Consider the following 144,179-nt stretch of genomic DNA (forward strand, 5'->3'; position numbering starts at 1 on the left):
GCTGATGGTAACCTCTTTAGAGGGGGAAAGACATTTTATTTGGAGGGAGAACTTATCCAGTAATTTATTAAAATTAAGCTTAAAAGTACCAATTCCATTCTTCTATATGTATAATATTTAATTAAATATTTAATTCTTAAAAATTGAATTAAAAAATGTCTTTATAGCTGCCAATGGCTCTAATGAAGATAGAGGAGAAGTTGCAGATGAAGATAAGAGAATTATAACTGATGATGAAATAATAAGTTTATCCATTGAATTCTTTGACCAGAACAGGTAAATTCTTTAGGAAATGTGTTTTATGCTAATATATTTATTAGATACATTATTTGCCTAATAAATTATCTGTTTCTTAGATTGGATCGGAAAGTAAATAAAGACAAGGAGAAATCTAAGGAGGAGGTATGTTCCATCTTACAGAAACACATAGAAGATGCATTGTTTGGATTCTAGATTTTATGAGGGCGTATGTTGCCCTTTAGCATATCCTAGGGTCAGATGTTGCTATCAAGTAGAAGAAAATCATCATGTTTGTTGTTTAAGTGTGATCTGTATTCAATAGTTACTAGATAGAATTTATCTTATATATGATTACTATTCTTACAAAATATTTTCAGTAATTAATGTTTAATGCTTTGATGTACTGAAGGAATCTGTTCATTTAGTATTTATAATAATAGCAAACTCAAAGTATAGCTGAGAACTTAGTCAAATCTCAGCTTTGGTATTCGTACCTTTTGTCATACTCAGACATCTATCTATTTTTTTTGACTTTAAAAAAAATCTTAAAGTTAGGAACTTAAAAAAATTATTTTTCTTAAATATGCTCTTAGGTGAATGATAAAAGGTATTTACGATGCCCAGCAGCAATGACTGTGATGCACCTAAGAAAGTTTCTCAGAAGTAAAATGGACATACCTAATACTTTCCAGGTATCTACTTTATAGTCTTCATGCATTCTATGTAAATCTTTAAAAAAAAATTTCAATGACATTTTCCTTTTTGGATTCTAAACCCAAAAAAGCAACAGAATTTTTTTTTAATTTAGTACTTTATTTGGAAATAGCTCTTAAAATATTTGGTATGGATTCTGTTTTATGCTGTGAAAACAAATCCCTTAATTTCAAGAAATGTTTTCCCTCATTTGAAGTTTCCAGAGGGATTCTTTCTTTGTCCAAATGTTTGGAGAAAATGTTTTTTAAAAGCATTTTTGGATTCTATTTAGATGGCCAAAAAATCTAGATTTACCATCATTCTTTGTGACGCTTAATAATTGAAGTGTTGTTTTTCAACAGATTGACGTCATGTATGAAGAGGAACCTTTAAAGGATTACTATACACTAATGGACATTGCCTACATTTATACCTGGAGAAGGGTAAGTAGCGTACCTGATGCTCGCAGGTTATTTTTGTAGACTGTACTTAAAGATCTAAGACTGATTTTTTTTTCCTCTTAATTTTATAGAATGGTCCGCTTCCTTTGAAATACAGAGTTCGACCTACTTGTAAAAGAATGAAGATCAGTCATCAGAGAGATGGACTGACAAACGCTGGAGAACTGGAAAGTGACTCTGGGAGTGACAAGGCCAACAGCCCAGCAGGAGGTATTCCCTCCACCTCTTCTTGTTTGCCCAGCCCCGGCACTCCAGTCCAGTCTCCTCATCCTCAGTTTCCTCACATTTCCAGCACTATGAATGGAACCAGCAGCAGCCCCAGCGGTAACCACCAATCTTCTTTTGCCAATAGACCTCGAAAATCGTCAGTAAATGGGTCGTCAGCAACTTCATCTGGTTGATACCTGAGACTGTTGAGGAAAAAAATTTTAAACCCCTGATTTATATAGATATCTTCATGCCATTACAGCTTTATAGATGCTAATACATGTGACTATCGTCCAATTTGCTTTCTTTTGTAGTGACGTTAAATTTGGCTATAAAAGATGGACTAGGTGTGATATTCATATGGACGTTAATGAAAAGGAAGATTATTTCTCGAAAGAATTGATTTCTGAGAAAGCAGGCAAGATGTTTTTCTGTGTGTTAGGACAGATGTGAAATGGTTTCTGTAACCATTGTTTGGATTTGAAAATCTTCTGCAGTGGATATAAACATTGGGCCATAGTTTGTTAATCTCAACTAACGCCTACATTACATCCTCCCTGATTGTTCTTGTTATTATGCTGTTTTGTGAACCTGTAGAAAACAAGTGCTTTTTATCTTGAAATTCAACAAATGGAAAGAATATGCATAGAATAATGCATTCTATGTAGCCATGTCACTGTGAATAACAATTTCTTGCATATTTAGCCATTTTGATTCCTGTTTGATTTTTACTTCTCTGTTGCTGCGGGAAACCGATCAAAGGAAAGTAAACTTCAGTTTTACAATCTGTAAGCCTAAAAGCGGGTACTACCGTTTATTTTACTGACTTGTTTAAATGATTCGCTTTTGTATGAATCAGATGGCATTATGCTTATTGTACAATGCCATATTGGTATACGACATAACAGGAAACAGTATTGTATGATATATTTATAAATACTATAAAGAAAATATTGTGTTTCATGCATTCAGAGATGGTTGTTAAAATTCTCCCAACTGGTTCGACCTTTGCAGATACCTATGTTTGAGCCTTATCACCATAGGATATTTTTAATGTGGATATTTAATTCTAAATTTTGTTCCATTGGAAGCGATTGGCATATCGTAATACTGACTTTTCTCTAGTAATACCTGTTTACTTTTAAAATTAATAGTTGCATTAAAGAAAAACTTTTCACTAAGGAAATTGGAAATGCTTTCTTCATTTCCCATTGCTTATGATGGAATTAATGTGTTTTTAAAATGCATATTGATCGCTGTAATTCTAAAACAAATATTTTAAATAAACCAGCAAATTGCTGGAAGAAGGCATTTTATCTAAAATTATTTTAATATGTGGCATAGTGGAAATTTCAAACTTAAGAATTGCTTTTACAGTTATAAACAGTGGAATATGCCCTCTCTGTAATGTCTGGAAATAGAAGCAATTTATTGTGAGCTTCTACAGGTATTAGTTTTTAAATACAGTGAGCATGTTGAATTTAAAGTATGAATATCCCCAACAATTTTCAGTTTGTGTTTTGCTTTGGTCGAACTTGTTCATCACCCATCAGTTATTTGTGAGGGTGTTTATTCTCTATGAATATTGTTTCATGTTTGTATGGGGAAATTGTAGTTAAACATTTCATTGTCCCCCGTCTGCAAAAGAAGCACAATTCTATTGCTCTGTCTTGCTTATAGTCATTAAATCATTACTTTTACATATATTGCTGTTACTTCTGCTTTCTTTAAAGATACAGTAAATGAAGTTTTATGAAACCACAAAATACATATATTTTTATTTTGACCTAAATTTGTACAGTCCCATTGTAAGTGTTGTTTCTAATGATAGATGTAAAATTAAATTTCATTTGTAATTGGAAAAATCCAATAAAAAGGATATTCATTTAGAAAATAGCTAAGACTTTAATAAAAATTTGATATGAAAAGCACAATGTGCAGAAGTTTTGGAAACCCTATTGTGGATTACAACAGGTAAAAGCTGAAGAACATCCATTGCTGTCTTAGTGATGTTGCTGAGAGTACATGCTTTGTTGTATAATTGCTTGAAAGCCCAATTGAAAGATGTATCTGTTTATTTACTCTACAATCTTTGAAGTAAAAGTTACCCATGTTTGCCAATTTTGGTGAATTTAACTTATTTTTCTAGGCTTTTCTTCTCAAGTTGTTCTTGATGTTATCTAAGACAAGAAAAAAAAGTTAATGGAAGTTTCAAGTGATGTTTTTATTTTGGATATGACTGTGTATATAAAAAATGCAAAAATATTTTTCAAAGGCTAAAAACTTAAAGTGCTAGTGGATTGTCATTTGACTTACACAAAACCAAGTCATAGGATCAACACAGAACTCAAAGATTTTACATCTCAACCTTTTTATGGACTTATTTTTGAAATTAGTAAAGTATCAGATGTTGCATTTATGGCTTACCTAACACTATTTCACCATATTTGAAAACATGTCCATTTATTTTGTTTGAAAGAGGAATTTCCCCCCTACTCAATTTGAAAATTGCTTAAGCTTTAAAGGCTATTTCAGCTAAAATTTGTCTTTTAATGAAACGAGAGTATAATGTTTTGTATTTTATAAGCAGCCATCACGGGTTTGACAATTAGGCTTTAAAACTTTTGCTGAACTACCACTTAAAATTTCAATGTTACAAAAACCCATATCAAAGCTGCTAACTTTGTAACTCTTAGCAGTCAAGGCAGGGTGCGTGAAAAGTCGGCTTTAAGTTTGGCTTTTGCTTCTGAACAGTATTCTGGGATTCTATACCACAAAGTTAGAGCTAAAAATATTCCACAGAAAATGCCTAAATTGATTTCACAGATTTTAGCTTAAATGCAAAAAAAGAATGAGGCTTGTTGCTGTTGTATAAATAGTGATCTATCTTGCTTTACACATGCATACCACTTTACAAATACCTTTTTGCTTTTAAAATTGCCGGCCGTTAATTGCTCTGAGTTGAAAAAAAAAGTTGCCCTTCAGTTGACTTAACCTACCGACCATATTGCTTTGTTTCCTTATCCATATGTGCAAATGTTAGGACCTTTGGAGGTACAATGCAACAGGCAGAGTAAGCTGATAGGGGCTTTCCTTCATCCTTTCCTCTTATTCTTTTCCCAATATTGGAGTTGCAGTTCATTTGTGAAGTCTTTCCGTACACTCGTTGTATAGGCCTATCAAAGTGTTTTGTTATGAAACCTTAATAGCAATGTAAAAGGAATCCATGTGAAATACTACTTGCACTGGCCAAGAAGAAATGAAAATGTTTGGTTTTTGAAAAATAGTTTAATGGTAATCTTTGGAGGAGATGGGATTTTAATTTTAGAAACAATTTGCACATGGAACCTAGTCTCCTTTAGAATCCTGAGGTGAAGGAAGTGTTATTTTTGTTCATTTCTCTTTATATTTTAAAGGTTTTAAAGATATATCTTTTCCTTCTGACATTACCCTGGAATGACAGTTGGAAATTCTGATTCAGTTTGGTGCTCCATGAAATGGAGGCTCCATGTTATTTTGAAATACAATGATTGTTTCTTCCATACAGTTTTACTCGCCTTTTATCCAAAACAAAAGGTCTTGATGAAATTACATTTTAAAGGACCCTTAAAAAAAAGAAGTATATACCTTTAAGACTTCTAAGTTTCAAAGAGCACAGAACGCAGCTCCAACATAAGGCTCTTGGGTTAGATAAGGTCACTTCGCTTGAGGATGTTTCTTCAAGTAAAAAATGAACAGTACAACAGGTGATTATTTCTAAGGTCGCTTAAAAAAAAATCCGGATTCCTCCAAAATAAAACCTTGAATTAAACTGGGACCACAGAATTCAGATAGATGGGTTCTTTACAAGGAAGAGAAAGTATCACATATTAGAGCCTCCCAGTAGATCAGACTTGGGAAATGCCACCGCGAAGCCTGTCCATCTCCTTACAAATCTCAAGATCTCCCAGTTTTGATTATGAAAGTCTCCGAAAATGTTTACACAGTCGAGTGTTTCCTGTTTCCGCACTTAATTTTTTTTAACGTTTTTTCTTCTTTTGGTTCTTGAAACGGATTTCCTTTATTTGCACCAGTTTCTTTTTCTGAGTGTGCAATTTCTAGAGGTCTCACATGAAGACTTCACCATCAACTTTTTGTTTCATCAAGTCGACGACATCAACAGTTATTCATCACTGGAAAGGCTACTCCAGGATCCTTATGAGTTTTCTGAAGAAGTTCAAGTGCCTGTGGAAAACTCACCCGAAGTCTCATTTAACGCCCTAAATGAATAGTAAGCACTCAATAAAACTTCCAATGGATGAGTTAAATTATCCCCATTCTTCTGTTTTCTTAAAATATCCCTTCCAGAGGCTATTAGAAGGAAATTTCCCAAAATAGCAAGTGATGTTCCCTCAGAGTCACCTACATTTCAGTTAAAAAAAAAAAAAGTTACTTCTTGCTCTGATTGTTGGGTGGTCATCAACTCCAAACTTCAAAGTGAACGTGATTTCAAGTTCCGTGCGGATTCGGCGCTCTTCAACTCTGTCCTTCTAAGTTAGCTAGAACCCAACAGACCCTCGGAAGGCTGCGGACTAGGGTACTCGGGAAACGCGTCGAAAATTGGGATGGAAGGAATGAGAACGTTACAGAGATGGATAAAGAAGTTACTGGAGACAGCGAAGCCTGTCCAGGAGCTCCAGTCTTAGGTCTAAGTGCCCCCACGAGTGGAAATATTCAAAGAAAGCCGAAGACAGGAGCGCAGTGCGCGGCTTGCAAGATAAAGCGGGGGCGAGGGTAATTAGGGTGGAAAGAGCAGCGGCTTAAAAAAAAAGAGAGAAAGAAAGGCTTCCTATGTTCGGGTGCCCGGTGGAAAGGGCACAGGACGCCCGGCTGGAGAAAATGACCTTCGTTTCCCGGCAGCGCTGCCTTCCCGATTAGGGAGCCTTTACCAAAAGGACCGGTTACAGAGAAAACGGCCCTTCTCCCTGTTTTGTTTTTTACCCAGCAGCTCTCCGAGAACCGCAAAGAGCGACAGCCCAGACCTCCGCCCCCGATTGCGCCGCGGGGTTCGGCCCGGCCCAACGCTCGAGCCCAGGCCGCGGGGCACCGGGAGGCCATTTTGCGCGTGCGCGGCGCGCCACCCTCGGCTCGGCGGACTCGGATCCCGCCAATTTTGAAAGCGAGATTCCCAGGCCTCGGCAGGCTGGGGAGGAGGGAAAACGAAGTCGTGTCTCCAAGGCCGGACCCGGTGGCAAGCGGCGGCGACAGCCGGGTGCGCGTGATCTCACAAGGCGGCCCCCGTCCTGCCGAAAGCCTCACCTTCCGGCGGGACACCGAGGCGCGGCAACCGGCCCCTGGGCCGCGAGAGCTCAGCGCGGGCGGGAAAGTGTCCCACGTCCCGGGAGGCGGCGGCGTCGCCTGCAAAGCCCTCAGAAGAGATTCCTTGCGGGGCCATTCCAAATTATCGCCTCGCTTTGCCCTCCTCCCTCCGGCTGCTTCAAATCCTGTGCCCTTTCTCCTTCAATAACAAGGTGTCCTTGGAGTTTAGGGTTTTGTTGGAAAGACTGTAAGCCAAATTATTAACAAAATATAAAACTGCCATTTGAGGCTTCCCGAAGGCTGAGCTTCAGCCTACCCGAAGGGTCCTCCAGTTGAACTTGTTTAATGGGTAGAACGGGCTTTAATCCCCTGGGAAGAAAACCTGACCAGGTGACAGTGTCGAGGAAGGGGTGGCTGCGCGATAGGAATCTTAAGATCTGGGCAAAGGACCACACTTTGGGACCCAAATGCGAAGCCTGGGGCTCCGGGCAGGGCGAATCTGGAAGGTCCGGTGCTCTCGCACTCCGGCGCCATTGAGACCCCGGCGGGGCAGAGGATCGGGCGGTTGGAGATTGGGATATCGCCTCTGAAAGCCGCCGGGACGCAGCCGTTTCCAGCAGAGTCCGCGCCTGCCTGATCCCCGGGGCAGAAAAGCTTCTCTGACCCAGGAGTCCCACGTGCGCCCAAAAACGGGGAGAGGAAGGGACGGCTTGGGGAGGGGACCGGGGTAACAGCAGAGAAATGAAAGCGGCCTAAAATGGGAGACGCCCGGCGAGTCCTCTTTATCGGCGCGGCAGACTGCAGGAGCCGCCATTTGGTGGCGGATTTCGGTATTTCAGTAGCACGTTGTGCTGAACGTCACAACTGGCTTGTCTACGTGGCAAGGTCGTTTCGGAACCGCCGTTTTTAAAAATGCAAATTTCCCCCTGGCCTCCCCCCTTCCCCGGAGCGCCGACCCCTCCCCCACTCGCGGTGGAGGGCGCCGCGTCTCAGCTCCCCCTCGACCCGGGGCGGGGACCTCGGGGCTGCACTGGGCTCCACCCGCGCCCAAGGGCTAGTGTGATGCGGGGTGGAGCCCAGCGCAGGACTAACGGGTGTTTTTCTCCCCGTTTTTCCCAGATTGCGAGCCCGCAGCTTTCCTCTCCCCTAAGGAGAATCTCATTTCCTTGGGGCGGTGACGGGCATTGTCTTTTTGCGGGGGTCGCGTGCCAGCCCTGGCCTCCCGCCTCACACCTCTCGGAAGCAAGGAAGAGAAAGGCTGGCCAGGCCTGGCGGAAAGGGACCCACCCGACGAGACGCGGCTCCTCGGGTAGTGTCGGGTTAGCATCCCGGACTGGCGCTTTCAGCTCGCTCCGGAGCCCTTGGGAGACCCAGGGAGCTACACACCTCTGGGGAGTGCCAGGACGTCGGCGTCCCACCCGGGGTCACCCTTCTTACACGGTCTCCATTAAAAGCCCCCGAAGCGCGAGGTGCCTATCGAGAGGAGAACAAAGGGCCGAGGGGCGAGCGCAAGGCGAGTCGGCGCGCGCGGTTGCCCTTAGCTGGGCCCGACTCGGAGGCGGGGGCGCCAGGAGGGCTGACTCGCGGCCGGGAAGGGAGGCGGCGGGCGCGCAGCGGAGTCCGCAGCCCCCGCCTCCCCGGCGGACTGAAAGAGTCGTCTTTGAACCAGAGCTGCCATGTTGCATTCGCGGAGGACGCCAGTAATTTGACGCTCCCGAAGCAGCGACACCCCTAACCCGAGAGCCTTTCGGGGCCCTACGTGCCGCACAGCAGTGGTCACAGCCCGAAGGGGCCGCGGGGCGCGGGCGGGAGCGCGAGCCCTGCGGGCGGCCGAGCCGGGGCGGCCGCGGCGCCGCCGCTTCCCCTCGCCACCTTCCTTCCAGGGGCTGCGGGGCTGCGCGCTCTGCACAGGCTCGGTTGCCAGTAGCAACCACACGACGGCGATTTGCAGCCAGGGCTGCAGCCGCGGGTACCGCCGCCGCTTCGTACATCTCGGTGTCTAGCGTTTAGAACTCTAGGGGTTGCCCTCGTTGACATCTCTCGCCTCCACCCCTCCGTGTCCTCATCCTCCGAGACCCTCAGCTCCACTCAAAAGCTAGTTCCCCCGGCTCGGCCCTACCCCCATGGCAGACAATAGATAAATAGGCTCCAAGCGCACGCTGCCGCGCAGGCACCTGAGCCCCCGAGATCCCGGCGCTCGGCTTCGTCCCAGCCCCAGGTGCCCTCGTCTCCAACTTGAGCCGAAATTCTTTGTCAATGGCCAGTCCATTAAAAAGCTTTCCTAGATATCAGCAATAAGGATGGTGGTAAAGAAAGAAGTCAAGATGCCCACTCCCTCTCTAGTAACATCGACACAAAGAGCTTAGGGTTGTGTCTGCCCTTGGTAAAGGTGGCTTTCCTCTGGGTTATCACAGGCAAACGCTACAGCCTTCCCTCTTCTTTGTCTACCACGAATATTTTACACGAAATTCATAATATAACTGCTTGTGTAGCTCAAACATTACCTCCAGATACTTGTTCTTATACATAAGTGGATGGAGCACTTTTTCCTCCCTCATCTCATGTGATTAACCACACCAGACCTCAGCAGTAGGGATGCATAAAGAAAATGATTGACATTAACCCTTAGGAATCTTTCTGCCTTTTCTAATGTCTGTGGCTCTAGGACGTTGATTTAATTTTTAACAGAACTCTTGTTAATGTTTTAAACAAGTTTTTATTGAAGAAAAATCTTAAAAGTATCCAGCAAAATATTTTGATTAGCTAGTAGGATCACCCCGGGAAATACATGCATTGCCAAGTTTCATCGCTCTTAACAACTGACCCGGTTTTAAACAGCTATTAAGTTAGTGGAGTGTTCTTCCTAGATTGACATTTAATGTAAATCACAGATGTGCTGAAAGTTTTAAGTTTAAAACTCCTTGAGGACAAGCACCTGTCTTATTTATCTTTGTATGCTCTGGAGTCCCTTTAACATAACTCAACAAATATTTGTTGAATTTCCAGAGGATTCCAGAAGTTCAACAGCCCTTATGAGAAATAAAACTTACTAATAACTACTATAAAGCTTGGATATCTTTAATGAACTCAATGAAAAGGTAAAGATTTTCCAAGCCAGTGGCACTAATCAGATATCCTCATTCGTGCATATTTTTACCTAATTATATTTCGAATGTGGTGACTGTACTAAAAAATATCTGACAGATGTTTCCAGAATTCTAAGAATAAGAACTTGTAACTTTGTTATTTTCCCACCAAAGGTGTCTGGAAATTGGTTAAATAGGCAAAAGATGATATTTTAAAGTGACTTTCATACAGCACAGGCAGGGTGTTAACTGTCTTCACAGTTCAACAGGAACTCTTAAGGAACTACTATTGGATACTGCAAATCTAAGACAATGCAGCTTGAAATATCCTATTTAATTTAATCTTTAAAACATACTGAAAATAGTTAATATGTCTTAATCATATCTGATGGTAAACTCAAATCAACATGTGTCCTAAAATGCTTCTTAGGTATGATGTTATGAAAGGGGTTCACCTTTAAGCTTCAGAAAACGTCAAGTTCATTAAATAAGACAGTTTACTTCAAAGAAGAAAGTTAGCACTATTTGGTTCCTGGGGGCAACATAATGACCTGTAGCTTGCCCAACACTCCCCACCTCCACCTGAAAAACACGAAAGCAAGGCTTTAGTGAAAAGTTCCTTTCTATGGTCTTTCAGGAAAGAAAAGCTCCAACAACTTGCTTTGGACCAAGTTAAAGAGATTATCTCCCTTTTTCATTACGACTGTGTCTTTCAATGAAGTGAAGGATAAGATCAAAGTGCATTCATATTCATGTGAATTATCGCTATTGACTTGAATAATGATGGATTTCATTGTTTTATTTAAACCGAAACCAGAAATGCTGCTGCTTTTGAGTCTACACCCCTAAGGCTGTAGAATTTCTTCTGAGGACTCAAAAGCCAAGCAATTAGGTCTGACAACCACGTCATTTCCATAATGTACTTCCATACAAAGGACTTTTTTACTGGAATTGGTTACATTTCTATAGAATCTTACCATGCAATTTTTGACTCCTTTCCAACCTTCTGAACAAGACTCCTAAGTTCAATAAACACTCATCCAAAATACTTAAGTATAAATGATACTGGGAAAATGGAGTGCTGTTTAGAAAGCATCTAGCTGTTCATGAATCAGAAAATTAATGTTACCAGTAGTTAACTCAGAAGAGTGTTTTTCCTTTGAACATGATATATTACAGTTTGTTTTCTAGTGTAACTGAAGAAGTCAGTCAGGGTAAGCTTGGGAAAATGTGTTTACCAGCTGTTTCTTTCTAAATATGCCTCATGACAATTATCTTAAAATATATTCATTTGGGTTCTCTTCAAACTATGCCATCATTTTCTAATGAGAAAGAGGTTATGGGATCTGAAGGACTCCACTCACTTTTACTAAATAATCATTCTGCTCAAATTATTCACCAATTAAAATTATCACTTTGGAGACCACTTCTAAGGAAATTCATTAGAATAAAGTAAGTTTACAACAGAATGATATAAGCAACCTTTAAAATAGGCTTAAGGAAATCCTTTTTCATGAACTTAATATACACAATTCGTATAGGCTCTCTAAACTTAAAGACAGACCTTAGTGCAACCAAGTCTATTATATTATCATGGTCTGCATTGGGTTCTGAGAATACACTTTCCAAGAAAGATAACTGATATCTTAATTGGTATCAGTCTTAGATGTTTGCCATACATTTAAAGCATTATGCGTAAGCATCATATTAAAAAAAAATCAAGGTTTTTCTATCCAATTGTGCTACAAGAAGTCTCTATCTTAATTGTCCCCATTTGGTGTCCTTAGTATTGCAAGGCAATCTTTAAGCCAAAAGTTTTTTAGTAAGTTTGGTTCTCTGGGATTTGACCATAAATATACTGACATTACTTGTATACATCTAATTTTATCTGTAAACTTCCAAGATCTTTACCCTTGACTTATAATCAGAATGATAAGCAATTACGTATTATTTCACCGGGAAAAATAAAGCAGTCCTAGAATAAAAAGCATTTCTTTACCATTCATTTCCTGTTTTATTAATGGGAAAGGCATTAGTATTTTCTTCATATTGGTAGTCATTAATCTTATGTTGTCTTTCTTATGTTGTCCACATGAAAACCTTTATTCTTCGCTTTAAAAAATAAATATGAGGTAACACTGGAGTGGAACGTAAAGTAGTTCAGCTTTAGCAATATTCAGATGTTTCCTCAGAAATACCAAAAAAAAAAAAAAAAAAAGGCAGGAGTTGTGTTGTATAGCTTACTTGGACTAAGGAGGATGCAAATCATAGCGCAAGTTATCTCCACTTAAAAAATGGGAAGCTGTGCTACTGAGTCTTCCAAGTCTAGCCTACGTTTTAGCGGAGCTCTCTCTCGGCTCTGATAATCTGTGGGGGGAACCGACGTGCAGGGTGGATAGACAGCCTGTGCTATTTTTGTGAAAGCAGAAACCTTGAACACTGTCTCTCTGTACTTTTGCAGTATCTCCTAGGAGTCAGAGCATACAGTCAATTATTTTTCAGAGTAATCAATGAGCATGAAGTTTTGGCTTGAGATTTGATGTAGCGAAATGACGTCAAAAATTAAAAAAAAAAAACAAACCAAAAACACGAGGCTCGCACATGCGCAGTGACATGCAGCTTTTTTTCTTTCCTTTTTTTAAAGTAAGCTTTGGGCTCCTCACTCAGCCTTTGGGATCCGGCCTGCGCCGCCGGAGTCTAGGGAGCTGGCTGATGTAAGGTGGTGTAGGATTCCCACACCCCACTCCCGGCCAAGAGAGTCTGATCCCCCTCCCCCGCTAACGGGGCTCTCTTTTTTTAAGTCCCTGGAGGAGCAAGTCAGGGGAAGCAGGGCCGAACGGAGCGGCCGCCGCGAGCTTTTCTGGCTGCGCAACGCTGCGGGGCCTTTGCTCCCGGGGTTCCAGCTTCCGCCCGCTCCGGGCTCGCCCCTGCGAGTTGGCCACACCATTCCCGGGCCCACGGGTCAGCCGCGCCGCGGGGAGGCTCGGGCCGGGACCCGTCCGCGAGAGCTCGCGCGGCGGTGCGGTGCTTGCTGGAGGCCTGGCCGGGGGAAGCAAAGCGAAAGGACAGAGGCCTTCTTCATCTTGCAACCCGCCCCCAGCAGACGCCGGCTTGCGGCATCTGCGGCCCCTTCCCTCCTGATCCCCAGGCCGGCGGCCCGCAGGGCTACGAGCAAGCCGAAGCTGGGACCTCCCCCCTCGCTCACACCCGCAGGCCCGCGGCCGCCCCCGGAGGCCCCGCTGGAGGGGGGCCGCCCGCGCGTAGCCTGCGCCACGCTTCCGCACTCTACCCCTCGGGCCGCACGCCCCCGCCTCTTCCTCCAGCCGGCGCTCCCGGCGCTGCCGCCCCCGCGCCCCTTTTTCGGCCCAGCCCGGCGACCCACGGCAGGGGCTTAGCGGCTTTCTGATTCGAACGATGGCCTGACCCCAACCCCAACAGATTCCCGCGCCCCCTCCCCGCTGAGAACTGCGCGGAGTGCGCGGGGGTGCCCGCTGGAGTCTGAGAAACTCTGGCCTAAAGGAAAAGCCGAGGACATCGGAGGAGCATCGTGTTCTTCCTTTTTCCTGCGGCTCCGACACCCCGTCCACATTGAACGCAGTTGCCTGCCCCGAGGCTAGCGCCGTCGAGCCGGGGACCCAGTGCCCATTGCGCGCGCGGAGACCCGCCTACGTCTAGCTTCGCAGCGTCGGCCCAGAACCTTCCGCTGGCGGCGGGCGGGGTCGCCGCGCAGCCCTGGCAGGACCCGCACATGGGGGATGCGTGAGCCGCGTCCTCCTGGGTCTTGGCCTAGATGCGCGCTTGGTGGGCTCCGGGTTTTTTTTCCTATGTGGCACCTTCCATCTTTTGTCTCTTGCGTCCAGTACTAATAAAAACGTGGGAAAGGAATTGCACCGACCTTGTCTCAGAGAAGTCCAAGGCCAAGATTTTAAAGGGGTGGGGGACCTGGGGAGCGCTGAGAAGGAGTGGCTGACAGACTTCTATGGCAGGGTGCCTAGAGGGTATCTGGTGGTGCGGGGTTTGGGTACAGTCTTAAAGGAATACTCACATAAGTCTTTAAAAAGAAGATATTCACATAACACACACGCACACCAAGCAGCAATAAATTGGACTTTATGCATGTCCCACTGCCTTCGAAAATGTTATGCTGTATTTCGGACATTAGAATCATCAATTTTTAGTATCAATCACTTTGTGCTATATGGTGGCTTTGGAGGTGAACTTATTCGTGTGTGGAATCCCCCTAATCACGGTTTACTTTGGAAGTGGAAAGGATGAGTTCAATCTATGCATCCACTGAATTCCTGGAAAAGGAAGCCATGTACAGGCGTATCTTGAGAACTTTGGGGCCAGCAAAATCACTGTCATTTAAACATTTTATTGGCCTTAACACAAAGAAACGTAAACACTTTAAAGTCTGAAATATAAGGAGTTGACTTTAAAAGGCTTGAAAAGCAAAGAATAGGAAACAAGACACAAACACAACATCAGCATAGAAATGTTAATCTTCTCTTTCTGGATGGAAGTGTCCGAGTCTTTTCTGCTCTGCTGACAAACTTGATGGCACAACCGGTTGGTCTGCTAAAACCCAAATGTAAACTCCTGAGGCTTTTACTCAAAAGAGGAGCAGTGCAACATTTAAGATGTCATATGTTTGCCTTCATCATTATAGGTAATATTTTGAGTCCACTAACTTGGTTATGCAATACCTTTATTTTTCATTCAAGTATGTAAATATTATTAATTTTAGATTTGATGTTGGCAAAATGATTATTGTATTCTTATGACTTGCATAATTACATGCAGTTGCCAAATGAATGCATATTTAAATACTACCATTATGTTTTAATTCTTTGGGGGAGGAGGGAAGGAGATTTCATATCTAGGCAAAAGTCAGCTAATTTTTCTTAAAAACAAGACACCTTTTATTAGTTAAGTGATGTTTTAGATATTCTCACTTCTTCCCCTAGGTTATCCTAAGTCCCTCTTCTTTGTTCCCAAGGCACTTAACAGTGCTGAGTGCAATAATAGCCCTTAAAACAGGGCAGGCTGCAGTATATGCTTATTTAATGAATTAAACTTTCTTTAGATGTCGATCTCCCACTAGGTTTCATGTCCTAGAAGACAAGCACATTCTGTTAGTAGTAGTGTCTGGCACACACTGATATTTAATGTTTTTGGCTTGGGAGAGGAATATATATACACTTGATTCATTCAACAGCAGTTTTTTAAATGTGGATATTAATATCTACTTAGAACATATAAAGCTTTAACTTTTAAAATTCTTCTAGAAGCTGAAGGAAAAGAAAACATGTCTGTTAAAATTAGTAAAATTTCTTTTAGGCATGTGCAGAATATATTCCCATGATAATGGGTTTTTCTGAATTCCCAGAGCAGATTTTTAAAGAGAAACAGAACAGGATTTTTAAACTGGCTTTATAATGTTGTCTTTTTTGAGTCTCATTTTCATAAAAAGATAAATGCAGAAATGATTTTGAAATTACATGTGATTAGCTTTATACAAAAGGGGACAAAGTCTTCCACACAAGTCTTTCTTGGAAACATTTTTGCAAGTTATTCAGATAATAAATTTCATTCTCAATCAAATGTATAGTTTAATGTGTCAAGTACACTGTATATCTGTATTAAAGTCAGCTGGTACTTTAAGAAGAGTAATCTTAAATAGCACCTTTTCTTCCTTTTTTTTTTTAATTGAAATATCCCTTTGAATAGTTTTCTTTCTCACTGCTTAACTGTTAGAGGTGTGTATGTCATCTTGGGGCATTCAACTAGCTTTGTAAAACAGAATGGTATTTTGTTTTATAGTTAGTAAGTTGAAAAGTGAGTCAGAAAATATAGATTGGCTTTGTCAGTAAAAGTAATCTTTCAGTTTTGCCATATCTTATATTTGAATTACTAACAGTTCATTTATGTTTTACAATTAATCTGTTACAGTTCTCCATTTAATTTTAAGGATTTTAAAAAAGAAAGCTAGAATAAAGAGCAAAGATATAGCTTCTTTAGTATGTCCAGTTTCAGATATAAAGTAGGAATTCTATATTGTGTTTCATCAGGAACAATACAGTTTAACCCACAGGCACTGTTAATGACAAATACTCAGAATCTATAGTTAAAAATAACTTATATACCACTTGAACTTAAGTTTTCAAACTTTGTAGGGTTCCATAAGTAGACTGATATGTTTATAGGTTTAGCCTTTTTTTCACTATTGAGCTCTTATCTCAACACGTTTCAAGTAGAAAATACATAGTAAAAAGAATTACTAAAAATGGCAGCTGTAGTCACTTCGGAGTTTGAATTGTTAAAGGACTGAAACCAAATATGGAACCTTTTAGTTTTAAGGGGATTTCTTTTTTCACAATGCAACAAGGAACTGAAAATAAAATTACAGTGAAGGTGTATTTGGCATTTTAATTATTTGTTCAACTTGTCCCTCCCCCCGCCCCCCAATCTCTAAATTAGTACACACAAAAACTTTAATTCTAAAGGACCTGTTTCCTTAGGGAAATGTGGAGATCCCTGTTAAACTTTATGCCTCAGAATTAAGTAAAGGGATTGTGGGTATCATTGGCTTCTGAACTCCGGAGCAAAAGACATGCACCTGTTCTGGGGGTGGTAGGGACCTGGCTGAACATACTTATTTCTCTCTCTGATTGCTAGTCCATTCCACAACTATTTGGGGCTTCACAAAATATCAGGACTTTATCAGAGAGCTCAAGTCAGAGTGAGATTTGAAAGATTATTATATAGGACTCACCCCAGCTAAGTTTGCATGCTCCCTTCTATTAAAGAAGAGATATCAAGAAGTTTCCTGTCTTGGCACTACTCAGCAGCAGCTGTGACTATCTGCTCACTTGACATCTGGCGAAATTGTAGTTTCTGATGGAGGAACATTTAAAGTAGAAACCTGTCACTGAAACATTTGGTATACAGTTTTCAGACAAACTAGAAACCAGTGATAGACTACCTAACTTTTGTCAAAAGAAACTGGGTAATGAATTAAAGTTATGTCAGCAAGGGAAGTTTGGTTAAGATAATTTCAATCAAGGCTTTCCAGGTAAAGATTCTGTCAGTTTCTTTTGGAAATGTCCTTCAGCAACAGAATGAAGCCTAAATTTAAAAGACAAAGACAACATGTTTAAAAATCACACAAAAGTGAGGAAACAGCAAAGTTGGTAGTAATTTGGAGAAAGTCAAGGAAGACAGGACGTTTATCATATTGTTTCCTCGTCTGCTTTTCTCACTGAATCTCTATGAGTGCTTATTAAATGCTTTCAATACAGTATAATTAAATGTATGAACATAGCTGTCTTGACCCTCCAGGAATCCTGAAACCTGAAATGCCGGGTATATAAAAGCTGGACTAAAGGGGAAAACATTTGACTTTAAGGTTGTACTGACAGTAATGTATTTATCAGATTACACAGTGTCCTATATGAGATTTTTCTCCACCGTCGAAGCCCAGACGACTCCATCGTAGCAGTTTGCTTGTCTCGCCGCACTTGGACCGGGTTCCTGGGCGCGTGGGGCTCCCTCCGGGTTCGGTCTGTGAAACTCCCTGACCTCCTGGCGGACTCCTGTGCCTATAGGGCGTGACCCTCGACGGCGCACGGCTCCCGCGGCCGCCGGGCGAGCTCCGCACGTCGGGGAACAGCACAGGCTGAGCTGCCCAGTGGACGGCGACCGCGCACGGGGCGCCCGAGCACCGCGCCCTGACGTCACGCCCGGGACCGCCGTTGCCGCGAGAGGGCTGCGTTCCGGTTCCGGTCGGTTGCCCGGGAGACGCGGGTACACGGAGAGACCTGGCTCCCGTCGGAGTCCGAGCGGTCGCCGCGGTCGCCCCCTCCGTGGACTCGCAGGCCGGGCACGGACGAGCCGGGCGCCGCCGAGTTGGTGGCGAGGACGCCATGAGTCAGAGGCAGGTGCTGCAAGGTAGGTCCGGGCGCCCCGACGGGGGGCGGCGGGGCCCGGGGGCCGCGGGCGGCGCGCTCCAGCGTGTCTCTCCCCGCAGTGTTCGAGCAGTACCAGAAAGCCCGGACCCAGTTCGTGCAGATGGTGGCGGAGCTGGCGACCAGACCGCAGAACATCGAGACACTGCAAAACGCGGGTGAGCCCTCACCTCGCACTCGCGTCGCTCCACGCCCCTGACCTCGCCTCGCCCGTCTCCCCGCACCCCGGCCCCGCGTCCCTTGGTGCCCCGGCTTCGCCCCGCACCTCCATTCCTAGTCTCCCTGGGTCCTTGGCCCTGCCTCGCCCCTCACCCCTCACCCCGTATCCCCGGCCCCTCGTCGCCCAGTGTCCCCGGGCTTCTCCTCGCCCTGGGTCCCCGTCGTCCCGCTCCCCAGCCGGCTGAGCTGTTGGGGAGCGGCAGGATGGGGACAGGAGGACAGCGTCCCTAAATTCCTCCAATCCACCGCGGAGGCTGTAGAAGCGTTCCGTCTCTTTAGCGGGTCAAGTTTCCAGATTGGTGTGAGAGGGACCCGACGTCCCTATTTCAATCTTTATCGCAACCAAGCAAATGTCAGGTTGTCTGAATCTACCTTAATCAGACCCATTTTATCGATGCCCTGCCTTTGATCACCTTCGACTTGGCTTTCTCACACCAAAGGAATTCCAGAGCAGTTGACCAGTTATTTCTTGTCTTGCATTAGCGAAAGAGCAAAGATATGCTTGAATATTTTCCAAGAGATTCCAAGTAGGCAGAGACCTAGCTTTGAGAAATCCTTGTGGTGCTGTTATTCCACGTCTCGATCCGAACTCATGTACACTCTACAGGGAGAGGAAGAGTGTGTGCCTGTGTGTGTGATTTGCTTCTTATCTTTTAACATAAACAGAGAAGAAAATGGTGGTACCCCGCCCCCCCCCCCGCCGGCCTCTGTCTCTGATTAAGGATGATTCCACCACCATCTGAAGGTAGAATTTTATTGCTACTGTGTCATGAGAAATCTTCAATTTATGGGATGTGATCTTTAAAACTCATTAAATTAACACGGATTTGAAGAAAATTCAGAACATATTTCGGGGCAAGAATGTTTAGACATACTGTTTACTCTGTGTTTCTTTGAAGGGAATTACTACTGCACCTAGCTGGTAATTTCTTTTGTCACTGGGAGGGATTCTGGTGTTTATTATTGCGTGTTTTTATTTTGGGAGGGGGATGTATTTAGAATAGGGAAAGTGTATTTTATAATCATTTAAAAAAACTTAATTTTGAGATATTTGTAGATTTACATGCTGTGGTAAGAAATAATATAGAGAGCTAGTGTACCTCAAAACTGTAGTATATCGCAACCAGAATATTGACATTGATAAAAATCCAACAGTTTTTCAGTTTTCCTTGTACTTTAAGGGTATGTGTGCTTTTAGTTCTATACAATTTTATACTGTGTGTATCCATCACCACTGTTGTCAAGATATACTTTCATCACCACAAGGATCCCTTGTGATGCCTTTTTATAGCCACACCTATCTCCCTCTTGTTCCTAACGCTGGGCAACCATTAATCTGTTCTCCATTTTGAAAATTTCAAAGTTGATAGTCTTTTGCTCTACCGTTGTTTCATGTGAATTCATCTTCTTTCTTCTGCACGTGTATGTGTGCTTGTATGCATGCACGTATACTCCTCACAGTGCCCAGAACAGTGCCGGACACACAAAGTTTCATATATACTGACCATGTTAACTTCATTAGAGCATATTACATTTTTTGAATGCGCTTATTTTTGGATTTTTTTTTCCCTTTCAGTCCTACTTAATGGCCTTCGTGAATGGACACTTGCTATTTACAAATATTTAATTTTCTGGACAGTATGTATACAGCTAAACTAAAACATGATTTCTTAAAAAGGGAAAATGATTGACATTCTTTTATAAATTTGATACTGAAATATGGATGTACAGATAACTCTTAAGATACAGAATATCATGTTTTAGTGTAATAGTGACAGATTATCTCTTCCCATAAGTATACAATGTAGAATATATTGTGGAATTTAATCAATCCAAACAGGCTAAGTCATCACCAAAGTATAAGTGACTTAGATATGGCATTCTTAAGTAGCCACCTATTTCCACTTATGGTCTGGCTTATGAAGGAATGGAATACAAAAGGAATATAACTTAATGTTTTGAAGTTATCTGCACTTGCCTAATATCTTGATGGAATGGTAAGATTTTTCTTTCTCCTGAGGAACTTATTTTAATGTATTTCATATTATCTAAATTCAATTTAAGCCCCCCTTTAATAACTTTAAATAGGGACAGATGAGTATTCCAATATATTTATTCTTTTAATTAAAAAAAACCCTGTAAGCTTTGTTATGAAAACTTCTCTTAATAGTCAACTTAACCATTTAAATGGTTTATTTTTAAAACATCACTATGGATTTAAAAATGCTTTTGAATGAGCCACAATATGTGTACATAAAGTATATATTTTGATCAAGCTTTTTTTTTTTTTCAGTCAAGTGACTTCATTTTGGTATCATAAGATACCAGTGCATTTTATTCCTGACTTTGACATACTGTCTACATACCTGGGAGGGTTTTGTTTTCTCACTTGTCTTCCCTAGTAAACTGTTTAAATACATATGTGTCATAGATCCAAAATAATGTGAAAAAAAGTTTCCATATAGGTATCATGATAAATCAGTAGTTTACTGGTTTAGAATTTTTAAATTCATTCAGTGTGAAAGGAATCTTAAAGGTGAAAGTTATCAATGAAGTTTTATTTCATTTAAAATCTCTGATCTTTCTCATTGTGTTTTTGATGTGCTAATGAGAGAATCTGCTCTATTAAATATGTCCAAAGTAATTATAAAACAAAGTGTTGCAAGATATCTTCTTCAGAGTATTTGGACAAAAATAAGTTTGAGTTCCAATCATAATTGTTACTAGAAAGAACTGTGTACAATGTGTCTATAACCTAGAGTTTTTTTTTCCCTCACTGAGATTTTGTTCTTTCTAAATCAAAAGGACATACATGAAAACATTAAAAAGTTTAATGTTTGTTATAAAATCTCTTTATGCTCCCTCAAACCCTGTATGTTTGAGCCATTACATCTTGCAGCTATTTAAAAATGAATTTGGATATTTCACCTCTTTGAATAATAGCACATGACTTCAATGGTAGTGATAATACATCGTTACTTGTACCAGCTGTGGAATCTCAGCAATTGGAGGTGGTTGTTTAATTATAAAATGTAAGAAAGGTGTTTTGTGGTATATTGGAGTACCAGGCCACTCTTTGGTTGTTTAGAAGGTCTTTTAAAATAAGCCAGTAAAAGCCTGAAGAACATGATTTTTATTAATTTTTATTTTTGTTTTTGTGAAGAACATGATTTTTAAACTGCTTAGCTGCACGAAATAAACTTCTTCTGAAGCAGCTATTTATATAAGAAAAGTGGGATAAAGTTTAAAATAATACTTTGTAACATTTTGCTTGTAACCTATATATAGCCAAACAGTAAACATGGCAAATCATAGTTATGCACATTTTCAGAAGAGTAGGAATAGAAAAGTTTGCCTATCACTTTAAATATGCACCTGTATGAAGCTAATTTCCAAATTGAGGCAATTTATTTGGTTCATAATTCAAGAAAATAAGTAATATATGTTAACATAAAATGATTTTAAATTGCGTGTGTCTGGGGCAGGGTGAAAATCTTCATATTAATGATCTAGAACTTCAGTTTGCTATGAGAAGGAAAAGCCTGTAGTAAACATTTATAATGTATTTAAAACACATCCTGGGAGGTACATGTACAATACCGTGATTCTCCTACAAAAACTATTTTTCCAAAGGATATTAGAACTGAAAAGATAATTAGTAAAGCAACTTCAGAAAACTTAAGCAATTATGCCATTTAAATTTGATGTATTTGCCAATATAAAAGGAGCCTTATACTTCTGAATGTATGATAATTCAAAGCACTGACTTTTTCTTTAAGGATAGGGTAGGGATAGAGGCCTTTTATTTTTTCTTTCTTTCTTTTTTTTTCCATATACTTAAGTGGAAAATGTTCCAGGGAGCTATAAAAATTCTGAATTTTTATGCACCTACCAATATGTCCTAAAAACAAGATTTTTCAGAATTTTATTGTGTGTCCCAAATCGTTGTTCCTACATGGACATTTATCTGTTTTGTTATCTAAGCATTGGTACATAAGTAGAAAATAATGCAACCAGGGCTGGGATCTCACTGTTTTCTTAGGAAAAGTTTGATGACTAAAAAGAAAAAAATCCAAGCTGTAGATAAACCTGTAAGAGTGGGTTTTTGAAATGGCAGATTGTGGGGTTACATTTCAATGTCATAGATTAAGTGTTTTTGAAAAGTTATTTTAGTGTTTCCTAAAAGCACTTTACATTCGTTGAGTGTTTTTTCAAGACCTTTGCTCCTCTGACTACTAGAACCTTTTCCTACACTTCTTTGCCTGCTTAATTCCTACTCATTCTTTATGGCTCTGTTCAGATGTAGATTCCTCAGGGAAACCTTCCTTGAGCCCTCCCAGCGGGTTGAGTTTATTGATTTATCTTTCCCTGCTTCTAATATTTCTCTTTCATAGTCCTTATCACAACTGTAATGGTTTAGTTTCTGCTTTCTCTACCAGATGTAAACTTCATGCCTAGCATAATGCTTAGCATAGAGCAGATGTTCAACATGTTTAAATAGAATGAAGGAAGAAGTAATTATTTTTCTAAGTGTTTTCACATCTCTTAGAAGATTAGATTCTTATAACAGCTCAGGTAGGTAGAGTAGGTATCTTGTTCACTGTGGTTAAAGCCCAAAGAAGGTTGGATAATTGCCCTCATCACAAAGTGAGTTAGTGGCCAAACTGGGACTAGGACCTGTTTCTTAATTGTTGTCTGACCTTGTGCTCTTTCTGTGTTACCTCAGAGGTATCAGGAAACTATTCCTAGATGTTCTAGGAGTTCCAGATAAACCTCAGTGTTAACTGTTAAAACAAGTCATCTATTTAGGCCTTTGGGTACCAGTGACTGTCCAGTAATTGTGCATAACTGCTTTTGAGGTCTCGTTGAGTACCATTATGGGATCTTGAGTGGAGGCCCAGATGCAGAGGACTAACTTTAATTGGTAACTACCTGGAGGTTTGAGGGAGTGGAAGTTGTATTTAGGGCTTAAACTGGCCTCAGAGCTCTAGAAGACCTTTTGGTTTCCTCTGGCTTCTAAGGAAAGTCTTATCAAACCAGAAGCTCTTTAAAATCACCTGGGGAAAGTGTGTAATCCACTGGAAGTTGAGAACCAATAGAGTATTTGAGAGAGTTGTTGGACTGAGACCTGCTGTTATCAGGAAGAGTGCCCAGGAGACTTCCTCTGGGCCCAGGGAGGCCAGCTGCCTGCTCTCCTGGGTTTTTTGAGAACATGTGAGGTAGAGTACAGTGAAGAGGGAGGCCCTTGATATTTGTTGGTTTGTTGATGTGAGTGTATACTCAACACTTCCCTTTGTTCTTTATTTAATCACACTTGGTGTGAAGGGCTTTTCTTCCATGTTCATTGGGGGCAGAACTTTGGGATTTCTACTGAGTAGATTTACTGGCCCTAGGAGAAATCCAGGGCCATACCTTGAGAAAACAAATTGGCCTTGTCTTGTAGTGGGTGGAATGGCCCATTTGAACACAAGTCAGACTTCCCTAATTTTCAAAGTGAAGCATTGGTTTTGCCATACACCCCAGTTTTCTATTATAAGGGTGGCTCAATTTGAAATTTATTGTTTATTCAAGTTCTGTTAAAAAATCTAGGTGAAAACAAATAATATTTGTGCTTGTGTATGTGTGCATGTGTCTCCAAAGGAAATGATCTCTCTCCACTTTTCCGTATATTCTGAGTTGTATCTCTGTGTCAAGTTAGAATCACTATTATATTATGTAAGTAGACTAGGTTACATTAGTTTTCTATAAAAATGTCTTTGTAGAATTAGTCTAATAATTCTAAAAGTCCCTCTTTTTTTTTTTTGAGGGCTTATTTAAAAATAGATACTTAGACTTTCCCACAACTTTAAAAACCTACCACTGAAGATGTCCATTTTGCTGTTAAGTTTTTTAATACAAAGATATACTCTTTTATTCAACCAATCTTTTATTAACTATTATGTTTCAAGTCAGGCCTAGGTATGATTTCAGGAAAAAAAATTTGTTCCTGCTTCCTTTTATTTCACAAAGTGGTTCTCGTTCTACTTTTGCTGCCACAAAACTCAGTGCTATGTTCAGAGTTCAGCTGTAGCAACTATCACTATATTTCTGATTTAAAAAATAACCAGCCCCCGTCTCCACTCCATGGCTCTTAATTATTAACTTTGTATCCATATCTTTTAGAGTAAACTGTCTCAAAAAAAAGTAAACTGGGTAGAGTATGATTAAAACAAAGAATTTCATCTGAAGATAGATTTTTGAACTGATTGCCTTCCAAAAGTTTCCTCTTCAAATATTACCCATGAAACCTCTTGGAGCAGACAGTCCTTTTAGAACTGTCCTCTTTATTCTCTATACTGACCCCATTCCTAAACATTCCAATCTTCTCCAGGAAGATGGGGGTAATAGGTATATATTGTAAAAGAGAAAACACATTGACAGAAGAAGACAGAACTAATTTAAAATTTGCAGCTCTCTAGAAGACTTTAAATTAAAATATAATTATATGTATGTGGGGTGGTTTTAGGTGAGGGGATAGTTTAAATGACTCATGTGAGTTCCTTAAAGCTTTATGAATTTATAATAATGACACTTATGTACCTGACCTCGTGTACCTAACAAAAGAACTATGAACACTTTATCCATTTTGTTATTTTAACTAAAATTTACCTACAAAGAGAAAATTGCACATTAATTTTCAGAGTTTGTTCGTTCATCATTCAACAAACATTTACTGAGTGTCCAAGTGCCAGATGCATGCTTAGATGCTGATCATGCAAAAATTGAAGGCATAGACTCTGCCTGTAAGGAGCTTATTTGCTAATGGTGAGATATATAAATACATACTTTTTGATAAGTGTCTGATATATAGACATATGGAACACATATGAAGGGTACCTAACCAAGTTTTAGGAATGAGGGGTGCTGGTCATGGGAGACTTTTAGGAGGAGGTGTTATCTGTGCTGAATTTCTTAGGAGTTAGCTAGATGAAGAAATGGGAGAGGAAAACTGCATTTGGGTAGAGGGAACATTATGTGCAAAGGCAAATAGGCAAGAGAAAAGATGGTACTTGATAGAAAAGGCAGATGTTTAGGTATGGCTGGAACTTCTTGGGGTAATAGGACAAGAGAGAGGCAAGTCAGTGGCTGGAGAGGAAAACAGCCCTAATTATGAAGGACCTCATCTGAAGTTTGGATTTATCCTAAAACCTTTGAAAAGTTTTAACTAGAGGGATGGAGGGATTCATTTTGTGTTTTAGGGAGATGATTTTCACAGTAGTGTGGAGAACAGATTGGAGGGGATCGAAACAGGATCAGGAAGACCGGGTATCCATTTTTGCTATAGCAGTCATGCTGGATAAGAGGTCTGTCGGACTTGTGACTTAGTAGAAGGGGGCTGGCAGGGGCAGGTGAGGAGAGAGAGGAGTTCAAAATGACTCCAAGGAAAACTGTAATTCGAAAAGATACATGTACCCTAGTGTTCATAGCAGCATTATTCACAATAGCCAACGCATGGAAGTAACCTAAATGTCCATAGACAGATGAATGGGTAAAGAAGATGTGGTATATATATACAATGGAATATTACTCAGGCATAAAAAAAGAATGAAATAATGCCATTTGCAGCAACATGGATGGACCTGGAGATTATCATACTAAGTGAAGTAAGCCAGACAGAAAGACAAATACCATATGATACCACTTATATGTGGAATCTAAAATACGATACAAATGAACTCATTTACAAAACTACAAAACAGAAACACTCACAGACATAGAAAACAAATTTATGGTTACCAAAGAAGAAAGAGGGTGGAGGAGGGATAAATTAGTTTGGGATTAACAGATACAAACTACTATATATAAAATAGATAAACAACAAGGTCCTACTGTATAGCACAGGGATATACACACACACACACACACACACACACACATCTGAATCACTTTGCTGTATACTAGAAACTAACACGACATTGTAAATTAAGTATAGTTCAATAAAATTGTTTTTAAAAATTGTTACAGCCGTCCACCTGGCAGAGGGTCCAGTACAACATAGGCACTCAATAAATGTTGAAACAGCTTTGGAATGGCAAACTTGTTGCCTGATGAAAGGCAGTCCTTCATGCTTTCACAATAAAATGACTTTTAGAAAGAAACAAAGAAACAAAGAAAATGACTCCAAGGCTTCTGGTTACTTAGGCAAATTAGCACTCTTCATTAACGGAGAAGGGATATAAACAGCTCAGGGGAAATGGCGATTTCACTCTATAACAGTGCTGAGGTTGAAGTGTGTCTGGGAGATCTATGTGCCAGTGACTCTGGTAAGCAGTTTGGATAGATAGGGCTCTGGGGCTCAGGAGAGAGATCTGAAATGAAAATAAAGGCTTGGATATGTGGAACTTACATGTTCATTTGGAAACTATGTTAAAAGCCCATTTTATATTTCTTCACGTTAACTATAAACACGTAAGTTCTAATCATTTTTATCTGAAGTATCATGTAAATTGAACTTGCCATAACTTTTATGCTCTACATACTCACTCAGTATAAATCTCCCATATAGATGGTGGTAGCAGTGACCTAGTCAAGAGTCACAGTTGCACTGGACAAATCAATGGAATTTCGGTTTAATACAGTAATCATGGAAGAGACCTACAGTAACGTTAATGGCAGAATCATGTGAATTCAAGAGATGCTATGCATTCTGAACCTAGCACAGAGGCCAGTTTTCATTGGTAAATGGGGTGACTGACATTGGAGAAATAGGAGGGCATAGACTCCTGAGCTATACATAGCATCTACCTGGTAGGATTGTAATGAGGATTAATGGGTTAATATTTGTAGATTTTTTTAGAGGAGTGCCTGGAGATGCTCTAGAAGTATATGTTAAATAAGTGAGTACATACTGTGCTTCCTTGCCCTCTTAGAAGAGTTGCTGGCTGCCAGTGAGAGGGTCAGTGATCTCTGTCTCATCTTCCTCTCACCCCTCCCCACTCAACAGTGACATGTCAGGTGTGGTAGTCCTTCACTCACAAATGACTGAATTGACAGTGAATCACCAAACAAAATTCAGAGGATACTGAAATTAATGAGAATAAATTTAAAAGGAGAAAATATATTACCCTTGATCATAAGAGTTTCTTGAATCATTTATGATTACAATTGAATTTTATGTAAAAAAGACTATATATACATTTTGTGATTCATTCTGACCATTTAAATAAATTATAAGGATCTTTGTGTGTTGTAAGGGATATAACACCTAAAATCATAATTGACTTTGTAGTTATGGCAGTGAAAAAGTGTTTCACAGAAAGCAAGACAAATAGATATGTGATACCAAAATTTACTAATTCTTAATCAAATGAAAGAATAGTGGCCAGAGGTATGTAATCATAGAGGATGAAATAAATCAAATCAAGGCCTGAAAATTCTTCTCTGAAGAAAAGCAAGGGAGGAACACAAATATTTTCAAGTGAAAAATGACCAGTGAAGGAAAATGAGAACATGCTTTAAAACTCATCAGTGTCATAAAACTTGCTTCAGTAAAAATATAGACATGTAAATGTAATAACTTGTTAAAGAAATAAAAAAAACTGAAATCAGAGTAAAGCTGATGAGTGTAATTGGAATTACTCTGTGATAGGAGAGTAGGTAGTGCTTGTAATAATAAAATCCAAGTGGATAGTGGTCTCTAGAGTCAAGACCACAAAGTGTTTCAGTAAGAGTTAGGTGTGTGTTCAGAACTGTGCTAGGTAATTTGAGAAATAGAAGAAAAGTGTAAGACGTAAGCACTGCTCTAGAGATGTTCATTATTATACTGAGGAGGTAAGATTTATTCGCATAAAATAGAGAACTACATAAATATCAAGGATGGCTACTGTGCTTTGCACAACTTCGGGAGTGCCATTTATATCATGGTCTATGTGAATGGCGTCCCCTGGATTTGTGCAGTATGCAGCCTGCCCAGCCACACATGGTGGGCCTGGGAATTATTCAAAGTCTTCATTTTCATTTATTTACTTTCCTGAGAATGAGTAGTGCAAACAATAAAGCTCCCCATAGCTTCCCATTTCTCTTAGAACAGCATCACAAAAATCTTCATTTAATGTATAGCTAAACGTATCTGGCCCCAATCAACCTCTCCAGCTTTATCCCTTGCTGTGTCACCCCTCCCACTTTACATTTCAGACCAGTATAGATTTATCATGGCTTCTTCAACAGTCTGCAACAATCATGCATCCCTTGTCCAAGCCAGAAACTGGGAAGTATCAGTGATTACTCCGTCTTCTTCACAATAATCAGTTTGTCTTTTAAATATCTCCCTAGACCTTTCACTTTTCTCTTTCCCTTTTGCCATTACTATACTCCAGGCTATCTTCACATCTGGCCTAGGTTCCTATAATAGCTTCCTAAGTGGTCTTCTCTCTTTTCATCCTTTCTCCCCAGTGTAATCTGAGATCTTTCATTACAAAGTGCAAATCTGATCTGTCACTGCACTGACATTAATGCTCAGATTAAATTTAGAATACTTGAAACAGTTCATTGGACCCTTCAGGACTTTTGTCTCTCTCTGTTCATCTCAGCCTTCTTTCTCCAACTCCTCTCTCCTCTCTTGTACTAAAGTCAAACTGTATTCTCAGTTTTGTCATCATATCAAACTCTTTTTGGTTCTGAGCTTCATTTATACAGTTACTTCTGGTTGGAGTTCTCTCCAATCCTTACGCCTTCCAATTTTTTTCAGCAGACAATCTGCCTGAGAGCCTTCAGATCTCAATTTAGATGTCAGTTAGCCTTTGCACCTTCCCTCTGTCCCTCAAAGCCTGGGTTAGATGCTCTACTGTGTTTTTGCAAAGCATCCTCTACTCCTTTAGTTGCACACATCATAATGTGTTGTTTATCTCTCATGACCCCTTTATGAGTTCCTTTAGGTCAGGGACAATTGTGTTTCAACACGTTGTAGATTCTTAATATTTCTTAAATGAATGGTGAATGAGCTATTCATTCCATAGTAATTCTAAAATACATCGTAGAAAAGGCTCAATTTGTGGGGCCGTGCAACCTTAAATATTTCTCCATTACAGTGTAGGGTACTGATTGATTAATGAGTCATCTATGTTAATAATAATAAAATGTTGATGAAAAATATGGTCAACATAGGGAATTGATTTCTTTAGAGCACTTTTATTTATCAAGCATCCAACTGGTGTTTATTTTGTCCTAGATAATCTTCCTAGCACTTCAGAAATTTTAGCTCATTTTAATTCTCACAACAGCTTTATAAGGTGGTCCTAGAATTTGTCACCATTTTACAAATGAGGAAACTGAGACACAGAGTGGTTAAGTAATCTCGCTGAGGCCCCACAGCCAGGAAGTGGCAGAGCTCAGATTTGAACCCAAACAATCTCCCTCCAGATACATGCTATTAGCCACCTCAATCTGTTGTCTCTCAGCATAGGCAGTCATGTACCAAGTAGGGCAAGATTCCTTCTATTTCTAAAGCATGAAGTTTCTTTCATATTGTAATTGTGCCCCAACAGAATGTCTGAGTAACGTTGACGTTGACGGTTAAGGGTGAATCCTTTGCTGAGTATTGGTTAACTGTATGCAGAAATCGCTTCTTCCAAAACTTGAATGAACTGTAGTAGCAGTTTCATAGTAAGTGGATACATGGAAAGTAGTTTTAGATTAAAATAAAACGTATTGTTTGAGTTTAAAATTTTAAAGCTTTGTAAAATTTATAACAAATCTTTAACATATTTTATGTTTGTGATAATTTTGAATAAAATTGGAAAATAAAAAATATTCATTTTAAGTCTAAGAAACAAGGAGGGACCTCAAAGTACACTATCAAGAGAGTGAAAAGACAGCTCACAGAATGGGAGAAAATGTTTGCAAAGCATATATTTGATAAGAGCTTAATATTTAGAATATATAAAGAACTATAACCACCACCAACAAAATATCCACTTCAAAAATGTGCAGAAGAGGGCTTCCCTGGTGGCGCAGTGGTTGGGAGTCCGCCTGCCGATTCAGGGGACACGGGTTCGTGCCCCGGTCTGGGAAGATCCCACATGCCGTGGAGCAGCTGGGCCCGTGAGCCATGGCTGCTGAGCCTGCGCCTCCAGAGCCTGTGCTCTGCAACAGGAGAGGCCACAACAGTGAGGGGCCCGCGTACCGCAAAAAAAAAAAAAAAAAAGTGCAGCAGATTTAAATCAATTATATTTCTTCAAAGAAGATAAACAAATAGACAATAAACACATGAAAAGTAGCTCAATATCACTGGTCATTGGAAAATGCAAATTAAACCATAGTGAGATACCCCTTCACACCCATCAGGATGGCTGTTGTAAACAACAACAAAATATTGGTGAGGATGTGGGGAAATTGGAACTCTTATAATTTGCTGGTGGGAATGTAAAAGGGTGCTGTCACTGTGGAAACAGTTTGGTGGTTCCTCAAAAAGTTAAGCATAGAATTATCATTTAGTCTGGCAATTCCGCTCCCAGGTATATACTCAAAAGAATTGAAAGCAGGGACTCAAATGGATATGTGTACACCACTGTTCCCAGCAGCATTATTCACAATAACCTAAAGGTGGAAACAACCCAAATGTCCATCAACACATGAATAGACAAACAAAATGTATATACATACAATGGAATATTATTCAGTCTTAAAAAGGAATGAAATTTTGATACATGCTGCAATACAGATGACCCTTAAAAACATTATGCTAAGTGAAAGAGGCCAGATGAAAAAGGGCAAATGTTGTATAATTCCACTTATATGAAGTATCTAAAATAGGCAAAATAATAGAGACAGAAAACAGAATAGAAACTGTCACAGGCTGGGGGTAGGGGGAAACGGGGAGTTATTGTTTAATTGGTATAGAGTGTCTGTTAGGAATGATGAATAAGTTCTGGAAATGACAGTAGTGATGGTTGCACAACATTATGACTGTACTTAATGCCAGTGAATTGTACACTTTAAATGGTTAAAATGATCAATTTAATGCTATGTATATTTTACCACAATTAAAACAAAACAAAACAAAACAAAAAAGTAACCAGGGCAACCAGAAATCTTTACTATGACTTAAATGAGCCCAAAGAATTGTTTTTAATGGAACAAAGTTGAGATGTTAAATACCTTTATAAAACACCTCAGATTGAAGTAATATCTATATAAATTATACACATGTAATATGAGAATGTTAGTTATTTTTTTTTGTCTTTAGAAATGTTTGACCTTTTTTTCCTGACTTACATATGCAATTGGCATGCAAAATTAAAGTGATTAGGCCTTTGTTGTATTAAAAGGAATTAAGGGAAAGAGTTGTGATTATTTTGAGGCTATTCTATAATCTCTTCCACTAGATTATTAGTTTTTTGAGAGCATGAACTGCCTTTACTCATGTATGAGGTCCTATTTCTTGCCACTCGGTAAACCTTGATCTATTTTTTGAATGAATGATTAGCGAGGGTAGGATTAATGAGGGTAGGATTAACGAGGTTGTTTTTTGCAAAACTGGATTACAATGTAAGTATTAGAAGCAGTGTCTCCAGTATGGCACTGGAACAAGAAATACAGAACAAGAAATACAGAAAAGAAACTCAAAGCTATAAAGTTGGGGGTGGGGAAGATTGTAAAGATTTAGCCTGTAGGTTAAATTTCAGAAACATTTTCACACCATTTAATCAATTTATATAGAGAAAACAGAATTGTTTTATAGATATTAGAGTAGAATACAGGAATAATTTTTACTATTAGATATAATATTGGATTGGCCAAAAAGTTCGTTTGGGTTTTTCTGTTAGATGTTATGGAAAAACGCAAACGAACTTTTTGGCCAACCCAGTATTAGCTAGTACGTGTTGGCTCCTTCAGTGGAGACCCTAATGAGTCATTAGCTGCTCACTAGAGACCTTGTCTATCAGATATTGTAGTGGTAATTCCGACTGTTGTAACTTATGGACTCTCCATTTTCATGCATTCACTCACCAAGGATCAATCACCATGAATTCCTAATGGACAGACAAGTAAGGAAAATTTTCTTTTTATGTTATATATGCTTCTCTTTCCCTCCTTCTCTCCCTCCCTCCTTTCCTTCCTCGCTTCCTCAGTTCCTTTTGCATCATTATCTGTATATCTAGGACAAACCTGCAATTAGAGTAATAAAGTATGCTTAGCCTATGTAAGAGATAAAAACATGTCCCTGGGGATTGAGGACTATGAAGCACTAAGAGGCAATTCAAGGACTAGAAATTTGGGGCAATATTTTCTCTAATAAGAATGACCTTATTATTTTTTTTTTAAGATTTTTTTTTTGATGTGGACCATTTTTATTTTGTTTATTTTTAAAAGTAAATTTATTTATTTATTTTTGGCTGCATTGCGTCTTTGTTGCTGGGTGTGGGCTTTCTCTAGTTGCAGCGAGCAGGGGCTCCTCTTCGTTGTGGTGTGCGGGCTTCTCATTGAGGTGGCTTCTCTTGTTGCAGAGCACGGGCTTTAGGCGCACGGGCTTTGGTAGTTGTGGCACGAGGGCTCAGTAGTTGTGGCGTGAGAGCTCAGTAGTTGTGGCGCATGGGCTTAGTTGCTGACGTGGACCATTTTTAAAGTCTTTATTGAATTTGTTACAATATTGCTTATGTTTTGTTTTGGTTTTTTGGCTGCGAGGCATGTGGGGTCTTAGCTCCCCGACCAGAGATCAAATCCGCACCCCCTGCATTGGAAGGCAAAGTCTTAACCACTGGACCGCCAGGGAGGCCCCAGAATGACCTTATTTAAACAGATATTTTAAATGGAAACTTTTACTTTTATATTCAGAGATTTAAAATTTTTCAAAATTCTTACTGTCTGAACAAAGGAATATGATAGAGCAGAAACATCTGCATAGAAGTCTAACTTTGATTTTGAATACTGGAGTAGAAGGAAAGGAATTGTGTGTCATTTTATTGACCTTATTTTTCCTGGGCCAGATGCAGTAGAAAAAGGGAGGAGAAAATATACAAAGCAGAAAATTCCTTTGAGTATATGGACAAGTGAAATACATCTTTGGGGGTAGAATATCTTATTGCTAAAATGGCAAACTGAAAATATCCAACATTGAGAGACTTGTGGTGTGTTAGCTAAATATAGTAACTAATAATACATAATAATATAATAAGAAATATTTAAACTTAGATAAATTCATTCTTCAAATTCGTAACATAAAAGTTCAGAGTTCTTGCAGTTTAATTCAAAATTCTAGGTTGAATAACCCAGTATGGATTGATTTTCCATTTATATTTCAAAAGACAATAAGCCACTGCCTTCACATAATTATATCAAGTGAGGAGAAAAGGAAATACTCGAATCATCAGGGAAAAATAACATGAAACATATTTGTGATTCTCTTAAAACTATTCTGAGCATCCTCATTAATGTATTTATTATGAAACTTTAAATATATGTTAACAAATTTAGCTTTTCTTTTTTAGAGTATTGACTTGTTTTATTTAAAATGGTGCATATTCATTATAAAAAATACTAAGTTATACTCAAGAACAAAAACAAAAAAACCAACCCAATTAAAAAATGGGCAAAGGACTTAAATGGACAGTTCAACAAAGAAGATGTACAAATGACCAATAAGCACATTCACCATCACTGGTGATAGGGAAATAAAAATCAAACCACAAGGACATACCACTTCAAACCTATTAGGATGGTTATTCTAAAAAAAATAAATAACAAGCGTTGGTGAGGATGGGGAGAAATTTAAACACTTGTACTTTGCTGGTGGGAGTGTAAAATGATGTAGCCGCTGTGGAAAGCAGTTTAATGGTTCAATGGTGTGATGATTACACACCATTGTAAATGTATTTAATGCCTCTGAATTGTATATCCCAAAATGGTAAAAATGGTAATTTTTATGTTATGTATATTTTACCACTGTTAAAAAACTTAAATTGAGTAATAAAGCAACTACAAAGAAGAGATCAACACATTGTTTTAGATTCAACTTTCTAGAAGGAACCCATGTTAACGTTTGGTGGTCATTCTAATACCTTATTCTGTGCATTAAACTTTTTGTTGTGAGATATTACAGAAATTATCTCTATACAAAAGTATAGAGAATAATATAAGCAACACTTATGCACATGGACATGCTGATTTGTTTAACATGAGCTGTGGCCTAGGCCTGAGGAGGGGCCTAGGCACACTTTGTGTGCCTGCAAAGTTAACCAGCCTGAGTGGGATGCAGACTTGCAACGGTGGCCTTCTGTAAAATGATCTAACCAAACCAACTTAGACGTAAAAATGATCACTAAAGGAAATTGGGAACTGCGAAAAGCCACAGGTCTCATCATTAAATGTTTCTGTGATAAACATCATTATTCTCTGCTTATGTTATTTGGTAGTACCATTTATCTTATTTTGGTCTAATCCTATATGTTATTATAAATGTTTTCCTTTTATTTCTGTTTCACATGTTTCTGGATATAACATTATAAAAGAATATTGGTAATATGTATTTGCTTTTATAGGTCACTGGGGTATGTTTTTCAAGAAAAGATGTAATAACATCAAGTTGAATAGCCTGCTGTAAATTAAGTTTAGCAAGTCAGATTTCTAAACTTGTTCTAGTTTGAACTCTCGTCATTACCTTTTTTGTAATCTTAGACTAAAACACCGTCATTAAAGCACAAATAGCGGTTGACTATTTTGCATGTTTTATAGTAAGGCGAAGTTACTACAGAGTTGGAAGTGTCCAGTAAAATGGCCCCAATGCAATCATTTTTCCCCACCTCCTCAATTTTCCATACATATTACTTATTTAGTAAGTATCAAAAAAGAATGTCTGAATTGCTAACCTTGCTCCACCATTGTGTGAGGATTCCCCTGACCTTTCTCAGCCTCCATTTCCACATCTGTAAAATAGACATGATAATAGGGCTTACTTCCTAGGTTTGTTATGAGAGTTCAGTGAATTAATATGGAAAATAAGTTCTTAAAACAGTGCATGCACAAAATAACATATAATATAAGCTACTTTTATTATTGTTGTTGTTATGATGGTATTCCTACTATGTATTCAAGCCTAGAATGAATATTATGAGAGCTAGTATTGTGATTTATTTATTTGGAGATAATGTCAGAAATCTGGATTTGCAGCCCTTCATGAATGGGAGGCCCTAGCCAAATGGCCTTCCTAGCTCACCTAGCCCTGAAGTAAAGTTCAGTTGGAATCAGAGAAAAAAACATCGGAAGACTTGATTGAGAGGAAAGGACTGAACTGAGCCCTGAAAGATAGGATGTGCAAAGGCTGTGTGGGAGGGACCCAGCTCCCCAACACCTGCCTCCCTGCCATGTGCTAGGTAGGCATTATACTCTGTGCTTTACAACCTCTCTCTGCGTTCATGACGTCACGCAGCTAGTGTTTGCCAAATCAGGGCTTTAAACTCTGGTTCTCCAAAGCCTTTCTTATTTCCATGCTAAGCTGCTACTTTGATAATTACAGGTTGTATTATACTGTGCCTTAGCCAGTTAGATGCTGCTTGATATCCCATTAGTTTTTAGTGGATGATTTTGTTGTTGTTGTTTTACTGATATATTCTCCTGAATTTTCCTATCTGCGTATATGCTGAATGGTATGCTTGCCTTTTAACTTAAAATTTGCTGATTTCTGTTTTCTCATAACGTAGGTGTAATGTCTTTGCTGAGGCCTCTTCTTCTGGATGTGGTCCCAACAATTCAACAGACTGCTGCTTTGGCTCTGGGGAGACTGGCTAATTATAATGATGACCTAGCAGAAGCAGTAGTGAAGGGCAACATTCTTCCACAGCTTGTTTATTCATTGGCAGAACAGAATGTAAGCATTTTTAAAAACTAAGTTATATGTTTTTTTGTTTGTTGTGGATTTTTTAAAAAATTGGTAGTTTGGGTACAGTTGCAAGTTTGTAGGCATAGAATTATTAGGATGTTAATACAACCTTCAATTCTTTGAACTGCATGTAATAATACTTTTAGGGTATTTTACTTTGGGGCTGATAGGCAGCTTTTCTCCATTACTGTTAATATAAGGAGAAAACATATTATAATTTTTAATGGAATTATGCATAAAGCAGTATTTCTCAGCATGGGTTTATTCAAGTTATAGGATCAGTCTTAGAAAGGTGTATGGGGCCCTGGGCAAATAAGTTATATACAATGGTGAAATCTGGTTAATGGACAATGTAAGAGACAGCTTTGAAGCAAGGGGGAGAGAAGCATCCAAAAGGAAGGAGAATACGTGTAATGGAAGGTTTGACAAAGAATTTTTTTCCAAGTATGCAAGCATGTCAGCGCTTTTAAGGGCCATATAAGAGCGCCTCCATTGTTTTTTTCATCCTGTCTGGTTCCCTCTATGTTTCTAACAATAGATAAGGATCTTCCTCTACATAGGGTCTTGGACTGTTCATTCCATCCTGCTAGTTTATCATAACCTAGGGATGTATCTTTCTTGACATGTCTTTAAGATTAAATTCCTATTTGTTGTAACCAAAGGACAAACAATACAATTTAAAAAATGGGGGTGGGGTTTCCCTGGTGGCGCAGTGGTTAAGAATCCGCCTGCCAATGCAGGGAACACGGGCTTGAGCCCTGGTCCGGGAAGATCCCACATGCCAAGGAGCAACTAAACCTGTGCGCCACAACTACTGAGCCTGCGCTCTAGAGCCCGCGAGCCACAACTACTGACCCTGTGCGCCTAGAGACCGTGCTCTGCAACAAGAGAAGCCACCGCAATGAGAAGCCTGTGCACCGCAATAAAAAGTAGCCCCTGCTCGCCGCAACTAGAGGAAGCCCGCATGCAGCGATGAAGACCCAATGCAGCCAAAAATAAATAAAATCAAATCTTAAAAAAAACCACACCAAACATAATGAGATAGCACTCTACCTACTAGGATGGCCATAAAAAATAAGAGAAAGAAAGAAAGGAAAATAATAATAAAAGTGTTAGTGAAGGTATGGAGAAGTTTTGTAAAATCGTGCAGCTGCTATGGAAAACAGTTCGGCACTTCCTCAGCAAGTTAAACATAATTACCGTATGACCCAGCAGTTCTACTCCTAGTTATGTTTCTGAAGGAATTGAAAACAGGTGTTCAAACAAAACTTGTGCACAAATGTTCATAGCAGCATTATCCACGATAGCCAAAAGAATGACTAGATAAACAAAATGTTGTGTATCCATCCAATGGAATATTATCAGTTCATAACAAGGGATGAAATCATGATTTATTCTACAACATGGGTGAACCTTGAAAGCTTTGTGCTAACAGAAAGAAACCAGGCAAAGCTACATATTGTATGATTCCGTTTATATGAAATAGCCAGGATACGCAGATCCATCGAGATGGAAGCAGATGAATGGTTACCAGAGGCTGGGGGCGAGGAGGGAGTGAGAAGTGGCTCCTTAGCAAGTAGGAGGTTTCTTGTCGGAGTGATGAGAATATTCTAGAACTAGATAGGTGTGGTTGCACAACATTGTGAGTGCGCTAAATGCCATTGAATTGTACACTTTAACACGATTAAAATAGTAAATTTTATGTTACGTGTATTTACCAAAAAAAATCCTAATTGTTTAAAAATGTGCCTTATTTTTTTAGATTGGAGAGTAATTTGCTAATAACTGTCTTATCCCTAGGAGGAGTTACCGAAATTTTATTTTTCTTGTAGGCATTCCTTCTATCATCAAATGCTTGGACTCACCTCCTTCTCTGAGGGCAGGGTCTGTGTTTGGTGTCTCACATAGAAGGTTCTCAACAGAAGTTTTCTAAGTGTGAATGAGTACCCATTAGCTGTAAAGAGACAAAAAGTACTAGGGCAGAGGTGAGGAGAAAGTGAGAATGTGAAGCATCATTCACAGGCTTCTGTCTCCTTCCCCTACCAGGCATTTACCCCATTTTTCACAGGAGATTTAATATCTTCTTTATGAGGTACAAAGTCCTCTGGTTTTGCTTTTCCTTTCTTTTTTCTCTTTTTTTTTTAAAGGGTAATTCTTTTGGTGAGGAATTCTGGGAGAGAAGAGAGTTAGGGATTTTTTTTTTTTAAGCATCTTTATTGGCGTATAATTGCTTTACAATGGTGTGTTAGTTTCTGCTTTATAACAAAGTGAATCAGTTATACATATACATATGTTCCCATATGTCTTCCCTCTTGCGTCTCCCTCCCTCCCACTCTCCCTATCCCACCCCTCCAGGCTGTCACAAAGCACCGAGCTAATATCCCTGTGCCTTGCGGCTGCTTCCCCCTAGCTATCTACCTTACTACGTTTGTTAGTGTGTATATGTCCATGACTCTCTCTCGCCCTGTCAAAGCTCACCCTTCCCCCTCCCCATATCCTCAAGTCCGTTCTCCAGTAGGTCTGCGTCTTTATTCCTGTCTTACCCCTAGGTTCTTCATGACATTTTTTCCCCTTAAATTCCATATATATGTGTTAGCATACGGTATTTGTCTTTTTCTTTCTGACTTACTTCACTCTGTATGACAGACTCTAGGTCTATCCATCTCATTACAAATAGCTCAATTTCATTTCTTTTTAAGGCTGAGTAATATTCCATTGTGTATATGTGCCACATCTTCTTTATCCATTCGTCCGATGATGGGCGCTTAGGTTGTTTCCATCTCCGGGCTATTTTAAATAGAGCTGCAATGAACATTTTGGTACATGACTCTTTTTGACTTTTGGTTTTCTCAGGGTATATGCCCAGTAGTGGGATTGCTGGGTCATATGGTAATTCTATTTGTAGTTTTTTAAGGAACCTCCATACTGTTCTCCATAGTGGCTGAACCAATTCACATTCCCACCAGCAGTGCAAGAGTGTTCCCTTTTCTCCAGAGAGTTAGGGATTTGGAATGAGATCAGAGAGTGATATTCTAGGCACTGTAGTTAGTATTGACTACTGATGCCCAGTAAAGTGTGAATTTGAAAATTCCGCAATATAAAAAGTCAAATTAGCTTAAGGTAATGACAAGAAATGTGTCACCGTTATTTTTCCACAATTATGAGAAAATAATCTATGGGAAGCTACTCTAAAACTATTCTAATTTTTATAATGAAGTAGGAGATTTTTGGTTACTGACATGTAAAATTAGACTTTATAACAAATATCTTAATGCCTGTATATGTTGACATTTAAGAAACTAAAGAAATATATCAAGTCAAAACATCATTACTAACATAGCATATTTCTTATCTTGTCAATATATACTGATTTTGGAGATATAATATTTTAAAGTATACTTGATGTATTTTCTCTCACATAATTTTTTATTGAATCTTAATATTTTATCCTGCATAAATAGAATGCTTTCAAAACAGATGCTATAGTCATCTAGTCGCTTTTTTTTGTAGTCACTGTAAAGAAATAGAAACTTAGAATCTAAAATAGGGCATTAATTGGGCTCTATTAATGAAAGGTAGAGTTAGGAGACTTACTGTGTCATTATGCTAACCATAAAACAGGGAGTGTTATAGCCAAATACTTCCTCTACATCTAATTTTTTTTTTAGCAATATGAAGAAAAACAGGTTAGTCTTGTGTTTCAGTTTTATTTCTTAATTTGATAAAATTTACACATAGAACATATTTTAAGTATGAAGTATTACTTGAAATTCACATAATGGTAAGTCATTTATATCTTTGTAAAAAAACAGTTCTAAGAAGGGATAAATAACAACGCACTGTCGGGCTGGTTTATTTGCCAGGAGGAGTTTAAAAATGTATCATGGGGCTTCCCTGGTGGCGCAGTGGTTGGGAGTCCGCCTGCCGATGCAGGGCACACAGGTTCGTGCCCCGATCCGGGAGGATCCCACGTGCCGCGGAGCGGCTGGGCCCGTGAGCCATGGCCGCTGAGCCTGCGCGTCCAGAGCTTGTGCTCCGCAACGGGAGAGGCCACAACAGTGAGAGGCCCGCGTACCGCAAAAAAAAAAAAAAAAAAGTATCATGAATATTTTGCCTTTATGTTAATCTGATGATTGCTAAGGGAGCCTCAGAACATAGTTGTTATTTCAGGATAACGTGGGACACCAGAAAGGTTAGTTGAGGTCATGCTTAGAGACTGAGGGCAAGTAAAGGAAACGAATTTGTTAGGTGACAGTTTAGTTGCATGCGCTAACAATCTAAGAGTTCCCATAGGGCAAACAAATATCTTTCACTGTAATGCACAAACATGAAATCTCATTATTTTATGAATTTGTAGGAAATATAATGTTTATATTTTATTTTATACAATTTCCAAATGCATGTTTCAGAGTAAAACATTTGAAATGTATTTTAAGGCTTAAATCCTTTTAGTTCAGTTACTGAACAAAAGCAATGGGGGAAACATCAAAAAATCAAAATGATATTGCAGGATGTTTTTCATCTCTTACATTTAATAGCTATTGAGCTTTTTTTCTTAGTTTTATTTTTTATTTTATTTATTTATTTTTTGAGCTTTTTTTTTTTTAATATATCAATGTCATTTTAATGTTGGTTTTGGTCTATTTTAACTTTTAGCTCAATTCACTTTGAGTTTTGTCTATTTATCCTTGTAGCGTTTTTACAAGAAAGCAGCTGCTTTTGTGTTACGAGCAGTTGGTAAACATTCTCCCCAACTAGCTCAGGCGATAGTGGATTGTGGAGCACTGGATACGCTGGTGATATGCTTGGAAGATTTTGACCCTGGAGTCAAAGAGGCTGCAGCCTGGGCACTTGGCTATATTGCAAGACATAATGCAGGTAATGGGCCTTATTATAAAATAGGATTGTTAAAGTTTAGATTAATTAGGTAAATCTGGTTTTGCTTAGTAAACCATAGATATGCGAGGTCTTTTTTTTTTAATTTTTAATTTTTGGCTGCATTGGGTCTTTGGTGTGGTGCACGGGCTTTCTCTAGTTGTGGCGAGCGGGAGCTACTCTTCATTGTGGTGCTCGGGCTTCTCATCGCGGTGGCTTCTCTTGTTGCGGAGCATGGGCTCTAGAGCACAGGCTCAGTAGTTGTGGCTCGTGGGCTCTAGGGCTCTAGAGTGCAGGCTCAGTAGTGGTGGCGCACAGGCTTAGTTGCTCCGCGCCATGTGGGATCTTCCCGGACCAGGGCTCGAACCCGTGTCCCCTGCATTGGCAGGAAGATTCCCAACCACTGTGCCACCAGGGAAGTCCCAGATATGACGTCTTAATGATATTTCTATACATTATGGGAGATGAGTTTCAAATGATGGCCAAGTTGTTTGGATCACAAATTCACCAAAAAACCTATACATTTCAGTCTTTGTGTTAGTTAGCAAAAGAAAAATTTGAAGACAGAAAGGGAATCAGGGGGATGTGGGGAGAATAAGATATTGATTAGATTCAAGGACCTTGGTAAATCGGTTCCGTTACAAAATTGTTTGAGTTTGTCACCCCTCAGGGGACGTTGGGTCTTCACTCTCGCTTATGGTAGGGTGTTCCAAGCCAGCCAGGAGCCATGTTGTATGAGTGAATATTGTTGAAAAGATATGGATGTGGTAACTTGCTAGAACATATTTGTATTCAGCCTATAATCGTCAGGAAGGAGGAGAAAGAGAAGGAGCACCTTTTCTTATAAACTGAGCTCAATGAAGCCATCAAGAAGGGGCCAGGGGCTTCCCTGGTGGCGCAGTGGTTGAGAGTCCGCCTGCCAGTGCAGGGGACACGGGTTCGTGCCCCGGTCCGGGAAGATCCCACGTGCCGCGGAGCGGCTGGGCCCGTGAGCCATGGCCGCTGAGCCTGCGCGTCTGGAGCCTGTGCTCCGCAACGGGAGAGGCCACAACAGTGAAAGGCCCGCGTACCTCAAAAAAAAAAAAAAAGAAAAGAAAAAGAAGGGGCCTGGGCCTCTTGTGTGAAGGTTGTGCTGACACACCTGCTCAGTAAAAAATACATAGGGAACAAAATTGCTCCCACTACTTTACAGAAGTTGCTAAATAGTATGAACAAACAACACAAGAAAATAACAGTTTTAAGACAAACGTATGTAAAAGTGTAAACTTTGCTGGTAATCAAAGAACTGCGTATTAAAACATCAGTGAAAGTATCTTTTCCTACCTATTATTATTTGGGGGGAAAAAAGAGTAAAGCAGAAATATAACCAAGTGGTTAAGAGCATTGTGGCCTTAGGACAGGATCTGAGTTTGAGTCCAAGTTCTACTCCTTAGTTGCTGTGTAACCTTGGACACGGCTTTTAAACTTTTTGAAACTTAACTTCTTCATCTGCAAGAGAGGAAGTACTACTTCAGAGATTTGTCGTGAGGATGATGAGATAGACCAATGCTTGGCACATGGTAAGTAATCAATAAATGCAAAGTATGAATACTGTATTAATACTGAAGGTTTGAGAGGGCATGATGATGTTTCTGTCCACTGATGGAGGCACTCCAGATTGTATAAACTTGTGCAAAGGCATTTGGCAAAACTGATCTAAGCCATGAAAGAGTTCACGGTTACTCTAGAAAGCCTGATTTGGGAATTCTTCCTAAGGAAAGAATCCCACAGAACGAAGAAGCTGCATTCATGCAAATGTTATTGTAGTATTATTTCTAATATCAAAACCCCTCAAATATTTGGCAGGAATTTAGTGGTTAAATTATAGTAATTTACTTAATGGAATCTCACTCAACAAATGAAAGGTAATTATGAATCCTACATGATAACATGGAAAAGTGATGATAATGTGAAAAAAAAGACAAAATTGCACATTACAATTATAATAATATAAAAATAAATATGTGGACGTAGATTACAAGGACGTACATGTTTGTGCTACTAGGGTGATAGAATTAAGGATGTTTTTAATTTGTTTTCCAGATTTTTCAGTGTGTGTGCATGTATAAAATAATAGCTACCGTTTATCAAGTAATTACCGTGTGCCTGGCTCTGTGCAGTATGCTTTAGGATATTATCTCATTTTGGCTACAGATACACTTAGGGCAGGTATTACTCTTGCTGTTAAAAAGAGGAAGAAAGTGGAACTTAGGATACCTGAAGTCATGTTAACGGTGGAACTAAAATTTGAGTCTAAATCTGTCTTGACTCCAAAACCATATGTCAACCCCTGTACCATACAGTTTCTTTAAGTACTCCTTGAAAGAGTTTTGAAGAAGAAACTCAAAACAGAAACAGGAAGTGGCTGTCCCATGGTTATGTTTAATTAGTTTTTTTTTTTAAGTTATTTATTTTATTTATTTTTGGCTGTGTTTGTTCTTCATTGCTGCGCACGGGCTTTCTCTAGTTGTGGCGAGCGGGGGCTATTCTTGGCTGTGGTGCGCGGGCACTATTCGTTGCGGTGCGCTGGCTTCTCATTGTGGTGGCTTCTGTTGTTGTGGAGCGCAGGCTCTAGGTGCGTGGGCTCTAGTAGTTGTGGCACACAGGCTCAGTAGTTGCAGCCCGCGGGCTGTAGAGCACAGGCTCAGTGGTTGTGGCGCACGGGCCTAGCTGCTCTGTGGCATGTGGGATCTTCCCAGACCAGGGCTCGAACCTGTGTCTGCTGCATTGGCAGGCGGATTCTTAAGCACCACGCCACCAGGGAAGTCCTTTAATTTGGTTTTTAAGTGATGACACTATTGGAGACAAAATAATAAAATGATATAAAAGTAAATTGAGAAAGAAAACCATTGTTTTGCTTAGAATGATTCAGAATTGGTATATGAAAATTATTTCTTTAATATCTGGATTTTGGTTTTCCAAGTAGCTTCACCTTAGGACTATTGTTTAACACTTGTTGATTGAGAAAACTAAAGCAATGTTTTAAATTAGAAGCTGGTTATCATGGGGGAAACTACATGAGTATATTTAGTATTTTTTTTTTTTTTTTTTTACTGTCAGAGGACTTTACGGCAAACAGATTGTAACATGAGTATTTTAGAGAGTGGTGCAAAAGGGCTTTGAGGACAACCATGCAGATACGCTCTGAGGCAGGTGCCCATAAGTAACCTTTCCATACCTCCCTTTTGTTGAACCTGAGGCTAAATGATTATAGTTCATAAATAGGCTCTGTCTTTGGGATTCTATTCCAATTTTTGGCTATAATCTCGCTCCCACATGGAATTCCCAGTGTAATTTCAATATTTCACAGTAGTTAGGGGCTTGGGACCCAGAAGCTCCCAGAAGAGATTACTGCATAGATTTCTCAGAAGGAAAGGGAATTGTTATCTAGTAAGCAGTAAGTCATCATTCACATCCTGAATATCAGTGAAAATAGAAGATTTACCTCCAAATAACCTGATTTCTTTCTTGGTGATCTCTTAAAAATGGAATATATTGAGATTAAAGGGATTCATTCAGTGTTTTCTTCTGGGTATTCGTGGTAAGTTGTTTGATTAGATAGTTTAAGAAATATAAACCTTAAAGGAGGTGCAAAAAAAAAATGTACCTTTAAGCACAATAAGAAAGGAACCTTTAAGGAAAAATGTTTGTGTATAGGAAACAAAAATAAAGTAAGCATACAATTAGTAGAAGAGGGAAATCTATGGGCATCATCTGACTTTTCCTTATTTGAAAAATGCAATTTCTAAAAGTTACTTCTATGTATAGATTTTAAAGCATTTTACAGATAACCAAGGGAAACTGGGGGCTATCCACCAGAAATGGTGGTGGTGGTGGTTTTAACTTGGGGCAAATGGTCTCATTAAATGTCCACGCTTGACTCAGCAGGTACGGAATACAATTGATAATATGTACCTCTTACTCGGAAGATAAATAAGCTACTTCTTTCTACTCTGGGCTCCTTAATAAAGGTTGAGGTAGAATTCTTCTCAGACTGGTTGTCCCTCTTCCTCCATCTTGCTACATTCTCCCACTCAGCAGAATTATTCTGGTTACATTTTTACCTAATCGGTGTCAAATCTCTCACTCTTTCCGAGGACTGATCTTACTTTTGGAGCTACAGGGGGCGAGGCAGGAGGAGTGGTGGGCTCTGCAGCCTCGGTGCTCCCACCGGTAGGGCCCAGGCGGGGGCTTCCTCGCGCTCAGGGCCCTCCTTCCTCGCTCCGCCTGGCAGCCTGGCTCTGGCCTTGCGCCTGTCAGTGGCACAGCAGCTTCGTGGAGGAGCGCCGCCAGCGAACTTGTGCGCGGCATGTGGCAGTCATCAGAGTACTTGGGACAGAGGTGAGAGCAGCGGCCTGGCCGCAGCCTGAGGAAGGAGGGGCCACGTAAGTGTTTTGTAGGAAAGATCTTCCACATTTGGGCTGAAAACTATGTTTTCAGTGTTTGTTTAGGAGCTTTAGCTAAAAATTCTGTCTCGTAAACTTTGCCTCCTGTAAACCTTTGCTGTCTCAGAATAAACTTTGGCTGTTCTCAGTCCTGGCAAAGAGGAATACGTTTGATTAGGTGTTCTAAGACATTTTAATTATTAATACATTATATATATATATATATATATATATATATATATGTATATATATAATATTAACATATAGGTGAGGAAACTGAAATAGAGAGGTTAAACGATTTATGCTGGTCAGACAGCCATTTATGGCAGAACTGCTTGGCAATTACTCAGAACCCTTCAGAGAGTCTTCCTTTTTATAATGTGAGAAAGGCAAGTGTATGAAAGCTCATCGTTCTTCATTTTAAGCTCCTTGTAGTATCTGGCAGCCTTGCCAGATACCTCTGTTTTTAATCCCTGATGACTGGTTTCCACATGTGTGACTATTCTTTCTCTCAGGGATATCATTTATATCCTAAATCAAGTGAGAGATTTCCCTTCCAGCTCAGTAGCAGTCAGGAGAGGAGATAGCTGCAGCCACAGATGAACAGGGCTTGCAGGAATTGGCTCATTCTCATACTACAGAAACGTCGAGTAGATTACAACCCGTTTACCAAATAGATAATGTAAGAAAGAAATCCAGACAGAGCTGGCTGGCCTGATTCTTTTCTATGTCGTATGTCAGTAGTTGCAGTATGCAGGCTCAGCAGTTGTGGCACGTAGGCTCCAGGGCCACAGGCTTCAGTAGTTACGGCTTGCGGGCTAGAGTGTAGGCTCAGTAGTTGTGGTGCATGGGCTTAGTTGCTCCGCAGCATGTGGGATCTTCCCGGACCAGGGCTCGAACCCGTGTCCCCTGCATTGGCAGGTGGATTCTTAACCACTGCGCCACAAGGGAATTCCCTAGAAAATTTTAAATTATACACGTGGCTCACATCCCATCTCACAGCACTGATTTAGAGCTCCTGTGCCTGCACTCTGTGTTTTGTGTGTGTGTGTGGGGGGGGTTTGTTGTTGTTAAAAGGCAATGTAGTGGTGATGCTGTGGTCTCAAAAAGTCACACTTAATATTCATGCTTATTAATCAGTATAACTGAGCAGTACATGTGTAGTAAGTTAAGGAATATGGAACTAAACTTACCATTTGGGGAGAAGTAAATGATGAGTCAACTTCGAGCAATCACTTACCGATGTAAGGGCTGAAATGTACTTTATAAGTGGCCAAACTACCAGGCTCGCACATTGTTGATGGGGCCACATACCGATAATCCCCTTTGGAAAACAATATTGCAGTCATATTAGGTTGACCTTATGAAATTACCTATATTTGATTGGTTTTGACTTAACAAAAACAGCAGTTTCATGTGGTTTAATCTAAAAATATCAAGAACCTCAAAAAATGTCAACATTCTTCCCCTCAGGACCTTCACCTCTGTGCCTCTATCTTAAGTAAACACATACACGCACACACATATGTGTGAATGTGTGTATGTTTGTGTAACCTGTAGAGTATATTTGTATCAGTGCTTAGGACCCGTGGTAGCCAGCCTCCCAAATGCCCCTCAGAGATCCCATGTCCTGGCATTCTCACCCTTGTACAGTCCCCTCCCACATCGTACCAGGATTGGTCTGTGTTACCACCAGAATGCTACAGAAGTGATGGTCTGTCACTTCTGAGAGTAGGTGACCAGCTCTGCAGGATCGAGGCTTCTGTTGTGGGGTTCTCTCATCACTCATTCTGAGGAAAGCCAGGTGCTGTGACATGAGGACACACTCAGGCAGCCTGTGGAAAGGCCCATGTCATGAGGAGCTAAGGTCTTCGACAACCAGCAAGAAACCGGAGCTTCCTACAGCTACACTAGTGAGCTTGGAAGCAGATCCTACCCCAGTTGTGCCTTCAGATGACTGCATCCCCAGCAGACAGTGTGACAGCAACTTCATGAGAAACTCCAAGCCTGAACCCCCCAGCTAGGCTGCTCGTGGATTCCTGACCCACAGAAAATATGAGATAAGGAATGATGCTTTAAGCTGCTGAGTTTGGGTCATTTTGTATGTAGCAATGGATAACTAATAAATAAACGTAATCTTAATGCACAAAGAAGTTCACTGTACTGAACTTAAGAATGGCAAAGCCCCAAAGCAAACAAAACAATTAAGTGTCCTGAGTAGCTGGGGTGGGGGGGAGAGGTTAAGTAAATTATGGAATATTTACTCAGTGGGATATCATGCAGTTATTAACAGTGTTGGGCTGGCTCATCCTCAGCAATAAAAGTGGACAGTGGCTTCCCTGGTGGCGCAGTGGTTGAGAGTCCACCTGCCAATACAGGGGACATGGGTTCGTGCCCCGGTCCGGGAGGATCCCACATGCCGCGGAGCGGCTGGGCCCGTGAGCCATGGCCGCTGAACCTGCGCGTCCGGAGCCTGTGCTCCACAATGGGAGAGGCCACAGCAGTGAGAGGCCCACGTACCGCAAAAAAAAAAAAAAAAAAAAAAGTCAGTGCTTCTAAAAAAAAAAAAAAGTGGACAGTTGAGGCCCACAGGTAGCTTCATTAACCACCCAGAGGTGGTCACCCCGAGAGCTGCTGACCGGGGACCACTTGTATAAAAACATCCTGTAAACTTTCTCACCATCCAGTGCTTCGTTTCTGTTTCCTCTGTCCTTTGTGTGTTCTTGTAGAGAATTCCACTGGGGCACTGCTAACCCTTTACTGTTTAGCCTCCTCCGTCAGCCTGAGCTTCTCGAAGGCAGGGACTTGCCTAAAACTGGGCTGGAACAAAGAACAAATGCCAGTGAAGTTCGAAAGTTTGAATAATAAAATCTGCATTTGCCATCTAAGGATTTTTTTTTCCCCCCAGCAGAATGCAGATTGTAGGTGGAATGAAACTACGATTGTTGCAATATTATATAAAGCAAGTAGAAATGAATGGAAACATGTCTAGATACAAAAAGTGTATTTTGTAAAAGCTGATTCCAAGTAATTTATTATTTTCTTCATACAAGAGCACTCCAGACCCTCTCTGTAACTTTGCCTTTTCAATTCAGCTTAGTCTCAGCTGTTGAGTAAAGTATAAAACTAAAAGCTGCTAAAATCAGGGTTTTAAAAATGGCTTTGTATCTTATGCTACCTGTGATCTTCCAAGGCCGTACCCAACTCTACCACTTCCCACCTTCTCTTTCTCTCGTCTCCACTTCTTGACTTTTCCTTTCCGTATTTTGAAGCTGTTTTTTATACTTGAGCCTTGTGTAAGTGCGCCAACCATCCAGCTGATTGTAATTTCTTACTAAGGCCCCGTTAACTCCAGATCAATGGCTTATTTGACTCACTTGACTTTTTTTTTTTTTTTTTAAATTTATTTATTTTAATTTATTTATTTTTGGCTGCGTTGGGTCTTCATTGCTGCACGCGGGCTTTCTCTAGTTGCAGTGAGCTGGGGCTACTCTCTGTTGTGGTGCACGGGCTTCCCGTTGCGGTGGCTTCTCTTGTTGCAGAGCACGGGCTCTAGGCACGCGGGCTCAGTAGTTGTGGCTCGCGGGCTCTAGAGCGCAGGCTCAGTAGTTGTGGTGCACGGGCTTAGTTGCCCCGCGGCATGTGGGATCTTCCTGGGCCAGGGCTCGAACCTGTGTCCCCTGCATTGGCAGGCAGATTCTTAACCACTGTGCCACCAAGGGAAGCCCTCACTTGACTTTTTAAAGAAGCTAGAATTATTTAACCTTCAAAGCATATGTATGTATGTGTGTTAACATCTCTCAGACACTCAATCCATAAGTAAGGATTAGACCGATGGCTCTGGAGATGGGGTGGAAAGAGGTGGCGTGGAGATAATGGGTAGGAAAAATGACATTTGTGGGAGCGGGGGATAAATAAAAATCATACATTAGATTTTTTCATAATAATATGCAAATTCCCGCCACCTTTTCTCACTCCAACATGCGATTGGAGATATCAGTTTCTCAGCTCAGAATTATAGCTCTAGTGAGCCATCGTTACCTATAGAAGGATATTGCCTCTCTCAGATGTGTTGGTGTAGAATAAAGGTTTTTTGGTAGCTGGCTTCCATGCCTTCCTCTTCCTAGTCACATCCCTGTGCAGTCTCCGCCCACGTTGCACCAATGAAATATAGCAGAAGTGATGGCATGTCACTTCTGAGGTTAGATTATAAAAGACTATGGCTTTTGTCTTGGGTTCTCTCCTCTGGATCACTCACTCTGGGGGAAGCCTCATCATGAGCTACCTATGAAAGAGCCCAGAAATGGGGAGGAATTGATGCCTTCTTCCAACTCCCGTGGGTACGCTGGGAAGAAGATCCTGTAGACCCAATGTATCCCGGTCAAGCCTCAGATAACTGCAGCCCTGGTTACTGCTGATGGCTTGATTGCAGCCTAGTGAGAGGTCACAGCCTGAACCATCCAGCTGAGCCTCTCCCAGATTCCTGATGTACAGAAACTGTAAGATTATAAACGTTTCCTGTTTTAAGCAGCTAAGTTTGGTGTGGCAGTAGGTAACTAAACCAGTTGTAAACAGCTGGGTTAGACAAATTTCTAGACAAATTTCTTCCACTTTAAAAGCGACATTCCTAAAATCATACTGGCGTATGGTATATAAACCAGTTTTGGCGATTACACCTCCATATTTGTTTTTACTGTAATTTCATGAAAAATTTGGTTGAATGGGATGATTATATAACATAAGATTGACATCGTAAGTGATAGCCAAATCTTAAATGTATTTTTTAACCCGTTTTATTTCACAAAGGTTTTGAAGTGATATAGCTGTGTTTTACAGCCAGATGCAAAACCAGCCTTTTTTTTTTTTTTTTTTTTTGCGGTACGCGGGCCTCTCACTGCCGCGGCCCCTCCCATCGCGGAGCACAGGCTCCGGACGCGCAGGCCCAGCGGCCATGGCTCACAGGCCCAGCCGCTCCGTCACACGCGGGATCCCCCCAGACCGGGGCACGAACCCACGTCCCCCACATCGGCAGGCGGACTCCCAACCACTGCGCCACCAGGGAAGCCCCAGCCTATCTTTAAACTAAGAAATAGGGCCACCTAAATGCAAAGAAATGATGATTCATAACTTTATTTTATTTTTAATGAAAAAATAGAATAGAAATTTTTGTAGGGCTTAAAACCAGTGAGTTAAAAGCAGTGTTTGGAAAACGAAATTAAAAAGCAATAAAGTTAAAAGGAATTAGAGTTTTTTTGTGTGTGTTTTGTTTTTTGATTCGCGGGCCTCTCACTGTTGTGGCCTCTCCCGTTGTGGAGCTCAGGCTCAGCGGCCATGGCTCACGGGCCCAGCTGCTCCGCGGCATGTGGGATCTTCCCGGACCGGGGCACGAACCCGTGTCCCCTGCATCGGCAGGTGGACTCTCAACCACTGCGCCACCAGGAAAGCCCTGGAATTAGAGTTTTTGAGGTGTTTGATTTGCCTAGTTATTTTTGAATTAGTATGTTAAATATATATATATTATATATAATATATTTATATATATAATATATATGTTTTATATATATAATATATTATATATATATATTTTTTTCTTCCTTTTTTTCCTTTCGGAGAACCTCTTCATTTTGAGTCCTTTTTATGAGTTCTCATGATGGATCACTTAATTTTGCTCACATTCTTCCCTCTTACATCTCCATTATGAGCAGAAAAATTAGTGGAGTATCATAATATATGTTTAGATTAATCCTTTTTTTGAAGTCCAATTTTTAGGTTTTCATCAATTTCTTGGAATTCACCTCTGAATTTTCTTATGTAATCACTATAGTGGTTCTTCCTTTATGACTCTAGAGTGTGTCTTCAAGAATCAAATGTAGAAAGAATGTCACCTTTCTACATCCAGAAAGTCCCCACAGCTCGTTTTAGAAGGTGTAAGGTTTAAGCCTAGGGTTGTAAAATGATAGATGTGTTTTATTTAGCCTGCACTGTGTTGTCTTACACAGTGTGTTTTTAAGTTTCCAACACTTAAAAACCAGGCAGTTTCACATCAAAAATCAGATGTGTGGCTTCTCTTGAAAAATCCAAGCATCTGACAACGGTTGCCTGTATTCCTGTGTGGCCGCGCTGGGCTGAAGTTGAGTAATTGCTGCTCCTTGTAGCTGGCGCATATAGTCTTGCAGTTTACTGTGCTTCCCACTCAGTTATTTTTCTTACACCTGCTGGCTTCACTTATTTTAATTACTTGCCTGGGCCCTGTGTTTACCACTCCTGATCTAAACAAACCACTAGCCATAACAATTAAGAGGAGGGGTTAAGGCCATTGTGAGCACTGTTAAAATAAAGCAAAATCACTTTTGCCTGACGCACCTAGTTTTACGTGTTACAGCCGTGCCTGTTATATGCTGATGGACTTTCCTTTCTGTGCTCTTCCCTTCTGGTCAACATAAAGTCATCCCTTAATATTCCATTCGTCCAGCTTTAGATACTAGTAATTTTATGAATGTTGTTGATCTTAAATGTCCTCCCTTTTATCTGTGTCTCCTTTTGTTTTAAAAATTAAATCTAAAGTTGTACTGAGCTTGTTATGGTCCGATAGAGGTGGCTGCCTCAGTTCCTTCACTCAGCAGTGAGGTATTCAGGAGGCCAAAGAGAACTAGCTATTTCTTTACTGAAAACAGCTGACCATCAGATTTGCGGACTGTATACCAGTTGTCTACATGCATGCAATCAATGGCTTTAATTATTATTTATGAATAAGGAAGGTGCTATTGTATAGTTTTATTTCTACTGACAATTTGAAGTTTAAAAAATTGTTAAAAATGAATAAGCCTTAACATTTAAAAAAAGTAACATTTTAACTGTAATAAAGGCATGAATTAAGATGAGGGAAAGTGTGAAAAAGTAAATGGATAATATTTCTAGTATATATTAGTAATTCTTCAAAGAATAATTATGCATTCTTTCCTAATACTTTGTTTCAAGGAGACATATTCCCACCATTTCTAAAAATAAGAAACTTTCTTCCATAGTGAGAAATAAGCTAAAGTGTTTATTTTTCTTTAGAATAGTAATGTTAGTATAGTTAGCCACTGCAATAGCTATATGTGTGGTCAAAGGACATGTTCATATTTCTTTTATTTTTTAAAAACAATCACATTGAAGAAAATTTGTCAAATAGAGAAGAAAATATATCACCAATAGTACCATCAACCCCATCTAAATCTTGTTAGTATGTTAGTATAACATAAAGCCTTCTTTCTCTGATTTTTTTTTATTTTTTGCATAACTACTTCTAATTTTGCTGGTTACCTAACAGTATATGATTATGGCACATGTTCTTGCATAAAAGAAGATGTAGTTTTAAATAATTTGTTTTTTGAAGATTCATTTAAAATTTAAAATGAGGTTAAGGAAAAAAATGAGGTTAAGATATTTTCAGGCACTGAAGATAAATTAATTGGCTCTTTTTTTCTTGATCAAACCTTTTATGAGCATCTGTACATATCAATCTTTGATTTCCTAAGTTTAATAATTAATTAAACAACCCAGACTCATTTCCAAATTAGAGTTAAAAAAGAATTCTTTGAGATTTCTCCTATAGGGAGTAACTTTTAAGTGTACCAGATTTTTGTATGTGTTTTGGTTACTACCACTTTTTTTAGAGTAGAAAAGTAGAGAGAAGAAGAAAAGGGGAGCAGGAAGGAGGATGGGAAGCACTGCCTGAAACGGCACCCCATGTGTGTTTCCCCAAACTCTCCATGCACCCAACTCCCAGCTCCACTCTGTGCTGTGGTCTGTTCACATATTTACCCTGAGCAGAGTCTGCTAGAACAGAACAACGTTTTTACTCTATTCTGCTTCCCCAAGATCTAGCCAAGTTTCTAGCACATAGTAAGCACGTAATGAACACTCAGTGACCAGAAAGGAGAGGAAAATAAGTATATACACCAAGCCTGAGAGAGGACAGAATTGTATCAATATGTTTGGGGCTGTAAGTTACAGAATATCAGCTACAGGTGGCTTAAGCAATGAGGACATTTTTTTATTTCGCATGACACAAAGTGAAGAGTCAGGGCAGTTCCAAGGTTGGTTATGCAGCTGAACAGTGTCTTGGAGGACCCAGATGTTTTTCATTTTTGTACTCGGCCATCCTCAGCGTATTGGCAATTTCTTCTGTTATAGTTGCAAGATGGCTGTAGGAGTTCCAGATGTCATTTGCAGGCAGATGTGCCCATGTCCAGCAAAGAAGAGGCGGTGTTTCCTCTTGTGTATTTCTGTTTATTACAGAGGAAAACCTCTCAGAGATGCTTCTAGCTGGCTTCTGCTCAGGTCCCATTCACCAGGATTGATTCACAAGCCCACGCCCTGACCGACAAAGGCTATGGGGTAGATGTCAACAGCGACTGGCACAGAAATACCAGAGGAAGCAACGGTAGGGAAGAGGAGAAGGATATACCACAGGAAAAAGAGTAGTGGCAGAGGCAGGATGAAATAGCCTGTGGAATGTGTAATATAGTATGGTGTGCATTATTTAGGTCTATTATACTCTTACCTTTATATACACTGTCTTATACCCAGTATATGAATGAAAGTGGTAGAACAGTATCATTTATGAATTACAATGTGTGCCACCCAAGAACAGAGCTGGGTTTTGTAGGACCATATAAATTGGAGATGTCAGGTATATGAAACTGCAAGTACAAAATTGCTAGGCCCCATCCAGGTCCCTGGAAGCTTCATTACCTTCAGGCAAACCTTTCTTTGGTACCCTCCCCAGCCTTCCCCTCGTTTAGCATCACTGATCCAGAAAGAATGGAAAACAGCTTTGGATGGGAATGGGTAACAAGTCAGAAGAACTGAGTTTGCTTTATTATTAACATTATAGAGTTCAGGAAAAGGAGGATACGGTACTCAGTTACTCAAGGAAAGAATAAAATGTATGGGAATTACAAAGATGATAAATTTTTTTAAAAAGAACTTTGTTTTTATTAATAGTTTTATTAACTATTTATTAATAGTTTATTAACTTTCAAAAAACTTATTTATTTTATATTTTTGGCTGCATTGGGTCTTTGTTGCTGTGTGCGGGCTTTCTCTAGTTGTGGAGAACGGGGGCTACTCTTCGAAGGCTTCGCGTTGCGCGGGCTTCTCATTCTGGTGGCTTCTCTTGTTGCGGAGCACAGGCTCTAGAGCACAGGCTCAGTAGTTGTGGCGCACAGGCTTAGTTGCTCCGCGGCATTTGGGATCTTCCTGGACCAGGGCTCGAACCCGTGTCCCCTGAATTGGCAGGCAGATTCTTAACCACTGTGCCACCAGGGAAGCCCATATTAACTGTTTTTTAAACAGTTGTTTACTGCAGATTCTTTACTCTTAGAAACTGTATAAAAGTGAAAATACATAAATAGGTGAACTTCCCATTGTATTTCATATTTCACACTTGGGTTTTTTAATTGAAACGTATTTGCTAATCAGTGTAGTGTTAATTTGTAGAAGTGTGTCATCTGCACCCGTGTTGAATGAGTCTGACACATAATAACCTTCCATTAATACTTGTTTAATGAAAGAATGAATGAATCGTTTATGCAAGATCGGGACTTTTAAGATAATTATAATAATTGAAGGAAAACAAGTGTTGGACACTAACCTGTATTTTCTAACATTATTTCCTTTTAGAAAATGTGATATTACCGATCTTTTGAAAAATTAAAGACTGTATTTTCTTTAAAGACTAAGAGATATGCTGAATTGATAGCTTGACTATTAAGATATAAATTGCCAAGGCGCTATAAATCTGAGAAAATGAGAGCATAATTTGAAAGGAAGAGATTATAGAAATGGGTATATGTGATTCAGCAAGAAAGGCCATGAGTACAATGAGAGTAGAATCTGTAACTATGCACTGTTTTATGCTTCTCAACAGACAGTTTTTACACGTATATTATATGGGTCTGCCTGCTTGTCTCCTGTTCTCTATAATTTTAAAATGTGTTATTTTTTATAGCTGTTATTTTTGGGCACACAAGTGAATCAACATGTATATACAAAAGATACTGTTTCTGACATGTAAAATGCTTAAGATAAATTTATTTCTTTATCTTACATTAACATTTATATATATTAAAGCCTGTTCAGTTGTAGTTCTCATTTTTGAAAGTGTTTTTATATGTACAATGAAAATACACCTTTTAATATTGTACAAAGTTTTAAAAAAAATCTTTTAAAAGTACAATAAGATGAAAGGAATTTAAAAATCGACATTATTGGCACAAGATTCATGTTAATGTTTACTCATGTAAATAGCACAAAATACTGCCTAATTAGTGTGGTTGGTAAATTTTTGGTACTTTAATTTTCTCTGTTATTGTAAACCATGCATAAAATGCTTGCCTATTGAGAAGTGCAGAATTGTCAGAGCTTAAACAGCTGACATCTGCTTACTCTCTTAAAAAAAAAAAAAAGAATAGGAAGCCATTTCAGCTTAATCTACCTCAAATGTGTTCATGTAAATGGAGGTCCATCTATTGACCTGTATTCTTTTCAGCTCAGGATTGGTCCACATGGTTCATGAAACCAGGAAGCCTGATTAGAAATGCAGATGTCGAGACAGTGAAGTACACCGTCCCCTTTTCCCTTTGCTGTATCTGTCAGGGTGAAAAGTGGCTTGTACAAGGGTCAGTCACCCATACTCACTTAATTACTTTTCTTGGACCCACAGAGCTGTCACAAGCTGTGGTGGACGTGGGAGCCATTCCTCTTTTAGTGCTCTGTATCCAAGAGCCAGAAATTGCTTTGAAAAGGATTGCTGCTTCGGCCCTCAGTGATATTGCAAAGCATTCTCCAGAGTTGGCACAGACAGTGGTGGACGCAGGAGCAATTGCTCACTTAGCCCAGATGATCCTGAACCCTGATGCTAAGTTGAAGGTAGTTAAAAATAAAGAAACAAACAATCCAGGATTCCGATAATCTAAGAAGATGGAAATGTGTGCAGATTAATATTATACATTTTTAAATAATTAGTAAATTATCATGGAAAACAGATATGAATATATTGTGTATTTGGTCCTTTAATATGTGAAAACTGTGCTGTAAGGATTAGACAATAAAGATGTGACTGGGAAAAAGTATGTGCAATGCTGAAAACTAGAAGTAGCATCAGAATTAATACTAATAATTAAAGTAAGGAATCACGTAATGATTAAATCTCAGGGTTAGAAGGGACCTAAAGGTTTTCTAGCCCATTGTTATATTTAAGTTTCCTGTAAAAATTGCCATATTTATATTAGTCTTTTTTATAGCTTTCTAAAATCTAATTTTCAGTTGATAGTCACCAATTATACTTTTATATTCTAATAGTTATATTCTGTAAGATTTAAAAATTGTTAATATTAATTAAGCAATGTAAAGTTTTTACAAATGATATTGGCAATATCCCAAAATGTTAGTTCTACTTGATTGTTACTGTACTACATTACTGTGTTTATCATCAATTAACAATTTAAGTATTGTGTAATTAAGAAATAGTATTCATCCCAGGGTTATATTCTTTGACCAGCCTCAGTTGATAAGAGATTTAAATAGTCAATAGTGTGAACTAAGATGTTTAACTTGGAAATTAGGGAATTTAAGAAATTGACTATTTAGGTATAAGAAGACTAGGATGTGAATGCCTCGAGACTCCTAGATGATGTTGGACGTGTCATTGTTTTCTCCTCTTTATAAAGGAATTTGAGTGTGTGCGAAGCTGTTTCAATTATGTCTGAACTCCACAGTGGAGTCTGTGTAACATTCGGGTTTGGTTTTTGCTCAACAGCGTCAGGTCCTTTCAGCTCTCAGTCAGATTGCGAAACATTCTGTGGATCTAGCAGAAATGGTGGTTGAAGCAGAGATTTTTCCAGCTGTACTTACCTGTCTGAAGGACAAAGATGAATACGTGAAGAAAAATGCTTCCACTTTAATTAGAGAGATTGCAAAACATACACCTGAGGTAAAACAAGGGAAAAAAAAACCAGCTTCAAAATACAACAGTATGGGGCTTCCCTGGTGGCGCAGTGGTTGAGAGTCCACCTGCCGATGCAGGGAACATGGGTTCGTGCCCCGGTCCGGGAAGATCCCACATGCCGCGGAGCGGCTGGGCCCGTGAGCCATGGCCGCTGAGCCTGCGTGTCCGGAGCCTGTGCTCCACAACAGGAGAGGCCGCAACAGTGAGAGGCCTGCGTACCGAAAAAGAAAAACAAAACAAAACAAAACAAACCAACAGTATGCAGTTAGTTTTTAAGTAAAACGTCAATTTGTTCACAGGGCTCAGGGACAGTGTCACATGTTCTGAGGGTTTCTCATCCTCAGCACTGTTGACATTTTGGACCAGATCATTCTTTGTTGTGAGGGGCTGTCCTGTATACACTGTAGGATGGATGTTTAGCAGCATCCCTGGCCTCTGCCCACTGGATGCCAGTAGCACCCCTCCCCCAAGTTGTGACGAGCAAAAATGTCCCCACATATTACTAAATGTTTCCTAGGGGACAAGAGTGCCCCCACTTGAGAACCACTGGGTTATATCAATGGAGTTTGAGTCTGAAATCTGAGGTTTTAATCATTTTCTGCTTTCCGTTTCTAGATTGTAGGGACCGTGGACCTTTGTTGTCCTGTCACTCTAGGTCAGCGGGGCGTAGTGAGAGATGGTGCCCTTCCAGGTTGGGAGAGACCATCAGGCCCCCTGACCTGGCGTAACTGCTCTAACAGCTGCTCTTGCACAGTGGTTCCTGCTCTGAGGTGTGAGGTGGGAAAGGAATAGAGACGAAGCGAACCTGGGTAGATTCTGAAGTTATGTCTTTTTCTGTGTATATTTTCGCTAATCAGTTTCATTTCACTAAACTTTTAAGTCTTTATTCCTTTTTTTAAAAAAAAATTTATTTATTTGGATGCACCAGGTCTTAGTGGCAGCACACAGGATCTTCGTTGTGGCGTGGGGGATCTTTAGTTGCAGCACATGGGATCTAGTTCCCTGACCAGGGATTGAACCCGGGCCCCCTGCATTGGGAGCTCGGAGTCGTAGCCACTGGACCACCAGGGAAGTCCCAAGTCCTCATTCATTATTTCACCCAACATCTTTATCTGGTTGAGATTGTTCAAGACGGGAGTGCAGTCAGCTAGAGATCATTGCTAGCAAAGGAAGGATAATGGGGCTAGACTATTTCAATTCTGATCTCACCTTTCAGCATTCAGTGATTAATCCAATTCTTACTCACGCCTTGTGATGGGGGGTTTCAGCAGTTAGCTAGTTATGAACTAGCCCTAGGCTTAGTGTTTAGGTGAGGAGTTTGGACATCCATTATGATAAGGATAGAGTCGTGCAAGAAAAATTGAACCACAGAGAGGGTCCTCACAGTGAGCATATTCTGTACATTAGAAATAGCAGGACTGTTACCCCTGTACACTTCTTTGATAAATATAATAATTTCACTAAATCATATTTCAGATTTTACCAGATTTTTTTTTTTAACATCTTTATTGGGGCATAATTGCTTTACAATGGTGTGTTAGTTTCTGCTTTATAACAAAGTGAATCAGCTATACATATGCTCCCATGTGTCCTCCCTCTTGCGTCTCCCTCCCTCCCACTCTCCCCATCCCACCCCTCCAGGCTGTCCCAAAGCCCCGAGTACCAGATGTTTTTTAGGTCCTAAATTTTAAAATTTGGCAATGCTAAAGTAATATTTAAAGATCATCTTACACTTTAGGGCCATGGTTACCTAGCTCTCCTTCTTTCCTCTTAGCTTTCTCAGCTGATCGTGAACACGGGGGGAGTTGCTGCCGTGATCGATTGCATTGGGTCCTGCAAAGGAAACATAAAGCTGCCGGGCATCATGATGCTTGGCTACGTGGCAGCTCATTCTGAGAACCTGGCAATGGCGGTCATCATCTCCAAGGTTTGTTCTTGCTTCCTTTTCCTCTGGTTATTGCAGTGAGATACTCTAAGACAGAACCACAGATTAATACTATCCCACAGAGTGTAAAATATAGCTGACCAGAGTCAAAGAACTACCAGCTTTCTTCAAGGTTTATTAGTAAGTTTCCCAAAGCAATGCTTGAAGTAAAGTTTACTTGGCAGGAAGTTTAAAGTTTTACTCAGTGTTTAATATCAATAAAATGTCAACACCTCTGAGTGTTAGTATCACCTATGTCTAAATACCATGTATTTGTATCTTGAAGGATTGGCTTTACAAATATGTAAAGCATACTTGCATTAAAGACAGCTATGATAAATGACATGCCCAGTGGTCATTTTTATTATTCTGTACATTCTCCCCCTTCCTGCCATTTGGGCAGGATATGACAATGGATGGCTCTCTCTCCTTCAGCTTCCATGAGCTAATTTCTCTTATTAGACATGGGCAATTCAGAGCACATGTTGGATAGCATGTTTCTGACATGCTGTTTCCTTGCTCTAGGGATTTGGCCTTATCTCAATTTACGGCTTGGAATTAACCCACCAGATCACGTAGCCCTGGCTCATAGTAGGTGATCAAAAAATATTTGTTGAATGAATAAATGTTGATCTCCTGAAGCATGCTTCAAAGGCTGCGTGCTCCCAGTGTCTCCAGCAACCCTCTAGGATGTGGATTTCTTATCAGCATGGAAAATCTTCTGCTGTATGTTAAACAGAAGTGTGGATTTTTTTTTTAATCCTTTGCTAATCCTCAGAATAAAAATAAGCCTCAGGGCTTCCCTGGTGGCACAGTGGTTGGGAGTCTGCCTGCCGATGCAGGGGACGTGGGTTCGCGCCCCGGTCCGGGAAGATCCCACATGCCGCGGAGCGGCTGGGCCCGTGAGCCATGGCCGCTGAGCCTGTGCGTCCGGAGCCTGTGCTCCGCAATGGGAGAGGCCACAGCAGTGAGAGGCCTGCGTACCACGAAAAAAAAAAAAAAGCCTCAGATCTTTATTTTCTACCAATTCCTTGATAATTCTTTACTTCACTCCTTTTTATCTCTAGCTTTTCCTTTTGTTCTTCTATTACCAAAGACTCTGACAGTGACTAGAGCAGTAGTGCTGCTTTCTGAAGGGTCACCACGGGGATGCGATGAGGATTCTTGATTCTCGGTTCTTTTGTGGATAGTCAGAAAGCCTACTGTAGGAAGGATGAGGAAGGAAGCAGCAATTGCTTTTGCTTCCTGTGTTTCTTCCCCAGACTAACCAGGAGGTGCTCCCTGCCTTTGTTCTGGGGCTGCTTCTGGCCTCTCCCATCTGGTTTGTCTTCCATTTAACTGAAGATCAAGGTGGGGGCAAGCAGCAGTTTGAGGCAGACCACGCAACACTGCCTCATCCTTTCCCGTTCCGTGTAGTACTCTCAGGACTGACAACACCTCCAGTCTAAATAATACTTCCTAATGTTCAAAGCACATTCAACGCTCCTTGTCTCATTTGCTGTTCAAAACAACCGAGGCCAGTAAGTCAGAGTGTTGGGCATGGGGTAAAGGGGGCTGTCTTCTTTTCCTCCTGCTTCTTCAGTCTTGGTATGTCTCAAAAGTATGGACTTTCTGGAGAGTTGCCTCATTCTGAAGATAGAAAGATTCTGACCTTTTTTTTTTCTTTTTGTATGGGCAGACACATTTTTAGTCGTAAGAAGGAAGTCAAAAAAATATGGCAGATCTCTTCTTTAAGAAATTGGTCTTAAAAACCTAATTTAAAGGTGGAGGGGGGCTTCCCTGGTGGCGCAGTGGTTGAGAGTCCGCCTGCCGATGCAGGGGACACGGGTTCGTGCCCCAGTCCGGGAAGATCCCACATGCCGCGGAGCGGCTGGGCCTGTGAGCCATGGCCGCTGAGCCTGCGCGTCCGGAGCCTGTGCTCAGCAATGGGAGAGGCCACAACAGTGAGAGGCCCGTGTACCGCAAAAAAAAAAAAAAAAGGTGGAGGGAAAAAAAGTATATATGATCATTTGGCCTTTGCTGTGGTAGCATGACCCATGTGATAGTGGCTTTTGTGGTATTAAATTTAAAGTGATAATTCTTCTAGTCTCAAGTTAGTTAGAAAATTATGCCTATACAGAATTAATTATAATTTGATTTGGTTATTTGACTCTTCCTTGGGTATATAAACTGTGATGCATTTGAGGCCCTTTAGTTAACTCTGTTTTGATTATTTAGATAAAATTGAAGTTTGAAGTGCAAGATATAAGCATATGCCATCTGTGTAACAAAAGTACTCATCTTCCTTTGACATTCAATCATGTTAAAATGGGCAAAACTATCATTTAAATGTTGACCAAAATTAATGGAAATTTACTATTTCAGAAAAGGTTTTAGTGACTATATTTCACCTAAAATTTACTTAAATAGGATTCTTGCTCATATTATTCATTTGATTTTGGATCTATAGTAGGTATTTTGTTCTCAGATCTGTTATACTTGGTGAAAAGTCAATTTTTAAAAGGATTCTAAATTAACTTTTTTAACAAGGGAAAGCAAAAGGTTTTATTTATATTTTTATTTTTTTAACATCTTCATTGGAGTATAATTGCTTTACAGTGGTGTGTTTCTGCTTTATAACAAAGTGAATCAGCTATACATATACATATATCCCCATATCTCCTCCTCTTGCGTCTCCCTCCCACCCTCCCTATCCCACCCCTCTAGGTGGTCACAAAGCACTGAGCTGATCTCCCTGTGCTATGCGGCTGCTTCCCACTATCTATTTTACATTTGGTAGTATATGTAAGTCCATGCCAATCTCTCACTTCGTCCCAGCTTACCCTTCCCCCTGCCCATGTCCTCAAGTCCATTCTCTATGTCTGCATCTTTATTCCTATCCTGCCCTTAGGTTTATCAGAACCATTTCTTTTTTTTTTTTTTTAGATTCCATATATATATGTGTTAGCATACAGTATTTGTTTTTCTCTTTCTGACTTGCTTCACTCTGTATGACAAACTCTCGGTCCATCCACCTCACTAGAAATAAGTCAATTTTGTTTCTTTTTCTTTTTTTTTTTTTCTGTGGTACACAGTCCTCTCACTGCTGTGGCCTCTCCCATTGCGGAGCACAGGCTCCAGACGCGAAGGCCCAGCGGCCATGGCTCACGGGCCCAGCCGCTTCGCAGCATGTGGGATCCTCCCGGACTGGGGCACGAACCCGTGTCCCCTGCATCGGCAGGCGGACTCTCAACCACTGCGCCACCAGGGAAGCCTCAATTTTGTTTCTTTTTATGTCTGAGTAATATTCCATTGTATATATGTGCCACATCTTCTTTATCCATTCATCTGTTGATGGACACTTAGGTTGCTTCCATGTCCTGGCTGTTGTAAATAGAGCTGCAATGAACATTGTGGTACATGACTCTTTTTTTTTTTTTTTAAGCGGTATGCCGGCCTCTCACTGTTGTGGCCTCTCCCGTTGCGGAGCACAGGCTCCAGACGCGCAGGCTCAGCGGCCATGGCTCACGGGCCCAGCCGCTCCGCAGCATGTGGGATCTTCCCGGACTGGGGCATGAACCTGTGTCCCCTGCAAAGGCAGGCGGACTCTCAACCACTGCGCCCCCAGGGAAGCCCCATGACTCTTTCTGAATTATGGTTTTCTCAGGGTATATGCCCAGTAGTGGGATTGCTGGGTCATATGGTAATTCTATTTTTAGTTTTTTAAGGAACTTCCACACTGTTCTCCATAGTGGCTGTATCAATTTACATTCCCACCAAGAGTGCAGTAGGGTTCCCTTTTCTCCACACCCTCTCCAGCATTTATTGTTTGTACATATTTTGATGATGGCCATTCTGACTGGTGTGAGGTGATACCTCATTGTAGTTTTGATTTGCATTTCTCTAATGTTTAGTGTTCTTGAGCATCCTTTCATGTGTTTGTTGGCAGTCTGTATATCATCTTTGGAGAAATGTCTATTTAGGTCTTCTGCCCATTTTTGGATTGGGTTGTTTGTTTTTTGATATTAAGCTGCATGAGCTGCTTGTAAATTTTGGAGATTAATCCTTTGTCAGTTGCTTCATTTGCAAATATTTTCTCCCATTCTGAGGGTCGTCTTTTTGTCTTGCTTATGGTTTCCTTGGCTGTGCAAAAGCTTTGAAGTTTCATTAGGTCCCATTTGTTTATTTTTGTTTTCATTTCCATTTCTATAGGAGGTGGGTCAAAAAGGATCTTGCTGTGATTTATGTCATAGAGTGTTCCGCCTGTGTTTTCCTCTAAGAGTTTTATAGTGTCTGGCCTTACATTTAGGTCTTTAATCCATTTTGAGTTGATTTTTGTGTATGGTGTTAGGGAGTGCTCTAATTTCATTCTTTTACATGTAGCTGTCCAGTTTTCCCAGCACCACTTATTGAAGAGGCTGTCTTTTCTCCATTGTATATTCTTGCCTCCTTTATCAAAAATAAGGTGACCATATGTGCATGGGTTTATCTCTTGGCTTTCTATCCTGTTCCATTGATCTATATTTCTGTTTTTGTGCCAGTACCATACTGTCTTGATTACTGTAGCTTTGTAGTTTAGTCAAGTCCAGGAGCCTGATTCCTCCAGCTCCATTTTTCTTTCTCAAGATTGCTTTGGTTATTCGGAATCTTTTGTGTTTCCATAGAAATTGTGAAATTTTTTGTTCTAGTTCTGTGAAAAATGCCATTGATAGTTTGATAGAGATTGCATTGCATCTGTAGATTGCTTTGGGTAGTATAGTCATTTTCACAATGTTGATTCTTCCAATCCAGAAACATGGTTTATCTCTCCATCTGTTTGTATCATCTTTAATTTCTTTCATCAGTGTCTTACAGTTTTCTGCATACAGGTCTTTTGTCTTCTTAGGTAGGTTTATTCCTAGGTATTTTATTCTTTTTGTTGCAGTGGTAAATGGGAGTATTTCCTTAATTTCTTTCAGATTTTTCATCATTAGTGTATAGGAATGAAAGAGAGTTCTGTGCATTAATATTGTATGCTGCTACTTTGCCAAGTTCGCTGATTAGCTCTAGCAGTTTTCTGGTAGAGTCTTTAGGATTCCTATGTATAGTATCATGTCATCTGTAAACAGTGGCAGTTTTACTTCTTCTTTTCCGATTTGTATTCCTTTTATTTCTTTTTCTTCTCTGCTTGCTGTGGCTAAAACTTCCAAAACTGTGTTGAATAATAGTGGTGAGAGTGGGCAACCTTGTCTTGTTCCCAATCTTAGTGGAAATGGTTTCAGTTTTTCACCATTGAGAATGATGTTGGCGGTGGGTTTGTCATATATGGCCTTTATTATGTTGAGGTAAGTTCCCTCTGTGCCTACTTTCTGGAGGGTTTTTATTATAAATGGATGTTGAATTTTGTCAAAAGCTTTTTTGTGCATCTATTGAGATGATCATATGGTTTTTATCCTTCAATTTGTTAATATGGTGTATCACACTGATTGATTTGTGTATATTGAAGAATCCTTGCATCCCTGGGATAAATCCCACTTGATCATGGTGTATGATCCGTTTAATGTGCTGTTGGATTCTGTTTCCTAGTATTTTGTTGGATTTTTGCATCTATGTTCATCAGTGATATTGGCCTGTAGTTTTCTCTGTGACATCTTCGTCTGGTTTTGGTATCAGGGTGATGGTGGCCTTGTAGAATGAGTTTGGGAGTGTTCCTCCCTCTGCTCTATTTTGGATGAGTTTGAGAAGGATAGGTGTTAGCTCTTCTCTAAGTGTTTGATAGAATTCTCCTGTGAAGCCATCTGGTCCTGGGCTTTCATTTGTTGGAAGATTTTTAATCACAGTTTCAATTTCAGTGCTTGTGATTGGTCTGTTTTGTATTTCTTCCTGGTTCAGTCTCGGGAGGTTGTGCTTTTCTAAGAATTTGTCCATTTTTTCCAGGTTGTCCATTTTATTGGCATAGAGTTGCTTGTAATAATCTCTCATGATCCTTTGTATTTCTGCAGTGTCAGTTGTTACTGCTCCTTTTTCTTTTTTGATTCTACTGATTTGAGTCTCCTCCCTTTTTTTCTTGATGAGTCTGGTTAATGGTTTATCAATTTTGTTTATCTTCTCAAAGAACCAGATTTTAGTTTTATTGATCTTTGCTATCGTTTCCTTCATTGGTTTTTCATTTATTTCTGCTCTGATCTTTATGATTTCTTTCCTTCTGCTAACTTTGGGGTATTTTTTGTTCTTCTTTCTCTAATTGCTTCAGGCGTAAGGTTAGGTTGTTTATTTGAGACTTTTCTTGTTTCTTGAGGTAGGATTGTATTGCTATAAACTTCCCTCTTAGAACTGCTTTTGCTGCATCCCATAAGTTTTAGGTCATTGTGTTTTCATAGTCATGTGTTTCTAGGTATTTCTTCCTCTTTGATTTCTTCAGTGATCTCTTGGTTATTTAGTAGTGTATCGTTTAACCTCCATGTGTTTGTCTTTTTTACAGACTTTTTCCTGTAATTGATATCTAGTTTCATAGCGTTGTGGTCAGAAAAGATACTTGATAGAATTTAAATTTTCTTAAATTTACCGAGGCTTGATTTGTGACCCAAGGTATGATCAATCGTGAAGAATGTTCCATGAGCCCTTGAGAAGAAAGTGTATTCTCTTTTTTTGGATGGAATGTCCTATAAATATTAAGTCCATCTTGTTTAATGTATCATTTAAAGCTTGTGTTTCCTTATTTATTTTCATTTTGGATGATCTGTCCATTGGTGAAAGTGAGGTGTTAAAGTCCCCTACTATGATTGTGTTACTGTTGATTTCCCCGTTTATGGCTGTTAGCATTTGCCATATGTATTGAGGTGCTTCTGTGTTGGGTGCTTAAATATTTACAATTGTTATATCTTCTTCTTGGATTGGTCCTTTGAGCATTATGTAGTGTCCTTCTTTGTCTCTTGTAATAATCTTTATTTTAAAGTCTATTTTGTCTGATATGAGAATTGCTACTCCAGCTTTCTTTTCATTTCCATTTGCATGGAATATCTTTTTCCATCCCCTCACTTTCAGTCTGTATGTGTCCCTAGGTCTGAAGTGGGTCTCTTGTAGACAGCATATATATGGGTCTTGTTTTTGTATCCATTCAGGCAGTCTGTGTCTTTTGGTTGGAGCATTTAATCCATTTACATTTCAGGTAATTATTGATATGTTTGTTCCTATGACCATTTTCTTAATTGTTTTGGGTTTGTTATTGTAGGTCTTTTCCTTCTCTTGGGTTTCCTGCCTAGAGAAGTTCCTTTACCCTTTGTTGTAAAGCTGGTTTGGTGGTGCTGAGTTCCCTTAGCTTTGCTTGTCTGTAAAGATTTTAATTTCTCTGTCGAATCTGAATGCGATCCTTGCTGGGTAGAGTAATCTTGGTTGTAGGTTTTTCCCTTTCATCACTTTAAATATGTCCTGCCACTCCCTTCTGGCTTGCAGAGTTTCTGCTGAAAGATCTGCTGTTAACCTTATGGGAATTCCCTTGTGTGTTATTTGTTGCTTTTCCCTTGCTGCTTTTAATATTTTTTCTTTGTATTTAATTTTTGATAGTTTGATTAATATGTGCCTTGGTGTGTTTCTCCTTGGATTTATCCTGTACGGGACTCTCTGTGCTTCCTGGGCTTGATTGACTATTTCCTTTCCCATATTAGGGAAGTTTTTAACTATAATCTCTTCAATCTCTTCAAATATTTTCTCAGTCCCTTTTTTTTTTTTTTTTTTTGAGGTACATGGGCCTCTCACTGTTGTGGCCTCTCCTGTTGCGGAGCACAGGCTCCAGATGCGCAGGCTCAGCGGCCATGGCTCACAGGCCCAGCCGCTCCGCGGCATGTGGGATCCTCCCAGACTGGGGCACAAACCCGTGTCCCCTGCATTGGCAGACACACTCTCAACCACTGCGCCACCAGGGAAGCCCTCAGTCCCTTTCTTTTTCTCTTCTTCTGGGACCCCTATAATTTAAATATTTGTGCATTTACTGTTGTCCCAGAGGTCTCTGAGACTGTCCTCAATTCTTTTCATTCTTTTTTCTTTATTCTGCTCTGCAGTAGTTATTTCCACTATTTTCTCTTCCAGGTCACTTATCCGTTCTTCTGCCTCAGTTTTTCGGCTGTTGATTCCTTCTAGAGAATATTTAATTTCATTTATTGTGTTATTCATCATTGTTTGTTTGCTCTTTAGTTCTTCTAGGTCCTTGTTAAACATTTCTTGTATTTTCTCCATTCTATTTCCAAGATTTTGGATCATCTTTACTATCAGTACTCTGAATCCTTTCTCAGGTAGACTGCCTATTTCCTCTTCATTTGTTTGGTCTGGTGGGTTTTTACCTTGCTCCTTCATCTGCTGTGTGTTTCTCTGTCTTCTCACTTGGCTTAACTTACTGTGTTTGGGGTCTCCTTTTCGCAGCCTGCAGGTTCGTAGTTCCCATTGTTTTTGGTGTCTGCCCCCACTGGCTAAAGTTGGTTCAGTGGGCTGTGTAGGCTTCCTGGTGGAGGGGGCTAGTGGCTATGCTCTGGTGGATGAGGCTGGATCTTGTCTTTCTGGTGGGCAGGACCATGTCTGGTGGTGTGTTTTGGGGCGTCTGTGACCTTATTATGATTTTAGGCAGGCTCTCTGCTAATGGGTGGGGTTGTGTTCCTGTCTTGCTAGTTGTTTGGCATAGGGTATCCAGCACTGTAGCTTGTTGGTCATTGAGTGGGGCTGGGTCTTATCGTTGAGATGGAGATCTCTGGGAGACCTTTCACCGTTTGATATTATGTGGAGCCGGGAGGTCTCTGGTGGATTGGTGTCCTGAACTCGGCTTTCCCACCTCAGAGGCACAGGCCTGACACCTGGCTGGAGGACAAAGACCCTGTCAGCCACACAGCTCAGAAGAAAAGGGAGAAAAAAAGAAAGAAGGGAAGGAAGGGAGAGAGGGAGGGAGAGAACAAAATAAAGTTATTACGATAAAAAATAATTATTAAAAATAAAAAAATTGGGCTTCCCTGGTGGCTCGGTGGTTGAGAGTCTGCCTGCCGATGCAGGGGACACACGTTCATGCCCCGGTCCGGGAGGATCCCACATGCCACGGAGCGACTAGGCCCGTGAGCCATGGCTGCTGAGCCTGTGCATCCGGAGCCTGTGATCCACAATGGGAGAGGCCACAACAGTGAGCGGCCCGTGTATTGCAAAAAAAATAAAAATACAAAAAAATGATAAAAATTAAAAAGTAATTTAAAAAAAGAAAGAAGAGAGCAACCAAAGCAAAAAACAAATCCACCAATGATAGCAAGCGCCAAAAACTATGCTTAAAAACAAACAAAAACGGACAGACAGAACCCTAGGACAAATGGTAAATACAAAGCTATACAAACGAAATCACACAAAGAAGCACACACATACACAGTCACAAAAAGAGAAAAAGGAAAAAAATATATATATCATTGCTCCCAAAGTCCACCTCCTCAATTTGGGATGATTCGTTGTCTATTCAGATATTCCACAGATGCAGGGAACGTCAAGTTGACTGTGGAGATTTAATCCGCTGCTCCTGAGGCTGCTGGGAGAGATTTCCCTTTCTCTTCTTTGTTCGCACAGCTCCTGGGGCTCAGCTTTGGATTTGGACCCACCTCTGCGTGCAGTTTGCCTGAGGGCATCTGTTCTTCGCTCAGACAGGATGGGGTTAAAGGAGCAGCTGATTCGGGGACTCTGGCTTACTCAGGCAGGGGGGAGGGAGGGGTACGGATGCGGGGCGAGCCTGCGGCGGCAGAGGCCAGCGTGACGTTGCACCAGCCTGAGGCGTGCTGTGCGTTCTCCCAGGGAAGTTGTCCCTGGATCACGGGACCCTGGCGGTGGCGGGCTGCACAGGCTCCCGGGCGGCGAGGTGTGGACAGTGGCCTGTGTTCGCACACAGGCTTCTTGGTGGCGGCAGCAGCAGCCTTAGCATCTCATGCCTGTCTCTGGGGTCCGCGCTGGTAGCTGCGGTTCGCGCCCACCTCTGGAGCTCGTTTAGGTGTTGCTCTGAATTCCCTCTCCTCGCGCACCCTGAAACAATGGTCTCTTGCCTCTTCATCAGCTCCAGACTTTTTCCCGGACTCCCTCCCGTCTAGCTCTGGCGCACTAGCCCCTTTAGGCTGTGTTCACGCCACCAACGCCAGTCCTCTCCCTGCGCTCCAACCTCCGAAGCCCGAGCCTCAGCTCCCAGCCCTACCCGCCCTGGCGGGTGAGCAGACAAGCCTCTCGGGCTGGTGAGTGCTGGTCGGCCCTGATCCTCTGTGTGGGAATCTCTCCGCTTTGCCCTCTGCACCCCTGTTGCTGTGCTCTCCTCCGTGGCTCCGAAGCTTCCCCCCTCCGCCACCCGCAGTCTCCGCCGGCGAAGGGGCTTCCTAGTGTGTGGAAAGCTTTCCTCCTTCATAGCTCCCTCCCACTGGTGCAGGTCCCGTCCCTATTCTTTTGTCTCTGTTTTTTCTTTTTTCTTTTGCCCTACCCAGGTATGTGGGGAGTTTCTTGCCTTTTGGGAAGTCTGAGATCTTCTGCCAGCGTTCAGTAGATGTTATGTAGGGGTTATTCCACATGTAGATGTATTTCTGATGTTTTTGTGGGGAGGAAGGTGATCTCCGCGTCTTACTCTTCTGCCGTCTTGAAGGTCTCCTTCAACCAAAATGCTGCTGCATTGACTTTTTAAAGTCACACAGGCAGATGTCTGGGGTGGTTGATGATCCGTGATGTTGATAGCAAAGAAAGGATGCGTGTTCTAAGTGGTGACACCGAGGAGTCCAGCTCCCTGATCGGATCTGGAAATCCTTTGCCCCGGGGGCGACCTCAGAGAGCGTCCTGCGCCCCCGCCACTTCCCCAGACTCTGGGGTGCCACCTGCAGTTGAGTCACCAGCCCAGCTGCGTCTGGGATGTGTGTGCCGGCCCCAGCCGGCCTCTCCTCAAGCAAAAGGTTTTAAAATCCTACGCATTTTTAGTTTGTCACAGTGGAATCTGGTTTTGCCTAAATACTAGTCTGCGGCATCTGTTTTTTGGTTAAATGCCTCTGTTTGGGGAGTAAACGCTAGTGGAGTTATTTAGTTTAGTTGGATTGTTACAGATAATTAAGGTAAATTAGTTCTAGTCATTTTATTGACTTGAAAAATGACAGCCCCTGTGAAGTGCTCATTTGTTGAACCGTTTAAGAAAAGGATCAAGACCAAAATGATTCCTTCTAACGTTTGAGAGACAGGGAAGACTCTTTAATCCTGCTCTGGATTCGTAACTCTTGCTCTTTTGATAACGCTGCAGGGTGTGCCCCAGCTGTCAGTCTGCTTGTCGGAAGAGCCAGAAGATCATATTAAGGCTGCTGCTGCCTGGGCCTTGGGACAGATTGGGAGGCACACTCCGGAGCATGCCCGGGCTGTCGCGGTCACAAACACTTTGCCCGTCCTGCTTTCTTTGTACATGTCGACCGAAAGTTCTGAGGATCTTCAAATGAAAGTAAGTGCTTAATTCTTGACTGTTTTAATGAGGGTTTGTTAGATTTTGACTCATTCTTTAAAATGTTTTAATTTTCATCATGGACAATATCGCTTTTCTGAGTCAAGAAATAAATTTATCAGAAGAAGTGCGGTGACTCTTTGAAAATGAGTTACCCTTGTCTCTAAAAATCAGTGATATATTTTAATGAAAGTTCTCTATAGGTACAAAGTTGTTTGTAAAATGAATGTCTGGTTGTTGCCTTCTACATTTCTATTGACTTTTCTTATGAAATAGGTTATTGAATAATAGAATTTTGGAGGTGGAATTGGCCAGAGAGTACTTTAGTCCATTTTACATTAAAAAATTGAGTCTAAAGAAATTTAAGCTGCTTTCCCAAGGTATTCCTGAAGCATGAGCTACCTCTCCTAACTCCAAGTCTGCCTGATCTTTTAATTATGTCTCACATTTGTTCCTTAAAGGAAAAATGACTGTAAGATTCACTAAATTAAACATTTTTAAATCATGCATTTTAAAAAAAAAATCAAGATTTCTAAAAAAAATGTTACTAGCTACTGAAATGATTCATAAAACATGAATATAAAGTAGGATGGGTTTGTAAAATAATTTTAGAATTTCAAAGAAAGAAAAATGCTTCCCAGCATACTCCCTATTAGGAAAACATGTAACTTTTGGAAAGCAGCTTTCAGAATTGACTTGAGTTGAGAGAAGTACACAGAAAAGACAATCAATATAACAGTAAATTAAATTACTTTTAAATTTTAATTAAAACACCAAAGTAACAAATAGGAAAACATATTTGCTGGAACAACTTTAGATGCTCTAACAAGGCAGGAAGTCTGCTTGAACTTACAGTTGAGAGACTCTGAAAGCAATGTCGTGAGTCATTTATTTGGTTTATAAATTTTATAAAGTGAGTTTATGTTGATTTGGTTATGTTTACATGTTTTTTTCTCTTTAGATTCATTGGGGGAAGTTGATTTCTAAGATTAACGCTTTTTCCATTTTTATAAGACTTTCTAGATCAAAGGAATGATTTAATAGATTTAGGGCTTTTCCCTTACTTGTCTCCAATGTTGACTCCATTCCTTGGCAATGCTTGGTAGAGAGTAAGATTGACAATGTGCTAAGGTCTTTTCCTGTTTAACAATTGTGTGATTCTTTGACTTTCTGGTGAGAAACCACAACTCCATTTCCAGTTTTGAGTTGTCCAGGTACATCTGATTTACATACATATACTTTTATTTTATTTTATTTTTAAAAATGTATTTATTTTATTTTTGGCTGCGTTAGGTCTTCATTGCTGTGCGCAGGCTTTCTCTAGTTGTGGTGAGCAGGGGCTACTCTTCATTGCAGTGGGTGGGCTTCTCACTATGGTGCCTTCTCTTTGTTGTGGAGAGTGGGCTCTAGGTGCACGGGCTTCAGTAGTTGTGGCATGAGGGCTCAATAGTTGTGGCTCATGGGCTCTAGAGCACAGGCTCAGTACTTGTGGCCCATGGGCTTAGTTGCTCCACAGCATGTGGAATCTTCCTGGACCAGGGCTCGAACCCGTGTCCCCTGCATTGGCAGGCAGATTCTTAACCACTGCGCCACCACAGAAGCCCTACATATAATTTTAACCTGTGTATGTAGTTCTCTTTTTGTGGCATATTTCTTTAACCCATTATCATAATTGTCTTTCTTCCTCCCTCTTCCCTCTCCCCTTCCCCACTTCCTCCTCTTCCCTCCTCCCTCCTCCTCACTTCTCATCCTTCCCACCCTTACCTCTAGTAATCCAGGGAAATAAAAGAATACATCAGCTAGAGCATGAATAATTAATAGTGGAGTCAGTAGTAATTATAGTTTGAGAAACCCTTGCAAATAGTCTCTGAGGGAGCACTATATACTATTTACATGCTACCAAGTTTATATAACTTGGTTTTTAATGAGTTATTATGATATTATATTGTATAAATATCACCAGAGTAAAATAAGTTTGATAACCTTACTTTTTGAAGTCAGATAATTTTTATCTTGTATTAGTTTAATAAAGGTGGTTTTATTAAAACATTTAGGTTTACTAATAGAAGATTCCTTTTGCCCTTATTTAATATAATATTTACTTTCAGGAAATACAGTGGGTATTAAATTAAAAGTGATTTATCAATCATTATCCTGTCAACAATCTTTCCAAGGCTTTAAATCCATCCAGATATTTTCTTATTGTAGGGACTTAATCATTCCTTTTCTTTTCTTCCCCAAGGTCTCTTGGATTCTATCAGTTGTTGTTTTAAAGGCTTTAGAGTGAAAGTCCAAATCTGTTTGATATGACACTATCTCAGTAGGGAAAATGTATCCAAGAACTTTAGGAACTGTCTAATGGTGTTTCTCATTTGTTACTCTCTAGCAGCTTTCAAATTATAAGTCCATGTTGAAGTTCATTTTGTCCCAAAGGCATGTCAGCTTCTGTAAGCATTCTCTAATTGGTTCTGATCCATGAGAGAGAGCCAAGGAGCAGCCCCTTGGAATTTCTTGCACATTTTCACATAGCCTTACTGTCTATACACCTATGTAATTTCAAATACCTTATAAAAACTGAAAAGAATATATATCTTTTATATAATCAGCTTACCTACATATATTTTGATAATATTCAGGCAACTACATTTTCATTTGTTTTGATTCAGAGGTATCATATCGAAATGTATCATCTTAGTTTGGCATTTGGGTGGTTATAAAACTATTCAAATAGTTATAAAACTATTTCTAAGATAATTATTTAATTTAATTATTGTATTCTTCTTGTCTTGGTTGTTCCCCTTTATTTTTAGCAGCTTTATTGAAATATAACTCATATACCGTATAATTTACCCATTAAACTATACAATTCAATGGTTTTAGTATCTTCACAGGTGCAAACATCACCACAGTCTAATTTTAGAACATTTTCATTCTCCCATTAGCAGTCACTCCATATCCTTCCTGTTTAGCCCCAGGCAACCATTAATTTACTATCTGTCTTTGGGGATTTGCCTCTTCTGGACAGTTCATTTAAATGGAACCATACAATATATGTGGCCTTTGGTGCCTGTCTTCTCTCACTTAAAAGTTTCAAGGTTCATCCATGTCCTAGCATATATCAATATTTTGTTCCTTTTAATTGCCAAATAATATTCCATTGTATGGATACATACCACATTTTATTTTTCTGTTCACTGCTTAGACATTGGGCTGTTTCTACTCTTTGACTATTATAAATAATGCTGCTATGAACATTATTATGCAAGTTTTGTGTGGACGTATGTTTCCATTTCTCTTGGGTATGTACCTAGGTAGGAATGGAACTTGTTAGGTCATATGATAACTCTTTTTGACATTTTGAGGAACTGCCAAACTGGTTTCCAATGTGACTGTACCAGTTTACATTCCCACCAGCAATGTATGAGGGTTCTAATTTTTCCACATCTTTGCCATCACTTGTTATCGTCTTTGTTTTTTATTATAGCCATCCTAGTGGGTGTGAATTGGTATCACATTCTGGTTTCAATTTGCATTTCCTTGATGGCTAATGATGCTGAAAATCTTTTCATGTGCTTATTGGCCATTTGTATATCATCTTTGGAGAAATGTCTAATCAGACCCTTTGCCCATTTTTAAATTGGGCTATTTATCTTTTTATTATTGAGTTGTAAGTGTTCTTTATATACTCCTGGATACAAATCCTTATCAGATGTATGATTTACAAATATTTTCTCCCATTCTGTGGATTGTCTTATCACTTTATTGATGGTATTGTTTAGAGCACATTTAAAAAAAAAGTTTTAACGAAGTTCAGTCTATTTTTCTTCTTTTGCTGCTTGTGCTTTTGGAGCTATATCTGAGAAGACTTTGCCTAACACACGGTCATGAAGATTCACTCCTATGTGCCCCCCTCATTTAAATAACTATAGCTCTTTGGGTCAGAATGCTTTCAGAATAAAATTAACTTTTGAATAAGAAACATTTTTCATTTTAAGCAGTTTTCATTAGAGATCATTCATTAAGGAAAGCAACAGTGAATAATTTTTTGTTACTCCTTTCATTTTCTGTGAAAAACAAGTGAAGTGGCATCAAGTGTTTGCCTAGAATTGACAGTTGTATTTTGTTAATTACTACGCTTATGTGTGTTGTTGAGATAAAAAAAAAAATAGTATTGCTAGTCACTTACTGTGGTTTTTACAATAGCTTTGATCAGTGTGGCTGAAGTCAGTTTTTAGAAATATCAGAAAAATTAGTGAATGTAGAACTGTAGGTGCTATGCTAGTTCATAGGAAAACCAGGCTCAAACTCAAGTTGCCCTAAGTAGATAGCCCATGACTCCTTCCCTCACATCATCATGTATTATATATGTCTAAGGATAAGCACTAGCTACTAAATGTCTGACATTTAGCAAAATTCATAATCTCTTATTCATTATTTCAAAGTAACACATTACTTGATTTCCTGAATTAGGTAACTAAAAGGGTTTGTTGACCCCATGTAATTTCTGTACAATTCACAGAATGAAGTTGTAGGAACAATTTTATTTCGTTTACAGCCATAAATAACCAAATATAAGGCACATTTTCTAAAGGCTTATACATTTTAAATCCAAAATATGACGTGATCTTATATGTAGAAAATCCTAAGGAATACACACAGACACACACATACACAAATACTAGAACTAATAAGAGTTCAACAAAATCACTAGGTATAAGATCAATATAAAAATCAATTGTATTTCCATATCTTAGTAATGAGTAATTCAAATATGAAGTTAAGAAAATAGTTTCATTCACAGTAGCATCAAAAAGAATAAAATACTTAGGAATAAATTTAACAAAAGAAGTGTAAGGGCTTCCCTGGTGGTGCAGTGGTTGGGAGTCCGCCTGCTGATGCAGGGGACATGGGTTCGTGCCCTGGTCTGGGAGGATCCCACATGCCGCGGAGCGGCTGGGCCCATGAGCCGTGGCCGCTGAGCCTGCGCGTCCGGAGCCTGTGCTCTGCAACGGGAAAGGCCACAACAGTGAGAGGCCCGCGTACTGCAAAAAAAAAAAAAAAAAAAAAAAAAGTATAAGACTTGTACACTGAAAACTATAAAACATTGCTGAAAAAAATTAAAGAAGATCTGAATAAATGAAGAGACATTCCATGTTCACAGATTGGAAGATTCAATATTGTTAAAATGGCAATTCAATATTGTGAAAACCATCTACATATTCAATACAATTCCTGTCAAAATCCCAGCTGGCTTTTTTCCCCCCAGAAGTTGAGAAGCTGATCCTAAAATTCATATGGAAATGCAAAGGACTCAGACTGGCCAAAACAATCTTGAAAAAGAAAGACTTACACTGCCCAACTTCAAAATTTATTATAAAGCTACAGGAATCAAGATAGTGTGGTACTTGCTTACAGAAAGACATATGTATCAATGTAGTAATTGAATTGAAAATCTGAAATAGACCCTTTTATGGTCAGTTGATTTTTCACAAAGGTGCCAAGGCAATTTAATGTTAAAAGGATAGTCTTTTCAGCAAACTGTACTAGGATAATTATTATATCCTCAGACAAAAATATTAATTTGGACCCATGTCTCATACAATATACCAGAATTAACTAAAAATGGATTTTATTTTTCTGTTCAAATATAAGAATTTAGACTATAAAACTCTTAGAAGAAAACATAGAAGTAAATCTTTTTAACCTTGGATTAGGCATTGATTTCTTAGAAGTGATGCTTAAAGCACATGTAATAAAAGAAAACATTGATAAATTAGGTTTCATCAAAATGAAAAACTTGTATGCTTCAGAAGACATCACTGAGAAAATGAAAAGACAAGCCGCAGACTTGGAAAAATTATTTGCAAATCATATATTCAAGCAAGGACTTGTATTCAAAATATATAAAGAACTCTTACAACTCAATAATAAGAGGACAACCCAACTAAAAAAGATCTGAATAGACATTTCACCAACAAAAGATCAATCAGCACATGAAAAGATGTTCAACATCATTAGTGACGATAGAAATGCAAATCAAAACCATAATGAGATATTACTTTACACCCACAAGAATGTAACTATAAACGGGCACAAGGTTTCTTTGGGGATGATGAAAATGTTCTAAAATTAGATTGTGGTGATGGTTGCACAGCTCTGTAAATTTACTAAAAATACATGGATTTTAAAATGAGTGAATTTATGGTATGTAAATTATATCTCAATAATGTTAAAAAAATCTTAAACCCAGAACTTGACAAGTAAACAAAATCTTAATTAACTAATATACTAATATTTCTTTCATGCTGGATAATACAACTGATTATTAATCATGATATACATCCTGATCTAGAAGCTTATAGTCAAAAATCAAGTATATTTCTTGTTGAAGGATAGTGAAGCTCAGTGGATTTCTAGTGTCATTAGAGTTCTTGATTAATAAGTTGGCAGTCTATCACCAACTTGGAACTGTTAGAATTGGAGTAAGGCTGTCTGCATGGTACAGTGGATGTGATCTCCGCTATCCCGCTGGTAGACCTGGTCACCAACAGCAGTTAAGTTCATCACAAGCTCTTCACTTCATTTTCAAATTCCAGGAACACAAGACATGAATTCTTGTCAAGCTTTCATTGATTACTTACTTTGGTATGTATTTTGCTTTGTATTTCAATAGAGTAAAAAAGCCATAAAGAACATCCTACAAAAATGCACCTATTTACCAGCTCTCGAGCCATTTCTGTATGATGCTCCTCCCAATATTCTGAAGTATGTGGTTGGACAGTTCAGTAAGGTAAGACATGCTCTCTTAGCCTAGAAGTGGGGGAAGAAAATTGAAATGGGGTATTAACTTGTTGCTTCTGCTGGGTCAATGTTTTTTTCTGTAAGATGGGGCAGGGTTTTACTACTTAACTTTCACCTATCATATTGACACGGAAGGTAAAATAAGTTAATAAAATTAACATAAACTAATAAAATTCACACATAAATAATTCACACTTTCTTCTTCCTCACATTTTCCTCACAGCCTCTGTACTGTCTTTTTTATGTTCTTGGAGAGTAAAGAGTCAACATATAAAAACCTCATAGCACAGATAATTTATACTGAGAAGTGACTTTTGGTAATTTTCCCAGTGTCTGTTAGTTTCACTCATCTGGGAACACTGCGAAGATCTTATAAAGAAAAGGAAAAAGTCTCTGAGTCACTGAAATATTTTTTGCAATGTGCATGCACTTTACCGGAGTTGCTTTGAGACAGTCACTTGGAGTGTATTGACTTATTCTGTGAACAGTTTTAACAAACGTGGCTGTCATATTTCTTAGACCACTGCAGATTCAAGGTAGTGAGGTAGAAAGGTCAAGCTGCTGGAAGGGGCTCAGCCAGTGGGACTGACTGCTGAAAGCAGAGGCTGAGAGAGAGTGAGTGCGTTCTCACAGCTGTGGATGGCCAGGAGGGGGACCCTAAACTATCAACTGTGTTCAGGAGGTTGGGTTTAAGAAAACAGGGTCTTTGGGATTAGTATCCCACTGTGGCCGTGAGCCCAGGCTCTGGAGCTGGGGTGCCTGGATTCCCCATTTACCAGCAGCAATACCTTTAGCAAGTCTTGACCTCGCTAAACCTTAGTGTGATTACCCATAAATGGGGTTAATAAAAGAACCTATTTATAGGGTCACTGTAAAGGTTAATGAGATGTTATATATAAAGAGTTTAGCTTAGGGCTTCCCTGGTGGCGCAGTGGTTGAGAGTCCGCCTGCCGATGCAGGGGACACGGGTTCGTGCTCCGGTCCGGGAGGATCCCACATGCCGCGGAGCGACTGGGTCGGTGAACCGTGGCCGCTGAGCCTGCGCGTCCGGAGCCTGTGCTCCACAATGGGAGAGGCCACAACAGTGAGAGGCCCGCGTACCACAAAAAAAAAAAAAGAAAAATTATGTGGCAAGTGCACAGATAGGGGTTTAACAGAATTCCATGAGAGAAGAAAAGTACCCAACTCATCCTGGGAAAAGAGAATAGGGCTATCCCAGAGAAAGTTTCTTAAAGGAGGTGACATCTGAGCTGAGTCTTAAAACATAAGCAAGAGTGGGAATTTCCTGATGGTCCAGTTTCCACTGCAGGGGGGACTGGTTCGACCCCTGGTTGGGGAACTAAGATATTGCATGCCACGTGGCATGGCCAAAAAAAAAAAGATAAGCAAGAGTGAGCCAGGTAATGGGGGAGGTGTGTGGAGGGTGGAAGGGTATTCTAGGAAGAGGAAACAGCATAGGCAAAGGCAAGAAATGGTTTGGACACATCCTTTGAGATTATTGAAATAAAATTTAGCATAGAGGTTGGTAGGGAAGAACGCTGGAGAGGTGTTTAGGACCTGAGTCACAGAAGGCCCTCTGTGCCTTGTTAAGGAGCTTGGAGAGACCTTCAGTTTGTATAAGAGAAGAACGGATACGGCTTTACCTTGTATGTATATGAGTGGCTTTCCATTATCTTTGCTCCTGTTCATTGCCTTTATTCCATCTCCACAACATAAAAAGTTAAGAAATTTCTAAAAAGGCTGCATTTTACTTTCAATGATCAGCAAATTTAGGCTTGTTATGGTGCAGGTATATTGGACATAAATTCTCTTATGCATTTCCTCAGATATATTATTGCTTTTCAGTAGTAAAAATCCAACTTGGAAAAGAAAAGCTGACATTTTTATGTGCTTCACTTTTCAAGGTGCTGCCGCATGATAGCAAAGCTCGACGACTTTTTGTAACGAGTGGTGGACTTAAAAAGATTCAAGAGATAAAAGCAGAACCCGGATCTCTCCTTCAGGAATACATCAACAGTATTAACAACTGTTACCCAGAAGAAGTAGTAAGGTGGGAAAAATGGACTTTGAGAAGGTCAAAGTTATAATGTAGTTTTTCAGTTCTCAAACCTAGATTTTATATCTACTGTGTCAAAATGTGGACTTTGAAATAGCACATAAGACCAGTGTATACTTCTACTTCTCTCTTGATCTCTTTTATCTCTCAAATTAAATGATGTTCTGATTGACACATACATTTCCACATCAAACTGGAATGCCATTTGAGATATTTCTGTACTAATTTAATACATGCTTTACTAAAGAGTACCCAGACACAGAGTTCAAAGTAAATTAACTATCTTTAATATTAACCTGATTTAGAAAGAGTCTGATTTTCATAGTTCCCTGCATATTATTTCTCTGCCTTAAGCTCCATTCATATCGGTGAGAGTATTACAAATAAGAAAGAGATGTTGCATGGCAAAAAGAAAGTTACTATCTATATTTGAAAAATTTAAATGAATAATGTTTTTTATGAAATGCAGATGCTTCATAGTAATGCAGCAGGAAGCTTTTCTCAAGATTAATTTTTTTAATGAGGTTGGTTTCAGAGCACTAAACCTAAGTCTCAGTCCCTGTAAGCCTAAAAGAGAACTATACCACTAAACCCCAAATAAATAAAAACAAAGTCACCAAGTACAGATAGAATTATTAAGCAACTGAATCTTGAAAAATGTCCACAAAACATGCAGAATTAAAGGCTATATTTATCTATATTTTTCTAATACTATACTCATTTCTTATTTTCTCTTAATATTAGAGATTACAAATTCCAATTTTTTAAATTTGTTATAATTTATATGTTATGTAAACTATTCTTCCTGTTTATCTTTCTTCAATTTATTTTTTAAACTTTTTATTTTTTATTGGCATATAGTTGATTAACAGTGTTGTGATAGTTTCAGGTGTACAGCAAAATGATTCAGTTATACATATACATGTATCTATTCTTCAAATTCTTTTCCCATTTAGGTTGTTACATAATATTAAGCAGAGTTCCCTGTGCTATACAGTAGGTCCTTGTTGGTTATCCATTTTAAATACAGCAGTGTTTACATGTCAGTCACAAACTCCCTAACTATCCCTTCCCCTCACCCTTCCCGCCTGGTAACCATAAGTTCATTCTCTAAGTCTGTGAGTCTGTTTCTGTTTTGTAAATAAGTTCATTTGTGTCATTTCTTCTTAGATTCCACATATAAGTGATATCATACGATATTTCTCTTTCTCTGTCTGACTTAACTTCACTCAGTATGACAATCTCTAGCTTGGTCCATGTTGCTGCAAATGGCGTTATTTCATTCTTTTTAATGGCTGAGTAATATTCCATTGTATTTATGTACCACATCTTCTTTATCCATTCCTCTGTTGATGGACATTTAGGTTGCTTCCATGTCTTGGCTGTTGTAAACAGTGCTGCAGTGAACACTGGGGTGCATATATCCTTTTGGAGCATGTTTTTCTCTGGATATACGGTCAGGAGTGGGATTGCTGGGTCATATGGTAGTTCTATTTTTAGTTTTTTAAGGAACTTCCAGACTGTTCTCCATAGTGGCTGTACCAGTTTACATTCCCACCAATGGTGTAAGAGGGTTGCCTTTTCTCCACACCCTCTACAGCATATATTGTTTGTGGATTTTTTGATGATAGCCACTCTGACTGGTGTGAGGTGATGTCTCATTGTAGTTTTGATTTGCATTTCTCTCATAATTAGTGAGGTTGAACATCTTTTCATGTGCTTCTTGGCTATCTGTATGTCATCTCTGGAGAAATGTCTATTTAGGTCTTCCACCCATTTTTTGACTGGGGTTGTTTGTTTTGATGATATTAAGCCACATGAACTGTTTATAAGTTTTGGAGACTAATCCTTTGTTGGTCACATCATTTGCAAATATTTTCTCCCAATCTGTGGGTTGTCTTTTCATTTTGTTTATGGTTTCCTTTGATATGCAAAAGCTTTTGAGTTTAATTAGGTCCCACTTGTTTATTTTTGTTTTTATTTCCATTACTCTGGGAGTATTCTTCCTATTTAATGTCAGTGGTTTTTAATACATATGGTAACATTGATTTTAAAAGCACAAAAATAATTTTAAGATTGAAATTTGTTTTATATTCACATATACTCTGCCAGTAAGTTCTTTCCAGAGGTGTACAAGTTCATTCACTTTGGGGAGATTTATGAGAACTTCTTGACCAAAAGAGTTCCAATAAATTAGCTTTGAAAATATTAATACATATAAAGTACATCAAAGGAGTAGTATATCATAACATGTATATATACTATGTATAATATATAAATAAAATAACATACCAAAAAGGTTGTATAACATATAAATATGTGTGAACCCACTAAATGAAGGAAATATGAAAACCTTTTATGAAGAAAATAAAGTTAATTTTTGTGCATGGAATATATGTCCCTTCAGGAAGAATGCTATTTTTTACATAAGTTTAAAATAACTTTCTATGCAATTTTCTAACATAAACAGAATTATAGAAAAATGGAAGAAGTGAACTAACTGGTCCCCCAAATGGAGTGACCTATTAGAATTGACCAATGGTAAGGTGCTTTCTTGAATAGAAGTCTTCTTTCCACTAATTTCTAGGATTAGTTTACAGGGCACCAGGGGAAATAAAAAACTCTGTCGTGTTAGAATTTGACCTGGTTCTTTGTCAAAATACCATTGTAAAATTTCCACTTCTCATATTCTGGGATCTGGCTAATTATCATGAAGAATTTTGGTTAGCTGGCTAATTTTTTCAAGTTTCTGACATATATTTTTTTAAAGCATTGGGCTCTATAGAACTTACAGGAGTTTTATAGAAATCTCTGAAAATTTGCCTTCCTATGAAAGCAGACAGATATAATCTCAAAATTGTTTAATTTTTGCTGTCATAATTCTCAAAAATGACTTGGTGACTATTTTAGAATTATTCTTTGTAAGACAGATTATCAGTGGATACATTCTCTCTGCTGGTTTTAGCCTGAACATTTATTTCAATTGCCTTCTAATTTTAGTAATCTTTAAAAATGTTTAATAAAGGTGGTTGGTATGATGAGAGGGAAGGCGCCCAGGACGAGATGTTAGAAGACATAAGTTCTAATCCTGGGCCACTCCACAGCTGTTGTCTTCTGGATCTCTGCCTAAACCGGGGGGCAAGGCATGCATACAGTCTTCCGTTCAGCACATGTCTGGTGTGATAACAGGTATTACAGTAACCTAAATTCTACATGGGTCTAGGATGAGTTAACTCCCCTATATTCTTAAAGGCCAGGAAGAAGTAGGGTGATAGCCAGAGGAAAGGCATTTCCAGTTCTTTTTTGGAGGTTCATTTTGGTTCTTTCATGAGGAGTATGGCTAAAAGCTTGGACTTAGGTATCAAACAGATCTAAGTTCCTATCTCAGTCCAAACGACTTGCTAACTGTGACTTTGAAGATATTACTTAACCCTCTTAACCAGTTTTCTCATGTGTAAAATGTGAATAATTACCTACTTCACAGAGTTGCTATTAGGATTAAGTGAGAGGCTATTAGGATTAGCCACAGGGTTTACAGATAGGAAGAATTCAATTCAGTAAATATCTGTTATTGTCCTCAGTGGGCACCCCTCTTCTTGTTCTTTTTTTCTTTTTTTTAAAGTTGAAATACAGTTGATTTACAATGTTGTGTTAGTTTCTGGTGTACAGCCAAGTGATTCATATATATATATATATATATATATATATATATATATATTCAGATATATTCATATATTCTTTTTCATATTCTTTTCCATTATGGTTTATTACAGGATATTGAATATAGTTCCCTGTGCTATACAGTAGGACCTTGTTGTTTATCTATTTCATATATAGTAGTTTGTGTCTGCTAATCTCGAACTCTGAATTTATCCCTTCCCCATCCCCTGCCCCCACTGGTAACCATAAATTTGTTTTCTATGTCTGTGAGTCTGTTTCTGTTTCGTAAATAAGTTTGTATCATATTTTAGATTCCACATGTAAATGATATCAAATGGTATTTGTCTTTCCCTTTCTGGCTTACTTCACTTAATATGATAATCTCTAGGTCCATCCATGTTGCTGCAAATGGCATCATTTCATTCTTTTATATGGTTGAGTTGTATTCCATTGTGTGTGTGTGTGTGTGTGTGTGTGTGTGTGTGTATACTAAATATTTATCTGTTCATCTGTCAATGGACATTTAGGTTGTTTCCATGTCTTGGCTACTGTTAATAGTGCTTCTATGAATATTGGGGTGTATGTATCTTTTCAGATTATAGTTTTGTCTGGATATATGCCCAGGAGTGTTATTGTTGGATCATATGGCACTCTATTTTTAGGTTTTAAGGAACCTCCATGCTGTTTTCCACAGTGGCTGCACCAATTTACATTCCCATCAACAATGTAGGAGGATTTTTTCTCCACACTCTCTCCAGCATTTGTTATTTGTAGACTTTTTAATGATGGCCATTCTGACCAGTATGAGGTGATATCTCACTGTAGTTTTTAGTTGCATTTCTCTAATAATTAGCAATGTTGAACATCTCTTCATGTGCCTGTCGGACATCTGTGTGTCGTCTTTGGAGAAATGTCTACTGAGGTGTTCTGCCCATTTTTTGATTGGATTTTTTGTTTTTTTTGTTATTGAGTTATATAAGCTATTTGTATATTTTGGAAATTAAGCCCTTGTTGGTCGCATCGTTTGCAAATGTTTTCCCCCAGTCCATAGACTTTTCATTTTGTGTACGGTTTCCTTTGCTTACAGAACCTTATAAGTTTGATTAGGTCCTATTTGTTTATTGTTGCTTTTATTTCTGTTGCCTTGGGAGACTGACCTTAGAAAACATTGCTACAATTTATGTCAGAAAATGTTTTGCCTATGTTCTCTTCTAGGAGTTTTATGGTGCCATGTCTTATATTTAAGTCTTTGAGCCATTTCCAGTTTATTTTTATGTATGATATGAGGGAGTGTTCTAACTTTATTGATTTACATGTGGCTGTCCAGCTTTCCCAACACCAAGGAGACAGATATTCAGGTACAAGAGGGTCCCAAACAAGATAAACCCAAACACACCTACACCAAGGCATATTATTCTTGTTCTTTTTTCTATCCATGTTGTCACATTATTAGCTAGATCAAATTTAACATTATAATAATAATGGAGAAACTTATATAGCAGCACATGGCCACTTATTTTTTCACTATTTGTTTTGATGATAAATGCATAGTAAGCAAATATTTGTTTCATTTTTGCAAGTATAAAAGACATAAATAAAGATTGTTCTGATTAGATTTAAATTGCTTTTAATTGCTAAGGGAGGAATTCCAAACTTTTTCCTGATGAGAAGCTACTTTTGAATTCCTTAGCGACCAAAGGACAGACAGCAAAAGCAAGAAGAACTACAATCCTGCAGCCTGTGGAACAAAAATCACATTCACAGAAAGATAGACAAGATGAAAAATCAGAGGGCTATATGTACCAGATGAAGGAACAAGATAAAACCCCAGAAAAACAACTAAATTAAGTGGAGATAGGCAATCTTCCAGAAAAAGAATTCAGAATAATGATAGTGAAGATGATCCAGGACCTCGGAAAAAGAACGGAAGCAAAGATCAAGAAGATGCAATAAATGTTTAACAAAGACCTAGAAGAATTAAAAAACAAACAAACAGAGATAAACAATACAATAACTGAAATTAAAACTACACTGGAAGGAATCAGTAGCAGAATAACTGAGGCAGAAGAACGGATAAGTGACCTGGAAGACAGAATGGTGGAATTCACAGCTGTGGAACAGAATAAAGAGAAAAGAATGAAAAGAAATGAAGATAGCCTAAGAAACCTCTGGGACAACATTAAACGCAACAACATTCGCATTATAGGGGTCTCAGAAGGAGAAGAGAGAGAGAAAGGACCAGAGAAAATATTTGAAGAGACTATAGTCGAAAACTTCCCTAACATGGGAAAGGAAATAGCCACCCAAGTCCAGGAAGCGCAGGGAGTCCCATACAGGATACACCCAAGGAGAAACACGCCAAAACACATAGTAATCAAATTAGCAAAAATTAAAGACGAAGAAAAATTATTGAAAGCAGCAAAGGAAAAATGACAAATGACATACAAGGGAACTCCCATAAGGTTAACGGCTGATTTCTAGCAGAAACTCTACAAGCCAAAAGGGAGTGGCATGATATACTTAAAGTGATGAAAGGGAAGAACCTACAACCAAGATTACTCTACCCGGCAAGGATCTCATTCAGATTCAATGGAGAAATCAAAAGCTTTACAAACAAGCAAAAGCTAAGAGAATTCAGCACCAGCAAACCAGCTCTACAACAAATGCTAAAGGAATTTCTCTAAGTGGAAAACACAAGGGAAGAAAAGGACCTACAAAAACAAACCCAAAACAATTAAGAAAATGGTCATAGGAACATACATATTGATAATTACCCTAAATGTGAATGGATTAAATGCTCCAAAAGACACAGGCTTGCTGAATGGATACAAAAACAAGACCCATATATATGCTGCCTACAAGAGACCCACTTCAGACCTAGGGACACATTCAGACTGAAAGTGAGGGGATGGAAAAAGATATTCCACGCAAACGGAAATCAAAAGAAAGCTGGAGTAGCAATACTCGTATCAGATAAAATAGACTTTAAAATAAAGAATGTTATAAGAGACAAAGAAAGACACTACATAGTGATCAAGGGATCAATCCGAGAAGAAGATATAACAATTATAAATATATATGCACCCAACGTAGGAGCACCTCAGTCCATAAGGCAACTGCTAACAGCTCTAAAAGAGGAAGTCAACAGTAACACAATAATAGTGGGGGACTTTAACACCTCACTTTCACCAATGGACAGATCATCCAAAATGAAAATAAATAAGGAAACAGAAGCTTTAAATGACACAATAGACCAGATAGATTTAATTGATACTTATAGGACATTCCATCCAAAAACAGCAGATTACCCTTTCTTCTCAAGTGCACATGGAACATTCTCCACGATAGATCACATCTTGGGTCACAAATCAAGCCTCAGTAAATTTAAGAACATTGAAATCATATCAAGCATCTTTTCTGACCACAACTCTATGAGATTAGAAATGCATTACAGGGAAAGAAACGTAAAAAACACAAACACATGGAGGCTAAACAATATATTACTAAATAACCAAGAGATCACTGAAGAAATCAAAGAGGAAATCAAAAAATACCTAGAGACAAATGACTATGAAAACACGATGATCCAAAACCCATGGGATGCAGCAAAAGCAGTTCTAAGAAGCAAGTTTATAGCTATACAAGCCTACCTCAAGAAACAAGAAAAATATCAGATAAACAATCTAACCGTACACCTAAAGGAACTAGAGAAAGAAGAACAAACAAAACCCAAAGTTAGCAGAAGGAAAGAAATCATAAAGATCAGAGCAGAAATAAATGAAATAGAAACAAAGAAAAAGATAGCAAAGATCAATAAAACTAAAAGCTGGTTCTTTGAGAAGATAAAATTGATAAACCATTAGCCAGACTCACCAAGAAAAAGAGGGACAGGACTCAATTCAATAAAATTGGAAGTGAAAAAGGAGAAGTTATAACAGACACTGTGGAAATATAAAGCATCCTAAGAGACTACGACAAGCAACTTTATGCCAATAAAATGGACAACCTGGAAGAAATGGACAAATTCTTAGAAAGGTATAACCTTCCAAGACTGAACCAGGAAGAAATAGAAAATATGAACAGACCAATCACAAGTAATGAAATTGAAACTGTGATTAAAAATCTTCCAACAGTGCTTCCCTGGTGGCGCAGTGGTTGAGAGTCCGCCTGCCAATGCAGGGGACACAGGTACATGTCCCGGTCCGGGAGAATCCCACATGCCGCCAAGCGGCTGGGCCCGTGAGCCGTGGCCACTGAGCCTCCGTGTCCGGAGCCTGTGCTCCGCAACGGGAGAGGTTGCGACAGAGAGAGGCCCGTGTACCACAAATAAATAAATAAATAATCTTCCCACAAACAAAGTCCAGGACCAGATGGTTTCACAGGTGAATTCTATCAAACATTCAGAGAAGAGCTAACACCCATCCTTCTCAAACTCTTCCAAAAAATTGCAGAGGAAGGAACACTCCCAAACTCATTCTGTATGAGGCCACCATGACCCTGATACCAAAACCAGACAAAGATACTACAAAAAAAGAAAATTACAGACCAATATTACTGATGAATATAGATGCAAAAATCCTCAACAAAATACTAGCAAACAGAATGCAACAGCACGTTAAAAGTATCATACACCATGATCAAGTGGGATTTATCCCAGGGATGCAAGCATTCTTCAGTATATGCAAATCAATCAATGTGATACACCATATTGACAAATTGAAGAATAAAAACCATATGATCGGGGCTTCCCTGGTGGCGCAGTGGTTGAGAGTCCGCCTGCCGATGCAGGGGACACGGGTCTGTGCCCCGGTCCAGGAAGATCCCACATGCCGCGGAGCGGCTGGGCCCATTAGCCATGGCTGCTGAGCCTGTGCGTCCAGAGCCTGCGCTTCGCAACGGGAGAAGCCGCAACAGTGAGAGGCCCGCGTACTGCAAAAAAAAAACCAAAAACAAAAAACCATATGATCATCTCAATAGATGCAGAAAAAGCTTTTGATAAAATTCAACACCCATTTATGATAAAAAATTCTCCAGAAACTGGGCATAGAGGGAACCTACCTCAACATAATAAAGGCCATATATGACAAACCCACCACAAACATCATTCTCAGTGGTGAAAAAATGAAAGCATTTCCTCTAAGATCAGGAGCAAGACAAGGATGTCAACTCTCACCACTGTTATTCAACATAGTTTTGGAAGTCCTAGCCACGGAAATCAGAGAAGAAAAAGAAATAAGAGGAATACAAATTGGAAAAGAAGAAGTAAAACTGTCACTGTTTGCAGATGACATGATACTATACATAGAGAATCCTAAAGATGCCACCAGAAAGCTACTAGAGCTAATCAATGAATTTGGTAAAGTTTCAGGATGCAAAATTAATGCACAGAAATCTCTTGCATTCCTATACACTAATGATGAAAAATCTGAAAGAGAAATTAAGGAAACACTCCCATTTACCATTGCAACAAAAAGAATAAAATACCTAGGAATAAACCTACCTAGGGAGACAAAAGACCTGTATGCAGAAAACTATAAGACACTGATGAAAGAAATTAAAGATGATACCAACAATGGAGAGATATACCATGTCCTTGGATTGGAAGAATCAATATTGTGAAAATGACTATACTACCAACGGCAATCTACAGATTCCGTGCAATCCCTATCAAATTACCAATGGCATTTTTTATGGAACTAGAAGGAAAAAATCTTAAAATTTGTATGGAGACAAAAGACCCCAAATAACCAAAGCAGTCTTGAGGAAAAACAACAGAGCTGGAGGAATCAGACTCCCTGACTTCAGACTATACTATAAAGCTACAGTAATCAAGACAATATGGCACTGGCACAAAAACAGAAACAGATCAATGGAACAAGATAGAAAGCCCAGAGATAAACCCACGCACCTATGGTCAACTAATCTATGACGAAGGAGGCAAGGATATACAATGGAGAAAAGACAGTCTCTTCAATAAGTGGTGCTGGGAAAACTGGACAGCTACATGTAAAAGAATGAAATTAGAACACTCCCTAACACCATACACAAAAATAAACTCAAAATGGATTGGAGACCTAAATGTAATACCGGACACTATAAAACTCTTAGAGGAAAACATAGGAAGAACACTCTTTGACATAAATCACAGCAAGATCTTTTTTGATCCACCTCCTAGAGTCATGGAAATAAAAACAAAAATAAGCAAATGGGACCTAATGAAACTTAAAGCTTTTGCACAGCAAAGGATACCATAAACAAGATGAAAAGACAACCCTCAGAATGGGAGAAAATATTTGCAAACGAATCAATGGACAAAGGATTAATCTCCAAAATATATGAACAGCTCATGTAACTCAATATTAAAAAACCAAACAACCCAATCCAAAAATGGGCAGAAGACCTAAATAGACATTTCTCCAAAGAAGACATACAGATGGCCAAGAAGCACATGAAAAACTGCTCAGCATCACTAATTATTAGAGAAATGCAAATCAAAACTACAATGAGGTATCACCTCACACCAGTTAGAATGGGCATCATCAGATAATCTACAAACAAGAAATGCTGGAGAGGGTGTGGAGAAAAGGGAACCCTCTTGAAGAATTGGTGGGAATATAAATTGATACAGCCACTATGGAGAACAGTATGGAGGTTCCTTAAAAAACTAAAAATAGAATTACCATATGATCCAGCAATCCCACTACTGGGCATATACCCAGAGAAGACCATAATTCAAAAAGACACATGCACCCCAGTGTTCACTGCAGCACTATTTACAATAAGCAGGTCATGGAAGCAACCTAAATGCCCATTGACAGGTGAATGGATAAAGAAGAAGTGGTACATATACACAATGAAATATTACTCAGCCATAAAAAGGAACGAAATTGCGTCATTTGTTGAGACATGGATGGATCTAGAGACTGTCATATAGAGTAAAGTTAAGTTAGAAAGAGAAAAACAACTATCGTATATTAATGCATATATGTGGAACCTAGAATAATGGTACAGGTAAACCGGTTTGCAGGGCAGAAATTGAGATATAGATGTAGAGAACAAACGTATGGACACCAAGCGGGGAAAGCGGCGGGGGGGTGGTGGTGGTGGTGTGATGAATTGGGCGATTGGGATTGACATGTATACACTGATGTGTATTAAATTGATGACTAATAAGAGCCTGCTGTATAAAAAAATAAAATTAAGGCTTCCCTGGTGGCGCAGTGGTTGAGAGTCCGCCTGCCGATGCCTGCCGATGCAGGGTACACAGGTTCGTGCCCCGGCCCAGGAAGATCCGACATGCCGCAGAGCAGCTAGGCCCATGAGCCATGGCTGCTGAGCTTGCACGTCCGGAGCCTGTTCTCCTCAATGGGAGAGGCCACAACAGTGAGAGGCCTGCGTACCGCAAAAATAAATAAATAAATAAAATTAAATTAAATTTTAAAAAATTTAAAAATATTAAAAATAAAATTAAATCAAATAGAAAAAAAAATCAGCAATTCCTAAGAACTTAGAAACAGAAGCCAATTTTACTATTTTCTTATTGTTTGTAAAAGTAATTATCTTAAGTGACTTAAGAACACAATATTTTAAATATAATTCCATTTTTGGAGTACATTCTGAAGACAAACAAATGTACAAAGAATCAAAAAAAAAAAGTCTACCGATAATATATGCTAGAGCGGGTGTAGAGAAAAGGGAACCCTCATGTACTGTTGGTGGGTATGTAAATTGGTGGAGCCACTATGGAAAACAGTATGAAGTTTCCTTAAATAAAAATAGACCAAAAAAAAAAACCAAAAGAATTCCTTAGCATCAGACAGATTCTAGCTGGAATGAGATTTCTGACAGTTAATGGATAACTTGATGTACTTATTTATGGGTCCATACACTGAGATACATACGTGGTCTGTATGCATTTATGAGAAGTTAGGTAGTGATAAATGTACACCCTGCTGAGAGGGTGAGAAGTATAAGTCCTGAGCACATTTCCTTCCCCGTGGGGAATCCTGGAGATGTGGCATCGCTGAGGTCCCTGGAGAGACAGGTATACAGTGGCAATTAGCTTGGCAGTTAGCCAGGTAAAACCTCAAGAATTATAGGTAGGTCCTAATTTATTTATTGGGGACCTTTATTTTAAAGCAATACTGTCCAACAGAAATATAATATTAGCCACATATGTCATTTAAAATTTTCTAGTAGCCCCATTTTAAAAAGTAAAATGAAACAGGGTAAATAAATATTAATGATATATTTTTGTTAGCCCAATATATCTAAGCTTTATAATTTCAATTTGTAATCAGTATAAAAATTATCAATCAGCTATTTTACATTTTTTGTACTAAGTTTTTGAAATCTGGTGGGTATTTTATCACTTGTAGTGCATCTCAATTCAGATATTAAATTTCATTGGAAATACATGATCTGTATTTAGATTATATAAAGTTTACAGTTGAAAAAGTAGATTCACAAGTTGTTCCAAGCACACCTAAAATTTTTCTAATAACTAATTGAATATCAGTTATTAATATTTTTAATTAAACTTAAATATACAAATTCAGTTCCTCAGTCATATTTCTAGGACTCGAGAACTACATGTAGCTAGTGGCTACCATATGAAACAGCACAATTTTTAAAGTTTTGGTTTTTCTAAATCCACTTTCTACCATTTCTATAAAAAGTACCTATCTCATGTCTAACACATTTATAAGACCCAGGGAGGTGAGGCCTGCTTAAAATTTGTGACTAACTCAGAGAGAAACAGTTGTAACTCCCTTGATTTAGGAATACTTTGAAGAGACTCACTGTTGAGGGACAATTTTTTTCAAGGGTAGGAGGCCTTTGGTGGAGATACATTCTTTAAGGTAGCTCTTTATGTATGCATGTGTCTGTTTATCTATGACTGCCGATAAGCACACTGTTGAGAAAACACAGTTTTATCCATGTTAGCTTGACAAATTGTGGAAGAAATTAATGTAATAAAAATTATGAGTTTTTAAGTCAAGCATCTGAGGATAGGTAAAGCTTATTAACAAAGGATAAAGCAAGTCTTGAATATTAGGTTTTATTTGGAGAAAACACCTTAGGAGGTTTAATTATTTTGAATGTTTTAGAAAATTTTGAATTATACTTACTAGATTTTTTATCCATTTAGCATATTCTAGAATGTCTGACAAATTTTATTTGACATACTTTTATATGCATATAGATTCTTTTCATGGTATATGAAGCATCTCACAATGCATTAATCAATATATATAATACTTTTATACTATATATTTTATAAAATGATAAATTTATAAATGTAAATTTATAGTACTATAGATGCCCAAAACCAACGAAAAGGATTTATTTCCTAGGTTAGTATGATGAAGTATTTGTAAACTATTTATTAAATAGCTGTTTAATGTGAATTATACTCCCAGAAATTTTTGTTTTTATGGGTAGCCAGATCTGATTAAAACATATGTTGAGGGCTTCCCTGATGGCACAGTGGTTGAGAATCCGCCTGCCAGTGCAGGGGACATGGGTTTGAGTTCTGGTCCAGGAAGATCCCACATGCCGCAGAGCAACTAAGCCCATGTGCCACAACTACTGAGCCCGCAAGCCACACCTACTGAGCCCTTGTGCCACAACTGCTGAAACCCATGCACCTAGAGCCTGTGCTCCGCAACAAGAGAAGCCTCCGCAACAAGAGAAGCCTCCGCAATGAGAAACCCGTGAACCGAAATGAAGAGTAGCCTCCGCTCGCCGCAACTAGAGAAAGTTTGCGTGCAGCAACGAAGACCCAACGCAGCCAAAAATAAATAAATTAATTAAAAAAAAAACATACGTTGAGAATAATCTGTAGGGTAGTAAGAATGCGGAAGTTGATTAGTAATGATAGACTGTGTTGTCTAACTTAAAAAAAAAACCTATTAGCTACGATCATGAAAGCAACATCAGTCACTTGACATAATGAAAACAGAGTCTCTGTAATAAAATACTGTAATAAAATACTGATCCAAGTTCCCAGCTTTGAAAATACACCTTTGCCTTTGCATTGATATCCCTTAAATGTTTGCTGTTTATCTGGCAGTCTTGTGAGCTGTCGTTCTCTTCCTTGATCATCTCTACCCTCATGCACAAAGCATTCCTGGAGCATAACTGGTCAGTGTATTATTAGAGGTTTCACTCGAGAATTATTTCAGACAAATACCTTATATTAAATCTTTTTTGCCTACTGTGCCGAATCTTTTCACAAAGATCTAATAGAAAATTTTCTTTTTCAGGTATTATTCCCCTGGATATTCAGATACACTTCTGCAGAGAGTGGACAGCTATCAACCGTTTACTAACTGAGAAAAGTTACATTTTTATACTTGAGTTCACAGCAGAGTATTTATGAATGATAGTTGTTAAAGCTCTTTCTAAATATTTGAACTAAATACATTCTAGATTTAATCACTGTGAAAAACCTTTGGATATTTTCTAAATTTATGGAATACTTTAAAAATTAGTGGCTTGAATGTATGAGGAACTATTCATGGTCATTTGCATAGGATATGCTCTAAAGGTAAATTTTTAAGACATTAAAGGATCTAAGGTATTAGTTATTGTTCCATTAAAGACCACACACACACACACACACACACACACACACACACACACACACACACACACACACCCTTACACCCTTCCAACTAGATACAGATGAAAGATGGTGTTCAAAAACTCTTAATTATGGGCTTCCCTGGTGGTGCAGTGGTTGAGAGTCCGCCTGCTGATGCAGGGCACACGGGTTCATGTCCCGGTCTGGGAAGATCCCACGTGCCGCGGAGTGGCTGGGCCCGTGAGCCATGGCCGCTGAGCCTGCGCATCCGGAGCCTGTGCTCCACAGCGGGAGAGGCCACAACAGTGAGAGGCCTGCGTACCGCAAAGAAAAAACACCTTTTAATTATTTTGCCAGTTCCTCACAGGCACAGGCAGGGAAGGCTGGCCTTGCAAATTCCACAGTAGGATATCCAAGGGAAGTACTAGCTGAAAGAAGACACTGATGACGAAGTACAGGGCATTTGAAAGACATACTGATGCTGGTTACACAAATGTGTTAGCCGAACACATGGAATCTATCAATAACCTGCCAGGTTTTCCTAAAATTTAGGAAGTCTCCTCTTCATCCTAAGCTTCCTAAACCTCTTCTTACCCTATCTAAACTGTTCCTTACCTTTCCTGGGGCTGGACGGGGTAGTAGTCAGTATTAAGCACTATACTATTGCAGGCATGCTTTCCATTTTCATTGAAAGGTTTCTTCTTAGTCTAGCCCTGCTCATGAATAAACAAGGAAGCAAACAAATAAAATGGGTCCTCCGTGTTCCCTTGTCCTAGCTTCACATTCCCAGGTTTCAAAAGTCAGATTTTCAGGGATTTAAGGAAAAATTTGAAAAGAATACTGTCCGACTCAGAATTTACATTTTCACAAACGGAGCTGAAAGGAGGGTAAGAGGGAGTTGTGATAAAATTTTAAATAAAAACAGCACTAGAAGTGTCCTTTTCATTTTTCCTATGTAGTGTTTCTGACCTTGGGGAATATGTGATTAGACTCAGGAGTCTTGGTTAGTTGGCAACTGTGTCTTTTTTTTAATCTAAAGGACATTCTTTACAGTGATCTCCCCTGGAGGCCTGGAGAGGAAGTAAATGGTAACCAGAGAGCCCCTTGGACACCCTGTTTCCAGTCTAGTTGGCCTTCAGGTTTCCTTCTCAGACTCTTTTTTTTTTCCCCTCTCAAAAGAAACCTACCCATTTATTTTTGGTATTTTCTGGATTCATCTCTGTCATCATTTCCTAACAGTACATAGCTTTGTTGTATATTTTAAAATTTCATCATACCCAAGATTACCCCATTTCTTTTTGCCTTGTATCAGTCTAGAATTGCCTGCAGTTTTTTTTTGAAAAGGGCCTATTTTGTTTCCTTGCAGTAATCTCTTAGATCCATTGCATAAGGAAATGTAATCTTTATCCTCAGTTTTGTAGCTTCCCTTTCTCTCCTTCCTGCCTGCCCAGCTTCTCTTATGAACCTTTGAACAAACTGAGAAAATAAAGGTGGTTTCCATCTTTCTTCATTAATAATGACAGAAATTAGTCCATCTGCTATAAGACCTCCTCAAATGTTATGGGAATGGTGAATTTCCTGTTATGTATTTCTTGCTATTGTATGTTGTATTTGAAATTTTTCACTTCTTAAATCATTTCATACTTATCAAATAGTTTTAAGCTAAGAAAAATAAAAATATTTAGAGGAATTTGAATGGGTGCTTTAAGTTCATATGCAATTTGGAAAATATATGCTATGAAATGTTTCTTGACATAAAACACTTAAAGCAAAATGAAACTTTCTTTATTCTTTGCGAAGTCTATTATGAGACTTTAAAAAAAATATTTTCTATTTGTGCTAGAGGAAAAATAGTGTCTCTCACTGATGGTATTCTTTGTTATTTTCACTCCTGGTTTGGATTTTGTCAATTCCAATCCTCTGTTTCCCCTCCCCACCCCCTGCAGTTTATTTAAAATTCAACTATCATTAGGATATCTCATTTAGCTTACATGAACAACAGTTTATTTTTATCATTTCAGGAATAGAATGGTTGAATCTTATTATTGGTTGAACCTTATTATTATTCATTCAGTTCACCTGTTGTGTATCAGTGGTACCTGAAAGGAGATGGTGAAAGTTTGGGTTCTGATCATGTCTGTTAAATAGTAAAGGTGATAATACTTGCTCAGCAGACTCATAAGATGCCGATGAAGATAACTTGCAATGATGCATATAACAATTTTGTAAACTCTTCTGTGCAAACCGATACGTGATTTATGGGCAATCTGACAGCCAGTGACAGATTACACATTTTGGCCGGCAGTTGGGCACACCAGGCCCCATACTCTTAGATCAGTAGAGTTTATTCCAGATGATTTATTATAAAGAAAAGCTAAATTTCCTGCCCTCATGGAGTTTTCTAATATAAACACATTTGCCCAGACACAGGGAATAAAATAGGCACAAGACACTGAACACCAAACAGGCATATTTCATTCAGTATGTAAAAACAAATGACAACCTCATAGTTACAGGAGGTTGACCTGTTTTTCTAACCTTTTCTCTCAAACTATCCCCTTAAAGACAGGATTAAAGATTTGCTAGTTTCTAAACTTGGTTTGAGGTCCTGCTTAACATAAACCTTGACCTTAAATTCCTGGGTGAAGCCATCTCCAATCCAAGATGTCAAGTTTAGAAACTAACCTTGAAAGAATGAAGGATTTGTCTGTTGTGTTTTTAGATCTCCAGCCCTTTCCTTAAATTCATAAACCCTGACCTTAAATTCCTGGGTAAGGCCATCTCCAATCTAAGATGTCAAATTTAGAAACTGACCTTGAAAGCATGAAGGATTTGTCTGTTGTGTTTTCAAATCATCTAACTTTAAGTAAGGTGCTAGCAAATGTTGAGGCTTGTGTATACTGTGGCTTATTTTGCCACAAAATTCACTGTATAGAAAATACCAGTTTGTAGCTCTTCTGTTTCAGAGATTAAAAGGATCAAATGACAGTCTTAATTGTAACTATTACATTTACCCATTGGTTAAGGCACTTTTGACTTTTTTTAGGTTTAAACTGGCTTTTATTTTAATTATTTTTTAAATTGTATAGTTGATTTACAGTGTTATATTAGTTTCAGGTGTACAACATAGCGATTCAATAATTTTATAGATTATACTCCATTTAAAGTTATTATAAAATATTGGCTATCTTCCCTGACTGTACAATATATCCTTGTAGCTTATTTGTTTTATACATGGTAATTTGTGCTTCTAAATTCTCTACCCCTAACTTGCCCCTCCTCCCTTCTCTCTTCCCACTGGTAACCACTATATCTGTGAGTCTGTTTCTGTTTTGTTGTATTTATTTCTTTATTTTTTTTAATATTCCACATATAAGTGATATCATACAGTATTTGTCTTTCTCTGTCTGACTTATTTCACATAGCATAATGCCCTCCAAGTCCATCCATGTTGTTACATCAACTATTAGCTTCTTTTACCTTGTTTGTCACTGACAGCTGTAAGGAGGGAAGGAGAAGAGGAGGAATTTGGACCATTGATTTGCAGCATGTCTTACTGACAGTTAAATACAGTGGTTTGTTCTGTTTTCTGCCACTCGAGGGTTATTTAATTAAATTCATGACCTAGGATGCTAACCAGCCCCACATCTAAAATAATTGCTTCTCTGTTGGTGAGATGTAAAGCCGGGATTGATTTTCCCCTGACTGATAGCTCTCCTTTCTGAGTCATGAATGTCATCTCCACTCTCTTCCCCACATAATTTGATCTCTGTATTTGATCCCTATTTACTATACACTTTGCTAAACAGATGTCTGAGTAATTAAAATCCCACATGGGCACTCTCATCAGTGAGTTACATCTATTTAACAGTCAGCTTAGAAACTTCTCACCCTTGGCTCTTCTCCCATCCTGGTGTCATCTGTCACTGGCCTTTAGCAGGCTTTAAATATTAAGAGTTCAAACCTGCTATGTTTGTTTGCCTGCATTCATAGAACCTCTCTTTTTGTTTTCTGATTGCATTTTCCTCACAAGTCCCTGATCTCTTTCTCCTTCAACTCACCTGGATTTTCTGTACAGTTTTCTACCAGCATTCAAAAATTCTCATTGGATTAATCATTCTATATTTCATTCATGCCAGCACCGGCAATTAAAAAAAAAAATCAGAACAGTGCTGTCAGAACCATGGATTAAGAGTGCCTTTTATTTTTTTCCCCTGAGGCATAGCCAAATATTTCAGTTTGAACAATCCCCCCATTTTTAAAAACTATTTGAGATCAAATCCTGGAAACCTGTTTGGTGGCTACAGCTCACTGAAGGATTTTGATGGCCAAGAGTTATAGAACGAAAGAATGTGGGTTTGGAGCAGGAAAAGGAAGTTAGGAAGGACTTATTACATGAAATTTACTCACTTTTGAGAGAGGATTTAGATGGAAATTTATTTATGAAAACGTTTGTACTTAGACAATGTTCTTACGATAAATCTTATACTGATATTACATGCAACTTGAGGTTAATGCTGTAATTTACTATAGGTTAAAGAATTCCCTTTGCAGTTGATGACACGTATCAATTTTAGGAACATTTTGAAATGAGTATAGAGTATATATTTTCTGATACCTATCATTTGAGATGAACAAAAACAGATAAATGAGTGGGCAACAGTCTTATAGTAAAAGGATTCTTTATTTTCCTACTTTTAAATAGAGTTAGTTCCGGTGCATTTAATTAACATGGATCATTTTATAGATGTAAGTTTATCAGAACATGAGAGTTTCTTGCGAAGTTCCTTTGTATTCACAACACTGGGAAATAAGGTGATCAAAAAACAAGCAACAAGTTCAGAGGTTAACTAATACTGTTTTAGTTCTATGAGAGCAAATTCTAAAAGTATTTGCATAAACTCTATTACCATGATTGTATTTTAAAACTACATGGAAATCCTATTGTGCAATGGACCTTCATTTTGGCTGTTTAGACATAACTTCTAGTCTTGTTAACGAACGAAGACCAGGTAAGTAAACAGGGACATGAATTAACAACAGTATTCTTAGACAAATAGTGACATAGAGTAGAGCTAGTATTTCAGGAAGGTAAACGAGTTCGACATGATGAGAATGCTGTGGGTGTGATTTCTTTCACTGTTTATCATCCAGCATCATGACAGACCTGATGGCTGGTGAGCTAGAGTGATTTTCATTCTCCCCATGCTAGGATAACCTCCCCTTGCCTGTTCCCCAGCTCGCTTCCCCTCCGTTGTGTTTAATTACTTAAAGTTTAGGGCACTTCTTTCTCTGATCCAAGCCTTGCTAAGTCTTTGTTTTCCCTCCAGTCATTCCTTATCACATGTCCATCCATGCTCGCTCTTCAGAGTATATATATATAAAAAAAAGATGACTAATTCCAGTAACCCATTTCTGGCTTCCCACTGCCTTGGTGTAAATCAGGGAGAATATTTCCTGACCTCCTTACAAAGTTGTGAGGGAGGACAAATGTGCTCCTGTGGACGAAAGGGCTTTATACATGGTTACTTGTGGCCAAGGGGTTTGGGCTCCAGCCCCAGCTGCCTGGCTCAAATACAGTTTCGACCACTCCCTTGCTGTGTGAGCTTCAGCAAAATGCTTAACGTTTTCCGTGCCTCAGTTTCCTAATGTGGAAAATGGAGACTGTAAAAGTACCTAAGTCCTGAGGTTGTTTGGTGATGGTTACATGAGACAATTCGTGCATATTGTGCAGTCGGTACATGCTCAAAACAGTCTCTGTTTTGAGCCCCCAGAAGGTGTTAGCACAAGTGCAGGCATCTGTGAACTTCCTCACAGCCTCCTCTCTCCAGCGGGGCCTCTGTGACCTGTCCTCATTCAGGCACTGCAGAAAGCTAGGTTGTATCCCTTGGGCGTGGTCTGTGACAGCCAAAGACGGGGCAGAACGTAAGAATCCTTTCTGGTCGAGCACACGCATTTGAGGATCGGCAGGTACTTTTAACAACTGCCTCTCTTTCTCTAAATCGTGTTCACTCGGTGTCGCTTCTCCTCTAATGACTTGTTTATGTCGATGTTTCAGTTTGCTGCCTATTTGTACTTAAAGCCACAAAGATACATCTTTCCTAATCTGGGAAATGGGGATAGTAAGAGTAGCTACCCCTGCGTTTGCAATGAGATAAATCAAGTGAACCCCTTCAGAGTAGAGAGGGAAGCACAATATTCCAGGGGTGCTTTTGAAAAAGAAAATGGAAAAAAAAGCATTTGTAATCCAAATAATATCACTTCGTACGCATGAAATGAGGTGGAAACAAACAAACAAAACAAAACAAAACAAAACATACCAAAAGCAAAAACCTTGCATTCTAAAACTGGGACAAGTGATTCTTCCGAATGAACTCTCTTCTGCAGAGTGGTTCCCTCTGAACTCATAAGACATAACCCATAATACAGTGATGCTGTTTTGACCCAAAAGGTGTTGGGGTTTCTTCTTTGAAAAGGACCTTTTAAGGACCTTGTTGTAAATACTAACTCTTACGGCAAATATCTTTCTACTTCTTGACTTTTAATTTAATATTGTTTGTAATTTTTACATACAGATGGTCTAAATGTTTATGCAGATACATCTATATATCTTGTATTTCGTAGTTTTTTTCCCACTCAAAATCCCTTATTTAAGGGACTCATATTTTCTTTTAGTTCTTTCACAGTTTCGTTTTTACATTTGTCCCTTTGATCCATCTGGGATGTATTTCAGTAAATTGTATGAAGTGAGCATCTAATCGACTAAATTACTGGCCAGTTTTGAATAATCTATGTCCTCCTCGTTGGTGATGCTTCATTTATTGGCATATTAAATTTTCTTTCAGGGCTTTTTCTGAACTATTAATCTATTTGTCAAGCTTTTCTCAGTAGTTCAAAATCATTGTAATTATTGTGGCTTTATAACATGTATTAACATCTGGTACAGTGACTCTCCTATTATCATTCTTCCTTTTCAAAAGTATTCTGGCTACTCTCCTGCTTTTTATTCCAAACGGAAATTAATTTTTTTCAACTTAAAAAATACCTTATTAGAATTTGGGTTAAAATCACAAACAAAGGACTAGATACATTTATCTAGAAGCATAACAGATTTCTCAATCTATTTAAATCTTTTTGCTTTCATGCTTTTTCTCTTCTCTCTTTTTTTGTATCAATCCCTTCCAGGTGTTGCCAATATTATTTATATTTTAATAGAATCTTTAAAAAATACATATTTCCCTACAGGTTATTACTGGGTCTGGAAAAGTTACTGGTTTTTAATTGTTATTTTATAATAGCTCTTTAATTATGTCTTGAGTTTTCTAGGCAAAAGTATCATCTGCAAATAAAGGTAACTTTTCTTCTGCCTTCAATATTTTACCTATTTCTGTTTCTTGTCAGAATTATTTCAGCATAATTTTAAAGGATAGTACTGATAGCGGGCATCTTTATACCTGATTTTAATGAGAATGTCTCTCTTGTCATATCATTGAGTATGGAAATTTAAAAATACACATGAAAGTAGATTGAATAGTAAGATGAACTCTCACGTGCTCATCACCTACCCTCAACGATTATCGATATTTTTGCAAACATTTTTAGAGGGATTATAAATTAACCCAGACTAATTTTTAGATGCTAATTTGGAAATATCTATTCAGAAATGGATCCAGCAATTCCATTGCTAGGCATTAATCCTATACTCAAGGATACTCAGTGTAACTGTATAGAATTGCAGAAAACTAGAAAATGTTCCCCAATAGGGGAGTGAAAAATTATGGCGCATTCATATAATATGTGAACTGCTACATAATTCACATATTCATATAATAAGTTATGAAAATTTTTGGTAGATCTATGTGCTGATATGGGAAGGTGTCCAAGTTATTGTATACAATGAAAAAAATCAAGTGCAGAACAATACGTATAGTAAGAATCTATTTGTTTTTGGCAAAGGGATGGTCATGCTTTTATGTTCATGGAAGATTTCTGGAAGGACATGTAAGAAACTGTTAATGAAGGTTATGTCTGGGAAGGAGAATAAGGAGTGATGATGGGAGGGTGAGGAATTACTATACACTTTCTCTTCTTCCTTACAGTTTGGCTGTCTTACCATTAGCATTATTATTTTTATAGAACCTTATTAAAATATATGATGCTGGCTATTGGTTTAATATTTACTAAGAGGTCTTTTTAAAAATTTAGTTGTTGTAATCAGGAGTAGGTGTTAGGTTTTTATCATCTATTGAGATAAAGTTTTTTCTTATATGGCCTAAATGTATGATTTGTTATTTCAATTATTTTCCCATTATTAAAATATCTTGGCATTTCTAGGATAAAAGCTACTTGATCATGTTAAAAATTACATATTTCATTGAATGTAATTTGCTGATAGTTCTGGGGGGAATTCTGGCATTTGATTTCTTATGTGACTTCATATTTTTTGGCTATTTTTTTTGTACCACAGTTGATAGGTTTTATAATAATTATATTTGCTTCATAAAATGGATTAAATTTTAATATATTTATGCATGCAGAAAGGGAATTACATGTCCTTCAAAATTTCCAAGAATTTGCCTATAAAATCTCTAGGGTGAGCCTTTTTTGACTTCTTCTCTAGTTTTGATCTGCTTAGTTTTTCTAACTTCTTCTTGATTAAATTTGGGTGATTTATGTTTTTCCCGGAAAAAACATATATTGGCATATAGCTAACTATACATAGTATTCTCATATAATCCCCTCAGACTTCTCCATATCTGTTGTCTCCTTTCTCCTTTATAATTTTATTTATATTTTCTTTTTTTAATTAAATAGATTTGCCAGATATTTCTCTACTTTCTTATTTTTTTCCAAAGAATTACTTTTGGAATTGATCAATAATTGTGTTTTTTGTTTTCTCATTCATTAATTTCTGCTTCAATCTTTTCTTTAATTCTCCTTTTCTAAGAGTTTAATTTTTTAAAAAGTATCACTCCATTCACTTAGTATTTTTTCGTGTTCAGTTTTCTCCTGCTAAACAATGTTCCTCAGCTTGGTCTGGTTTCAAATGACTGCAGAGTTATTCCTAAAAATTAAATCCACTCTCAAAAGAGAAAGATTTGCTATCACTGATGATGTTATTTAAAAGATGACTCAGTCTCTTTCAGAACTCTAAAGAATTCTAAAAATGTTTGAGTAACGACAACTGCAGCAAAGCTTATGACCTATTCTGAAAAGGCCAAGACCTATTTGTATATATAAAACCTAGAACGTTATCTGCCCTCATATATTCGGAAAGAATCAAGTGCTAGAATTTAAAGAAAAGCTCTCACATTTGCTTAATGGGATGTCCTCTGATACCGCATGTCTATAACCTAAGATATTTAAAAATTTTTTTTTCTTTCTGTGAAAATTTATTTAAATACATTATGTGTACAGCCTGGCTTTGTGTTTGTCTGTGATTGAAATTAACCCCAGATAAAACACTTTTCAAATGTAAAGATTAAAAATTGTTCACATGATAGGATGACAAAGTTTTCTCTGCAAAAATCAATTCATTATGATGATGTAGATAAGGCAGAACATGTTTTTAAAAATAACTTTTAAATGCTCTGGTACACCATATTATAAGCAATAAAAATATCTCTAGTAAAAAAAAGTGTATTGTGCCAATAGAAAGGTAGATTTGCAGGTGTGACCTCTGCCAGCACATGTAGCAGATCATCATCAGAGCCACATGTTTGTAGATTATGTAACAGTGTTTAAGTGGCCAGGAAAGGGAGGATTTTGTGGTCAAGAAAGTGGAAATGTCCTATTTAGCATATGACCCTGGCCAGTCTCATCTCAAATTACTGTTGATCAAGTTACAGATGGTTGGCAAGCCAAGTGGGAGGGAAGAAAAAGGTCTGACAACCCTGCAATAAACAGGAGGCCACAAAGCCAGTGGCTGTTATCATTAAAAATACAAACTTACTCGTCTTCAATATTTAAAGTAATGCAAAGAAAAATTGTTTTGCAAAGCATTCAGGAACAGAAGATGTTCCTGTAAGTGGCTTTAACATATCCTTCCCTAATAAGATTTTAGCAAAGATAGAACATGGCTTTATGAACGAACCAAAAAACATAACCAGAGCCCCTGACAAAATGACAGCTTTATGATCATGATTGAAAAGGATTTTCTTGGGTTTGCACTCACATGCATCTCAAGTTTTTTAAGCTTCCAAATGTTCCAAACATACAAGTGCCTGTGCTCTAGGAACTTACTCTTGAGAGGAAACACCACTAGGAACTTATAAATGAAAAAACAAATTTTTTCATCTCTACTAACACACAGAGGTATGTGTATATAAATGTATGTACTTAGTATTGGTTTCAGCTGGTTGCTTTTTCAAGTAGCAGTTCAGGGCTAATAGGACAGTACGCCAGAGCCAAAAAGAATCTTAATTTTGTTTGCTATTGTGGCTGTGAAATTTTCAGTAAAGCACAGAGTGAAAGACCAAAGGCTGCTAAAGGATTACCTAGAAAGCAGAGCCTGAGGCCAAGTTTAAGCGCTAAGATTTTATTAGGAGGTGCAATTCCAGGGCAGCAAGGGTGAGGGGAAAGGCAAAGGAAAGCAAATGGAAAGCGGTGCTTCACGAGAGAAGTACAGCTGATTGCTCAGTCCCCAGGGACACCTTCCCGACAAGCCATGCACAACCATCACGCCTTGGGACCAGCTGCCTATGGAGAAAAGGGGAGAGGAGTTTATATGTTTTCTACTTCTTGCTCTCTGCCCTCTTAGGTTGTCCTCTGTGGTGTAAGTTTGCCTCGTGGGGCTCCAATGCCCCACTCTTCTGGGCGTGTCTTCTGACCCTCCCAGCAATTGCCAAGGAGACAAGAACAAGCTGAACCTCAGGGTTTTTCACCTGAGTCTGGGACTGGTGGGAGGAGCCAGTGCCTCCGACCGACCGACCGTCAGAATCGGACTGCGGGGGAGACGGTGCTGAAGCCTGACCCTCACCCACAGGGAGGCTGTTCTGAGAGGAAACCACAGCAGTGGAGGCCAGGCCTCCGCACCGAGCTAGAGGTTAAGATGAGGGGGGAGGTGGGACTGAGCAAAGCGGCGAGGCGCACAAGCTGGGTCTGGTACCGTGCCTCCTTCGAGGGCCAGAGCTGGTCCTGTGCTGATGTTCACTCACTCCTAGGGGAGGAGGAGCCACTCAGTTCAGAGATTGCACGCGTTCAGCTCTCAGATTTTGTAAATGTAATTATTTTCCACCAAACGGTCCCATGTTCCTCGACTACCCTTACCCACTACTTTAACTCTCCCCCCGCCAAAGATCGTTTGAGGTGTAACTTGAGTGTAATAAAATCCACCCATGTGAAGGTGCAAAGCGTTGAATTTTGCACACGTCCTCAACATCCACTCCCATCAAGGCGTGGAATTGCGCCATCACGCCCACAGTTCCCTCCTGCTCCTCTGCCTCCCATCCTCTCGCCTCTTTCATCTCCACAGTTTTGCTTCTTCTACAATTTCAGATAAACGCAGTCGGACACGCTAAGGTCTTCCGCGTTTACCTCTCCTCCCGCCCCCAGCATAATGTTTTTTTTAGATCCATCCGCGTTGCCGTATGTATTAAGACTGGGTTCCTTTTCACTGCTCGCTCTGTTGGAGAACTTCACTGGGTGTGCTGGGCGCCGGGCATTTTACCTGCATTCGCTCACTGGGAGCCCTCACAACCAACCACCCTACTTGCCAGCACAGGGACACGAGGCTGGCGGCGCCCGGCGGGGGAGCTTGGGAGGGGGCTCCGGGCCGACCCCGGCCAGTCAGGCTGCCACGCTCGCCGCGGTCCGGGGCCCGACTCGCGGCACCTGCTGTCCGGCTGGAGAGGGGGACAGCGGGCCCGGCCGTGTACAGCCGCGGGCCAGACAAACCCCCACTCCCGGGACGGAGGCCCTGCCAGGGCGCCCGTAAGGCCGGAGAGGCCGTACCCCTCCAGCCGCCGGCCTCCAGGGCCGCCTGCTCTCGAGGGACGGCCCGGGGGTTCCGGCCACCAGCACAGGCTGGGCCGCGGGCGGTCGACGCGCACGAGCGCGAGGATTCCGCGTTTCCGCGGACGCGTCACGGCGGCCGGGCGTCTCACCGCGCGCCGTTTCCCTCCGCGCGGACGGCACTACTTCCCGCCGGGCAGGAGGAGTAGTGTCGTGGACGAGGGGAGCGCGGGCTCGGCCGGTACCCGCCACGGCCCGAGAGAAGCCGCCCCGTCCCTGCTGCTGCAAAGCAACGAGCGGGAAGAATGGTCCCAAGTCGTTTTCTCCTTCTCCGCGCCCTCCTCGCTACGACAGCCCGCGGAGACCGGGTTTGAAGGACAGGGTGGAAACAAAGATGCCGGTCCTCTGCCCTTTGGCAAGGCGCGGCCTGGCCGCCGCTATTGTCTGGCTGCCTGACGGAGAGCAGCGGCTCTCTTTTTCTTCTGCCGAACGTGGTGCCCCTTCGGCGGCAGCGGAGGGACTGACGAGGAGGCTTTGTCTGCGGGAAAAGAGCTGTGGCGAAGCGGCGCCCCCTTAATGGCCGCCGGGCCGCTCTCCGCGGGCTCTGCTGGCGATGTTTTCCGTGTCAGTTAAACCCGGGAAAGTCTGCTTTTTCCTTCTTGACATTTTCATTCTGATTAGAGTCTTGGAGTTTGAGGACTGCCCTCCGCCTAAACTGACTCCATCTCCTTTAGCGATTCTGAAACCTGATGAGACCTTCTCTGTGGACTCTTAGCGCACATCTTTTCTTTTGCTCCCTCAGAAAGAATTGAATTGGGAAACCGTGGAGGTGGGCGAGGCTCACCCGGGCTTACAGTCCTGAGATGTGTTTGCTGAGTCCACCCTGGTGCCTCAGACGCAGGCCTCAGGAGACGACTGTGCGGGTTAAAGTTATCTGGGGATCCCGTTAGTCTGTATTTTTTAAATGAAAATCCAGGGAAACTGCCTGACCAGAGAAGGTGGAGGCAGCTGAGCCTCAGAAAGGGGCTTCCAGTCCGCTGCGAAGGCGTCTATTGTTTGGTTACGCGACAGCCCTCAGTGACGGAAGAGAGGGCAGGAGGGTATTTTTTGAGAGCACCGAAGTCCAGCTTGGGCTCGCAGCTTGTGACTGCTGATCTCCCCTTTTGTTTCCCTTCGTAGCCTTTCTTGCCACCTGCTAGACGTTGCATATTTTACATACTTATTGTTTGGCTTCTCTCCGCCACTTGATCTAAACCTGGGAGAGCCCGGAGGTGTTTTGTTCACTGGGGTTCCCTGGAGCCTAGCACAGTGCCTGGCAAAGTACTGGCGGGGCGGGGGGGGGGGGGACTTCGTAAATAGTTACTGACACAGTGAATGAAAAACACACATGGCACATTATTTAAAGACATCGTGAGAGAAGCACGAAAACGAAAGCCACGTGACACAAGAAAAATTGATCTCTTCAGACCTGCTCTTTTCGTGTCGGAGCAATCATTGGTGAGGAATAGCCAAGAGATAGCGATACCCCACTATTACGTTTTCCAAAGGAGAATAATGAAAGAAGTGAGCTTTTATGTCTAGGGTGCTTTCCACTTCATTCTAGAGATTAATTCTCTGAGGTGAGCCCAACAAAAATCTATGAGGAAAATGGAAGTCCTTTTTTTCTTTTTTACTAGTTGTAGGTGACCCTCGGACACATGCTCAACCCCATCTGGGAGTTTAGGTGGCCTGTCATGAGCAAGACATGGGGCTTTGGGACATTCAGAACACAAGACGGACATCAGTGAGCCCCACGTAACTATTTTTCTGTGCTGGACCCACAATGTCATGTCTAGTACATGAAGACACACTTGGGGAGTGTGTTTCACATGAAAATTAGCTGGCTAAGTCCTTCTGCTCTCTGAGCACTCTTTCATCCCCACAGGGTGCTGATGCATAAATGATGGATTAGTTTTGAAGGAAGTGAAAATGGGGTGTTTTGAAAGTGAAGAGGATCAGAACAGCCAGCAGCTCTAAGGAATTACCCCTGTCTCAACCTCCGTTTCTTTGGAACTTTTGGTTGGGAAGGAGCCACACCTTGGCCAGGAAAGTTTATAATATATGTCAAAGTATACCTGACAGATTGGAAAGTCCTTCACACAAAAAAATAAGTTTAAGATCTCATATATTAATGCCTCAACCAGCCAGTAATCATATCATTCTGGTATGCAAAACTGGAGGTATCCTGTAAGATCATTCATTCATTCAACAAGTATACTATATTAAGATCATTCATTCATTCAACAAGTATACTATATTATTATGTGTCATGCCTTGTTCTAGATGCTGCAGATATAGCAGTGGAAAAAAAAAAAAAAGACAAGAATCCCTTTCCTGTTTTATATTGTTCTACTCCCAGACGCCTTCCATCTTTTCACTACATCTTTTTTCTTTACTTGTTTTCACCTTTCATTTGCCATCTACTTTACCACTTTTTTCAAAACATTTCTATTTTCTGCTCCTCACTTCATCCAAAATACGAACATATCAAATAAAAATACATGATGAAATACATTTTAAAAATCAAGTCTTTTTAAAAACCTAACTTTTTACCGAAAAGAATTCATTTCTAAAATTTTCCTTTTATGGCTCTAATTTTTAAAAGTTTAAAAATGATTTTCCTGGTTTCCTTCAGTATAAGTGAAGATAATTACTATTCAGTCAGCTTTCACCCTTCCATGAGAATGTTTCCTTCACCCAGCCTTTGCCTGACCATACTAATCTTACAATAAATCATACAATAAAACATTATGTGGAGAATAGCAATATTAAACTTAAAAATAGAGGTGTTTCTTTTCCAGATTTTTTTAAAAGGAGTAAACTGAATGTTGGCTTAGAGATTCGGAATATAAACGTGCAACAAGTTTCTAGTGCACAACACAGTACCAGAAGGAATTTTCTTAGTTGTACTAACTCTACTCTTTTTCAGCCGTTTTCTCTAAATTTTCTCCCTTTGATTCAATCCAAAATGCTCACTGACCCAAACGTTTCCTGAAGACCGTGGCTTAACTGCAATACTTCCCTTTCCCCGTTTCACATTTAAATCTGTTAACGTTTCAAACTTGCTTAAACATTCTTTTGAACAATCCCTATATTCCTGCTCATTCCCTTCAGCCTGAACTGAGGAAGCAGACCTCTCTGTCCTCCCTCACCTCCCCCAATCCCCACTGCTAACCCCCAACTGCTCAAGCCTGGGGGTTAGAGCTGGATTACCCAACACGCTAGTGATTCTCAATCCTGGTTGGCATATTAGAATCAGACTTTAAAAAAGTACTGACTTCTTGGGCCTACCCCTGACCAATGAGATTAGAATCTGTGGAGTTAGAGTCCCAGCATTGGTATTTTTATAAAGCTCTCAAGGAGATTCTAATGAAAGCTAGTTTGAGAAACAGCGCAGTGGGCAGCTCAAGCATCTGTCCAAGGCAGCCACTCTCAAACTTCAGTGCTTCAGAACACCTGAAAGGGCTTGTTAAAACGCAGATTGCGAGGTCCTGCACCCTGAGTTTCTGATTCAGTAAATTAGGGGCAGAGAATTAGCATTTCTAACAAGTTCCCCGGTGATGCCGCTCTACTGCTGGTTCAGGGATTACACTTTCAGAACCACTGTCCTAGGACACCGAGGAAGACAGGGGCACCAAGAAAAAATAAGGGGAAAAAAACCCAGATGGATTGTATCTGATAGTTCAAACGAAGCTTCTAAGTAACTATCATGGTGCAAATCAGAAACTTTCTGAGTTTCTTTACCTTTATTTTATGGCTAGTATGATTTTTGATTTAGAGTTGTACTTGGGGAGATAGGACTCCCATAATTCTTTCTTTGCTAGAAGTGACTTCTAAAAGTCTTAAGTCCTACAGTTAAGTACCCCACAAGCCAATGCATCTCTTCATGTAAACCGCAGCTTTCACCCTTCCATGAGAATGTTTCCTTCACCAGGTTTTCTCTTACCATAATGAGTCATAGCCCACCATAAAGCATTTACGGAGAGTAGCAAAGTAAAACGCACGCACACACCCCCCTCACTTTTCCCAACAAAAAGCTATAAAGCTGAAATAGTATTTATCTTGTCTTCCAGGTGATAGTATCTTGCATGTTCAACCCTGTGACAGAGAACTTGACCCATGGAGGGCATGCAAATGTCATTGCAAGAGGACCTGTCAGAGTTATGGAAATGAAAGGTACTTTTACCTTTGAATAACTCTTCCATCTGTTTTTGCACTTTATCTTCTGTCTACCAGCACATGAGATATTTCTACTTTATATGGAGAATATCAGGTGCAGGAAGCTTTTAAACTTGCCCAGAACCATACAGCTCATTTGGTCTGAAGTGAGAGCTCTTTGCTCCCAAACTCTGCATTCTTTTCTCTAGAATATGCTGTAATTCAAATGCCAGAACACTGGATCTGAAGGAAAGAGGGAAAGAATCTGAGATTTTTTTTTATCACGTAGAAGTGTAATCTAAGAAAAACACCCTACATTTTTCAAGTCCATGTAAGTAACAGGGTTAATATGTAGTTAGAAAGAATTTAGATGCAATTTATGATACCTTAGGGAAGAACAATCTGAAACGGGAGTAAGATGATAATGTGGATGAACCTTGAGGGCAATATGTTAAGTGAAATGAGTTAGAAAGAGAAAGACAAATACTATATGATTTCACTTATATGTGGAATCTTTAAAAAGCAAAGAAACAAACAAAAACCAACCTCATGGAGACAGAGAACAAATTGGTTGCCATTGGTGGAGGATGGGGGAGTGTGAGAAATGGGTTAAGGAGATCAAAAGGTATAAACTTCCAGTTATAAAGTAATTGTCAGGGGTTGTAATGTACAGCATGGTGACCATAGTTAATTGTACTGTATTACATACTTAACAGTTGCTAAATAGTAAATCTTTAAAGTTTTCATCAAAAGAAAAGAATTCTATACTGTGTGGTAACGGATGTTAACTAGATTTATTGTGGTGATCATTTCGCAATATATACAAATATGGAATTATTATATTGTACATCTGAAACTAATATAATGTTGTTTGCCAAATATGCCTCAATTAGGAAGAGAGAAGGAAAGAAAGAAAAAAGAAAGAAATAAAGGGGGGAGGGATGGAGGAAGGAAGGAAGAAAGGGGAGTAAGAGAAGTAGAAAAGATTTAAGGTAAAACACTGGTATGGTTAGCTAATAGTCCTAGAGCCTGAAAGAGGGGCTTACCTGGTGGCGCAGTGGTTGAGAGTCCGCCTGCCAATGCAGGGGACACGGGTTTGTGCTTCGGTCCGGGAAGATCCCACATGCGGCGGAGCGGCTGGGCCCGTGAGCCATGGGAGCTGAGCCTGCGTGTCCGGAGCCTGTGCTCCGCAACGGGAGAGGCCACAACAGTGAGAGGCCCGCCTACTGCAAAAAAAAAAAAAAAACAGGGCAGAAGACTCATTTTTTCAGTTAACTACTGTTGTGTTACAAGCCGCCTCCAAATTTAGTGACTTAAACAAAGACCGTTTTACTTGCTCATGATTCTTTGGGTTAGGAATTCAGGCAGGGCTCAGTAAGGATGGCTCTTCTCTGTTCCATTTCCTCTTGACTGGGATACCTCAGCTGGAGGATCCAGGGTGACCTCATCCACTTGTCTGGGCCTTGGTGCTGATACCTGGGTGGGGCACCTTGGTTCTCTTCCACATGCTTCCTCTCTTTCTCTCTTTCTCTCTCCCTGCCATGTGGTCACACATCATTCAGTAGTCTAGCCCAAGCATTTTTACATGGTGGATGTCTTCCAAGGAGTGAAAGGGATTACACAGCATCAATTTCACTGTGTTCTGTTGGTCAAAGCAAGTCCAAGGGCCAGCATAGAGTCAAAAGATTGGGATTCCGCTCTTGATGGGAGAATGATACAGGCACATTGCAAAGGGAATGTGGTTCTGCTGATTGAAAGAAGCCAGACACAAAAGAGTACATTATGTGTGATTCTATTTATGTGAGTTTCTGGAAAAGGTAAACTGATCTAGAGGAAAAGGAAGTAAATCACTGGTTGCCTGTGGCTGAAGGGCGGTGACAGCAAAAAAGCATGAGGGAACTTTTGGGGATGATAGAAATGTTCTGTACCTTGATTGTGGTGGTGTATACGCAGGGAACATTTGTCAAAATGTGTGCATTTTATTACAACTATTTGGTAAAGTATAGCAAAAAAGTCGGAGGTAGGAGGGGCTGTGGGACCATCTTCAGAAATAATCTGCTGTATATAAAAGCTGAGATCTGAAAGAACCTTTGAAGATCATCTGATCCAGTGTCTTCACTTTACAGATAAGGAAAATGAGGCCTAGAAAGAGGAACTTACCAAAGGATACTCTATTAGTGACAACATCAGGATTGCAACCCAGTCTTCTGACCACAGTCTTCCTCTAATCAAATTGGGGAAAAGGATTCCCCAGGCCTGTGTCCCACTGAGGCTCACTTAGACGTAAGCATGTCTGAAAGTGAAGCCTGGACCCTTAGAGCTGTCAATATCCCTTTGTACTCCAGAAGTCTCCAGTGCTCAGATTTCTGCACTCTGTTCCTAGTTCTGAGAGACTATGGACAAGTTCCTGTAAGTCAGCGCCTGTAATAAATATGAATGGAGCAATATTTATATATAGACGCGAACACTGTGTGGAAGAAATAAGAGAAGAGCAGCTTTGCCACAGCTAGCTTTGTCTACTGCGCTGCCTCTGGGTTTTCTGCAAGGGTGCTGCCTGGGAAAGGGCAAGGAGGTCTGTGGAGCTAGAGAAACATTATTATTCACTTAGGTCTTACTAAAGTAATTTTAGGCTCGTAAGGTAAGAATTATTGCTAGCTTTCATAAAGTGCTCCACAGAGTAAGATAAGGTTGAAATAATAAAAAATAGTACTGCCGCTCATAGTAATATGCAAATGTTAGAACATATTTAGGGAATGTGAAAAAATGAATAAAATTCATGCTCTACCTTTACTATACTGTCTTTACTTGGAAAAAATTATATCAAACCTTGTCCAAAGTGTCTCAGACATTTATCAGATGTATCCAACTCCTTTGGATGCCAAAGAGCCTTTTAAAAATTATCTGTGAGAGATGGCAGAATGCTGTGGCCTGAAATGATTTGTGGCTGGTACAGAAGAGAGTAATACCCCGCTGATCTTGAGCAATTACCCAGAGAACTACGGACTTGAACTGTGGAGGGACTCTGAACTTTTTGCTAACACGAAGTCACTTTTGAAATTAGTTACCATAACACTAAAAATGAATGATTCAGCAAGGGAAGTTTTTTTCAAGAGAACATCACTCTGATAGATTTCTGAAGTTTGGAGTTTTCTTCATTTTACTTCTAGGTTGTTGTCATTTCCCCATTTTTCTGTTACCTGTATCTTAAAAATTATTATATAGTAAGCATCTTATTAAGTGAAGGGACACTAATTTGCATCTTGAACTTGTGGTTTCTGTCTCAAAGCTGCTGTTTGAGTGGAGCCTGTTCTTTCACAAACTTGAAGGGCAGTTGCAGAATAACTCCACTGGCCTAACACTAATGCCAGGTGGAAAGTGATGCATTTATGGAAATAATTCAAGCCAAAGAAATCTACTCTTGTTTGGATTACTCCAGCTGGGCAGTACTTTGCTCCTGAATGGATTCCCCTTGGGTTAAGTTGGGTTAAAGAGGGCAAAACAATATGGGATATAAGGGAATCAGCCCAGGGCTCTCTTAGAGTTTAACCTCAGCAATCCTATAAAACTTAGCTTGGTCTAGGCCAGGCATTCTCAACTAAAGACCTTTTTAAAAGTTACACTTTCACTCCATGGTTGCCATGTTTTGAAATATCTGGATTACCCAAAACGTAGTAACCCTTGTAGCTTTTACTGAGGTCCATGCACATTTTGGTAAGGTTTTTTTGATAGCACTGGGAACCATGCACAGATCACCAGTACTATCGTAAGAGCTCAGGAACCCAGCATGATAGGAAACTCACGAGGGAGATCAACCAAGACTGCTAGGTCTTCTACATCCCTGCCAACCTAGCTCCCACTTCCCACCATCACCACTGTTCCTCTGGAACCCATGGTGGTTTTAATCACCTCCTATTCACGCCATTGGTGAGGGAGGTGTTCGCACCCTAAAGTTATGGAGACGGCCAGACACACAGCCCCTGACACTGGACAGAAGAGATTGACAGTAGTTTTTTGGTCACCTACACTCACAGCTGGGAGGAGGAGGACACTGCACACAGGGCCACGTGCAGGTTGCACTTGAGGATGGAATGAACAACCATGACTTGTGTGGGTAGGGCAGACTTCTTTGTAGCGTCAAGAGGGTGAAGTGCCCCCTGATTCCCATGGGAGGATGTGAGTGGCTTATTTGAATTCTGAGGGCTGGCAGGGAACTGAAACCCACCACTCAGGGATTAGCACCTGGTCCATTTAATAAGGAGGGTTGTTTGGCTGGGGGACCTTATCCTCTGTAGCAGAGTGGGGAGGGGAACTTGTGGTTAGGCCATTTGATGTCTCCCATTTTTCCCCAGATGTCAAGACATACGTAATATTGGGCCTTAATTTTAGGCCTTATGCCACAATAGCCAAGTCAGGACATTATATCTAGACCACCATATACAATGTCCTCTTGTAACTGGGAGGGAAAATAAAGGTGGAGTGAGGCAAAGGGTGCAAGCCAAATCTTTCTAGTTAATACTTCCAGTTAGTCACCTAGCAAATGCTCACTGAATATCTTCACGTGCCAGCACTAGACCAGGCCTTGAGACTTACAGGTGAATGGAGCCCAGTCCTATTTTGAAAAAGTCAAATGGAGGAGAAACGGAGGACATGAGCAGATGGTCATACTGAGAGACAGATGCAGGAGCCAAGATTTGTGCCTGTGCTATGAGAGCACAGTGATGGGGGCAGGTCATCCAGGGACGAGGGCCCGTGACCCCTGAGCTGGCCTTGAAGGATGAGTAGGGGTTTGCCAGTCAGAGAAGGGAGAGATGGGGGCATCACATCAGAAGGACCAGCATGACCAAAGGTGGAAATGATCACGACATGATAAAAATAAGTGACAGATAGTCCCGCAAGCAGGGGGAGGGGTGGGTGTTGTTAGCCTAGTGATTGGGGCAGGATTGACACAGCCTCAGAGAGGCAGCCTGGGATAGGCAGGAACATTGTACTGCGAGGGCCGCCCTGGAAGCTTCTGCTTCTGTCACCCTTCTTCCCCACATTTCCCTCCAGTCCTCTGTCTCCTGCAGGCATCTTGTCATATTGCAGAATCAGATTCTGCCCTTATCTTACTGGGGGCGGGGGTGATGGGAGCAAGATGAGAGGCGAAGAGAGGAGTGTGCTAAGGGGACCAGAATAAACTTCACGCTCCTGACCATCTCGCCAAAGGCTGCCTCTGAATACATGTGCAACGTATTGTGCCAAAGGTCCCAGGCACAGGCCAGGCTAGCTGGGCACTGCCCGAGCTCTGTCACGAGCGCTCAGGTCACCCGACCTCTCTCTCCTGCTGCTGCTCTTGGCATCTTCTCCACGCTCTGCTTCTGCTCTCCTTGGCCGTGACAGTCAACTCTGTAAAAGCCACAGACTCCTCTAGAGACTGAGAAGGCGGGAACCAAGCAGCTAATTTTCCCGGAGCAGAAATAAGGTAGAGGGAATTAAAGGTATTTTTATCCAGTTCAGGAACTCTGCCATCAGCGGTCCTACTTTAGACAGATAGATGTTCAAGCTGTATTTATTTTCTTATACAATGTTCTGCTTTCACATGTGCTGATATCTTGGATTAGAAATTGCCTTCCCTTCATCTCTCCCTAGATTCTCATCTGGAAAACTACTCTTCTTTCAAAACCTAGTTCAAAAGTCACCTCCTTAAGAAGCCTCCCTCTGGCAAGCTAGTTTCTTCCTTCTGGCACTCCCTTAGCAGCTATTTTACACTTTTTTAAAAACACTGAACACATTGATTATAATTCTGTTTGCATGCATTTTCTTCACCATAGCAGAAATGTACATAGTAGGTATTCGGTAAAACTTAAATGAATAAAAAGCCAAAGAAAACATTGAAATAAAAATCATACATATGGATCAAGCTTCCAACTACCAATTTATAGAAAGTAGAGTACAGAAAAAGATGTTTTTCTTTTCCTGCCACCCCAGGATATAATCAGCAAAATCCTGAGAGAAGAACCCCTTTAGGACAAACACCCCAGTTTCCTGGAAAATAAATTACAAAGGGGGAAAGAGAGTGGGAGGAGGACCAATAATTTAAAAGAGACTTAGGAGACCCATCAAACAACTGCAAAACATGGACTTTACTCACATCTTGATTTTTAAAAAATATTAGATTATGACACGTATGAGACCTTGGAAATTTGAACGCGGGACATTTGATGACTTTAAGGACTGATTGTTAATTGTTTCAGATGTGATAATGGTGATATGTTTACTTTGAAAAGAAAGTAGTCATTATATTTTAGAGATAAGTTCTGAAATGTTTATGAGTGAAATTATATGTCTGGAATTTGCTTCAAAATAATATGGGAGGGAAGAAGTGGATGAGAGTGTGAATGGGGCAAGTTTGGCCATGGGGTTGATGGTTGTTGAGGCTGAGCGATGGGGTGGACACAGAAAGAATCACCCTATACATATTTTTATGTATGTATACATATTTTATGCCTGAAATTGTTATGTATTTTATGTATGTATACATATTTTATGCCTGAAATTGTTATTGCATTATTTAAAAACCATAAAAAGTCTTTAAAATTCTTGAATGTTTTGCATTTATACTTTGCTCTACAGTAACTATTTGCTGTATACTTTGCTGTACAGTAACTATTTTAAATAACAAAATTGAAATGATTACTCCTCACCTCAGTGTGAAAAAAAATTTGTTTAAGGGATGCGTATCTGTGGTTTTATTGTGTATTTGTGCTAGAATATTTTCCAAAGGCACATCTTTATTTTAAAAAAATAAGTAAAGCCAGTTAGAAAGTAGAGGGCTTATATTGAGAACTTCACTTTCTTTCTTCTTTTTTTACAAATTTATTTTATTCAAGTATAGTTGATTTACAATGTTGTATTAATTTCTGCTGTATAGCAAAGTGATTCAGTTACACATATATATTCATTCTTATTCATATTCTTTTCCATTATGGTTTATCACAAGATATTGAATATAGTTCCCTGTGTTATACAGTAGGACCTTGTTGTTTATCCATTCTATATAAAATAGTTTGCATCTACTCATCCCAAACTCCCAATCCATCCCTCCCCTACTCCCCCTCCTGCTTGGCAACCAAATCTGTTCTCTATGTCTCTGAGTCTGTTTCTGTTTTGTAGATAAGTTCATTTGTGTCATATTTTAGATTCCACATATAAGTGATATCGTATAGTATTTGTCTTTCTCTTTCTGACTTACTTCACTTAGATAATCTCTAGGTCCATCCATGTTGCTGCAAATGGCATTATTTCCTTCTTTTTTATGGCTGACTAGTATTCCATTGTCTATATGTACCACTTCTTCTTTATCTATTCATCTGTCGATGGACATTTAGTTGTTTCCTCGTCTTGGTTATTGTGAATAGTGCTGCTCTGAACGTAGGGGTGCATGTATCTTTTTGAATTATGGTTTTCTCTGGATATATGCCCAGGAGTGGGATTGCTGGATCATATGGCAACTCTATTTTTAGTTTTTTGAGGAACGTTCATACTGTTTTCCATAGTGGCTGTACCAATTTACGTTCCCAACAATGTAGGAGGGTTCCCTTTAGAAATTCACTTTCTTAGCCAATTTTTGGGAGCACATCTGTTTTTCAACATATATAGTTGAATCAACTACTAAACTATATTAATATTTATTGCCAGTTGCAGACAGTTCTCAGGTGCAAAGCAAATTTCGAAAAATAGTTTCTAAGCACAATCTCCAACAACTTTAGCAATAAGTAGATTTTAAAGTTTGTTCACTTCCATAAAGTCCAAAGTTCTATAAGTTAAACAGTGGGTTTCCAAGGGTGCTTATCGGTGTGAATAAACAAGGTGTGGTGATACTCAGACAGGCAGTTTTTGAAAAAAAAAAACAAAGAAGAAAACCTTCATTGAGTCAGTTTGCACAATATTGGTTACTTAGAGAGAACATTTTATTATCTGTATCTTCAACATAATATTGCCTTCAATTTTTTTGAGAAATATCTTCTGAAACTTAAATATTATAAATAAAAATTTGGATTTTTTTTTTGGTCAGATTTGCCTAAGTAATCTGCGGATGAGGGGTCATTTTCCTACTCCTTCTGCAACTCTCACCCTGTGAATTACGGACACTCAGTTGGTCCTTGGAACCAATGGTCACCATTAAGTGTGTGTTTAGTTAACATAGCACTGTTATTTGTAAAGGTTTAGTTTTTAAGTTAATTAAAAACATTCCTCAGTTTTTAATGTATCTTGAGATTTTTTTAAGGTGTGTGTGAGTATTGCTGTATGACCAGGAAGTTTATTGAATGTCTACTGTGCCCCCTAATATGCTCAGTTGCTTTGAAAAGTCACAACTCATTCATTTAAACCTCCCCATATGCCTCAGGAAGAGTTTTATTATTTCCACTTTGCAAATGGGAAAAGTAAGACTTAGAGAGGCTAAGAGACTTGTCTAAGGTCACAGCTTGTAAGCAGTGCAGGGCGTCAAGTGTTGGCTACCCTGGTTTATACTCTTCTGCCCTGTGCCCTGTTTAATTGTCTTCTCCTCAAGGTTGTGAGCCCCTTGAGAGCAGTCTTTCATTAGTCTAAACATGGAAGTGGATGTTTAATAAATATTTGTTAGATAATCTCAGCAAGTCATCCAAGTGTCAACACCATACAGCTGTAACCTCCTTAGGCTAGGAGCTGGGGTTCTTGGCCCATATGTTCCAAGCTGGCCTTTGGGACTGTGTATGATTATACAATAACCACCTAAGAAAAATGTTTGAGAATATACCTGGAAGCTTAAACCTACATAAAGAAAAAGTGTGAAAAGGAATGATTCCAAAGAATAGGGTCCAGGTTGAAAAACATTGAGGTTTAAATTTGGAAAATGACAAATCGACCAGAAAGGTTGATACAGTTTGGTCTTCACTCTATAGTTTTACTTCGGAACAAGTAGAGAAATTAACAACCTATGGAAGAAAATTCCTAGAACACTGGGATCAAGTCAATACACCTGATGGTTCTGGAAGATAGGATTTTCAGAGGTAAAAATACAATAGATCACTCCCTGAACTCCCTTCCTCAGCCCGTGGGTGTCTACCTGACTTCCCTTGGCCAAGAAGGAATATTTCCCTAATGTGGCCTTATCTGTGGTATCAGTGCGGCCTCATCAGAGATGAGGCCCTTAACTCAAACTGCCGTATGCTCTGACGAATGTGATGGTTAATTTTGTGTGTCAACTTCATTGGCCATGGGTTGCCCAGATACTTGGTTCAACATTATTCTGGGTGTGTCTGTGAGGGTGTTTCTAGATGGGATTCGCATTTGAATTGGTACACCGAGTAAAGCAGATGGCCCTTCCAGTATGAGTGAGCCTCATCCTCCATTGAAGGCCTGAATAGAACACAAAGGCAGAGGGTGTAGAGAGAACTTTCTCTCTTTCTGTCTGTCTTTGAGTTGGAACATTGGTCTTCTGTCTTTGGACTTGGACACAGAGTAGAATTATACCATGGGCTCTCCTGAGTATCCAGCTTGCAGACTGCATACCTTGGGACTTTTTAGCCTCCATAATTGCGTGAGCCAGTTTGTTATAATAAATCTCTGTCTCTGTCTCTTTTTCTCTCTCTGTCTCACTCTGTATATATCACATTGGTTCTGTTTATCCTGGAAAACCCAGGACCAATACAACAGGTGAGATGTTAAATAATAGCTAATAATACTACCTACCATTTATTGCATGCCAGTATCTACCAGGGGCAGTACTAAACATTTTACACAAGTTATCTCATGTAATCTTTAAAGAACCAAATGAAGAAACTAAGGTTCAGGGAGTTGTGACTTTTCAGCTAGAAGTTTCAAAACTGCATCTGTCGAACTCTAGAGCCCAGGCCTTTTCTTGCAGTTGTGATGCTGGGTGAGGATGGCCAGCAGTGCCATGAAAGAGGATTTGTGTTTAACGAGCTCTTGTGGCAAAAGTTTGTAAGCATTCAAAGTTACTGAGGAGCTGTGCCCTAGAAAGATGTAGAGAAAACCGTGAAGGTGACAGGCCTAGGAACGAAGGCCTGGTGCAAGGCCCCCAAGGAGCTCTTGAGCAGCAACTCAGTATTTAACATTCAGAATACAAAGCCAAAAAGTAAACTAACTTTAAGGTGGAGTCTGCATTTTCAAAGAAAGGAGGCTCACTTTCAAGAAAGGGGCAAACTGAGTAGATGAAGCTATTGGAAAATTTGCCCTGCTGTTTCTAGCACCTAGACTTCCTGCCTCAGTTCCTCCCTGTGCTGTGATAGCTCAGCACAGCTAGCAGAGCCGCTCTTCCAAAGAATCGAGGTTATTGTAGGCTCTTTGAGGGCAGGTCCTGGGGTCTTGATGAGACTCCGATCTGGGAGATTCTAAGCAAATATTTGCCGACTGTTCCAGGGATCAGAGCATGCTGAGTGAGAACTAGGGCCACCTTCATTACCCTCTTTTTCCCATTGCCATGGAATGTGTGGGACAAGGGCTGCTGTCCTGCTGTGCCAGTTCCTTTCTCGCTCCTGCTGCAGATGGACTGACTTGGCCTGGTGTGAGGACACGCTTAGCTTTCCCCAGCATCGTAATTCATAAGGTCCTTTAATTTTTTTCTTTTCTTAAAACGTCCAATGGGAGAATGGCTAAGATGAAAAGGGTATATAACAGCAAGGGTGTGTGAGGACGTAGAGCAACTGGAATGATCATATACTCTGCTGGTGGAAGTATAAACTACTGCAGCCACTTTGGAAAACTGAGAGTACCTAGTAAAGCTAAACACACACATGCCCTCTACCCTAAGGCCCAGCAATTCCACTCCTAGGTGTATAGACCAACGGAAGGATCTATACTAGGATCCTCACAGCAGCGCGTATTAGCCTCAAACTAGAAACAAAGTGCCCATCTACAGTAGAACAGATAAGTAAATTGTGGCATTTTTATGCAAGGGAATACTACACGGCAATGACAGGAAGACACCACAGCTACGTGCAACTGTGTGTGTGAATCTCACATGTTGGACAAAGGAAGCCGGATGCAAGAGAATCCATACTCTGTGATTCCATTTCTATAACAGTAAGATGTTTACATTAAAATATGAAAACATTTCGTAAAGATAAACCAGCCTGTGGCCTTACGACTGCGGGTCATAGTTACGTGGTGTGTGTGGGGAGGCCCTGGGCGCGGCGGGGCTCTCGGGTGCTGTGAATGCTGCTTGATAAAGTCGCTTGTTGCATGGCTTTATACACTTTGTGAAAATTCGTCAAGCTGTGCACTTACGATTGGCCCACTTTTCTCTATGTGTGTTATAGGTCAATGCAATTTACCAAAAAAAAAAAAAAATGTGCCGTGAATTATTTGAAACTTCTCTACTAAACAAAGTCTTTTAAATTGTGGGTTAACCCTGACATTGTTTCTTCACATGAAGTGAACTCAATTGACATTGTTTCTTCACAAGAAGTGAACTCAATTCTGAACTCTTATATCATTTATAATATACAAATATGACGCTTTGTGTCACTAGCAATGATTAGTCTCAAAAATGTTCTGTAAAATAGTCGTTTTCTATTTAGAAAGAAGCCCATTTGCCAACACATACGTAGGAATCATTTAATGAGAAGCATATGAGTTTCATCTAGTCTGAAACTGCTTTTACATCTTCTGTTTCCATAGAACAAAACTGATTGCCACTTTTTTAAAACATAAATTTATTTTATTTATTTTTGGCTGCATTGTGTCTTCGTTGCCGCGTGCGAGTTTTTCTCTAGTTGCAGCGAGCGGGGGGCTGCTCTTCGCTGCGGTGCATCGGCCTCTCATTGCGGTGGCTTCTCTTGTTGTGGAGCAGGGGCTCTAGGTGCGCAGGCTTCAGTAGTTGTGGCGCACGGGCTTAGCTGCTCTGTGGCATTTGGGATCTTCTCGGACCAGGGCTGGAACCCTGGACACAATGCAGGCTGTGTGTCCCCTGCATTGGCAGGCGGATTCTTAACCACCGCACCACCAGGGAAGCCCCTGATTGCCAGTTTTTTAAGGAACAGTAAGTAGGTCAATTTCTGAAGGCCAGTAGCTGATAATTTCTAACCCATTAGTTTGCTAATAAAATCAGACACAGGAAATCCAAAAATTCTTGGCATCGGAGTGAACTTACAGTATAAAACTTCTTAAAACCCCCAGTACACAGATATCAGAAGTGTTCCCTGACACTGTGAGTCTAGGGAAGCAAATACACATTTCAATATTCATCCTGATGTAAGGTGCCTCACAGGGGCTCAAAGGGAGCTGTGACTACATGTAATATAGATTCTGTCATGCTTTAAATTCAGACTCTGACAATATACTGTTGCATGGTTAAAATCAATATGGTAAGTGTTAAGTGAAAAATGGCCAAATGGCATTTAAAATTAAAAAAACAGAGATAGCACTCAAATCCAACCCATTAAAATGTTCTTCCTTTCCTGCAAGTTGAACGGTGAATCTGTTTTCAGAAGCTGATTTATTTCTTCCCAGGCCTTGTACTTACGTCCCTCTCCTTGGATATTTTGTTGAGTAGAGAAGTCACCTTAAAACTCAAAGTCCCAGGCCAACTTTTCAAAAGGGGTCTCTTTTAAAGCCCAGTGTTTCCAGAAGCACCCTCAGCATGTTCCTTCTATCGTAACAGTAGTAGTAGTGGTAGTGGTAGTAATGACAGCAGCAACAATAACAGCTAACGTTTATATAATGATTTCTGTGTACTGGGAACTTGTTTTAGTCAGTTAGGGCTGCTGCAACAGAATACCATAGAGTGGGTGGTTTAAACAACAAGGATTTATTTCTCACAGTTCTGGAGCCTGGGAAGTCCAATATCAAGGTCTAGTGAGATGCCACTGCCTGGTGTGCAGACAGCTGACTTCTCCTTGTATCCTCATGCGTCAGGGAGCAGAGAGAGAGAAAGCAAACTCTCTTGTGTCTCTTCTTATATGGGCACTAATTCCATTCATGAGGGCTCTACCCTCAAAACCTAATCATCTCCCAAAGGCCCCCTTGTAATACCATCACACTGGAGGTTAGGACCTCAACATATGGCTTTTGGGGGGCTACAAACATTTAGTCCATAACAGAACTGTTGTAGGTATTTTCTATATATTAAACCATTTAATCTTGCCAACAACACAGTAAGGCAACTATTAAACCATCATCCTCATTGTTCCATTTTGTAGGGGAGAAAACTGAGGCACAGAAAGAAGAGGGGACTTGTCCAAGACTGTGTAGCTAGTAGGGGAAGGAGTCAGGATTCTGGCTCTGGACGGTGATTCTCAACGTTGATTGCACGATGGATTCACCTGGAGACCTTTTAAAACTCTGATGCCTGGGTCTCGGCTGCAGTGTCCCCACCCCATGCCCCGCCCCAATTCCAGATCCTAATTTAATTTTTCAGGGATTTAAAAAATATTCCTTGGGCAGTTCTAGTGAGTGGCCAGGGTTGGGCCTCTGGTCTGGGGCCCGGCATCTTAGCATCCTCCCATGAGTCATGAGAAACTCTTGAGGAGACACTGTACCTTGGTTCCTGTGATTTTCCCCTTTGGGCACAAATTGGTTAAAAGTCAATGGAAGGACAAATCTTGTGAATGAGATAATGACAACCCATGGGCATCAGCCAGCCAAAAGGTTTTAGGCAAGTGCCTCAGGACTTAGTTTTTTCATCTGCAAAGCAAAGGGTTTGACTTGAATAATTTCCTGCTTCCTTCCAGTCCTATGAGTCTATGAATGAAATCAATATATTAAACCCTTGATTATCCATGAGGGGATGATCCACAGAAAGTGTTTAATCTGAGGACTAGCTTCCTTCAGTCAACCTTCTTATCAACTGGTGTACGCCCAGGAATGCATATCAATTTGATTTTTGGCCTAAGCGGAACATAATGAGGAAGGAAAGAATCATGTGTGTTTGCGTGTGTGTACATGTGAAAACCATGCAAAAGATAAATTAAATGATTTGGAGGGATTATCTGCTGCTTTGGATTATCCACATCATTGCCCCCTCCAAGAGCGTTGATAATTGAAAGTTGCCTGTAGACTGATTGCTGACAGCTGAAGGATCCATGTTGCCAAGGAAGCTATGGCTGTAAGCCAAATAGCAACCTGATTAATTATCCTTTTATTTGTGCTGTCCCAGCGCTCCATCCTCTTCCCTCACCAGAGTGGTGTCCGGTTTCAGGAGCTTGGAAGAGAATAGCAAGCCCCCCCACAAATGAACAGCCCCTCTTTCCTGAGGCAGAAAGTACCATAGAGAGGTTTCTCATCCCTCCTCAGGTCTTTTGCTCACTGCCCCACTTGCTGACTCTACCTAAGATAATAATTAAATCAAGGACCAATAATTAAATCATTGGTCCAGTCACACTGGCTTTCCACATGGAGGATTTCAGCAAAATGCTCTCTGTTTTTCAATATGATGCATATGGAGGTTGCCCCAAATAGTACAACAGAGGCTCCAAGATAAGAACAAGCTGCCATGGCTAAGAGACTAAACCTTGTCCCCAGTAGCTCTGTGCTGACTGGACTTAAGTAATTATCCTCAGGGTTTTAGCTTGGAGTGATGCACAGAATTCTGACTGCTTTTTCTAAAACCAGTTTTAAACTGCTGGCTTTCACAAGGGTATTAAATAGGCATTGAACTTACGACTGCAGGGGAGAGCATTGGTGGCAGGAGGGTATGGTCTCTGGTCTACACCACCTGCGGGAAGAGCCCGGCAACAGAGACGATCCCATGTGTGTTTCTCCACAGCCTGGGCTAATATCAGGGCTGAGGGGTACTTCTTACCACGGCAGTTTGTGGATTCCAAAGGCTTTCCCTGCCCATGACTCAGTCAGTGCCCTCAGCACAGAGTCCTCCAGTCCCTGAAAAGCCACTTTCTGATTTGTACTGGGCGTGCCCACCAGGGGCCAGCTCTATACTGGTCTGCTAGGGCTTTCCCTCCAGGGCTGGCCTCTGAGATGTGTCAGCTTAACTCTGGGAAACAAGACCCAGGAAGAGGGTGGTTCTACCCAGCACCAGAGCCTTTCCTGGCCGACAGCTTTCCTTGTGATGAAGTCAGGTAGACCTCAATGGTGGTGATTATTTCACTGAGGACCAGTCTGATTTTGCATAGATTTTAAACAAATCTTTTAAGAGTAGGGTCCTATCCTGGGGGCAGCTGGAGAGGGACAGACTTCCTCTTAGAATGTGAGCTTTGAAGTGCACTCTGCCGGCTCTCTTGCTCTGGGCTTTTCAGGAACACAGTTGTACATTGATTTGGGAGTTTCTCCTAATGGGCTGGAAAACACAGCTTTCCTGTGGGGGGTGGCTCAGTGAAGCAGCTATTTTAAAAACCAGTGGAGGCCCACACAGAGACCCCCTCTAGTGAGGTCGTTCCAGACACTTCCTGAGGTCAATAAAAAGAAGCTGAGCCTGTGTTTCTTTTAGCGGAATAGACAAGTTCTCAGATACTTGGACACTGATTCAGGCACAGATTTGTGCTTAAACCACATGAACAGATTACTCTGGTATCTGAGCCATATAGATAAGTTGATTTCACTATCTATACTTGTCTGTATATGTAACTTATTAGCTTGTCTTAATGCCTTTCTTCCAAAGAGCAATTTATTTAGCCTTTAGAAAACCCATTGATTTTTAAGTAATAATATCGTTTTATAAAATAACTTTAGCTTAGTCTAAAATTGTTTTGCTTCTCTGCACATTCCATAGATTTACTGGGGTAAACTGATCTTCTCTTTATCTGTTCACTAAATTACTTTATGACTTTACCTATTGCCCTAAGAATATTTGTTGATAAATATGGAGACCGTTTACATTTTCCTAGTCATCAAAGGAATGTAAACTAAAAGTCGAAGATAATGATTTTCCCCCATCAAAGAGTCATCATAGCAAAGAAACTAATACTGCCACTTATTGCTGGTGTGACATCTATATCCCAACACAGAATTACTTTTAAACAGGAGGGAAAGTTTTATGTACAAGTTACTCAGCACTACTCTACTTTATAATAATAAAAAAAAAAGTTGAAAACAATCTAAATATCTGATTAAAGGGGACTCATGGAATGACTGGCCATATTGCAATGAAAAATGGCTCTAATGAAGAATAGTGGAAATGTTTATGATATACAGCTAAATGAAAAAGCAGGCTATAACACAAAGTGTAGACAGCGGCAACTATGTTAAAAAAAAAAAAAACTATGTATAAAATGTGTTTCTCTTTCACCTCCTTCCTTCACTGGCTGCTCAGGGCCTTCAGAAAAAGCCCTGAAATTTGCGGCAATTTTCAGCTGGGCCCAGCCTCACCTCTACTCCCACACTGCTCTGCTTCCTTCAGCCCAGCCTGCTCTCCAGTGCATCCTGCCTCCAGGCCTTTGCATGTGCTGTTGTTCTCTTGCCCAGAAAGTGCTTCTCTCTTCCCCATCTCAGTGCATTCCCCAGTCCTCCTTGACAAGTGTTTTCTGTGCTATACGTTGATTTTTTTAAGGTCTTGCCTTCTGCTCTAATTTCTCCTGTGCTTTCATTTTCTGCATATTTATCCAGGTACTTAAGAAGAGGAAAGCTTCTAGGAGGCATGTGATTTTTGTATCATATTTACTAAACATACCCTGAAGCACGTTTCATGAGCAAACCTAAGAGTTACAGATGCCCAGATCTCTCTCTCTCTCTCTCTTTTTTTTTTATTGGAGTATAGTTGATTTACAATGTTGTGTTAGTTTCAGGTATACAGCAAAGTGATTCAGTTATACATATACATATATCCATTCTTTTTCAGATTCTTTCCCATATAGGTTATTACAGATTAGTGAGTGGAGTTCCCTGTGCTATACAGTAGGTCCTTTTTGGTTATCTACTTTGTATATAGTAGTGGGTGTATGTTGATCCCAAACTCCTAATTTATCCCTCTCCCCCACCTTTCCCCTTTGGTAACCGTAAGTTTGTTTTCCATGTCTGTGAGTCTGTTTCTGTTTTGTAAATAAGTTCATTTGTATCATTTTTTGGATCCCACATATAAGTGATATCATATGATATTTGTCTTTCTGTCTGACTTTCTTCACTTAGTATGATAATCTCTAGGTCCATCCATGTTGCTGCAAATGGCATTATTTCATTCTTTTTATGGCTGAGTAGTATTCCATTGTAGATACGTACCACATCTTCTTTATCCATTCATCTGTCGATGGACGTTTAGGTTATTTCCATGTCTTGGCTATTGTGAATAGTGCTGCTGTGAACATAGGGAGGCACATATCTTTTTGAATTATGGTTTTCTCCAGATATATTCCCAGGAGTGGGATTGCAGGATCATATGGTAGCTCTGTTTTCAGATACCCAGATCTGTTGCTGCAGGTCCCAGGGGAACTTGCAATCAGTGCTCGGTGATCCAGCCAAAAGTGGAATAAAGTTGTGTCTGAAAAGTCTTAACTCATGTTGCATGACAAACTCATATTTGCGACTTAGATGCGCTGGTAGTAGCAGAAACAGCGATCATGTGAGGAAAGGGACTTGGAAGCCATGCAGCCCATGATAAGCGTGCACTTGGGACATTGCCCCGGTCTCCCAAGCTCTGCCCTGGGCCTGGTGCTCAGTGTTTATCCCCACCGGGACCCTGGCTCATATTGAACAGACAAGTCCAAGGTTGGTGGGAAGGAACGTATAGCAAGTATCTATCCGTCACTCAAGATAACACGTAATAAAAATCAAATGCTATATAAATCTTTCATGATTAGACACATACAGGTCAGGAGCCAGGGCAGGATGCATAATGGCAACTACAGAACATCCCTCAATATTCTTTCTGATGATACAAAATCAGTTCACATCAAATACACTTAAAATAACCAATTCACCCAATATTATTTGATATGGCTAACAAGAGCTGAAACTGAATCTTAATGTGGTTCATGAGTATATTCAGCAGTTTCCTAAAACCGTTTGTATAATCACAGTGCTTTACTGTTGAAATTACCAGGTTTTGTGATACAAGTATATCAGATTCATAATTAAAATGCTGTTGTCTATTAATGCCGCCACAGCATTTCCCCAAGTAGACACTTAAAAAAAAATCCTACACACTTTCAAAGATGAATGAACTCCTCTTCTAGGAGAGATCCCTCCCTACATATGCTTTATTTATTAATATGACCAATCTAGAGAAGAATAAAGTATTAAGAGAATGAGCACTAATGAGGCCTAGAGCACAAAATTAAAAATAGCCATCACTTTGCCTAAACTGTGAAATAGTCCCTCCAGACTTCCCACCTCCTCCGTGGTTTGACCGTGGTATTGATTCTAAGGCTCATCCAACAATGTGGTCCGAGTCATCATAGAAAAAATATAAAGCTATAATGAAAGTTTTTTTTACAGAAGGTTCCAGTATGGTCAGACTAGCTTATCTTATGCCCTACTCCGTGGTTTAGGGGTGGATGGGGAGTCTGGTCCCCACCTGCTCCCCACAGGGCTCTGGGACCGGAGAGGATTTCCACACGTTTGCCATAACTGGCCAAGCACAGAGGAGGCAGCTGGCAAGCAAGAGTGCGGCAGGAGTGGACCTGGGTTTAGAGGGCAGTGGAAAAGCGCTGGGGAATACTCTGCCCTCCACTGACTAGGCGGCCAGAAATCTAAAAAGGACTTTGGGGTATACTGCTCTTGGAAAGCAACAGTGCATTTTCCCCAGGAAGCTAAGCGTTGGTGCCTAGGGGCTCCCAGCCTAAAAAAAACAACAACAGATTTTTGGGTTTCCGGCAAACCAGGCATCGCCCTTAAAGGCTCATCATATTCTCACATCCTTGTATAACCTGTTTTGCCCCCTCTGGTTTAATTTTCGTGAAAATCTGTAAAATGAAATTGACTAGAGCAGAGGCATCCAGGCTTTTACCACCAAGTACTCTTTTTAGTATCCTCAATCACAGAAAAAAAGAAGTAATCATTAATCGGTTTTCCACCTTTTAGGTTCAGAGCACCTGATCAGCAGGCAGAACAAATATTATCCCAAATCACTGATGTTGTTCTAGCCAAACGCCATGGCTCATGGCATTTTAATCAGACACGGGGTTCTTACAGCAGGTCCATGTTGAAGGCTGTTGGACTTTGGGAGATATTTTTAAAAGTCTGAGGATTCCTTTCAGTGTCATGAAGGCTCTCAACAAGCTGGGGCCTGGTGTGTTGGAGAGGAGAAAACCTGGGACGCAGAGAGCCCGGAGCAGGCCGATGCAGATGCTGCTGGGGCTGAGGACTTTACACGCTTCCGGTGGCCTCGGTGGAGCTGGAAGGCGGAAGTTCACACAGTGCAGAGCAGGTCTGTTTCCAGGGTCAGGGGGAGCTCTCCAAGAGCAAGCGAGGTGCTCCAGGGACACAAAGGTTAAAAAGCAACAACACAGATAGATATTTTGAAAGCTTTCCGAAAAGCTTAAAAAAGAAGGAGGAGGAGAAGAAGGAGGAGATGGAGAAGAAGAAGAAGGAAAGAAAGAAAGAAAGACCCCAAGGAGAGACTATATAATCAAGTGTGCCCTTCAGAACACAGGTGACAGACATGGTTTAAATTTCCCCATTCCCACTGGGGAAATCAGCGTTGTTGAGCAGCTGCCATGTGCCAGGCACTGTGCTGGGTGCTTTATGGGGCTGGGTTTTTCCAATAGCATAGTGGGGGTCACACACACCATTCTCTAGCCTGTGCCCCTGGACTCACGGCTGAATGCCCGCAGGAAGGGCACTGTCACCTGAACAACCACCACGGCAGCATCAGCTACAGCAACATGGACGGAAACAGGTAATGTTACTGAGAGCTTGACCAAGATCAGGTACAGGATTAGCTTTCTACATGGATCAATTAGTTCAGCCCTGAGGACATCCCGATTACAGAGGCACTACTATGATAATCCCCAATTTACAGCTGGAAAAACCGAGACTCAGTGACTTCACAAAGAGACCACAAAGAGAGAGAGAGGGCTATCTGGGACCCAAATCCCAAGTCTGTCTGGCTTCAGAGCCCTTGCTTATAATAATTAGAGTGGATGATAAGAGGGATAAAAATGAAGAGCTGCTTCACTAAAGTTTCCACAGAACCCAGAGAGCAAAAAAAAAAACAGTGTCAGCGGCCATGGAGGTGGAGGCACACTTAAAACAGAGCCTCAGGGAGCCACGTGTGGACTGAGCTGGCCCTGCAGCTCCCAGCATCCACCATGCCCAGCCATGCATGACAGCCTGCTGTGAGGGCAGAAGAGAAGGAAAATTGTACGACTGACGCGGGAACCAAGAGAGAGAACTTCCACTTTCCCCAGCCATCCCTCCCCCATCCCCAAGTCCTGGAAGTGTTTGGGAGGATTCTGGGGGTCTGAGGGGAGGGCTGGGGGCCCTGCTGAGTGAGTGATACTGTGTTTTGAAACATAGGAGATTTCGACTGTTGACTGGACACTGTTTTTACTCCCGAACTGGTGGGCCTGGGAAGTCAGTCCTGCATTTACAGAGAGTGAATAGTTTGTTTGGCTGGTGGGTCTTGTATCTTTTTCACATCTACATAGGTATTTTCTGTGTTGGAGCTCAAGCTTCTTTCATGCAAAGACTACCCCTTCTTTGTACAGGATTTTGCAAAGTGTTGCATGAATTTCAACGTTTTGTCTGTTTTCTATCGTGATGGCAAATATGACTGAGAAAGGAATCTTCTTCACAAAGCTTGTTAGTTCCAGATGACCCTCTCCTTAACAAATCCTTGGTATATTTTTCCTAGAAATGAGGGAGGTGTTCCACTGCTATTTTTAAATAATTGGGTTGAGTATGTTCGCAGTGTGTTAGTTCTTTTGTCTAATATGGACACATCTTAGATTTAGTGGGCTTGAGCCCCATCTAGCCCATTATTTGCCATTTGACTGCCTGGCCATCAAGCAGATTGCTTTATGATCTGATTGGATTGTTATAGACTTAACCCAAGTAGCAAGAGGAGACCGAAAGATGACGGCTCTCAACAGGCTCTCGTGTCACTGCTCTAGGACTTACAGTGGATCCCTATTGCCCTTTGGATCCACCGGAGACTTTGGTCCTCACTCTCCCTCACGCAGGCTCCCCTGCCGTGTGTACTACATTTCATGCCTCAGCCCCTCTCTGCTCTGGGGCCTCTGCCCCATGGGGAGCTCTCAGGGGAATGTGTCTCCCTTCTCACAGCCAGCAAGCTGCGGTAACTAAATGAAGACATGCTCAATCAATTTGTAATTAACATACCATTCAAAGGCCTGACAAGCATCACACATTCTGAAAACCAAAGACGGGATTGGGAAGGACTGTTTTCAAGAGTGAAAAGAAAAAAAAAGGCTTTAAATAAGGACTGTTTACATTTGTCAGCATTTCTACCTGAAATAATAATTTTTAAAAAACGGAGAACAGAAGCAACCTCTTGGAAAAACAGCCTGTTCAAAACCACAGAGCTATATTAAAATACACACCAGAAAAAAATAAATAAATAAAAAATAAAAAAATAAAATAAAATACACACCAGCACAGACGTTCTATCGCTTTAAAAATGTTTTGAATGCCTGATGCCAAGCAGGATGCTGGGGGTTTCTTGCAGCCAGCACCAAGTGTTGAGGAAACATCAAAAAACAAAAAACAAACCCTCCATGTTGACTCAGCCAAAATAAACATTTCATTACTCCCATAATAAAGATGACTTCTCGATTGAGTAGATGAAATTCCAGTTAGCTGGCTTTCCAGGTTGTCTGTGTAGGCAGTTTTTAGAGACACAGCATAATAACATGCATGATAAAGTATTGAATTCGATTGGCTAGAGGGAGATTGAAGGAGAAAGACAGCACTGTGAGTGAGTGTGATAGGCCCGAGCAGGGAATTTGATGGATGCTTTAATCCATCCAGGACTAGTGTGCCCTGTACTGGGTGCTTTACTAACAGTGCCCAGAAACTTAAAAATAAACGAATTGTTGAAAATGTGAGGAGACTCTTTCCAAGGAACATGCTAAAAATCTCAGGGTGGTTTTTGGAATTTTTAAGAAAGAAGGAGAGAGAGAGAGAGAGGAGGAAGGCAGGAAGGCAGGAAGGCAGGAAGGAAGGAAGGGAGGGAGGGAGGGAGGGAGGAAGGAAATAGGGAAGGAGAGAGGAAGAAAAAGGGGAAAAAACAATGATTTAAGTGGCTTTGTAATTCCCCCCCATTCTCATGAGTAGCAATCACCCATACATTCTTCAGGGCTTTCCCTCATATTTTATCTTGTTTCATTCCCATCACAACCTTGAGGGAACCATTTTTTTAGCAGGGAAATGAGCACACAGAGGTTATATGACTTGCCCACGTTGATGCAGCCAACAGATTGAGGAGTGGGAACCATGATCAATCTCTCCAACAAGCAAAGCCAAGAGGGCCCATTCTGTATTGTAGAATGAACCCTCCTGCCCCTTGCCTGGTGTCCCTCTGTCCTTGTGTTGCTGTTCAGGTCACATATGGAATGAGTTAGAGAAAGTCTTCTGAGGGCAGGGCCATGCACTTAATGATGACCATAGATCCTGACCACATGATGGTTTCCTTGTGATTCTACAAGTGCCTAGTGTGCCTCTATGGAAACAGAATCCCTTGTGCAGGAAGTTGGGCTTGGGCTTGGATTCTTATTGACCCAGTTGCACATGTTGGGAAAGGGCATAAAAGGAAAGGAACTGATGTTCACTGATGGTCTCTTTTCCTATGGAGAACTCATTGCTTTCAACCAGTGGCCCTCACCTGAACTACTCCACATGAAGTCCAGTTGACAGAGTGAGAATTCAGGTGGTTTCTTCCAAGAGTCTGCACCAGAGGCTCCTCAATCCCCTAATTTTCTGGGCTCAAAACTCTGTTGGCCTCTATACCCCTCAATCCCTTATGGCAGGTGGGGGATGGAGACTCTTAGAGGATATGGGGGTGGCTAGGAGGGGTCTTTGGAATGGGTTTCTCTCTCCAATACTCAGATCATCCCCTGGAGAAAACCTGCTGCCATTTTGACTCTGCAATCATTGAATGTGGTGAAAAGTTGCCATAGCAACATGATTTCTGCATCAGATTGACATAAATTCATGCTTGCCTGGTGTGAAAAGAAAAATTGAGCATTCAATCTCCACCAGAGTACTTATACATAGGAGCAGATAGAAGCTACAAATCCTGACTTTATTATTATTATTTTTAAAAAATTTAGTATGGGTTTGAACATATGCAAAAGTAGAGGCAAATCTAACAAAGCTTCACGTGTCTATTGCCATCTTTAATAACCATCAACATATGGCCAATCTTGTTTCATTTCTACCCTCCCTCCTTCTCCAGACCTCACCCACTGCCTTATTGTTAAACAAATCCCTACAAATCCCAAATCATGTCATTTCATTCACTAATACCTCTATATGAATCTCTAAAAGGTAAGGACCCTTTTTTTTTGGCCACACCATGTGACATGTGGGATCTTAGTTCCCCAACCAGGGTCAAACCCGTGCCCCCTGCAGTGGAAGTGCGGATTCTTAACCATTTGCCCGCCAGGGAAGTCCAGGACCCTCTTTTTAACAAATGATTCTCACAAGAGTAATAAGTAAAAGATAAAAATAAAGGAAGATTTCAGAACACAAATTCTGCCTTTCTCCCAAACTAAATTATTTAAACTGCATCTATTCCCTTTTATTAATATCTCTACTTCAGACACTATTTATTTTTTGGCTTAAAGTATAATAGCACTTTGTAGCAGGCAGCGTTCCAAGTACTTTACAAGAATGACCTCATTTAATCCTACCCTGTGAGGTAGATAATATTATCCCATTTTGCAGATGAGGAAAATGAGGCACAGAGAAGGCTTAGTAACTTGGCCAATATCAAACACTCAGAATAAGTAAATGACCAAATACATTGTTTTTGGTTCCTCACCCAGGCTAATCTTACCGTTGAAAAGCCTGCATGTTTAGCTTACAGTTTGCAGCTTGTCCAGTGCCTGCTTTCCTGTGCTTTGCACTTCCGTACCTACTCTTAAGACTTGACATTGAAACCTTACCGAGCATTGGGATTGACATATACACACTACTATATATAATATAGATAAGTAATAAGGACCTACTGTACAGCATAGGGAACTCAATACTCAGTAATGGCCTGTATGGGAAAAGAACCTAAAAAAGAATGGATATATGTATATGTATAACTGCTTCACTTTGCTGTACACCTGAAACTAACACAACATTGTAAATCAACCCTACTCCAATAAAAATTTAAAAAAAAAAACTTACTGAGCAGAAACAGATCACTGATGACCACCTATCTTTATGCCCACAACGTATATTTTCAACTGTGACATATCTTCTATTAAATCCTGAGCAATATCCTTCAGTAGAAACTTTTGGAAGGTTTTATCCTTGAGAAGCAGAGCAGTGAGGCAGCCACCATGCTGGGTGATGTCACTCAATCACTTATTGGCTGTCCTCCGGAGGGTGAGTTGCTGAACTCAGCTCCTGGCACGTACCCTTGCCCTGTCAAAACCTTCCCACCTTGTATTGCAGCCATCTTCTTGCTACTAGTCTGTTTTCTCAGAGGCTTCTTGAGGGCAGGAGCCAATCTGCCATAAGTTGGTTTGGCTGTTTGTTCTTTTCTGTGTCTGAGCATCGAAGCTGGCACATAGTTAAGTACTCAATAAATGAGTTTTTCTGGACATTATGATTCTCTGAGTTCTTTTAATTTTTCTTTCAAGTCAAGCAAATAGTGATGTATCTGGCGGTGACTGAAATTCAAAATAGATAAAAGCAGCCACATAATTCAGAGAAAATACAGATTTTTAAACTGAGGAGAAAGATGTTCCTGTCTGATTTTCCACTATGTCTGCCAACATTGATGTTATTCTATATACAATTTTCCAGTGCCTTTGTAGACATAGTCTTTGGAGTTTATCTTGGGAAAAAAAATAGCAGTATATTATCTGAAGTTTAACATTTAATATTTTAAGATTTAAGATTCTTAAGTTGAATTGCCACTACTAATAGTTATTTTAGGTTTCTAAGAGAAAGGCAAATATATAGAACAAGAACCGAAAAGGTACAATTAAAGTCAATATTAATAGAATGTACAGGCCTTTCCAAGTTATCCCCAAATACTTGCTTCACACTTAATAATACAGTAAAAAGATCATGCAAATTTTCCGAGACTGTTCTGGTTTCAAATATTTGCCCTATTGCTCTCATGTGTATTTACCAGATCAGATACCAGGCTTTGGTTTGGAAAACACAATTACCGTACACAATGGACTAATAACAATATTAAAGTTGTGCATTGACTCAGCACTCCCCCTTCTTACACAAGCTTGTGCTTCTTTCTGTATTTTATTCCAGGTGACAGCAAGTATTGAAAGTATGTCATGTGATATTGCTGGGATTATACTGAACATGGTTGTTTTTTAAAGGTAGCTGTGTAGCTTATATACTTCAAGCTGTTTCCTGAGAAATAGAAATAATCCTAGGCAAGCACTTAGGTGAAAACTCAGAAGTCTGGTAATTTGCTCTGCACTTTTTTGCTTAATATAAAACCAGAAAGCAATTGAACATTTAACATATATGTCACCCATCACCTAGTTTCTGCATTTTTGTCAAGAAAGATTCTATAAATGGTATTCTTCCTAACTTTTTAAAATTTATTTTATTGAAGTATAGTTGATTTACAGTGTGTTAATTTCTGCTCTGCAGCAAAGTGATTCAGTTGTACATATACATATTCTTTTCCATTATGGTTTATCACAGCATATTGAATATAGTTCCCTGTGCTATACAGTAGGACCTTGTTGTTTATCCATTATATATATAATAGTTTCCATCTACTAATCCCATACTCCCAGTCCGTCCCTCCCTCACCCCCCCCTTGGTAACCACAAGTCTGTTCTTTGTCTGTTTTTGTTTCACAGATAAGTTCATTTGTATCATAGTTTAGATTCCACATATAAGTGATATCATATGGTATTTGTCTTTCTCTTTCTGACTTACTTCACTTAGTGTGATAATCTCTAGGTCCATCCATGTTGCTGCAAATGGCATTATTTCATTCTTTTTTATGGCTGAGTAGTATTCCATTGTATATATGTACCACATCTTCTTTATCCATTCGTCTGTCGATGGACATTTAGGTCGTTTCCATGTCTTGGCTATTGTGAATAGTGCTGCTGTGAACATAGGGGTGCACGTATCTTTTCAAATTATAGTTTTCTCCAGATATATGCCCAGGAGTGGGATTGCAGAATCATATGGCAACTCTAGTTTTAGTTTTTTGAGGAACCTTCATAATGTTTTCCATGGTGGCTGCACCAGTTTACATTCTCACCAACAGTGTAGGAGGGTCCTCTTTTCTCCACACCCTCTCCAGCATTTGTTATTTGTGGACTTTTTAATGATGGCCATCCTGACCAGTGTGGGGTGGTACCTCATTGTAGTTTTGATCTGCATATAAATGGTATTCTTGCTACTGGGAGGTGTGTGTGTGCGTGTGTGTGTGTAGCTCATTATTAAGGGATCTGAAATTCCAGCTCAGCTAACTGACTTCTTTGCCATCATTGAGAAATTGCTTAATTTGATGTGGCTTTTGCTTTAATCTGTCAAAGATGGAATAATATATGAGTCTTCATATATTATCATGCTTAGGAAATGCAGACGTGTCTAGGCAGTGATTCAGTGTTCAACAAATATTTATTTGTTAAATATTTACTCTTCTGCCTCAAAAATAATCATAGATGTTATTCCAGGTTCTGGGACCCTTTACTTCCTAACCCCACACCCCTTGATTCTGAGCTCTGGGGTTCTGTTTTAACTCAAGGACAATAACCAGGCAACTAAAAATATGTATACTGAGCGCACAAGAAAAGTCGGGAACTGCAGAAGCCATAGTGACAGTCTCGTGTGTGAGAAGAAGGGGAAGCTTGTCTGCTGCCTCTCACAGGCCCTGCAGGATGCGTTGCTGTCAAAGAGCTTGAGAACAAAATGCTTGAGCTTGAGAACACTCCTCCTGGACCCTGCCCCCCAGGGTGCTCTCCTGAGCCTGGCCCACACTGGAAAGGCTCTGGCTTCCTTTGCAGAGTAGTGGTCCTCCTGCAAGGCACAGCCTCTCACTGGCCTTGTCCCCAGATGTCTTTGCTCCTAGGCGTGAGCAGGCAGGGACTTGGGCCATACGTCATTGTTGCCAAATGCCAACTTTAACAAAATTGTTAATTGTGCTTTCTTTCGAAGCGGAGTTTTAGTGTATCAGTGTCAGAGTTCAGAGAAGCAGCGTTTATACTTGTGTTTAACCAAAGCTCACGATGCTGCGCCAATCACTGACACAAGCGCTGGCCTCGCTTCCCAGTCCGCAGAGTTCACCCTTCAGGCCTTTTTCAGAAACACTGGGAGAGCAGATGGAAAAGTCAACCAAACTGAAAGTCAGAAAGCATGGCCTTCATCTGGGAGGAAAAAAGCCTTTTGTTGCTGCCGCCATGACAGCTCAGGAGAAGCATGGGGTAAGGTCTCAATTTTACCTAAGAAATGACACCTAAAACTTTATATTTGTTTTTGTTATTGTAAAACTATAGCCTCTGAAATTGGTAAGGCCATTCCTTCTAGTATCACTTATTCTAAATGCAGGCATAGGGACTTCCCTGGTGGTGCAGTGGTTAAGAATCCACCTGCCAACGCAGGGGACACGGGTTTGATTCCTGGTCCAGGATGATCCCACATGCCACGGAGCAACTGAGCCCGTGCGCCACAACTACTGAGCCTGAGCTCTAGAGCCCACCAGCCACAATTACTGAAGCCCGCGTGCCTAGAGCCTGTGCTCTGCAACAAGAGAAGCCACCGCAATGAGAAGCCAGCGCACCACAACGAAGAGTAGCCCCCGCTCGATGCAACTAGAGAAAGCCCGCGTGCAGCGACGAAGACCCAATGCAGCCAAAATTAAACAAATGTATTAAAATAACTAAATGCAGAAATAATTCTATGGACAATAAATAGCAATTCCTGGGATGGCTTGTTGGAAGAAACCAGACTTTGAGAAGTAAATAACCCAAGAGGTACCAACTTACTCTAAATAAAACATGACCCCAAGATAGTTAAGTGGGTCATCCGTAATAGTTAAATTTATTGAGATGTACTATGCTGCAGGTACTGCGCTAAGGCTATGACATGGATTACCTAGTTAAATCTTCATAATAAGTAGGAAAAGTACTAGTGTGGTATCCACTTTTTAGAGGAGGAAACTGAGGCTTGGAGGTGTAACCTTGCCCAAGGGCATACAGCTAGCAAGTAGTAAAGCCTGCCAGGATTCAGATTCCCCCCTCACTCTGTTGCCCAAGCTCTCACCTGCCGTGTCAGACCATCTCTCTCTAGGCTATGGGTTTCTCTCTCCATCAACACCCACCCCAGTCAGGCCATCTGAGTCAGTAAGAGTGATTTCTTTGTTTACAGGTATTAAACTTCATACTTTGGCTCTTCGTGTGCCCAGAAGAATAAGCAAAGAAATTGGCAGGAGTGAAATGTATTTACTATAATCCATTTTCACAATTCTTAAAACTCCTTGAGAAATTTTATAATAGTTAAACATCTTAAGCTAAATGAGGTAACTAATTCTGCACATACTTTATTTAAGGATTGGAATCCGTGTTCAGTTTAGTTATAAAATGACGTTCCACAGAGTGAATGCTATTTTCCCACCATTAAAAGTCTATTTTTCACAGGAAATTTTCCTGACCTAAAAGGGTTAAGATTATAGGAATGATCATATAGGACACCCTAGAAAACCTAGAAATCACGCCTTCATCATGCTTCCAAGTTGGGTATCACCCAAGTATCCATCTGTAGACTGGACATCTCCAAGTTCATGTCCCCTAGACACCTCAAACTCTTGTATCTGAGATCAGACAAGACATCTTCCTCTGCAAACCTGCTCTTACTCCAGGGTTCCCCCTCGGTCCGTGGCTCTACCATCCATCCAGTCCCCCAAACGGAAACCTGGGGGCTTTCTTCCCCCTCATCTCTCCCTTACTCCCCACATCCAATTGCTGGCCAGGCTTTGTCTCTTCTTCCTCTGGAGCCTCCCTTCTCTCCGTCCTTCTCAGCTCAGCTCTCCTTATTACTCACCTGGATCAATGCCACATTTTTCCTCAATACCCACATTAGGCATCTTCTCTGGGAGGTTTTTCTTGCCTCCCTGCACCCCTCAGTCTGGGCTCCGGTAAGTTCGCTCTGCCTCTTGTGCCCTCCTCTATCAGCACTCATCCTGTCCCCTAATTGCATGTTTACTTTTGTATCTTGCCCCAGTGCACTGTAAGCTTCTCGAGGGTGGGGACTGTGTCTTATTTGCGAATAGCCAGCTCTGAACAGAGCCTGACGCTTGGTCATTACTCATTAAAGTCTGTTGAGTAAGTGGAGGAGACTTTCAAGTGGTCCTGTCTTCAGCGTTCCTGGGGGAATCTTGTCAGGATCAGTGTGTGATCACACAGCTTATCCACTTGGGGCTTGGGGTAGGCTCGCCAGGAGTTACATTTCCTTTTCGTTTATATCTCTTTTGTGATAATAAAGAACACAGCAAAATCAACGGCATTTAGGACAATGTTATGAATATTATAGGCCAGAAAAAAGAGCTTGTTAAAGAACAATGGACAGGTCAAACAGGCTCAAACCTAGGGATTCGGTTTTTAGTCTTCATGAAGTAACACATCTGATCTCTACATTACTGAAAACCAGCATATAATACACTACCTGTACCTGGCTACAGCAGCTATTCAAAAATTAATGACAATAAAAACAATAATAATAATATTTATCACTTACTAAATGTTTTCTATGTGCTTCCTATTCTGAGTGTTATGTGCATATGTCATTTAATCCTCACAACAATTTTATAAAGCTGGTATTAATATCCCCATTTTATAGTTGAGGACACAGAGTTAAGTGACATGCTTAAGGTCACCTGCAAGTCAGTGGTGGCACCAGATATGGACCCATCTGTCTAATTTCAGAGGCCACTTTTGTTAGTCACTGCTGCCTGACCCAGTGCACACAGGACTCTGTGGTTCTACTCAGCCAAACTCTCAGCCATGAGTGACAGCTGCTGAAATACAATTTGTAAGCATGTAGAAAAACACAGACTGTTTCTGACATCCTTTCTGATAGTCACAGCTTACCCAAATTCAGGCAAATAATCAAATATCACACATGCTAACTTGTTCAACATTATGTCTTTTCTTAGCTGTAAGTAAAGGTAGACTTCAGTAAAAAGGCATTACTCCTCAAAAAAATTCATTCTCTTCCTGCACAGAATTATCTTTCTGGGAGATATTTGTTCATATTACTTGGTTTGGGTAGGAACTGAGATTTATTTTTTTTAGAATGGGTGGAAAATATATTTGTGCTAATTACACAGATCTTTGAATCCTCTTTGGTCATGGTAAAAGAATGAAAATCATCTGCTTGCTGCTACCCACACCTTTTGAACAGTCTTCTACCCTAGTTGGCTTGGTTTTTACTTGTGGACTGGGAAAGATAACATGGGCCAGAATTGTGTTGGCACAAAATGGCCTGACTCTAAAAGCTATAATGACGAACAATTTCTTCTGAAAGGCAGCTCCTGGAATTACCGACAGAAGCATCCTCTGACATGACCAGCTTCAACTAAATGTGGTCAGGGCTCCAACCCCACTGGGCTTCTTAAAAATAGTCATGCATGAATAGTGAATAGCAAAGAGGAGAAACACAGCCATAAATTTTACATTTTCTCTCTGATGTCCATTCCTCTGTATTACCAGCCATAAAAATATGATCCATTGAGGCTGCTAGCATGAAATACCACAGAAATGAGAGGAAATTAGATTCTATTACAGGCATACCTCAGAGATATTGCAGGTTCAGTCCCGGACCACTGTAATAAAGCAAATAACGCAATCAAGCGAATCACTCAAATTTTTGTTTTCCCAGTGCATATAAAAGTTATGTTTACACTACACTGTAGTCTATTAAGTGTGCAATAGCATGTCTAAAAAAAATGTACACACCTTAGTTAAAAAGTATTTTATTGCTAAAAAATGCTAACCATCATCTGAGCCTTCAGCAAGTAGTAGTAGTAACATCAAAGATCACTGATCACATATCACCATAACAAATATAATAATGAAAAAGCTTGAAATATTGTGAGAATTGCCAACATATGACACAGAGACATGAAGTGAGCAAATGCTTTTGGAAAAGTGGCACAGATAGACTCGTTTGATGCGGGGTTGCCACAAACCGTCGATTTGTAAAAAAAAATGCAGTGGTGTCTGTGGAGTACGATAAAGCAAGGCGCAAGTACAAGGCGCAAGTACAAGGCGCACGAAAACGAGGTATGCTTGTAACAGTGCTTCACGCACCTGTTAACTCGCCTGTTACATGTTCTGGGTTATAGGGTCCATGCTCACAAGGGTATAAGACCTTTATTTCCTTTACCAGTTCTAAGTTTGTTAACATCACTTAAAATATATACATTTGGGGGTTATACCATGTGCCAAATTCTCAAGGACTTAAATGTGAAACACCTTTTTTTTTTTTTTTAACAATTAGGAGAATCAGTGAGCTATGATAAAATGGCTTAAATGTACTTAAAAACAATTCCCCGAAGAGCTGTGCATGAATGAGTGCATTAATTATCACTTCAATATTAAGAACTTAAAAATGAAGAATCTGTTTTTTAAAATTGCTAAGCCACCACAGTAAGTGTCCTCAGATTGACTCATTCCCCCCCACCCCCGTTTATCTAGTTTCTTAAGGAGCATGCTAGACCACTCTCCACAGAGGAGAAAATGTTCTAGAATAAAGAACAATCGGTAGCTTAAATTAAGATTATTGAACTAACTGATCAACAGGTCATTAAGATAACAACAGGTAAATAACTTTAATATCCTTTGGAACTGAAAATTTTTAAATATTAAGTTGGAATTGAAAGATTTGGGGAAGTATTTAGTAAATTGTGTATATATGTGGGAGAAACTATACAAATACAAAGATGATATTTGTGTGACATTTCAAATGTAAGATTAGATGTTTTCTATGCAAAAGTGGATTATAGTAGGTATATGCAATTGTCAAAACTCATAAAACTATAACTTGGGGTCTCTGCATTTCACTGTATGTAAATTACAGTATACCACAATTTAAACAGATCCTCAAACTCTCAACGTCATCAAAGACGAGGAAAGTCTGAGAACCTGTCACTGCCTAAGGAGATATGAGGGTGATATCCTGGATGGGATCTAAGAACAGAAAAAGGAAAATTTTAAAATGAATGAAATCCAAATGAAGTATGTAGTTTAGTTAATAATAATGTATTAGTATTTGTTCATTAGTTGTGACAAATGTACCTCACTAATGCAAGGTGTTAACAATAGGGGAAACTGGGGCTGGGTATAGGAAAACTGTCCCACTTTTCTACGAGCCTAAAACTATTCTAAAAAATTTAAGCTTATTTTAAAAAATAGGAAAAAAGCAGGATGAGAGGGAGTGGGGAATGGAAAATATATATGGCAGTCACCCAAGACCCTACTGGAAGGTCAAGAAACTGAAAATGAAAACGTCTGCATTATCTATGTCAAGCAGTAAGTGTAAATTAACCATAAAAAGCAAGTGTTTTTATTTACTGGACATTAGCATCGAATAGATGCCCTCCTATCAGATTTACTTTCCCATGATAAAACTGAAGATTATCATCATTACCATTATTTTTTTTTAACTGGACTAACACGTTAAAAAAGGTTGTACACATACAAATGGCAACGGACTGGATAAACAGTATAGCTTCTATTTTCGATGTAGCAGATTCGTCATTGTAAATTATCTAGTGCCACTGTTCCGTCCTGTTTTAACTCCACCACCCAAGACTTCCACACATTCTTTATGTAGGTAAAGAGAAAAATTCATTTCGTGCCTGCCAAAACGTTTTCTTCTCAGGTGTGAGTGTGTATATATAGAGAGATTGTGTGTAAAGAAAACTTGTTTACGAGCCATCCGTGTCTCTGATAAATATGCCTTTATGCTATAACCCATTATCATTATAATAAAATCCTGTTCATCACCCTTTTAATACGCTGTGAGTCTTCCTCATTTTGGGGGGTCGATGCTAACCAGCCCTCGAAGCCAATCGGACGGGCCGAACACAACTGTGAAGCAATGTCTGGTGTCGCCACATCTGGGCCTGGGTGCCGGAGGCGAGGACTGCTTTGGTACCCGTAGGGTGTAGCAGGTACCCTCCTTTGTGGCGCGCAGCTCCATCGGGAGCACCCCTTGCGACGCAAGATTCCTTTTTTCAGTTAACAGTTCTGGTGCAGAGGCTGGTGGAGAGGCCCAGAGCCGACGGAGACGGAGACGAAGATGAGCAAGAGGCCGCCCGCCGCGGCGGCCCAAGAGAAGAGCTCCTTACGCAGCGCAGCCGCCCGCAGCCCGGACTGGTGGGCTGTTGCGAGCCCCTGCGTTGCCATGGGAACCGCGGCGGCTCCCCTGCGGAACCAGACGTTTATTACCTGAGAATCCGCGCGCGGACGCCGCCCCCACCCCCCGGGCCCGGGGGACTCGCATCTTCCCCGCCCGCGTCAGCCTAGCGGGGAAAGCTGAAAGCGGACGCGGCGCGAAGGACGCGTTGCAAACGCTTCGTAAGCGTTGCTTGGTGGCCTGGCCGGACGCCCCGGGTGGAGGCCCATGCGAGATCGGCCCGCGCAGCCCCTCCTTCCCAGCCATTCCGGCGCGTCCCCCAGGCCCGGGGCGCGACGCGGGGCTCACCGAGCCCCCCTCGCTCCGCCGACGCCCTGAGACCCCGCCCGGGGGAGGAACCGCAGCGCGGCGCCCCACAGATGGAGACAGAGGCCCGACGTGGGCGTTTTAGCAGAACCGTCCCAAAGCCAGGCCGCGTTTACTCCTCCTGGCCCTCGCCCCACAAGGCTCTCCAAGGGGAGGGAGGGAGCTTAAAAGACATTTACCCCCGAGTCCTAGCCTACTTATTGGAACACTTCCCTAACACCCCGGCTGTCCCGGGAGCTAGAAACAGAAGGCAATGTTTGGGTAATTAATAGTGACAACAACGGGGCTCCGGAAACGCTCGCTGCCCGGGGCCGGGCCGAGGGCCCGGCGGGAGGCCCTGCGAAGTGCTCGGCCCGGCAGGCTTCGGGACGCACGGACAGCGGTTCCCGCGGGGCGCGTCCACACCCAGGCCCGACTTCCACCGTTCATATAATTAGGAGAACCGCAGAAGGCGCACGGTCTCCATTTTACCCACCACACTTTTTCCTCCCAGGTCACTGG

General features: G+C 40.2%; 2 protein-coding genes across 6 annotated transcripts in view; both read left to right on the forward strand.

Moving 5' to 3' along the window:
• BMI1 (BMI1 proto-oncogene, polycomb ring finger) overlaps positions 1–3,722 on the forward strand; it is a 10,168-nt gene extending 6,446 nt beyond the window's left edge. For 4 of the 5 annotated variants that reach the window (XM_065872494.1, XM_065872496.1, XM_065872497.1 and 1 more), the window contains exons 5-10: positions 1–7; positions 168–276; positions 357–402; positions 834–932; positions 1,296–1,376; positions 1,466–3,722. The exon at positions 1–7 is cut by the window's left edge and continues 44 nt beyond it. In XM_065872494.1, coding sequence (XP_065728566.1) covers positions 1–7; positions 168–276; positions 357–402; positions 834–932; positions 1,296–1,376; positions 1,466–1,795 — 672 coding nt within the window. In that variant the 3' untranslated portion in view covers positions 1,796–3,722. The remainder of the gene's footprint in view (positions 8–167; positions 277–356; positions 403–833; positions 933–1,295; positions 1,377–1,465) is intronic. The other variant, XM_065872495.1, reaches the window with a different exon arrangement.
• Positions 3,723–17,787: 14,065 nt separating this feature from the next.
• SPAG6 (sperm associated antigen 6) lies at positions 17,788–93,762 on the forward strand. Its single transcript, XM_065871607.1, has 11 exons — positions 17,788–17,935; positions 18,015–18,110; positions 35,844–36,010; positions 40,717–40,900; positions 56,033–56,238; positions 57,128–57,301; positions 59,091–59,243; positions 70,471–70,662; positions 77,336–77,452; positions 79,368–79,513; positions 93,448–93,762. The coding sequence occupies exons 1-11, from the start codon at positions 17,911–17,913 to the stop codon at positions 93,515–93,517; spliced, it is 1,530 nt and encodes a 509-aa protein (XP_065727679.1). The 5' UTR covers positions 17,788–17,910; the 3' UTR covers positions 93,518–93,762.
• The last annotated feature ends 50,417 nt before the right edge of the window (positions 93,763–144,179 follow it).

This window comes from Phocoena phocoena, chromosome 2, assembly GCF_963924675.1.
Source record: "Phocoena phocoena chromosome 2, mPhoPho1.1, whole genome shotgun sequence".
NCBI classification, from domain to species: Eukaryota; Metazoa; Chordata; class Mammalia; order Artiodactyla; family Phocoenidae; genus Phocoena; species Phocoena phocoena.

Bases quoted from the DNA above. Each gene is read 5' to 3' on its own strand.
- SPAG6 (XM_065871607.1), top strand. From the start codon at position 17,911: ATGAGTCAGAGGCAGGTGCTGCAAG. The intron at 18,111-35,843 runs GTGAGCCCTCAC...CTCATAACGTAG, and splicing joins CGAGACACTGCAAAACGCGG to GTGTAATGTCTTTGCTGAGG. The intron at 79,514-93,447 runs GTGGGAAAAATG...TTTCTTTTTCAG, and splicing joins TACCCAGAAGAAGTAGTAAG to GTATTATTCCCCTGGATATT.